Raw genomic sequence first — 140,039 nt, forward strand, 5'->3', positions numbered from 1 at the left:
TACGTCGAACAATAGGCTTCAGTGACGTTGCCTCTTTTGTGTACTATGGGAGTGGCTACACAGACGAAGAACTGTGCCATAACAAAACGTAACGTTATGCATGCAAAGTGCTTTCAAATTTTCATTTTAGTTGCGTCGGCCATACTTTTAGAGTGTATGTATATAAATTATTTCAATTTGTTTTCATTTTGTGGACTTTCTGCTGATTTTTCTGTTTTGTTTTATATAAAAAAATCATATTAAAGAAATAGAGAAGTTTCACTCAAATATGTTAATGATAGCAGTCGAAATGTTTAATTACTGAAACCAATTTTGTTGAACTGTATTTGCACGTTTCATCAAATAATGAATCTTCATAGTGGTCCAGATCCGAATTATGGAACTATCAAACAAACAAGAAGCCCAAAAACGTTCGAAGAGCGATTTCAAATACCAGAATGACCGAAAAATCAATTAAAAATACTATCTAGGGAAAAGTAAAGTTGAGTAATAAAAAGTGCTTGTCGTGATCCTACAGAGCCATCTTTACGGGAGGGGATGGGGATTTGATGCATTATCAATCATTTATTCATGTAGGTGTGGTGGGTTGTCTTATATTCTCACTTCTCCATTTTAAAACGATACCTGGTATTACAATAAAAACGTTTTTTTTAATTAGAAACAAATAATATATTTTTACTCAAGATTCAACACACTAATGATCATCTTTACAATCCCGACGCACCCCTTTACTGCATACTCGACACACTGTCCTACTCCTCCTTCGACCCCCGTAACCATTCCTGTCTGAACATACATCACAGTCTTTCTCTCGATGACCGGGCAACTTCCATTTTTATTCTTATTTTGTCTAAATTGTCTAAATTGTCTTGATTTTCCTTTCTTTGCATCATGTGGTCTTTGGCGAGATCCTCAATAAGCTGTTGCGTGAAAGCTAATCTTGACAGTTTAAGGTTATCCGATGTATTTTATTGGTATAATGTGTATGCATTGATAACCATACGGTGCATAAGATTAAAAAACTACCTTTTTCCATAAAGTTTTTCGTCCATCATTATTACTCTCTGTCATCATATCCATAGGTACTTGGGGACAGGACATTTTTTTGGGCAGCACGATTCGAAGATAGTTTTTGATTTGGTAAATTTCTTTATAATACAACCCCATAACTCGGAAACGTAAAATCTAAAATTTACAAAAAAAAGAAAGGGAGCTCACGTCAATAGATATTAACAATTCACCAAAGTTTTAAGCAAATTGGTTAAAGCGTTTTTGAGGTAATATCCGATATGTTGACGCCGGACGGACGGACGGACAGACAGACGGACAACGGTATACCATATTACGTCCCGTAAACGGGCGTATAAAAATACACTCCTAGATTATCAAATAATCAAATAATCATGAAATATTTGGTCTGGTAATCAAATAATCACTAAAAAACGTCCAAGTAATCACATAATCAAAAACCCCGTGAGGAAGCTCAACTATCAACTGTTTGTTTGAGCGCTGTGGAACCATCTCTTCGAATTTAAAAGAAATAAAAAAGTTGAAACCTACCTATGCCCCTGAGATTTTTAATAAAATTATTACCGAAAAAGTACAATTTACTTCTACGTATACGGAGGCAAAACTTCTCAAAATAGCCGTTCAAATGCAATCACTGACGTCGTACCCTTTTACGCAAAATCTTATAACGCGACGTTATTGTTATCGTCACTGACGGTAAATATTCTTGTGTACTTTAGAAAAAAACAAGCTTGGCAGTAAAAGGAAAATTGCCAAATATTCCCTGGCACTGAAAGAGTTAATACCACATCTTTATTATAGGTCCCGAGTCGAGAAATATCGTATCACATTCGATGCAGTGGTAGAATCTATATATAAACAACGTCAATTTTACCATTCGAAGTTGCCACTTATTTCAGGCTCCATTGTTTTTATCGTGGTTCAGAAAATTATTCATCACTGAGTGCTTTACAAGTTGGTGACATAAAAATACGACTTTATCCTAAAATACATTGTAATATCCTGATTTTTTTGGGGGTTGAATCAGTGGATATTTTGCTTACTGTGATAATTGGTAGAGTTCTTCCGAGACTATTAAAATCGACTATACGCTCGATCCAAATGGTTAATAGCAAGTAAATGTTAATTTGCCGTATAAATCACCTACATTCAATACTCCTCCGTTTAATATTCTCATATTAGTTTAAATGCACCAAAAGGTTGACTGGGAATAGAAATATGGTCATCGCGTTCCGATATTGTACAAACTAATTGCCACGCACGTATTTGCGCATATGCCATAGCCCTTGCCACTTAATGTCAAGCAATCAGCAACCAGTCAATCAATAATAAATATAATTGTATCAATTTTTGTTTATAATAAATATATAACCCTGATCCTTGATTACTATCATAATAATAATCATAATTGTAAGCTTCAGATGCAACACTATACATTAATGGCCGAGTGATCTAAGTAGTTCAACTACTGTATTCTAAGCCTGTCAAGACTGAGGTTGTGAGTTTGAACTGTGCAATACGAGGATTGTCAGTTTTCCTGCCGAAAGTCGGTGTTTCTTTCCGGGCACTTCGGCTTCCTCCACCAATGAAAACTGACCGCCACAAAATACCCAAAAAGGTTGAAAGTGGCGTTAAACACCAATCAATCAATCTAAACATAGTATGATCATGACAGTATGTATCATGCACATCATTTTGTAAATGTTTTACTTATATGACAATAAAGAATTACTATAAAAAAAATCTGGATCTTATCATGACCAGGCATTCAAATCTCCACATACCATAGTTAATAAATAATTCATTATCATTCATTGGGGGCTTTAATTAATATTGATTTTACCACGGGACACGCAACCCCCCCCCCCCCCAAACCCCCCTAAATCCGCTAGTGCCGTGTTTCGTGAAATCGGTAAAAAGATCAACGTGCAAGAAATTTTTAATTGTTCGTTCATCGTGAAATGGCAATTTTATTTCGCGTTCTTCCGTGCAAAATTAAGCATTATAAATAAAATTTAACTTCATTGCAAGATCAGATATTATTTTACAAGAATCATCCAGAAATAAGTTAATCTCAACATACATACGTTGCCAGTATATCGAAACTTCTCTAAAGTATTGTTTATCGGCTAAACCTTCTGAAACTCAATTTTGAAAATCACATAAGTTCAAATTCTAAGCGTAAGTCATTAAAATTTACCAATGTAAAGTTACACGGACGTACGAAACTTGCGCCAATTAAAAAACGTTTTCGATCTTTAATTTGCGCGGATTTGATTCTTTCATCAGTGCCTATTTTATTTTGTTATCACTAGCGCCGATACTATGTTTGCTTTACGGTTTAATACATGTACATACAGTAAACCTAGAATGTATATTGGTAATACATGGATATAAACAGTGTTCCCTTATGTTTAAGATCAATTTCGTCATTTTTTTCGAGAACTTCGGTTTGACACGAGAAAGAAAAGATGGACTTCGTTGTTGGCAAGTACTACACGCATAGAAATGATGAAATGACGAGAAAGGAATATATCATTTGAATTGTTTTACATGACGATGGACGTTTTTAACGACCTTGACTATCTATACAGCCCTTGCACGGTCCGATGTTTTACATTTGTTATTTCGAGGCCTTTTATAACGGACTATGCGGTATGGACTTTGCTCATTGTTGAAGGCCGTACGGTACCTATAGTTGTTAATTTCTGTGTCATTTGGTCTCTTGTGGAGAATTGTCTCATTGGCAATCATACCACATCTTCTTTTTTATATATCAGATGTGTATCATATAAAATACTCGGCAAGAAAAGTTAATAATTAATTACGTTATAATTTGACGTTTTTTCATGGCTAGAAACAACGTCATAGAGCTTTTATGTCACTACCAAGTTGCGTTTGTTGGTGCGCATAAACAATAGGCTGTTTGGTCTTTAATGTTTTCTGTGCCATGGGCCGATTTTCGGCCGATGTTTTTTTCCTTACGTCGAACAATAGGCTTCAGTGACGTTGCCTCTTTTGTGTACTATGGGAGTGGCTACACAGACGAAGAACTGTGCCATAACAAAACGTAACGTTATGCATGCAAAGTGCTTTCAAATTTTCATTTTAGTTGCGTCGGCCATACTTTTAGAGTGTATGTATATAAATTATTTCAATTTGTTTTCATTTTGTGGACTTTCTGCTGATTTTTCTGTTTTGTTTTATATAAAAAAATCATATTAAAGAAATAGAGAAGTTTCACTCAAATATGTTAATGATAGCAGTCGAAATGTTTAATTACTGAAACCAATTTTGTTGAACTGTATTTGCACGTTTCATCAAATAATGAATCTTCATAGTGGTCCAGATCCGAATTATGGAACTATCAAACAAACAAGAAGCCCAAAAACGTTCGAAGAGCGATTTCAAATACCAGAATGACCGAAAAATCAATTAAAAATACTATCTAGGGAAAAGTAAAGTTGAGTAATAAAAAGTGCTTGTCGTGATCCTACAGAGCCATCTTTACGGGAGGGGATGGGGATTTGATGCATTATCAATCATTTATTCATGTAGGTGTGGTGGGTTGTCTTATATTCTCACTTCTCCATTTTAAAACGATACCTGGTATTACAATAAAAACGTTTTTTTTAATTAGAAACAAATAATATATTTTTACTCAAGATTCAACACACTAATGATCATCTTTACAATCCCGACGCACCCCTTTACTGCATACTCGACACACTGTCCTACTCCTCCTTCGACCCCCGTAACCATTCCTGTCTGAACATACATCACAGTCTTTCTCTCGATGACCGGGCAACTTCCATTTTTATTCTTATTTTGTCTAAATTGTCTAAATTGTCTTGATTTTCCTTTCTTTGCATCATGTGGTCTTTGGCGAGATCCTCAATAAGCTGTTGCGTGAAAGCTAATCTTGACAGTTTAAGGTTATCCGATGTATTTTATTGGTATAATGTGTATGCATTGATAACCATACGGTGCATAAGATTAAAAAACTACCTTTTTCCATAAAGTTTTTCGTCCATCATTATTACTCTCTGTCATCATATCCATAGGTACTTGGGGACAGGACATTTTTTTGGGCAGCACGATTCGAAGATAGTTTTTGATTTGGTAAATTTCTTTATAATACAACCCCATAACTCGGAAACGTAAAATCTAAAATTTACAAAAAAAAGAAAGGGAGCTCACGTCAATAGATATTAACAATTCACCAAAGTTTTAAGCAAATTGGTTAAAGCGTTTTTGAGGTAATATCCGATATGTTGACGCCGGACGGACGGACGGACAGACAGACGGACAACGGTATACCATATTACGTCCCGTAAACGGGCGTATAAAAATACACTCCTAGATTATCAAATAATCAAATAATCATGAAATATTTGGTCTGGTAATCAAATAATCACTAAAAAACGTCCAAGTAATCACATAATCAAAAACCCCGTGAGGAAGCTCAACTATCAACTGTTTGTTTGAGCGCTGTGGAACCATCTCTTCGAATTTAAAAGAAATAAAAAAGTTGAAACCTACCTATGCCCCTGAGATTTTTAATAAAATTATTACCGAAAAAGTACAATTTACTTCTACGTATACGGAGGCAAAACTTCTCAAAATAGCCGTTCAAATGCAATCACTGACGTCGTACCCTTTTACGCAAAATCTTATAACGCGACGTTATTGTTATCGTCACTGACGGTAAATATTCTTGTGTACTTTAGAAAAAAACAAGCTTGGCAGTAAAAGGAAAATTGCCAAATATTCCCTGGCACTGAAAGAGTTAATACCACATCTTTATTATAGGTCCCGAGTCGAGAAATATCGTATCACATTCGATGCAGTGGTAGAATCTATATATAAACAACGTCAATTTTACCATTCGAAGTTGCCACTTATTTCAGACTCCATTGTTTTTATCGTGGTTCAGAAAATTATTCATCACTGAGTGCTTTACAAGTTGGTGACATAAAAATACGACTTTATCCTAAAATACATTGTAATATCCTGATTTTTTTGGGGGTTGAATCAGTGGATATTTTGCTTACTGTGATAATTGGTAGAGTTCTTCCGAGACTATTAAAATCGACTATACGCTCGATCCAAATGGTTAATAGCAAGTAAATGTTAATTTGCCGTATAAATCACCTACATTCAATACTCCTCCGTTTAATATTCTCATATTAGTTTAAATGCACCAAAAGGTTGACTGGGAATAGAAATATGGTCATCGCGTTCCGATATTGTACAAACTAATTGCCACGCACGTATTTGCGCATATGCCATAGCCCTTGCCACTTAATGTCAAGCAATCAGCAACCAGTCAATCAATAATAAATATAATTGTATCTATTTTTGTTTATAATAAATATATAACCCTGATCCTTGATTACTATCATAATAATAATCATAATTGTAAGCTTCAGATGCAACACTATACATTAATGGCCGAGTGATCTAAGTAGTTCAACTACTGTATTCTAAGCCTGTCAAGACTGAGGTTGTGAGTTTGAACTGTGCAATACGAGGATTGTCAGTTTTCCTGCCGAAAGTCGGTGTTTCTTTCCGGGCACTTCGGCTTCCTCCACCAATGAAAACTGACCGCCACAAAATACCCAAAAAGGTTGAAAGTGGCGTTAAACACCAATCAATCAATCTAAACATAGTATGATCATGACAGTATGTATCATGCACATCATTTTGTAAATGTTTTACTTATATGACAATAAAGAATTACTATAAAAAAAATCTGGATCTTATCATGACCAGGCATTCAAATCTCCACATACCATAGTTAATAAATAATTCATTATCATTCATTGGGGGCTTTAATTAATATTGATTTTACCACGGGACACGCAACCCCCCCCCCCCCCCCCAAACCCCCCTAAATCCGCTAGTGCCGTGTTTCGTGAAATCGGTAAAAAGATCAACGTGCAAGAAATTTTTAATTGTTCGTTCATCGTGAAATGGCAATTTTATTTCGCGTTCTTCCGTGCAAAATTAAGCATTATAAATAAAATTTAACTTCATTGCAAGATCAGATATTATTTTACAAGAATCATCCAGAAATAAGTTAATCTCAACATACATACGTTGCCAGTATATCGAAACTTCTCTAAAGTATTGTTTATCGGCTAAACCTTCTGAAACTCAATTTTGAAAATCACATAAGTTCAAATTCTAAGCGTAAGTCATTAAAATTTACCAATGTAAAGTTACACGGACGTACGAAACTTGCGCCAATTAAAAAACGTTTTCGATCTTTAATTTGCGCGGATTTGATTCTTTCATCAGTGCCTATTTTATTTTGTTATCACTAGCGCCGATACTATGTTTGCTTTACGGTTTAATACATGTACATACAGTAAACCTAGAATGTATATTGGTAATACATGGATATAAACAGTGTTCCCTTATGTTTAAGATCAATTTCGTCATTTTTTTCGAGAACTTCGGTTTGACACGAGAAAGAAAAGATGGACTTCGTTGTTGGCAAGTACTACACGCATAGAAATGATGAAATGACGAGAAAGGAATATATCATTTGAATTGTTTTACATGACGATGGACGTTTTTAACGACCTTGACTATCTATACAGCCCTTGCACGGTCCGATGTTTTACATTTGTTATTTCGAGGCCTTTTATAACGGACTATGCGGTATGGACTTTGCTCATTGTTGAAGGCCGTACGGTACCTATAGTTGTTAATTTCTGTGTCATTTGGTCTCTTGTGGAGAATTGTCTCATTGGCAATCATACCACATCTTCTTTTTTATATATCAGATGTGTATCATATAAAATACTCGGCAAGAAAAGTTAATAATTAATTACGTTATAATTTGACGTTTTTTCATGGCTAGAAACAACGTCATAGAGCTTTTATGTCACTACCAAGTTGCGTTTGTTGGTGCGCATAAACAATAGGCTGTTTGGTCTTTAATGTTTTCTGTGCCACGGGCCGATTTTCGGCCGATGTTTTTTTCCTTACGTCGAACAATAGGCTTCAGTGACGTTGCCTCTTTTGTGTACTATGGGAGTGGCTACACAGACGAAGAACTGTGCCATAACAAAACGTAACGTTATGCATGCAAAGTGCTTTCAAATTTTCATTTTAGTTGCGTCGGCCATACTTTTAGAGTGTATGTATATAAATTATTTCAATTTGTTTTCATTTTGTGGACTTTCTGCTGATTTTTCTGTTTTGTTTTATATAAAAAAATCATATTAAAGAAATAGAGAAGTTTCACTCAAATATGTTAATGATAGCAGTCGAAATGTTTAATTACTGAAACCAATTTTGTTGAACTGTATTTGCACGTTTCATCAAATAATGAATCTTCATAGTGGTCCAGATCCGAATTATGGAACTATCAAACAAACAAGAAGCCCAAAAACGTTCGAAGAGCGATTTCAAATACCAGAATGACCGAAAAATCAATTAAAAATACTATCTAGGGAAAAGTAAAGTTGAGTAATAAAAAGTGCTTGTCGTGATCCTACAGAGCCATCTTTACGGGAGGGGATGGGGATTTGATGCATTATCAATCATTTATTCATGTAGGTGTGGTGGGTTGTCTTATATTCTCACTTCTCCATTTTAAAACGATACCTGGTATTACAATAAAAACGTTTTTTTTAATTAGAAACAAATAATATATTTTTACTCAAGATTCAACACACTAATGATCATCTTTACAATCCCGACGCACCCCTTTACTGCATACTCGACACACTGTCCTACTCCTCCTTCGACCCCCGTAACCATTCCTGTCTGAACATACATCACAGTCTTTCTCTCGATGACCGGGCAACTTCCATTTTTATTCTTATTTTGTCTAAATTGTCTAAATTGTCTTGATTTTCCTTTCTTTGCATCATGTGGTCTTTGGCGAGATCCTCAATAAGCTGTTGCGTGAAAGCTAATCTTGACAGTTTAAGGTTATCCGATGTATTTTATTGGTATAATGTGTATGCATTGATAACCATACGGTGCATAAGATTAAAAAACTACCTTTTTCCATAAAGTTTTTCGTCCATCATTATTACTCTCTGTCATCATATCCATAGGTACTTGGGGACAGGACATTTTTTTGGGCAGCACGATTCGAAGATAGTTTTTGATTTGGTAAATTTCTTTATAATACAACCCCATAACTCGGAAACGTAAAATCTAAAATTTACAAAAAAAAGAAAGGGAGCTCACGTCAATAGATATTAACAATTCACCAAAGTTTTAAGCAAATTGGTTAAAGCGTTTTTGAGGTAATATCCGATATGTTGACGCCGGACGGACGGACGGACAGACAGACGGACAACGGTATACCATATTACGTCCCGTAAACGGGCGTATAAAAATACACTCCTAGATTATCAAATAATCAAATAATCATGAAATATTTGGTCTGGTAATCAAATAATCACTAAAAAACGTCCAAGTAATCACATAATCAAAAACCCCGTGAGGAAGCTCAACTATCAACTGTTTGTTTGAGCGCTGTGGAACCATCTCTTCGAATTTAAAAGAAATAAAAAAGTTGAAACCTACCTATACCCCTGAGATTTTTAATAAAATTATTACCGAAAAAGTACAATTTACTTCTACGTATACGGAGGCAAAACTTCTCAAAATAGCCGTTCAAATGCAATCACTGACGTCGTACCCTTTTACGCAAAATCTTATAACGCGACGTTATTGTTATCGTCACTGACGGTAAATATTCTTGTGTACTTTAGAAAAAAACAAGCTTGGCAGTAAAAGGAAAATTGCCAAATATTCCCTGGCACTGAAAGAGTTAATACCACATCTTTATTATAGGTCCCGAGTCGAGAAATATCGTATCACATTCGATGCAGTGGTAGAATCTATATATAAACAACGTCAATTTTACCATTCGAAGTTGCCACTTATTTCAGACTCCATTGTTTTTATCGTGGTTCAGAAAATTATTCATCACTGAGTGCTTTACAAGTTGGTGACATAAAAATACGACTTTATCCTAAAATACATTGTAATATCCTGATTTTTTTGGGGGTTGAATCAGTGGATATTTTGCTTACTGTGATAATTGGTAGAGTTCTTCCGAGACTATTAAAATCGACTATACGCTCGATCCAAATGGTTAATAGCAAGTAAATGTTAATTTGCCGTATAAATCACCTACATTCAATACTCCTCCGTTTAATATTCTCATATTAGTTTAAATGCACCAAAAGGTTGACTGGGAATAGAAATATGGTCATCGCGTTCCGATATTGTACAAACTAATTGCCACGCACGTATTTGCGCATATGCCATAGCCCTTGCCACTTAATGTCAAGCAATCAGCAACCAGTCAATCAATAATAAATATAATTGTATCAAGTTTTGTTTATAATAAATATATAACCCTGATCCTTGATTACTATCATAATAATAATCATAATTGTAAGCTTCAGATGCAACACTATACATTAATGGCCGAGTGATCTAAGTAGTTCAACTACTGTATTCTAAGCCTGTCAAGACTGAGGTTGTGAGTTTGAACTGTGCAATACGAGGATTGTCAGTTTTCCTGCCGAAAGTCGGTTTTTCTTTCCGGGCACTTCGGCTTCCTCCACCAATGAAAACTGACCGCCACAAAATACCCAAAAAGGTTGAAAGTGGCATTAAACACCAATCAATCAATCTAAACATAGTATGATCATGACAGTATGTATCATGCACATCATTTTGTAAATGTTTTACTTATATGACAATAAAGAATTACTATAAAAAAAATCTGGATCTTATCATGACCAGGCATTCAAATCTCCACATACCATAGTTAATAAATAATTCATTATCATTCATTGGGGGCTTTAATTAATATTGATTTTACCACGGGTTGATCCTTTATGCCAATATTTTACCCCTGGCTTTCGCTCGTGGTGAAATATTTAGCATAAAGAGCCAATATTTAAAATAAATTCAAGCCCCAATGAATCATTTCTCAATCATAGCCTGATTCTTATTCATTATCATAATACAAGTTATGATTTACATAATTTATAAAATTGCGAATGGAAATGGGGAATGTGTCAAAGAGACAACAACCCGCCCATAGAGCAGACAACAGCCGAAGGCCACCAATGGGTCTTCAATGCAGCGAGAAACTCCCGCACCCGGAGGCGTCCTTCAGCTGGCCCCTAAACAAATATGTATACTAGTTCAGTGATAATGGACGTCATACTAAACTCCAAATTATACACAAGAAACTAAAATTAAAAATGATACAAGACTAACAAAGGCTAGAGGCTCCTGGCTTGGGACAGGCGCAAAAATGCGGCGGGGTTAAACATGTTTTTTTGAGATCTCAACCCTCCCCTATACCTCTAGCCAATGTAGAAAAAACAAACGTACAACATTGTACGAGTATGACTACATACATGTATTAAGCACATCATATATGAAAAAAAATATATCTGGCTCTTATTCTGACCGGATTTCAAATCTCCATATAGCCTATATATAATCTTGATAAATATCTCATTCTGTCATTTCACGGCATAAGGCATCATCATTCAGATTAGTTAGAATACTAGCCTCATCCCTGTCCCCTTCTATGGTTTTACTATGAATTCTAATATCCTTTTGTATTTGCCCTGTATTAGGTCCGGGACACAGCTAGTATCTTCCTTTAATTTTGTTTGTCCCAATAGTAGACACTACACTATAAAAATAAAAAGAGCACGTGCGATTTTTGAAATTTGCATTTATGTCTAAAATAAATTTATTATTGCAGATATTTGACATATATCTTTGACAAAGGCGATGTTTATTACTTAAAATTTATGTTATTAAGAAAGGTAAGCATTTTGTTTATCACTATTTATACCGTGGTTTATTTAGAATAGTTCTCCGGTCAATTAAAAATTATTTATTAACACCATTGTCTTAGAATATAACAAAGCGCTCTCGACCAATGAAATTGTAGAATTTGATGCCTTTTAATTGTGAAGAATGAATGTAAATCATGTTCTTAGTAAGGGATTATCCTATTATTTGGGTCTATTTACAGTTCAAAACAAAGAGTTTCTATAAATGAGTTACAACTGCCCCGAAGCACATTTATCCGATTGAAAGGATTTATCACACAGTGATTAAAACTGACTTAGCACATACTTACAACTTCTCGTCCAATCAAATTGCTTATATTTGCCTTCTAATTTTCATAGTGCATACTTTTCCTGTGTACTAAGTAACTACGCATGAATGACCACAAGGGTAAGATTTCATTGTATCGTAATCAAGATATTTAAAACAAAAATTGCCACTGGCTATTTTGAAAGAAAATGCTGTGTTAAAAATTAAATTAAATAGTTTGTAATTAGTTTTCACGTTGATTTTTAAATATCCTGCTATTAAAATCTTTGGATCTAAAAAATGTTTTTGACAATTGCAAATTTTATCATTTAAAAAAGGGTAATACATATGGTTCTTTATACCTTGATTAGAGTACAAAGATATCTTAAAATTATGATGATGTATCATCCATGCAATTACTTTGTACACAGAAAAGTGTGTACTATGAAACCTTGTGAAGGAAATTTGAAGCAACTTGGTGATATTTTTTTTAACTTTCTTAAGGAAGGTGATCTATTTCGTCATGAATTAATTGATTTATTGATTATTGGTTGCTTAATGTCCAGTGGCAAATATTTCATGCATGTTCAGGACGATGTCATCAATTGAAAAACTGTGATTATGTCTGAAGATAATTTGCCACCTATATATATATATATATAAACATATTCTGATAAATCTTTTAGTTTTTACTTTGAAATAATAATAAAAAAAAAAAAAAAAACACACAAAACACAAAACCTATAATCTCTGATCTATTGGTAGTTGCTTTTTAATGCCTATCTGCTAGACTATATCTATGGGGACAAACTATCTATATGTTTCAAATTTATTATAGCTTTAGTTTTACTGTGAAATTAAAAAATGTTTTCAAAACATGTAAAGCTTCCACTGCAATTTAATTATTGCCTGCTTTTGGTCAATTTATTTTGTCATCTTACCATGTAAGAAGAACATGTATAGTAAAACACCGCTTTATATCAGTATACATACTTACACCAGCAGCTACCATCTTTTCATTCTGGAGTGAAGGGCCCCTCGCTCTAAATTTCATAGTATATACCTTTCCATAGACTAACCTAGACTAAAAGTTGAATTGTGAAACAAACAATAAACTCAAAATAAGTTGAAGTTTACTGTGCAGTAAAATTGATACCGTGAATGTTAATAAATATAATGAAAATATTAATAACTTCAAATTATTACATAAGTAAACAATACCAAAGCATTTGAAAAAAAAAGAAAAAAAAAGCTTTAAAATAAAAAAAATACCTTAATCTTTAGCTTTCCAAAACTTTGATCACTGGATCAGCGGTTTGGAAGAAATTTATTTCTATTCCGTTATATTTGGAATTTCCCTATTCTATTTCTATCTTTAGACTTGTGGTACAAGTTTGGCTAGTATGTAAATCAGAAGTGGTCTGATGTTACTGTTGTTTTCTGCACGAATATTTCGAGGGCGGTAGTACGGGTGGGGTTTTATAGGCATATATAAGTCCTGATTACGTTTGATTATTATCGATGTGCTCCAGTAACTTTGATAGACGAGGTTAACGTTAAGCTCTGCATAATATGTCCGAGGAAGGCTCCGACCATGATGAACGCATGGGCTACTACTCAACATGCTGAAAATAGTAACGAAACAGAGTTAAGTACGGACGGGGCTATTTCGCTTTTCACTTCAGCTTTAAACAATGCTTTAGAGAAGCAAAAACATTCCTTGATTAATCATTTCGAAGCTCGTTTAGGAAAAAGTGTTAAAGCAACCGGTGTCGACCAACCAGAATTTGTATTCCAAAGTGAGGGAATTAAAGTGCAACATTCGTTTAATACCGAGCGTCTGGAGAGGCTTGCTGCCGTTGAAAGTTGTATAAAGCTTGGAAACGCTTCCGAAGTTAGTGAAATTATTACCCAGGAAAAGGAAATCATCCGTAAGCGTAACAAAATTTTAAAGATAGCCGACAAGCATGGATGGGACACGGTTAAAGAGTACTTGGATAGTCCGTTGGCCGACAATAAAGAAGATGCTAGTGATTTGCGTGCTGCTATTTCCAGGGCTTCTCGTAAAAGAAGTTCCAAGCCGTACAGTTAACCAGAATCTTCCAATAGTGGTTCCGGAAAAGGAGAATTCAATTCCAGGGGTTTTTTTTCGTGGCCTTGGCCAAGTCAGTGATACCGAGTTCTCCAAAGCAGGCAAGTCAGAAAGTTACAAGTGTTTCTATTGTAACCAGCCCGGGCACTTTGCAAGGAACTGCCCCGAAAAAAGGATTCCTACAGCGACAGTTGGTGCACCAAAGTTCCAGGAACAGAACACAGGAAAGACCCAGTAACAAAACAGATACAGACATAGATGAAGTTGAGTATTGGTTTCAATTTGTTAACAAGTATGAGAAAAAATCTTGTCAAAATCTTATAAATGTGAAAGGAAATTTAAGAAAACATGCATTGTTTTGGAAAAATGTACTTAACGCTAATGATTTTATAATGAATGTTATTAATTTTGGTTATAGAATTCCTTTTCTGAGTGAACCACCGACTATTTTTCTAAGTAATAATAGACCCGCGTTAAAACACTCAGAATTTGTGGAAAATTCTATTGAAGAGCTTTTAACTAAAGAATGTATAAAAGAAGTAAATCGACCATTTGTCGTTAATCCACTTACTGTGTCGGTAAATAGTACGGGTAAAGAAAGATTAGTCTTTGATTTGAGTCATGTTAATAAATTTGTCGAGAAACAAAAAGTTAAATTTGAAGGGGTTAGAGAAGCTATGACATTTGTAAAAAACAGTTGACGGGATAGTCGTGAGGATAAGGTAGTCATGCTAGCAGTACGGAGATGCCAGGTTCGCATCTCAAAATTTTTAGAGTATATTTGCACAGAGACCTTTTAACAGTAATGTATATGTTTTGTTGTTGGATTTCTCGAAGTATTGAGATTTATGCATTGAATGTTGTATACAGACTGTAGTTGATTTAGTTTTCTGCGATGGTTATTTGCCGCAGTTATCAGATATGAGACTATATTCGTAAGAATGTTAAATTTAACATTGTGATGTTTTAACTGCAACAATTAGATATGTCATTGGTAACATTGTTGATTAATTGTTTATGAATACAGTGAGGGTTAATGCCACTGTATATATATAAGTATATGACTTTTTTAGATACTGTGAGGTTGAATGCCACAGTAAGTGTGCGAGGAAAATGCCGCATTCATTTGTTTGCGAGGAAAATGCCGCACTCATTTGTTTGCGAGGGAAATGCCGCATTCATTTGTTTGCGAGGGAAATGCCGCATTTATTTGTTTGCGAGGGAAATGCCGCACTGGGTTGTTTGCGAGGGAAATGCCGCATTCATTTATAGTAGTAATGTTAATTATATTTACTTTGTTTATAGTTATTACTTGGTATTCATTATTATATTTACTTTACAGATCAATGGAAACAATTTGAGTGTTATGCCAATGATTCGAGATTTGCCAGTATCATACGAGATTTACCCTCTTTTGTCGAATCGTCTAGATCAAATTCTACAATTAAGAAATACAAGTGCTATTTTAAAAAGTTTGAAAAATGGTGTGTTTCATGTTCACTTGAGTGTTTACCAGCGACAACTACTACGATTTCTATGTATATAGGTGGACTCATTCAACAGGGATCCAGTGTTGCGATTTTAGATGCAAGTTTTTATTCAATAAAATGGTTTCATGACTTTAATTTCAAACATAATCCTTGTTCAGACAAATTCCTTGGTCTTATTTATGAAGGAGGAAGGAGATTGCTAAGTAAACCTATAAACAAAAAAGAGCCTATTACGCCAGATATATTAAGGAAAATTGTTTTGAAGTTCGGAGATCATAATAATCTCAAAAAATTGCGTGTAGTAGTATTATTTCTGTTAGGATTTTCTGGATTTTTGAGGTATAGTGAATTGGCTAACATTAAGATGAATAATATTGAGTTTCAAGTCAGTCATGTTAAAATTCGCATTGATAAAAGCAAAACTGATTTATACAGAAGGGGTAATTCTGTTGTTATAGCTGCAACAGGTACAGATTTATGTACAGTTTTTTGGTTAAATAAGTATATCAATTTAGCTGAATTGAGCAAGAATTCTGATAGCTATATTTTCAGAGCACTGTCTTTTATGAAATCGAAAGATGTTTATAAATTATGTAATATAAATAGTCCATTGTCCTATACCAGAGCGAGAGAAATTTTGTTAGAGAGTTTATCAGATATTGGTTTAGATAAGCTTAAGTTTGGGCTTCATAGTTTGAGAAGTGGTGGCGCTTCTACGGGGGCTAATAGAGGAGTCTCTGATAGGTTACTTAAAGTCCACGGTAGATGGGCTTCTGATAAAGCCAAAGATGGGTATATTAAAGACAATTTAAAATCTCAAATGGCTGTTTCCTTGAATCTTGGCATATAGTTCTCAAATTATTTATTCCTTTGTTTTATCGAAGTTACTGCGAGCAAACAAACCTAAATTATGACTTGTCTCTTATTTAGCCATGTATTTAGAATAGAAATGTTTTAAATTCGGACGAATTCATGAGGGAGAATTTAAATTTATTTCTATTCCGTTATATTTGGAATTTCCCTATTCTATTTCTATCTTTAGACTTGTGGTACAAGTTTGGCTAGTATGTAAATCAGAAGTGGTCTGATGTTACTGTTGTTTTCTGCACGAATATTTCGAGGGCGGTAGTACGGGTGGGGTTTTATAGGCATATATAAGTCCTGATTACGTTTGATTATTATCGATGTGCTCCAGTAACTTTGATAGACGAAGTTAACGTTAAGCTCTGCATAATATATTACAGTTATGTTTGTATTGATATGTATTTAGAGGACATTGTGAATGTATATAGATGGAATTGTGGTATATTTTTGTAATTTGTAAAATGTTTACAAGATATTAAATGTTGTTTCGCTGAGAAAATAAGAAAGTTACTGCGAGCAAACAAACCTAAATTATGGTTTGTCTCTTATTTAGCCATGTATTTAGAATAGAAATGTTTTAAATTCGGACGAATTCATGAGGGAGAATTTAATAATTATTTCCAATATTCCGATCCAAAAAAAAAAAAACCCCAGGAATTTAATTAAGTCTTGAACATATCAAAAACTTTTAAAGGCATTTTATTTGAACATTTCCCTGACATAATGAAATAGTATTTGATGTAAAAAGCCGGACCAAAATATTGGCTTAAATACAATTTTGTTGTAACTCAAATGTATCAATTGATTTAAACTGTAAATTAAAAAAAGGATAATTCCTCACTAAAATATTACATGATTTACATTCATACTCACAATCAGAAAACATATACAATTCCTACATTTTCTGTGTTTTGTTGTGTCAACTTATATATGTATAACGCATTTTTTTTAAAAATATTTTCATATGATAAGAAAGTCCTTACACCACTAAAACTAATTCATAAATGAAATGCCTAAAAAGGATGTCATGCATTAATTATAAACATTGCACTGACAATTAAACTAATTCTTAAATACAACCAATTAAGAGATAATTTGAGCCTTGAGCACTTTACAATATTCTAAGTTTGTAAGAGAATGATAATCCCTTACTTCATGATAAGTACTCGCTAACGCTCGTACTTAATCATGAAGAAAGGGATTATCATTCTCTAACATATACATAGTGACCCATATTGTAATTAGGACATTAACGTATGCAACATTTAGAACCTATTTCAGACAGTTACCATATTTCAGTGGTAATTTCTAATTTTAAGCTGACCAAGAAAGTAATGTTGCCGCGCATAACATCAATCAAATGATTGAAACTTGTAGGTAAGTCATGGTTTTATAATGATTAATATTTAAAAGTAAAATATTTTTAAACAAGTTAAACTAAAATTAAAGATAATTTAAGTTTTATTGAAATATTTATTGCTTTCTATTTACTAAATAATAAGTTTAAAATGTTTGTTTCACTTTATTTAATGAATGACTATTATTTATTTTGAATTTATTGAACCATAAAATTAAGCGGATTATGTAAAATGTGAAGAGTCAAAAATTAATTTTATGGTTCAATAAATTCAAAATAAATTATTGTCATTCATTATAAATAAATTTCTATCAAAAATAAGACTCAAAGAGCTTTTTATATTACACATGTTGGCGTATGAATACACAACGTCAGAGTGGGCGTGTCGCCATAAAAATTGACAACATTGAAAATAAAGGTAATACTTTTAACCAATCAGAAGACAGTTAATGCACCAAACTTATTTATTATTGTTTGAAACTGTTTTGCCCTTATATTTTACAGATATGTGTTTTTTGCTTGTGAGAGAGCTGTCTGTCTACTAATAGTTTTTATTATTACATTTCCACATCATTTGAACTTTGGTGGAAAGTTGTCTCATTGGCAATCATACCACATCTCCTTATTTTTATATTGTAATCTTTTTGTTTTCATTTATTTTATAAAAAAAATGAATTTTGAAACTTATAGGTGTCAGTCGAAAAGAAAAAGGCAAACAGACAAACAACAGTACACAAAAACACAACCAAGAAAACCAGACTGAGCAACATGAACCCCATCAAAAAACTGGTTGCTTGGTGTATATGCTAAATCGATGAAGATATATGTCCAGTTGAAAATTTGTTGTTTTCGTAATTTTAGCCATGATAGATAATCCTTGGCTTAATTCCAGTAATTTACTAAAATATGTTTTCTCCTTTTTGACAAATATATTTTTCAAAAAGTTTACAATAAGTTATCACTAAGTTTGTAATATAATATATAATAATTTAAGACTTTAACATCAGTAATCCGACATACCAAACGCTAAATGTTAAGTTGAAAATAGCAAAACTATTTCTTTTTGGCAAACATGCATATTTGAATTTCTTTTCTTGCTAAAACCCTTAAGTTAGAGAATTATGGGGAAAAAAAAATATTCTTACGCTTGAAGGCACTCACCATTTATCTTGTGTGATCTTGTGTGTGTGTGTGTGTGGCGGATAAGAAACAAATGATCTTTTATCAAGAAGTTTAGAATCAAACAATTTATAAAAAAGAACTGATGACAAGTTTAGGGCAATATCTTTTTAATGTGAACATGGCTTCATCGACCTGATTGACATACACCATAGCTTAAATCCTTTTAGGGCATACGATACAGTTTTGATCCCACGATGAATTTTTGACGAAAGTTTGCATACAAGCTATTTTTCACATAGGAAATTCAAAAATGTAATAAAAAATATACCTTCATGTGCTACTTTTAGAGATAAATGGGGTCGAAATTTTAGACATTAACTGGACATTTCTGTCCTTTTAAAAATCATACCTAACTTTTTTATTTCAGAATAGAAACGCAAGCGTATTTTTGTTAAAACATCTGGAATATCTTCTCTACATAAGTGTGTTTTGAATTTGTGTAAACATTCTATGGAAATAGCTCATTTTATCACATTTTCATGATTTTAGTGAAGAAAAAAACCGGCATTTTTGGCTGTATATTTATCTAATTTAAAAAAAAAATTCATCGGTGAAACGTTCATAAAAATTGGCACACATAATCTTCATACATAATCAAGCCAAGTGTCATATTTAAAAAGAGAGGTCCATGAACTCGTTTTCAAGTTAAATCAGTCTGAATGATAAAAATCAGTCGAAAAATGCATCTTTTCCCGATAGGTCACAGTTTGACGTCGCGAAAATAACATTTAACGTTAGCAACGTCATTATCTCCCCTGTAACAAACCACAAGTTTTGCAACGTCATCATTACATCAAGACAAGAAACAAACTCGGCGGCAATAGGAGGGTAGAACACAGTTTTACGCCTCATCAGCGTCTTTTGTTAAATAACATAAGCTGATAAGAATGTTGTTGTTATTGGTTTTATCACTTTTAATTTTTGATGGTAAGTAGAATTATACACGAAGTTCACTCTCTTTAAAAGTAAAGTTGTAGCTGTGGAACCGTAGCTCATAGGTCTTTTAATATGATATTTTTTGACAAAGCTGTAAAGTTGGTGCTTAGCTTTACTTGGGCAGTTTTAGTCCATATAATTATGATGTCTTGGAAAGCTAGGCCTATTTAGTATTTATTTTATTTTTTCTGTGACGCCTTCCTACGACACAGCAAAAAATTAAAATAGCCTTTCAAAACGTCATAATACACCTTATCGCTAATCCCGCATGACCCGAGAATCAGTCCCGCTCGAACTTTTGACGTCATACAACAATCACTTTTCCATTGTGGCGTCAGATATTTTCTATTATGACGTCATAATTTTACGGGAACTTCTGTGATGTCCAGTAATGGCGGACAAATAGCGATAAGGTGTATTATGTGGACTAGGGCAGTTTCTGCTTTTCTTTCAATGCAAATATTGAAAGAATATTTATCACATATTTGTTACGAATACGTTGGGTTTTTGCATATGAAATAACCTCAAAATCCCCGGGGCAAAAAAGAGGTTATTGGTTATTGTGCCCTGATTCCAAATGACGTGACGTCATTGCGTCCTTAACGGCAATGGCTAACAATGACGGTGTTTCACTGTTTGTATTGAAAATTGTGAGAGTTTTGCTACAATAGCTACTATTAACAATGTGCAACTAACTTTTATTGCTTTAGCCTCAGTTATGCCAAATTATTGCTTTTGTGTAGTACCATATTCAAAAATAAGGGGAATGTTACAATAAATATGTATGCAGTAGATCTACATGATAAAAAAAAAATATGGAAAATGTGATAAATCTGTTTAGATATTACCTTTTGTAGTTTATCAGATAGTCATAATTGAACGTTTTTCCCTTTACTGCAGAACTTAAATATGTCATAAATAGATTATAACATGTCTTTTCCATATTGGCCCTGGTATCATCCCTCGACCCATATCGGCCCTCGGCTAAAGCCTCGAGCCGATATGGGAGTCTCGGGATGATAACAGGGCCAATATGGAAAAGGGCATGTTATAATCTATGTATTACGTATATTACATTATGCACCGTTAACAGTCAGAAGGCAAGCCATTTAATACTGGTATATCCAAGGAACGTCCGTTATTCAGTCGGAAAGCAAGCCCTTAGAAACGACCGTTGTTTCTACTTTCTTAAGGTAGATGGGGTGTCTAAATTATAATCCATAGAATTTTTTAATAATTTGCCAAAATGTAGTTTATATCATGCTTTTTTAAAAAAAATAATAAAAATTATGGGTCACGGGGCTTATTTTCACGCTACAGGTTGTGCAAAATTGACAGATTTTGTATAGATTATGCATGGAAAACGCAATTTTCTGCCATAAAACGAAAACTACACCATAGAATTTTGAGATAAAATATGAGAAGATAGCTCTAATATTATACTTTCAGATAAGAAAAAGAAAAAATGGGGTCACCGGGCCCGTTTTCTTGCTACATAATAAAATAGACAAATTCCTAACACATTCTATTGTAAAAGTAACTTTATCTGAATTATCTGCCCTTACATTTGAGTTGCCTCCCCTTATGTGGCAAAGTTGGAAAAAATTGAATCAAACAAAAGTATTCTGTTTTTTGTAAAATACAACCATAAATATAATAAAACATGTCATTTTCTATATTAAAATGAAAATTCTTACACATGAATTACCCACTACTCTCAAAATTTGCACATTTTATTAAAGGTCTACACCGATTATTTTCTGGTATTTCAAAATCCAAGATGGAGGAAGACACCCTATCTACCTTAAGACAACAATGGGACTGATGTTAAAGCCCGCCATTCTGAAATTGCGTTAATTTCGCGGAAAAAATAAATTGGCGGCAATTCGGAAAATTTTCTATTTTCTGTTTTTACTTGCCATTGGAGTCATAAATAGATGTCTTTCTATCTTTTAAGCATGTTTCTGATTATTAAAGAAAACCGAGACTACTATAACACATGTTGTAGTCTCAGGAGAAAATAATACCCAAATTGGCCGTCCTTTAACAAATACGGTAAAATGTAGTCTGTTAGTTTTTTCTTCTTTTTTCACAGATAAACAAAGATTATAACGTTATATATAATCTATAAAAAAAATATACGTATCTCAAAGTTATAAAAATATTTCTGTTACCCCTTAGGAAACCCCGTTTGAACTAAATTCCGAAAGAAATACATTTTTGACATTGTAGTTTTTTGGTCTTACACATCGATTTCAACATGCATCTGAACAGAATGTACACACATTTAGTGTGTTTTTTGGAAAAAGCAATGGCGAGTTCAGCTGTCAATTTGACTGGATTAATTATTCTTTTTAAGACTTAAGTGAAATGTTTGACGTTACCTAAAACTATAAGGTAAGGAAATTTTAACTGTCTGTGCAACCTTGAATTTAAGATGACTAGAAAAATATTATTCATTGTTGATTTCATTTTTTATGATAAATATATATAAATAAATCATATAAATCATTTTATTGGTGTAAAATCCAAATATTGGATTGTTACCAAGACAAACATGACAATCATTACAAACATATAATATTTAAATTTAAACAACATTCATATTCTATAAGACTATATTTAGATGTTTTGGAGGAGGTGATACTTTTGCAAATTTGAAAGTACAAAAATTATAATACAGTTGTTATAAAATATATCATAACAAATACAATAAGAAAAATATAGAATAGTCACAACTTTGTTACATCGATTAGTTCTTCTTATCAGCTAGGCTATTTCTTAAAACATATAAATCATTAACTCCCTTGACAATAATTTTAGTTACATCATACTCATTAAATGTAAACATAAATGCAAATTTTTCCTCATCAGACATTTTGGTGAAATCTGGAACTATACTCTCTACTTCCTGAAAAAGTTTTTGCCTACATTCTTCTAAAATTTGACATTTTAAAGCAAAATGATATTCATCTTCTACCTCCTTTTTACAGAGAGGACATAATCTTTTTTCCAAAGGTAATTTACGGTGTCTACCCTGTTCAATATTTAGATAACTATTACTTATTCTTATTTTTATAAAATTTGATATCATGTATCGATCTAAATCTATTAATAAAAAAATTTCTAATTTGTATTCTTTTTTTAATTTTCTGTATGTTCTTAATTTGTTTCCATTAGGATTATTTTGGTCGTTAAAAAGACTGTCTTTCCAGAAATCTGTATACCTTTCAGCTAATTTTATGATGAAGGAATCCTGTAAAAATAAATGCAAATATTACATGTACAATGGAAACATAAAAGCCTTGTCCTTTTAACTTAAAACAATCTCTTTCAGACTTGTATTTTAATCACTCTGACTCAGAAGCATTTTCATCATTAATTTACATGAAGTGTAACTTACTTGAATAATACTTGTGATCTAAAACATAATATTGACTTAGCACTCAGAAACCTCACTGAAATACTTTTGTCTTTTGATAATTATGCATTTTTTTTTAATAGAAGAAAAAAATATGAGATTAAATCTTTCTCGTTGTTATTTATTCGCAAGTACATGACTATAAACCTTTAAATAATTATCCATTGTTTTAGGCTTTTTTTATAAGTTGAGTCCATTCAGTAAAACCTGTAATCTGTAATTGTATGGAATCAAGGAGACAAAATTTATTGTTATATTTATAATTCAAATATAATTATACACAGATTTTAAACCAATTTCCTTTTATTTCAAATTATGAAGAATTTACATTGAGAATACTTTTATTCTTATTTCTTTTTAATGCATAAATTGTATATGAAAACATTAGGATCAGGTATCAGTATTGAAAGAGAATTCAACATTTCAACCCTGTGTAGATCCAGTTTTATGCATATTTAGGCTAGTCCTGGCCTTTAAGTAGTAGAAATTTATTTCTTTGTTGATATTATTTGGAAACAGCAGTAAAAATAATTACCAGAATACTTAATGTAACTCATGGAATAATGTATTTTGAAATTTACTGTATAAAGGGGGTCTCATTGGGGGGTTCTGATCCCGGATCCCGCTTACTGTTTTGTCAGATTCCCGTATCCCGCTTACACTATGTACGTAAGCAATTCTCATTTTTTTGTAATTTTCCGTGTCCCGCTAGACTTCATTTCCCGTTTTCACGGCACAATAATTTGACTTTCACGTGTCACGCTTACAGAAAATCGGCAATCCCGGGTCACGCTTAGACCCCAATGAGACCCACTATAAATGATTAAAGCCCTGTTTCAGTTCTGAAACTGTTTTAAAAATGATAAAATGTGTTTACCTAATTGTTTTACATATGTCTGTAGTATCAAAATATATTTAGTAAAAAGATAATTAATCATTTTAATAACATTCACTTGTAAATAACAGCATATGATGCTTAATATATGAAAAGTACAAATAAGTTTGTTCATGAAAAAGTGTCAACAAACGGACGTAACTCGTAAATCGCTATCGGAACCGCTTCGTTAGAAACATCGAAGTGGCACATTTGCGTATTACAGCGTATTAGGTGGCATACATTTGACACGGGCTAGTTCATAAAAAGCCTCATCACATATTTTAAATTCAGCATAGGTTCCCCTGAAGTTAAGAAAGAGATTTCAACTGATGTGTTGAAAAAAATTGACACGACGACTGACGACCTGGGGTTTGAAGGCTTCGTACTCTAATTCAGTACGCTTAATCAAAACAATTTGTATTTTAGAACTTTTAAAAAGTATACACAATTCGCATTTGTAACGTACATCATGCTTCGATTTCATTTAATATGACTTTTTGGAGGAAACAGACTTGTTTCAGTTGAAGAATAAATGACCCAAAAAATGCCCAAATATGGTAGTCACATGACTTCCATTGTTGCTTTAAGAAATGGGGTCAAACCGGGGTCAGCTTTCCGACTGATTGGTACCTTCTCAAGACAACAATGGGTCACATAGAGGAGGGGCGACTCAGGGGTGCTTATCTCACAATTTCAACATTTTTTTTGTAGTTTTCTCACTTCCTTTTCCCTTTCTGTTCCCACATCCCCACTTTTTTAATCCCTACACCCACATTCCAACATTTTTTTTACCGAAACGACCTCATTTGTCTTGCTTTTAATTTTTATGACACTGGGGCCGGTTTCACGAAGCTATCATAAGACCTGTCATAAGATATATCTTAGGACATGTCTTATGATCCACTTATGACTATCCTAGGACATATCTCAGACCTCGTCTCGAAGCTGTCTTAGGATGATCTTAGCAAAGATATCATAAACCTGTTGCAAGTTCTTTAAATTTTTAAATATTAACATTGATTTATGGAAAAATTCATGTAAATGTAGTATGTATTTCTCATAAATTACTAAGTGTATTGATAATTAGATAATTTGCAAAATCAATATAAAAAATAAGTGTAATTTATATAAATAATCTATTGATAATATACTAATATACATATGAACTTTAAATACAAAATCGAGAAAAAGGAATAAAATTATAATTTTTTTTTGTATAAGTAAGTTGAGTTCATTTTGTCACTGAATCGGTTATAATAGGGTTAAAGGATAAAATCGTGCATTCCTGATACCAATACATCGAATGTTTATTGTTGACAAATCATGACAATCCGTCAACCAAAAAAGATTTAGTTGTGAGCAGGAAAAGGAGAATGGATAATTAGATAATAATAAGATAGTTTACAAAATTAATATAAAAAATTAGTGTAATTTATATAAATAAACTTATGACTATCCTAAGACCATCATAAGACACCTCTCGTGTAGTCCTAACTTTATGACCAACTTTAAGAGGTGTCCTAATTTAGGACCACTTTGTGAAACCCACTTAGGACTAAGATATGTCGTAAGACCATCCTAAGACATGTCTTAGTCCTAAGACAGCTTCGTGAATATGAATAACATATAATAATAATATAATATTATAACAACTATGTTAAGATAATTTATTAAACCCCGTTTGAACTAAATTCCGAAGGAAAGAAATTTTATAACATTGTCATTTTTCATCAGACACATCGATGTCAGCATATGTAGTGATATCTGAATCGTATAAAGTAAACACACTTGATTAAACGCTAAGTCTGAGTGTTTTTCGACATGCCAGGAATGGGAAATTGTGTGCAGCAACACTAGGTTTGTGTGGATTACTTACATTCTTTGATGCGTTATAATTTTGTTCATTATAATATTTTATATTTATAAAAAAATGTTAAACCCATCTTTAATCTTTCAAATCAGTAAGGGACGACCATTTGATATTCCGGTTTGGGGGAGGGAGCAGGTGGATATTTTCCGGATCTTCAACCATGTGTAAAACCAGTTCTGCCAATTTTGCATATATGTGGCCCACACTGGCCTGGGGAATACAACACTTCAATTATGCAACTGACTATCCACAGCGTAAACAATCCTCTTTACATACTCATAGTCATGCCCTGAATGCATCAATTCTTTGAAAATATGACTTTAAAAAAGTAACTGCATATTTGCTGAATATAATTATTTATCTAATTTCGAAAACATTCATCGCTGATTTGTTTCATCAATTATACTTAATATCTTCGGGCTCGTGTTGTGAATAAGGTGATCTAGAATCTATACTTAGAGGCCGTACGGCGTTAATTTCTGTGTCATTTGGTCTCTTGTGAAGAGTTGTCTCATTGGCAATCATACCACATCTTCTTTTATATATTCAAGACCATCGTGTATTAATCATTTGTGTATTATTTGTGAAAGTGAATTTCAAACCAGAAAAAACTCTTTATTGAAAAACTATTTTTTTACGGGATATAAAGTGAAATTGGTAAAACAAATTATATCAAAAACGAAATTCCAAGAATTAAAGAAAAAGAAAACAGTTGAATAGATATAATGTATCATTCATTGCATATTATCATTCTCAAGCAGAAAAACTTCAAAAAGTATCCAGGAAATACTGACATCTTATTTAACCGTTCTTATTAAACAGATTCTACAACGAATGGGTTCCGTAAAATCCTAGGATTCATAAGAAATAGAAACATTAGTGAATTAGTGAAACGAGCTGTAAGATAATTTGTATAAACCTCACAGTTCCTACTAAATATTTAACTGTGCAGAACTACATTGTAATTAATGACCATCATGTAAACCACACACATAAACTGATATTCTTATGACAAAACTTTCTTACCATGAAACACTGAATTCAACATTTATTGAAATAGTTTGAAAAACCAAAAATCCTGAATTCAAATTCAAATTAAAGAAAAAAATAATAAAGAGAAAAAGAAAAAGAAAAAACTATTTAAAATATTAAAACAGTAATAAAAAAGAAATAAATGGAAAAGAAAAACAAAATTGGTGGTCTCTGGTGAAGATTTCCCTGTAGAAGAGTATCAATGTAAAGCCAAATTTCTATGAAACTATTTTTTCTCCAACATTCTTCTCTCTCATCTCCCACCTCCCAACCCCTTGCCTCCAACCTCCCACTACCTCAGGCTCTTCTCCCACCTCCCACCTCCCTTTTTAGCTATCCACCCCTCAATGCTCAGCTCATACACCTTATCGCTATTTATTCCAACCTGGAAAAGTTCTAAAATTACAGAGCTCTTTCATCATTTGAGTCCTACATTTATAAATTTGGCTTTTAAGTTAAGTAAGCAATTTTATGTCTTTTTCCGGTTAGACTATACTTACATTTAGCATTGCTTTTATTGTAGGGCACGCACGTGTAGATCCTCAGAATCATGAATTGTGTTTATACTTATTTAATGAACCTTTCATATGTGGCACTCGACCTTCACCATCAACTTACATATACATTCAGAAGACTGAACATAGTGATCCTGTGAATGGTACACAATCACCGATTGATATTATTAATGCATATTCAAGTTTCGTGGTGGATGATATATTACCAGATATGTGCAGGTATGCAATTTGCCATTTCAAAATCTAAATGACTAATGGTAACTTAAAATTCATTGCTCGTTCCTCGTCAAAAATAGTTGAATTTCAGAACACAATCGGTAAAGAACTTTGATAATATAAACAAATTTTGAGAGACAAAATTGTAAGTAGGGATAACAACATATAACGTCACAGTACCCAAATTGCACCGAGTACCCAAATTGCACCTATTTAGCAAATATAGCAGCGGAAATCTTACAAGTTTTCCTATAGACTAAACAGTTTGTATTTTTGAGATTTGACACTATACACGTCTTTCAACATAGATATAAAATATATTTAAGGAATGACTGTAATATTTTTTCTGTCTATGAAGAAATAACATCAAAAATGTGGTACACACTGAATAACACGCGTAGCGGGTTATTTTAAAGTGTGCACCACATTTTTTATGTTATTTCGAATAGACAGAAAAAATATTACAGTCATTTCTTATAATTTAATTCTAAATTCCATTTTAAACCGGAGTAAACCATGAAAAAACGTAGATGACGTCACGGTCACATGACAAAATTATGTCTATGAGCTGATAAACAAAACAACGTCAGCCAATCAGAAGACGCGTTACTTCCAAAATTAAATTATTTGAATATACAAAAAACGTTCACAGTATATATCAACAGATGAAGTGTTCACTGGAAAAAGTAAAATGTACGGAAACGTCGCCATGCGACGTCCACAAAAAGTCATCTTTTAAAAATTAGCAAACAAAATATGTTACATTACAAGCATTCATTTAATAAAAAATGAACAGTAAGCATGGACTAATACACCTTATCGCTATTTGTCCGCCATTACTGGCCATCACATAGGTTCCCGTAAAATTTTGACGTCACAATACAAAATATCTGACGCCACAATGGAAAAGTGATTGTTGTATGACGTCAAAAGTTCAAGCGGGACAGATTCTCGGGTCAGCCGGGAATAGCGATAAGGTGTATGTCAAATTGTTCTAAATATTTAAAGAAATAAAACAAAAGATCTGTTATTCGACTTTTAAGGATGTGAATTTAAGCATGGATGCAATTTGGGTACTCCACATTACAGAATCATGGATCGTTTGAAGGTTCGTTCAAACCCATTTTTCTATGATTCATTATGGATTCAAAATTGAATTGGTGGAGCCATATAGTAAGTAATGATACATCTACAAAATTAACACAGAATGGAAACTTTTGTCTGGTTCATGAAAAAACGTAGGTGAAAAAACTGTCAAAATAGGTGCAATTTGGGTACCCTCACGTTAACCCTCTTGCTGCCAAAGGGACATTTATGGCTTCTACACACAAAACTTGTTGATTGTGTAGAACGTCAATGGTCCATAGTAACGTCACAATACAGAGGGGCACTGACAACGTCAAAAGACGACGCCAAAAGGACGATGTTGGCGGGAACGAAGCAAACCGAATTAAATGCATTATTTTTATACTTAAAACGGATGTCAACATATGACACAAGATCATAAGCTTGTTAGTACTATAATACCAACTTATTTAACGTGTTTACTAATTATGTAGTTCGATATTTTCATGCAAAATGTCACATACTTTCGAGAAATTTGTTTAAAAAAAAATTCATGTTTCTTTTAATCATAATATGTTAAAGAATAATCGCAGTCCTCATAAATAACCACAGAAAAGGAAACTGTTATTTTTGATAACGCGAAATATTAATATTACAATAAACGCTGTATTTAAGAGAACTGGTAAATATTTGTTGGGCTCAAAAGCCGCGATTGATTTCTTAAGTTTTTTTTCTTTGTAAAGACGGTACACAAATTTAACACGATATACTTGAATTACGATTTGATATTTTAATACATTTTATACCTGTTTCATCATGGAAGCAATAATCTAAAATTATATTTTTAATTCGAAATTGGGATGTTAAATAAGAAGGTGACCCAATGATTTCTCTTTCTATCCAACATATCATCCTTTTCCAGTGGCAATCTCCATTTTCAGCCATTCATCTCAGATCCTTTACTTTGTAGGACCTACTGATCAACATATTTAATGTTCATTAGATCTCAGTCGTCCTTAATATTGCATGAAATACCTGCCACTGAACGTTGAGCAAACAACAATCTATCAATCGACGAATTTTAAAAGATACTTCATGTATGCCAAATACAATGTGTATTTCATCATAAAAAATGAAAATACAAATAAAATATTTTCAAGTCATCAATAATGATTGATTCAGCTCACATGTAAACAACAGAAATTACTTTTAAAATTTCTTCCCTCGTTTTTCTATTTTTCAAATTTTTATTTCAAAAATTTCTCTAAAATTTTGGGCAATAAAATAATAATAAACATGATTACGAAATTAACAAAAGGAATATGGATAATAACGTTTAAAAATTCTTTCCTCGCGTACCGAAACAAAGCTTGGAATGAAAAATTTAATCTGACACATATAATACTTTACAACACGAAGTAGTTCATAGAATTGGCTGCTCGGAGTTTTATTTATTTTTATTGGTACATGCATTGTTTTAAATTTTTATTTTTATTGGCTGCCGTTGTTTTGTTTAATATAATTATTTAAGAGATTCATTACGGTATTTATCAATTATAACAAGGTTTACTAAGCTAATCAGATAACTAGGATAAATATATTCTAGTATTTTAGGGGTGGTTAAGAATCAGTTATGCATTTCACTTGACAAAGATAAAACTAAAGCGCTTGTAAAATTATTAGCAATGAGTATATTATCTTTATTTTTTAAAAAGATAAGAAATATATAAAAAAAACTATTATATTTCATGGTTAAAAGTTGTATTTTTAAATAATGTTGTATTAAAAACATCGTTTATAACAATCTTAGAGCAACAATTTTTATAAAATCACTACTACATCGCTTTTTCTAATTACGGCTAAATTGACGCGGGGAAAATTATGGACTGCGGGAAAATGCTGTTCTACAGAGAGGCACAACTTTTGCAACGTCACAAATATGAAACGTCAAGATGATTTTGGCGCGACAAAGCAAGAAATAAACTCGGCAGCAAGAGGGTTAAGGGCATACGATACAGTAGAGATCCCTCGTTGATTTTTTCTTGAAATTTTGGTAGAAGGTCAATTTCGATGTGTACTTTTGATATATGCAAAGAAAAATATACCTTCATGACTTACTTTTTGAGATAATTTGGTTCGAAATTTGCATATTTGAAGGAAAAACCCTGAAATTTCATAAATAAGGACTTTTAAGGAAAGTACCAATACTTTTGAACGAACAGTCATAATTTAACCGGGTTTTTTGTAAAATGTTTCCTTGATCCATGGCATCAGCATGTTGTAACAAGTTAACGGTTGAAATTAATAATTATATCCTAAATTCTTTTAATACAAGTGAAATAAAGGAGTTGAAAATATTTTTGCGTCTACACTGAAGTGCAGAAAAAAATCTATCGTTGATTTTTTCTTAAAATTTTGGCGGAGCGTTCTTGAAACAGAACTTGATCGATTGCAAAAGAAAAAACTGGGGGTCCATGTGCTTGTTTTTTCAATAAAAGCAATAAACCTTAATTTTTAATGGCAAACGGGACGTTTGCCAATAAGGCGCCAAACTACGTTGGAATAAGTTTTATTCGCAACAACGTCATGAAATCTTTCCCGCCGTTCACTATACTACGTTGTCAATTTCAGTGGTAGAGCCAAGGTGTTTTTTTAAACCAATGATATTAATCATGAAAATTAATAAAGCTGGCTCCTCGTAAAATAGCATCATATTTGCCAAACCTTTATGAATTGTTACGAAACTTGGATAAAAAAGGTATTCTAGTAAATTACTTTTAGAAAATAAATGTTCGGAAACAAAACAGATATATATAATAAAAAAAATAATTTGTATCTCTGTCCGACATTAGTCATACCATTCATGTAGACAACACAGCTTGAACATAGTTGTAATTATTCAAAAGGCCCCGACATCACAAAATGTGCAACAATTGTAAAGTAAGGGGGGTGATATAAAAATAAGGACATTTGGTATGATTGCAAAAGAGACAACTATCAACCATAGTTAAAACGAAGAAGATAAACGCTATTAAAGGTCACCCTACGGCCTTCAACATAAAAAAAGAAAAAGAAAAAGAAAAAGCCACACCGTATAGTCAGCTTTAAAAAGCCCCGACATGAAAATGTGAAATAATTCAAACAAGAAAACTAACGACCTACTCTATAGGCATTACATGAACACAAAATCATACCCACATTAAATCGGGTCAGCTTAGTCAATTACAGTGTAGTATAACATTTCATACAGCAGTCGATATTAGAGCATAAAATTTAATGATTCTGTATCAACAGATAAGTTACCTAAGCTTGTCTTCAGGGTATTTTTTTTTTTATTACGGTACATATAATCATTGAATTACTTGTCTGTATTATACTTTCAATCTAGGAGTAAGTGCAACCACATTGTTTGTCCGGTCCAACAAATATTTTGTTTATCTGAGAAACTACTTTACAAAAAGACTTCGTATTTGATCAGTTACTTAACATCAATGAGTTGCAACTCTGGTCTGTCAAATACCTAATTCTTGTGTGCCGATTTTTCTCTCTCAATATGTACATAGAGGATATGCTTAGCACATCAACTGGTGCGTTTTTGTTTTTGGTCTATAATACCACGGCCGACACTCGGCTAACCGAGAGATTGGTCGGTTAATCTATATTGAGTATGCGGCTATATGGGCGGTTGGTCTGTTAATCAGGTCGGTTATACGTCTTAAGAGTAAAACGCACAATTTAAATGTTCAACTCTGTTAAATATACAGATTTTTGGCATATTATAAGAACCAAATAAAAAAAAGAAAAGTGTCTGACAAAACGATATCTATCATAGAACATTTTCCACATGTAAAAACATTTCATAGTCTGCGCAAACTTCAGTAAAACTAAAAGCTAGGCGTCGCACAAGTATGTGGTATTTATGCTTATACGCATAGCAATTGTTTTAATAAAAGGCGAAACAAACAATTTTAGATATCATTTAAAGGACACAAAATAGTACTTTGGTTCTAAAAAATAAATTGACATTAGTAAATATTTCATAATTGTAATATAACGTGAGTAATACCACGTTTTAGTAACTATTAGGGGAATAAAGTCTGTTAATGGGTTGGACAATTAAAACTGTGTCAGTTAAGAGTTATTTAACCACGACAATAGTTTTGCTACCTTTATAATTTCCCATTAAAAAAGTTAAGAATGAGATGTACTTGATTAAAAAAAAATGACAATACGGTGCAACAGTATCCTTGTAGTAAGAGCATTTTTATTTTGACTTTCTTTGCATTTTATTGAAAGGTGTGTCACTGCAATATAGCGTGATAAAGATTGACCGCTGGAATATGCATGAATTTATTATTAACGTTTTCAATCAGCCTTGATTTTTGTGTCTGTTCAAAGAAGCACGTTCAAAAATCCGTCTGTCTTATACAACACCGGGTACATATAACTAGGCGTCGCACAAGTATGTGGTATTTATGCTTATACGCATAGCAATTGTTTTAATAAAATGCGAAACAAACAATTTTAGATATCATTTAAAGGACACAAAATAGTACTTTGGTTCTAAAAAATAAATTGACATTAGTAAATATTTCATAATTATAATATAACGTGAGTAATACCACGTTTTAGTGACTATTAGGGGAATAAAGTCTGTTAATGGGTTGGACAATTAAAACTGTGTCAGTTAAGAGTTATTTAACCACGACAATAGTTTTGCTACCTTTATAATTTCCCATTAAAAAAGTTAAGAATGAGATGTACTTGATTAAAAAAAAAATGACAATACGGTGCAACAGTATCCTTGTAGTAAGAGCATTTTTATTTTGACTTTCTTTGCATTTTATTGAAAGGTGTGTCACTGCAATATAGCGTGATAAAGATTGACCGCTGGAATATGCATGAATTTATTATTAACGTTTTCAATCAGCCTTGATTTTTGTGTCTGTTCAAAGAAGCACGTTCAAAAATCCGTCTGTCTTATACAACACCGGGTACATATAACGTGTTGTCGTTCTCATATGGACATGATATTTGCCACTGGACGTTAAACCCTAATTCGTCAGCATCATCCAATTGGTTCTTTTGTTCTATTACTTAATCATATGCTGTTTACAAAACATTCTAAAGAAGTAAATGGAAAGAAGCGAATGCAGCTACATTTGATTATCCTAAGTTTTAATTAATTTTATTCCGTTTAGTTTCTTTCTACATAAGTGCAGAGAAGAACTGCAGTTGTGCGCTTGTAAAATTCTAGCACATGTCACCAATTTGAGTACATCGCAATCCGTTACTGTTTCAACCACCCCCTCCCCCCTGAAATTTTGTTTTGTTTGCACTTTACAATATTTACTGAGCTATCAGATTCAGCGGTTGACAGGAGGCCAATGTTTATCGGACTCCAGTCTCAAATAACATAAAGTGATATACAGTAAAATAAATGCAAAGCATCTATATAGATATCGTTGTCTATACTATTAATTTAAAAATAAGGAGATGTGGAATAAATGCCAAAATTGTTTTAACAATCATCTTGGAGAGTCTAAATATTAAAAAGGGTTGTTTCATGTCTGTATTCTTAAACAATTGTTATTTTTCTCTCTTTTTTAGCAATGCATCACTCTCTACTGTCCTTATCTATTATTCTATATTCTGCGTCTCCATCCAGATTCTCGTGTATACCATGAGGGTCCGGATTGGGGTTGTTGTTTATTTCTGTATTCTTTAATTGCTATGTCACTTTTCTCTACATTTTATTTATTTTTCTCATTATTCTTTCTCTATTCTTTAAATTCTAGCATCCCAATATATTTTACTTACTGATGTTTAGTTACATTACGACGTTTATCTCTGATATAAAAAAGCAGATGTGGTATGATTGCCAATGAGACAACTCTCCACAAGAGACCAAAATGACACAGAAATTAACAACTATAGGTCACCGTACGGCCTTCAACAATGAGCAAAGTCCATACCGCATAGTCAGCTATAAAAGGCCCCGAAATGACAATGTAAAACAATTCAAACGAGAAAACTAACGGACTTATTTATATATAAAAAAAAATGAACGAAAAACAAATATGTAACACATAAACAAACGACAACCACTGATTTACAGGCTCCTGACTTGGGACAGGCACATACATACATAATGTTGCGGACATGTTAGCGGGATCCCAACCCTCCCCTAACCTGGGACAGTGGTGTAACAGTACAACATAAGAACGAACTATAAAAATGATGTATATACTGGTTACCAATGTAGATGACAAATTGGTGTTATTCATAACAACGAAACAGAATTCACATGATATATGCGACCATTCTTGAATGAAATAAATATTACTTTAATATTACACTTTTTGAAACCATTTTTATCAATTTTCAATTTCCATTGTCTAAATTTATTTTTCATTATTCATGTGTTGTTTCCGTATATTTTAGCCACTCGTCTTGAGCCTACCCATTTGATCCGATAACTCCTCATAAAGCAATCAATTTATATTTTCATTGTCATTCATAACTCTTAACAGACCAAATAACAGACCGGGTTTTATACATCCGACCCATTAACAGACCAGGTTTTTAATAAAAATTGATTAATATCACCAAAATACAGATTTTCGTGTAGATTTTTCACACAATAATATTAATATGGTTAACAAACATAATGCCTGTCTTTTTTCGATGTTCAAAATATTGCATGCAAGTAAATTCAGCCAAGTTGTCATTTTGTGTACATTTTGTGTGTGTAAAATGTGTATAAATTTATTGATGAGTAACCCGCCTTTTCATTTTATTGATTGTTTATCGAAGCTAGAAAAAAAATAATTACACCACTGGATTCAGTACATTGAATTGTTTTGTCAGACATGAATAATTTTTATGATAAAAAATATATTTAAAAAGTTATACAATGAAACATACTGAACTTGCAAGTATTTTCTCGATAACACCTGATTAACAGACTTTAGCCAACCCAATTAACAGACCAACCGCCGATATAGCCGCATACTCAATATAGATTAACCGACCAATCTCTCGGTTAGCCGAGTGACGGCCGTGAATACGGGGCTTATAATTGAGTCATTTTAACTGATAATTCTTCTTCATACACTTATATATTCCACGGGTTAAATTCTAAAAATGCCGTTAAACTCTTTAATGAACCTTTTCAAAGTCCGAAACAGTAAGATGCGCTGTCATTATTTATTACGTTTTTTTGTCATTTTGTTGATAGTCTGTTAAATTTATCCGTACAATTCTCATTACGATTCAGAGTTAGCCAAATGGTGAAGTTACTATATAATTAATTATGTTTTTTTTGTGTAGTTGGGTTTCTCTCTCATCGACGTCTTATGTTTTTCATATCTCTTATTAATTTCGTATATGAAATAACAGACATACAAAATTAGGAAAGTAGATTTGATTTTTTCCCATTCGAAGTTAATATTGTTGACTTCCTTATTAATCATGAATAAATATAACAATTCTCGTGATTTGGCCGATTTTCATTGCAGGTACTTTTTTCAAATTCGCGCAATCGAGATTATGACGTCAGTGGATTTCCGCAAATGTGACTACATCTAAAGCGACGTCGCGAAATGTAATCGTTCTTATTAGAAACATCGCGAAATTACAACGTTCTGATTAACAACGTCGCGAAAACAACACGAAAAGTTTTGAAAACGTTATTATCTGCCCCTGCTACTGTATCGTATGCCCTTAACATGGTTAAATGTGCTATAGAATATATAATTTGGCTAGGTTATATACGCTTTTTTTTTTATCCCAATTGGAACCTCAACAACATCATCATAACGAACATTACTATATGTGACGTAGTCTTAAGCTATACAGAACTCTTAAAGAATGTCAGAGGCTCACAGAAGAATTATAATGACTTGAATCCTCCAATAATACGTTTTTGATTAAAAATCACGCGATTTACACATCAAATACTTAATCAATGTCTTAAAAAGTGTTATTACAAATTATTGCATACGCCATAGAATTTTTTTCACAGCAAATTACAAAATCCTTTACGTATGCGGAACATATCAGGTCGAGGGTTGAGTTTTTCAATATTTTGGTTTAAAAAAAAAGTCACGAACAATCAAACAGTATACATGTACATGAAATCTAAAAACTTTATTGAAAAATAATCTTAACAAGAAAAAAATGTCAAGATGAAAAAACTTTATATACAGTCATGACAACATTATAATATGCAGTGGTAACAACATTATAATATGCAGTGGTAACAACATTATATGCAGTGACAGGTCACACTATTATATGCAGTGGTAACAACATTATATGCAGTGACAGGTCACACTATTATATGCAGTGGTAACAACATTATATGCAGTGACAGGTCACACTATTATATATGCAGTGGTAACAACATTATATGCAGTGACAGGTCACACTATTATATATGCAGTGGTAACAACATTATATGCAGTGACAGGTCACACTATTATATGCAGGGGTAACAACATTGTATACATTCATGAAAACATTATATACAGTTTTCACACTATTCTATGCAGTGGTCACAACATGATGCAGTGGTCACAACATTATGCAGTGGTTACTATATATTATAAGCAAATCAATTGTTGCAGTTTTGTCAGAATATACAGACGATCACACTAAAATTTCGCCGTGGCATTTTTTTTTAGACTATCTTGTTTTTATCAGAGGTGGAGATTGTTAGAAGTATATTCGGGAAATTTGTGTTCTAGCGATACGGAACATCGAGTACAGAATTTTCGTTGCTACACATATGTTTTTGATTCACTGAATAATTCAATCGATTTACCACAAGTAGCTATGATCGTTGTTAACATTTTCCTACATATAACTTTGTTTTCCTCATAAGTTTCCCTTATTCTATTTTTCTCTTCCAAGAACCCGTCTAAAATCATTTATTAAAAAAATGTTTTTCAAGTGTTGTCATCAAAAGTGAGGCATTTGTCTCCATTACGCGTTGGTATCTATTAGCATCTTTAAGTTGTGTAAGAGACATACCCCTGTCTGGATTTAGGAAGATTTTTATGGGAGTGGGAGTGGCTAGGGTGAAATTTAAAAAAAAGCAGGACAGGAGTTTTGAGTAAAAAAAAAGGCAGGATGAGCAACTTGGACAAAAAAAAAAGACAGGATGAAAATTTATGTACAAAAAGTCCGGATAAACTATTAAAAGAAAAGGCATGACCGAATAGAGAAAAAAATAAAAAGGTAGGACAGAGATTACAACTAAAAAAAATGCAGGACAAAATTTTTCATCCTAGCTCCCCCATAAAAATCAAATGATAGCTCCCTTACTCAATGATTCGATCACCATCTTTTTGCTTAGTCGATGCTGTTCAACTTTTTAACAACAACAAAAAGGGGATCGATACTTAGTGATTATTTGAAATTTCAAATTGTTCAACCAAATCATTTTCGCTTTCGGTCAAAATAAAAAACCCACGAAACTGAAGTTGCTACAGTGACATCACACACTTGGTGACCCCTATTTTTTCATCAAATTGTGTGCCCAAAATCATGAAATACATGTACCTTGAAACAAGGATTAATTTGCATACTAGTAATCCTTGCTTGAAACAATTTAAGAAAATCGCCAATAGAAATGAATCGGTTGTTATTCCTTTTATAAATACTGCCCGTTCAAACACAATATTATAAATAGATGAGTATGAATCGAGTTTTTCAGTGAGTGCCATTGAAATAACTCTCAACCTAAAACCAGTGTTGCTAATATAAAGAGTATCTATGCATTTGTAATAATACTAATATCAACATGTTTTAGCCATCTTATAAAAGAAAAAGATTAAATAAAAAAAAAAGAGATGTGAGGTGTGTGTCAATGACTGAATGAGACAACAACCCCCAAAAAAGTGAATCATTTAAGACGAAAGTATATTTGTCTTATGCCCATTTCGAGAGTAAATAATAATGTCAAAATTTCAAAGAAATATCAGTTAGGGAGCATTGTAAAGCATTTAACTTCAAGGGGGGGGGGGAGGGGTATGGTTTTTTTGTCTGAGTAAGAAATTTTTGTTCGCGCAAAACGAGATCAATTTTATTTAGTTTTTCAACGCTATCAATCAAATTATTTTTTTCAATATTTAACACTATACTATGCGGAAAATCTGGATTCAGAATATTTTTTTTGTCATCTGCTTGAAGTTGACCAGAATATTTATTTTCATCAAATTGGGGATCTGAATATTTTTTGAAAAAAAACCCTTGAAGTTAAATGGTCGTTCCCTTAGATCATTTCTGTATCTGCACTATAATATTTTTTCTGCTGCAAAATATTTCAATTTGTGTATCTTATAAAACATGTATTAATTGGTTTATAATTATGCATATTTTACTTTTAGTTACTTTAAAGGTATTTCTGCTTGCATGAAGACTGGAGCAGATCATTTCGGAAGAAATTGTATGTTTACAGTCCCAAAACTGGTAAAGATTCACAGGACATATCAAAATTTAACCTCGGCATTTTGTGACCATTTAACAGCAGGTAAGCCTATGCAAGTTTGTTAAAGTTTAGGCCATCATGGGTGTATCTTGAACATAAATCGTTCTTTGTACTAAAATTGACATGCCGGAAACATGTGTACTCACACATCCACCAAGATGGAGAATAAATGTTACTTTGCCTAAATCGGTAAATGGACACAATTATATTTAAACAATTTGAAAGTAAGATGAATAAGGCCATTATGGTTAAGTTCATGAAAATGTAAATAAGAAAACTCTCAGTGTAACAGAAATTGCTTTTTCCATTATTTTTTATTATATATCTAAATTATATTTTCCTTCGGGTTTATATCATCCGTTCATCCTATTTCGACTCTTCAAAATTCAAGAGTCTATCCTAAATTGAGGTAAATTATATGGCCTTCCAAATACCGTTTCGATTCCTAACATCACTGAAGTGACATTAATTGTCGAAATCCGGATATGGTGTACAAATTTTTGCACCTCATGTTTGTGGTATACAATCTTTTCCGTGAGTTTATTGTTTTCTGTTTGGTATAATATTAAAAATTAAGTTTCATTTTGTTACATCTAGTGATCCGTTTATTTGGAAATCGCCATGGCAGTCAGCAGGGTTTAAGAACATCCGTTGTTCGACCTGTAAGTCAAATGCGTTTTGTTAAAATATACTTTTTCACTTTTTTGGTCTTTTGGAAAATGTTGTTTGTGCTGTATTTAGACCCCTCTACCAAGAAATTCGTTTTGCATGCACACGTATAAAAATTGCGGTTTTTATCCAACGCAATCATAGGTTTGAACGTTGTTTTCAATTTAGACTTGTTTATATATATATATATATATTGTTAACGTCAATCAATTGTTTTGTATAACACTTATGTATACAAGTCACATTACCTGATGATCTGTAAAAGCAGTGAAAGCGCTAGTAAAAGTGATGAAACTACAGTACTGAGATTGGTGAACTATCTGTTACGCAAAAACAAGGAATAATTACATGCCTGCCGAAAGGAAATAAACCTAGACATTTCTTAAAAAATTGGCGACCTATATCTTTATTAAATACAGTTTATAAAATTGGCTCTGGAGTTATAGCAAAACGCTTTAAAACAGTTTTAGATAAACTGATAGATTTCGATCAAACTGGATTTATTAGTGGGAGATATATTGGAGAAAATCTTCGTTTAATTTATGATATTATGCAATTTACTGAGGAAAAAGACATTCCAGGACTTTTATTGCTCATAGATTTCGAAAAGGCATTTGATTCAATTTCTTGGGAATTTTTAACCAGTGTCTTGAAGTTGTTCAATTTTGGAGAATCAATAATTAATTGGGTTAAAGTTTTTTATAACAATATTAAATCAGCTGTTAATCAGGGAGGACATCTATCAGAATTTTTTTCTATAGAACGAGGCTGTAGACAAGGTGATCCCTTGTCGCCTTATATTTTTATTCTCTGTGCTGAAATATTAGCACTAAAAATACGAAATAATGATAAAATAAATGGCATTACAGTTGCTCAAGCTGAGCACAAACTTTCACAATTTGCTGATGACACATCTCTTATTTTAGATGGTAAAGAAGAATCTTTGAATGAAGCATTAAATGAATTAGATTGGTTTGGAAATATATCTGGTTTAAATATTAATTTTTCTAAAACACAAGTTATTTGGATAGGAAATAAAAAGTATAGTAATGAGGTATTATGCCAAAATAGAAACCTTACATGGGGAGAAACATGTTTTAAGTTATTAGGTATAAGCTTTGATGTTAATCTTGATAGAATTGTAAAAATTAATTATGATGAAAAAATTGTACAAATAAAATGTGTAATTAAACAATGGTCAAAACGAAATCTTACTGTTATTGGTAGAATTACTGTTGTAAAGACATTGATATTGCCTATTTTAAATCATTTGTTTATATCCTTACCAAATCCAAGTGATGATATTTTAAAAAATGTTATTGAACTTATGTACAATTTTATATGGAGTTCACCAATTGATAGAATAAAGAGAGATGTTTTACAAAATGATATTGAAGATGGTGGACTCAAAATGATAAATCTTAGTGCATTTATTTTAGCACTGAAGTGTACATGGATAAGGAGATTATTTAAAACAGACAACAAATGGCAGAATGTTTTTTTGTCAAATGTTCATGTAGAACTTGAAAAATTTTATGGTTGTGGAAGTGTTTATATACAAAAATTACAACAAAATATAAAAAATAAATTTTGGCAAGATGTTCTGAAAGCATGGCAACTTCTCAGAGAAAAAGATGAATATGACAGTTGGGAATGCTTTCTTGCTAGTCCAATCTGGCTTAACAATAATATAAAGGTAGCAAATAAACCTATTTTTTATAAAGATTGGTTTGAAAATGGTATAAGATTTATAAATGATATTGTAAATGAAGATGGGACTTTTTTCTCTCATCAAGAATTAGAAGAAATGTATCAGATAAATGTGAATTTCATGAGATATAATAGTATTATATCTGCTATACATCAAGCATCAAAATCATTTGTGGGAAAAAATCACAAATTAGAACTACCTTTAATTCCATCTGCTATTAAAAGACTTGTTAAAAGTTCAAAAGGATCTAAAGATATGTATATTGTTTTAAATAAAAATAAAAGTGTTCCCACTAGTCAGTTAAGATGGACTGAAATTTTTGGCTTTGATCAAAATCATTGGAAAAAAATTTATAAAATGCCATTTGTTGTCACAAATAATACTAAGTTACAGTGGCTGCAGTATAGATTCAATCATCGAATCTTAGCTACAAACAAATTTCTTCATAAAATTAAGATTTATGATAATCCAAATTGTACATTTTGTAATAGAGAAATTGAAACATTAGAACATTTATTTTGGGATTGTGAACATACACAGATATTATTAGAACAGATTGAAAATTGGTTTCTGACCAATGGAGTTAGTGTATTTTTTACAAAAGAAGTTTTTTTGTTTGGTAACATTGCAAAAATATCAAAAGGCAATGCAGAAAATACTCTTTTTCTTACCATAAAGCAATATGTTTATAATACCAGATGTTTTAAAAAAAAACTGTCAATAAACTCAGTAAAAGAGAAGATGAAATATGTGTATGCAATTGACAAAAATATTGCTATGAAAAACAAATGTGAACATCAGTTTCACAGAGAATGGAACATTTTTAATAGATTACTTAGTTAAGTACAAAAATGTATACACTTTAAATTTAATATTATACATGTTATAAATGAAAATGCTGTATTTACTATGCTAAAATAGAATTCAATGTCTAGATGAATTGTATTGAAAACTCACCACATTATTTTCTCTCACTCTCTTTCTCTCTCTCTCCGGTGTTCAAACTGCTTTACTCTTTATCTTATATTTGTATATTTAAAAAAAAAAAAAAAAAAAAATTGCTTCCTAATAAAAAGATGTATTGTTAAGATAATATCAATAGATTTATATATTATATATTGTTATTATTTGTGTATACACTGTATTATGTTGTAAATTGGAAGTTATAAATAATAAAAAAAAAAAAAAAAAAGAAATTCGTTTTGCATGCACATGTATAAAAATTGCGGTTTTTATCCAAAGCAATCATACTAGGTTTGAACGTTGTTTTCAATTTAGACTTGTTTATATAACTATTAGATATAGGAAGATGTGGTATGACGGGATGTAGAACCATACGTTTCCATAATTGTATATCAATATAGATATAGGAAGATGTGGTATGAGTGCCAATGAGACAACTCTCCATCCAAGTAACAATTTATAAAAGTAAACCATTATAGGTCAAGGTACGGCCTTCAACACGGAGCATTTGCTCACACCGAACAGCAAGCTATAAAGGGCCCCAAAAAACTACTAGTGTAAAACCATTCAAACGGAAAAACCAACGGTCTAATCTATATAAAAACAAGAAACGAGAAACACGTATGAACTACATAAACAGACGACAACTACCATATATATATAAAAGTTAAGTAGAATCCATATGCTGGTAACATATAAGAAAATTAATAAAAGATAATAACGGTTTCAATTCATCACTTTTACTAGCGCTTTCACTGCTTTTACAGATCATCAGGTAATGTGACTTGTATACATAAGTGTTATACAAAACAATTGATTGACGTTAACAATATATATATATATATATAAACAAGTCTAAATTGAAAACAACGTTCAAACCTATGATTGCGTTGGATAAAAACCGCAATTTTTATACGTGTGCATGCAAAACAAATTTCTTGGTAGAGTGGTCTAAATACAGCACAAACAACATTTTCCAAAAGACCAAAAGAAGTGAAAAAGTATATTTTAACAAAACGCATTTGACTAGCAGGTCGAACAACGGATGTTCTTAAACCCTGCTGACTGCCATGGCGATTGCCAAATAAACGGATCACCAGATGTAAAAATGGATCTTATATATATATATATATATATATATAAGTGCCTATAAATAGCAGCACATGACATACAAATCTATGGGAGTGTGGATTAATCAGTACAGAGATTAATTCAATTACACAAATAAAATTATAGATTGCCTAACAATGTAATTTTAACACACTATTTAGTATGTAAATATAAGAATGTTTAAAATATTTACAAAATGATGAAAATAAACGCAATATTTCGCTAGACTAACTAGCTTTATCAAGCGTGCATCTATCCAGGTGAAATCGGATGTAGATGATAAGAAACTTTTGCAGCTCAATGTATATGTTGCACTTGAATTTAGCTGCCTTGAAAATAATACATAATTTGGATGAAGTTCAAGATTTTTACAAAATTGGTAGTTGAAGTTAGCAACGTCCATTGGCCAATATTACAGGATAAAAAGGACGATGCTGTGTACTAAATTATTCTTTATCTTTCCTGTATCTTTTCTCATCTTTTTCGTTAAGACCATCAGGTTCTAAAGTGTGGAGTTGGTGGATCCAAAAATTTTCTCTTCTCCTTCTCGCCGTGGTGTCCCACTCGGTGTTGACTTCTATGATGAACTGCTTGTGTTGTAAAGCTGCCAATACAAGCAGTTCTTTCATCAGCTCCGTTACTAAACAAAATTATACCATCTACTCAAATTCCAACTGTAAAACGGAGAACTCAATTTATATATTAACATGTGACACATGTGGCATTCAGTATGTGGGAGAAACAATGGACAAATTTAATATTCGGCTCAATAACCATCGTTCATGGTACAAAACAAACAAAAACTGTCCTCTCACAAGACATCTTCGTTCAACGAAACATTCTTTTGATAATGTTACCTTCCAAATCATAGAAGTCAACACCGAGTGGGACACCACGGCGAGAAGGAGAAGAGAAAATTTTTGGATCCACCAACTCCACACTTTAGAACCTGATGGTCTTAACGAAAAAGATGAGAAAAGATACAGGAAAGATAAAGAATAATTTAGTACACAGCATCGTCCTTTTTATCCTGTAATATTGGCCAATGGACGTTGCTAACTTCAACTACCAATTTTGTAAAAATCTTGAACTTCATCCAAATTATGTATTATTTTTAAGGCAGCTAAATTCAAGTGCAACATATACATTGAGCTGCAAAAGTTTCTTATCATCTACATCCGATTTCACCTGGATAGATGCACGCTTGATAAAGCTAGTTAGTCTAGCGAAATATTGCGTTTATTTTCATCATTTTGTAAATATTTTAAACATTCTTATATTTACATACTAAATAGTGTGTTAAAATTACATTGTTAGGCAATCTATATATATATATATATATATATGTGTTACAGGCATTTTCTACATTTTGGCATCTTGCAAAATGACTAAATTTTCAGGCAATTTATAAAATGCCTAACCTTGACAGGCATTATAAAATGACTAAAAATACCTAGCCATTTTGTAGAATGACTGAAATTTTGAAACAAAATTCAACAAATTGCCTAGCTGTCAAGTTTCAGGTAATTTGTTAAAAATTTAACATGATAATTATAACTGAGATGCAAATGACTAAAAACGCATCTTGCAAAGAAAATAACTAGTGCTTCGATAAAAATGAGATTATTCTTCAAAACCAGCTAGGAAAGTTTGTATTCTTTTAAGTGAAACTACGTAAAGTATTAACTCACTCTGTCTTTCATTTAGTAATTTTATGATTTTCTTGTCAAGATAGCAGAAGAACAAATTGCTCTTACAATAGAACAAAGATTACAAACAAATTTTGAAAAAATCTAGATTCAAAACAGAAATGTGTTATGTAATCAGAGAAAAAGAAGCATTATTTTATATTGACTGATTGTTGTTTGTTTGCATTCAGTAGCAAATATTTCATACATATTTAAGACGAGAACAAATTGATAATAAATCAAAAAGATAATTTCTGCAATGGATTGACCCGAATAAAGGACAGTAATTTTGAGTGCCACTTGAAATGAAGGAAAGTTGAATAGGGACAGAAAAAATGCCACAAATTTATACGTCCTGCACAGCCAAATGGATTCCCGCCTATATATACATGTAGGATGGGTTTTGCAATACAATGCCGTTTTTGGTTGTGAAGCAAAAATATGAGTATCTCCATCTTCACTGCCTAAAGGTAATTCTTGGATCTTTACAATGTGATGAATTAATACGACAGTAATTAACCGTTGTTAAAACCTTGAAAATCGATCGAGAAAAGACAAATACAGGTGCATTGACAGGGTAAGCGTCTCCTGCTGTAGAAGCATCAGCCGACATGCTTATATCTGCTTCATGCTCTGATAAGCTAAATCATGTCAGTCAACATAATCATGTTAATGTGACTTTGAATATGTTTGGAACACATAAAAAAGAAATATTCATGTGTGTGCTTTTTGCGAACCCTATGTTTGTCGAACGTTAAGTGTTTTATCAGAAAAAAAAGTATTAACACATCTGAGACTGAATGGGTGATGGTCCGGGTTTCACCACATGTGGTTGTAGTCCAAAAAAAAAATCAGGACAAATGTGTAGCAGATCCTGCCATTCAAACATTATATGAAAGAACAAATAACTGTCAAGTTCGGTGATTGTGGGAATTTCAAATAATTGAGTAGAATTTATTTTTAATCATTAAAACTCTTGCAGGCTTAAAATGCAGTTATTATCAAATATAAAACTGCTCTGTTATTCGATATTTTCAGTTGCTCAGTTTTTGTAAATATTTCATTCCATAAGATAATGTCAGGCATTTTGTAAAACGCCTTTCAATTTTTCCAGGCATTTTGTTAAATGTCTGAAAAAATTTGTCAGTATATAAAATGCCTGAATCTAACAGGCAGTTTAGAAAATACCTAGAGTTTTCAGGCATTTTACAAAATGCCTAAATTTAGAAAATGCCTGTTACATATATATATGCCGTTAATGACGTCTTTACACTAAATCAATTGCATGTTGGACGTGTACTGATTGAGCACTTACAAACATGTTAAACCCCGCCACATTCATTATGTTCCTGTCCCAAGTCAAGAGCTTGTAGTTCAGTGGTTGTCGTTGGTTCATGTCTGTCATATTTGTTTTTCGTAAATTGTTTTGTTATAAATTAGGCTGTTAGTTTTCTTAATAGAATTGTTTCATATTTTTCATGTCGGGGCCATTTATAGCGGACTATACGGTATGGTTTTTATCATTGTTGAAGGCCGTACGGTTGCCTATAATTGCTTACATCCACTTCATTTGAATTTGGATGGATAGTTGTCTCATTGGCAATCATATCACATCTCCTTATGTATATATATATACAAGTATGTAAACATAAATTGCATTCATTCCTTCATCATGTAAATACGTATACAGTTTGCAGTTCGAAAATGTTTTTAGGTTAGGTTTATCTCTGCCGATTAGGCTTTTGTCTCGCCTATTGCAGTCTGGGCAATTATGGGATTATGTTGGTTGAGGGTTCATATGATAATTTGCTATACCGGGGCCTTGTATAGTTTACTATACATTATGGGTTTTGCTTATCTTTATAGGCCTAACGGTGACCTCTGATTGTTAACAATCTCTCTCCTTTAATTTTTCTATGGATAGTTGTCTCCTTTGGAATCGTTTTCTAGATATGTGAGTTAATTGGACAGCAAACGCACAACCTAAATAACCAAAAGGACTTATAAAAGACGTCATCTCACGGTAGATAACACACAAGTGAAAGCTCTAAATTGCCAAGAATCTCGAGTTGTGAATTTGTCTACTAGAGGTCTGCCATCCACAATTTGTCTAGTGAGACTACTAGAGGTCTGCCATACATAATGTATATGTTATGAAAAAATTAGGCACTTCTATCGAGTAGAAATGGAGAACGGTCATCTTTATTTTGTATGTTCCCACTATGGGAGCGTGGTCCTCCCTAAACCTTGTTTCTGAAGTACGCGATAGCTATTCTTCTCTCAAAAATAATTATCCACTAAAATGTATTGAAACATAAAAAATATATTTAAAGACATCAATAAATTCTAACTGCTAGAGATTTTTGAAGCAGAATTGCCGGAATCTACCTTAACCGATGTTGTGTCAGTATATAGCCCAACGTTGTCAATTTCCGGCGCCGAAAATGTCAACGTTAATGTCATTTAAAGTTGGATTCTTTACTTCTTTGTAGCAATTTTGTTTATCTGAATGCCAAGGAAGTCATGCGATATGTTGAATTCATATCAAAGTTATACCAAAACAGGCCGAGCTTGGTAAACTAACAGTTACATATGTATAGGCCTACATCATCATGGGATTGATTTGTTGATATCGTACTTCGTTGATCCATATTTATTTCGTGAATATTGTTAGTATGTTAACGGCCGATGACTTTGTAATGAGCATCTAACCTGAATAGGCCATAGAAAAGCTATCGTTTTTTTGTCTTCATAAGTTTCCTTTCGTTAATACAGTTATCGTTATGTGTTTTGTTTTGTTTCTTTTTTGAAAAAAAGAAAGGGGGGGGGGGGTAATTTTGTCAAAGGCATGTGTCATTTTTAGGGGCTCATGATTCTTAATTTCTGGTTTGCAGTGTTGGTTTAAACTCTTCATGACTTTACTTTTTAAAAATTCAATGTGCAGTTTCTTAGGGCATTGATATACATGTATAATGACTATTAGACTAGTATTAATATATCTATGCATAGGGGGAGAACCATTTGCTATTCTAGCTAGGTGGTGGGAAGGGAATCCTGGTCTGTTCGCTCTGGGTCCTTTCGCCCTGTTCTTTCTTTTATTTTGTCTTGTTTAATCACGAACATATATATATATATATATATATATTGACAGATATACTGTTCCCAGGTTTAATGTAAATTAGTTGAATGAAGTATGTAAAAGTTTGTTGACAATTTAGTGAATAAACTGCATAAGCCATAACGTGTGAGGTAGTAGGATTTTTTTTCTGTATTGACTTTTTATTTGCATCCATTGCTACACATGCTTTTCTTTCTAAATATATTTTCACTTTTGCATACTCACTGATGCAGAATATTCATTTTCAGCCTGTATTGTGTCATGTTATTTAGGGGCCTTTTATACATGTAGCTCACTATGGGTTATTGGTTCTGCTCATTGATGAAGGCTGTCAGAGACCTATACATATATTTATTAACCTTTCCGTCATAAGGTATCTGGTGGAGAGTTGTCTCATTGGCAATCATACCCCAACTTCTTATCTTTATATTGTCGGAATTGTAATCAAGTCTTAAGCAGGCAAACTGAAAGGGAACTGTAGTACCTTTAATAAATAACTACTTACAAAAAAAAATTACACATACAAACAAGAGGCTCTCAAGAGCCTGAATCGCTCACCTGTAATTTTTTGCTTAAATCTTTCATCAATGATTATTTTTGCTTTTCAATATATATTAATGAATGGCTTAAAACTTCCATTGAAATGTTCTTTGTATCTGTCATATTTTCTTCAAAATCAAAGAAATGCATTTTACCCGTATGTTTCATTTTAGCCATAGTGGCTATGTTTCTTGACGTACAAGAAAATAAAATACAAAATTTATACTAGATACTCTGAAACTCATTCAGCCCAAGTTTGGCTGAAATTGATTCAGCAGTTTCAAAGAAGAAGATTTTTTAAAGTAAGCAAACTAAATGAACAAATTGTGAAAAATTGATTTTTAAGGGCAATAACTCCTTAAGGGGACAATTAACAATTTTGGTCATACGAACTTATTTGTAGATCTTACCTTTGCTGAACATTTTTGCTGTTTAGTTTATCTTTATCATTAATAATATTCAAGATAATAACCAAAATCTGCAAAATTTCCTTAAAATTACCAATTAAGTGGCAGCAATCCAACAATGGGTTGTTAGATTCATCTGAAAATTTCAGGGCTGACAGAGCTTGGCCTAATAAACATTATTACCTCGCATCAGATTAGCTCTAAATGCTTTGGTTTTTCAGATATAAGCCAAAAATTGCATTTTACCCCTACGTTCTATTTTAAGCCATGGCGGCCATGTTTTTTTACGAAACAGAAAATAAAACACAAAACTTTATTCTAGATACCCTTAGAATCATTCAGCTTACGTTTGGTTGGAGTTGGTGAAATCGTTTCAGAGAAGAAGATTTTTTAAAACATGATAAACAAATTGTGTAAAATTGTCCTTAAAGGGCAATAACTCCTTAAGGGGTCAATTGACAATTTTGATCATATGAACTTATTTGTAGATCTTACCTTACTGAACATTTTTGCTGTGCACAGTTTATCTTTATCATTAATAATATTCAACATAATAACCAAAAACTGCAAAATTTCCTTAAAATTAACAATTTAGTAGCAGCAACCCAACAATGGGTTATCAGATTCAACTGAAAATTTCAGGGCTGATAGAACTTTACCTAATGGACACTTTAACCCCAGTCAGATTTGCTCTAAATGCTTTGGTTTTTGAGATATAAGCCAAAAACTGCATTTTACCCCTATATTCTATTTTTAGCCATGGCGGCCATGTTATTTGACGAAACAGTAAATAAAACACAAACTTTATTCTAGATACCCTAAGCATCATTCAGCTTAAGTTTGGTTGGAATTGGTTCAGTAGTTTCAGAGGAGAAGATGTTTGAAATAGTTTACACCAGACGGACGACGATGGATGCCAAGTGATGGCAAAAGCTCGCCGTTCCGAAGGAACAGTGAGCTAAAAATCTATGAAATATTCCAAGGATACGATTTAGCTAGCCATATGAAATAATTTTTTTGTATGTTGTGCACCTCTTTTCTCCTTTCAGTGGCAGGGGCTATGTTATATGGTTGCCTGTATCATAACTTGTTATAGGATATAGTTATGCAGTGTTGAATGTCGGTCCCAATGGGACACAGATCCCCACCCCAAATTGAAAGGGATAAAATAATTAAATTATTTCACTCAATCTCAACAACAGGGCAAAAGTGAAGGAAATCAATCTATGCATACTAGATTATTTAAGTATGTGATATGTGATAAATATTCAAAAGTGAGATTATTTGATCAAATCTAGCCTTGTGATACAATTTCTTGAAAAAGTATTAAAGCAAAATTGAGTTCTTCAACAACATATGGGTAAATGTTTAATTTTCCATGAATAAAGTCCAATAATTCTGGAAAGGCAAAACTTGAATTTGCCAAAAGCGAAGTGAGCTTTCTGTAAATTACACTCATACAAAATAAAAGGGAAACATGCACTTGAGGCCAGAGGGAAGATATATTCAGTTGTCAAAAGTATAAATAAAACATATGGAATCTTATTAATTATATAACAGTGATATTGCTTTGATAAAAAAATTCATGAAAACAACTGAGTCAATAATCTGAATTTTTTACTAAATATTGTAACATTTCACTTATGCACATTTTAATGTTGATGGGTCTCACATATTTAAAAATCCTCTTTTTACTACACTTTGGAGCCCATAGTCTGCTAAAGCTTCATTTATTTAATCCTGCATTAGTTCAACAAAAATGTCTGCTAATAATCACTTGAACCACCTGAGTTATTTGGTGGGGTTACCATTCGGTACATGAATATATCTCTCTTAAGGATGTTCGCTACTCTGTTTCAGAATAATAAGCTTTTTAAAAGACTGTTATAAATTGACAGTATATAAATAAAGGAACTAAAAAAGCAGATAAAAATGAAAGGTCCGTGTGCTTGTTTTCGAGATATAAGCCATTGAAAATTTGGCGGGAAATGATTCTTTCTAGATTTTTCATGCATTTAACATTGGCACCTTTTTTCTGCATAAAAGTATGAAAAAATAACAAGGATTTAAAAAGATTTTCAAAGATGGTATTTAAAACTATATTTAATCAAATTATGAAAAGAAAATTAGGGGTTAGTGGGCAAAAATTTGTAATGTCACTACATGGATAAAACCAGAGGATTCCGAATATCTGGCAAAAATTCAAAAACAAGAGGAGTGAACATCCTTAATAAGTTTCATATACATTTTGTAAATTGCTGATTCCAGGTATTAAATTTTTTATTCTCCAGTAAAATTATTCTTCTGACATGATGTGTTGTGTACTGAAAAAAAGAAAATATTTTGTTATTAAATTAAGTTTGTTAATTCAATCAAAACGTAATGAAGAATGATAATTATAATATATTGTATTTCATTGTTATGGCCATCTATGACCCCAATACAGTCTGCTTAAGTCATTCTCTTATCTGAAAAAAATGGACAAATTCATTGAAATACTTCATTAGGATATAATGCACATCTTGTAAAAGTTACTTCCCTTATATTGCTTTTAATCATTGAAATTAATTTTAAATTACTGTACCCTTCATTCTTGAAATTAGGTTTTAAATCTAGATGAAACAATATTAACATTTATACAGCATAGATAATAGAATAAAATCTTTAAACTATTAAAAGTATACCATTTGGCCTTAAAGTCTGAATGATTCCTTGGCCTATATCCTTTAAATTTTAAGTTCTAGTCCCAATTTATTCCATTGGCAACTTTCATGTCTGACTGTTAAATGCAGAATATTTTCAGTCTGTTTCCTTATGAAAACAGTTTAAATACCATGTATATTATGTTTTTGTTTCATATTTGGGGGATTGAAATCATAGCACATTGTCAATAACCCACTTTTGTAACCCTAAACAGACAATTTTGGATTACTTACCCTTAATATATTGTAGTCCTATTGTTTTCTGTTAACAAAAATAATTTTGCTTTCAACATCACTGGACATTACATTTGATTACTGTTTTCTTGTTGTATGTACAGAATATCATACATATACAAGTATTTTTGTTTGAATAAAAAGGTCCTCTGTTTTGAAATTTTGATCCATAGTGAACATCTTTCTCCATCCTGTAAATATAAAGCAAATTTACATACAAATACTAATGTATATATACTAAATTATTCAAAGCAAAATTAAACTTTGCATTGTTATTATCAACACATGAATACACATTTGCCAAATAAATTACCAAGAAAATACATGTATATGTATTTATTAAGTATTATAGATAATTATGCCCCCAGCATTTTTGCTCAATACATGTACATAAAAGTTTCAAAGAAAAATTTTCAAAAGTCTTGAAAAATAATTTTTAGGTTTAACAAGGAGCAAATTTATGTCATACCAAACCTTTTAATAACATTTTTATATTTAATAGCTTGCATAAACATCATAAGATCATAACATGTCCATTGTACAATGCAAGCTGAAATTTTATACATTTTGGGGGGCACTCACAACCCAGTTTTATTTTAATTTAAATCCTGGAACCACCACTGTCATGACTGTATTATCACTAAATTGACACCTTGAATTTGACAATATTAATGAAGTTTGAGAAAGTAATATTATTAATGGATTATCATTTCTAATTAGATTATGTATATAATCATTGGAAGAATATAACATGTCAGATATAACATGAATAAAGAAATTGTAAATTAATTAGTTTCTGGGGATTCATGTAATGCAAAGCAGCATGTGTACAAGCTTTTCAAATGGGTGGGTGATTGGTTAATTTCAATGTGTAAATTTCTTTTATAATTTCAGAGATATGATTTAGAGGATGGCTATCTTAATTAATTTTTTTATGGGTACATGTCCATGTAATCATGCATGGTAATAACTGAACATAAAATAAACATTGTTCAAGAGTGCTGACACAGGATGAACATGAATATTCTGTCCAATAAAAAGGTCTTTAAGGAAAGAACAATTGTGTACAGATTGAAAAAAAATTAATAACTTAAAGCCATAATAGCAAAAAATAAGAAAATGAATATAATGTCCCCTTAAATTCCTCCTACCTAAAAATAAAAATTTCCGTTGTGTGTGGATAGTGAACCCCCCCTTTTTGTGGGAAAAATTTGGTTGATTATATAGGGAATCACTGAAGCATGACTGGAGCGGGCCCCCCTTAGGTCAGTCAGTGCACCCCCACCCCCCTTACAAAAGGTTCTGGATCCGCCACTGCATTGTATATGAAATGGGACGAATCTATTAATATATGTATTAGACCAGCTATAAAATAGCCAACAGTTGAAGTGAATATGTCTTACATTCTAATGATTTACAGTGGCAAATCCAGAAATTTTAATAAGAGGGGGCCTGCTCCAGACATGCGTCAGTGATTCCCTATATAATCAACCAAATTTTTCCCACAAAAGGGGGCCCGGGCCCCCTGACCCCCCCCCCCCCCCCCCTAAATCCGTCTCTGATTTGATAATGGACTTTTGAGTTGAATTTGAGACGGTCAGCAAAATTCATGTGTATTTGGGGGAGAAATTACCCCCTTTTAGAGAACTTACAGTCGGCATTACACGTGATCATCCGTGCTTTCAAATTTGATTAATTTTGGTCCGTATTTGCTGTTAGAGGTTTACAATGTTCTATTATCTGAGCACGAAGTGATAGCGTGAATATTTTCCAGGGAGATTGTGAAGAACACTTTGAACAATTTGAAAACGGATGTTGACAACTTGTGTGGGTATAATATTCCCGGAGACAAGGACGGATACCTAAGACCGAAATCCGAATATAATTCACCAGAGGTTGGTGTAAATAGTGTATTCAATATATGAAAAGAAAATGATGAAAATGGGATTTCAATTTTCATGTTTCATATAATTTTACACTTTATTTTTGCCGTTTAAATCATTTTTTGGGATCCCACTTATTTGAAAATACCCCTGTCAATTTGCAGTTTCTAACCATGGTACAACCATGGTTAACCGTGGTCAACCATGGTGGTATGGAGATGGTTGACCATGGTTTGACAAAATTGTTAATTGGCCGACCATGGTTAACCATGGTTTTGATGACCATGGTTGACTCATCAATAACCATGATTCCAAACATGGTCAACCATGGTTGGAACCATAGCCAACCATGGTTGGAACCATGGTCAACCATGGTCTTCAAAAACCATGGTTAACCATGGTCGGCCATTTAACAATTTTGTCAAACCATGGTCAACCATCTCCATTAAACCATGGTTAACCATGGTTGGCCATTTAACATTTTTGTCTAATCATGTTTAAAATGTTAAATGGCCGACCATGGTTAACCATGCTTCCTACTGGCATGTTTCCTACAATCTACAATTTTCTTGAAACACTGATCGTCTTCTTGTTACGACGCCTTGTATACTTCTCTTCCTTTCTGTACACCAGGACTAGTCACTTCCAACAAAGGCTGAATTACAGATTTGCATGAAAATCTTTAAAGATACCCAGGCAGATGTGTTCATCCATAAAGCTGTTTCCACCTGCAAGAACATAAAATTTCCCACAAAGAATCAATAGCTCCTGATATTTTATAAAACAGATTTTAGGAATCAAATTCAATTTTATTTAATCAATGTTCTTTTTATTTTATTTTGCAAATTTCCAATAAAAACAAACACATTTTATTTGTCAAATAATTGTAACCCCCCTTTTTTACCTTTCAAACAAAAGTGAAAAGAATGATTGATGTGTTATTAATTATTTTAACACATCCACACTTGTCATCTTGAACAATTTTATCAATTATACCTGGCATTCAAAACATTTCATTTATCACAGTTTATAATGTTTATGCTGACATCGAAATGCTGACTGACTAATTTAAAGACCACTTTCTGATGTGTTCAAATGAGAGCCTTATCAAATACCGTAACAATTTTTCTATCTTATAAACAAAATATCAAACAGATTTCCTGTAAATATACTTATCTGATAACAAATCTGCTTAATGTGACAATTCTGACCATCAGTCTCTTCACTTGAATTTAAAAGCGCGAAATAACATTTGCTGACGTCACGTGACTTTTGTTCCAAGTCATTCAAATGTTTCACTCTGAGTGAATCATTGCTAACGGTGGGTGATAATAATTGACATTGACGTCGCATGCTTTCAGGTGAAAAAAACATCAACAATCCATAATCATTAATCTGAAATGTTTTCAAGTTCTTAAAATATGCCGTATGATAATAAAGAGAGGCAGATTTATGAACTTAGAGATTGAGTCAGAAATTACGTCTTTGGAAGAAAGAAATAATAGTTTGACAGTGTACCACTGTAAAAAAAAACCGAGAAGAATAAATACTGAAAGTAAGTTCCAGTTTGTAAAAGTCCCAGATTTCATCCGACGGTCTCTATCTTTCTCTGTTACTGTAGCGTAACTGTTCAGGTAGAACTGCTCAGTTTATATATGTTTTCAAATGTAAAGAGAATATATTTTTATTGACATAACGTGACATGAAAGGAGAGAGCCAGAACTTACATCTTGGGAAGAAAGAATTTTAAAATTGTTATTGAACAGTACAAATGTACCACTGAAAAACGAGCATAATTTGAATATTAAAAGTCTCAAAGTAAGTTATAAATTCCCATGGTTAATATGACTTTATGAGGCAGGTGTTACCTGTGAAAGGGGACGAAGTCTGTATCAATTGTTTTTTTCAATTCTAACATATTTTAATGTTAAAAAAAAAGAAAGGAAATACCCCGTTTCCGATGTTGGTCCAGTTGTAAGGGATTTTAGATATGACGTCATTACGTCGTTTTTAATGCAAACAAAGAAACGCTATCATCAGGTTACGTTTATTTTTCATATCAAAAGATAATTAAAATGAAATTGTTATTGTGCTCATTCCTAGACTGATAAATATATTTTTTACTTAAAGTCTCATGACAAACGAGACCAGAAGAAAGAAAGAGATTTCTGTACAAATGCTAACCCGAATAATTCAGTCCCTCTCCGTGATCGACTCTCCCACTCCCATCGTAGAGCAGTGGAATATAACGATTGAATTATTCGGGTTACACAAATGCGGGAAAATAAAAAAGTTAGAAAATAAAAAGTTAACAATTTTGAGTTCATTAGTACATGTAGAATGAAATTATTATTATTTTTTTTTTATTGATTTTTCTACTGTAATTGGGGACTTCATCCCCATATAAACCAGATCTTTTTTAATTCACCATGGTTCAGGTTGCCAAGTTGCCCATGGTCAGATGCAAGACCATGGTCACAAAGGTAGAAAACCATGGTTGTCAAACTCACCATGGTCACAAAGGCAGTAAACCATGGTTGTCAAATTGACCATGGTCAACCACGGTTGATTAGAGCATGGTCAACCATGGTCACAAAAGTGGAAAACCATAGTTGACCATGGTTTTCAGCACATCCAACCATGGTTTGACCATGGTTATCAATGGTTAGCGATGGTAACCATGGTCAACCATGGTTGCATTTTGACAGGGGTAGTTAACTCGGTATATCTGAAATAATCCTTTACCTTTCATGTTGTGTGGCATTAGGTTATAGCATCCAAGAATGTCATAAATGCATCTTTACAGCGTGGAATGCCAAATCCAACGTCAAACAATGGCCGCCATTATGTGTTGACAACGTCGTCTAGTGAACCGTATCACTGAGCACCGAAATCAATACTCAGGCGCTTCCGGTTGTCTTGGATATTCATCTAGTGTCGAGGATAAACTTCACCAACGTCCCTTATTAGGGCTATTAAATATTTGACAGAAGCAGACTTCAAACAGTCTACCTGTGTTGTACATGTACATACGAAAAATTATGAGACACAAAATCATTTTATAATTATATAAATGGTTTTGACAAGCTATAACTTAAGTCGAGGGATGATACCAGGTCACATATGGAAAAAAAGACATGTTATAACCTTTTTGTCACATGCAAATGCTTAAAAAATAAGATAGAATTTAAATATTCCGTATTGGCAAGATCATCCATTTCCCCCTAAATATTACAAAGCTCCCCAACAGTTCAAAGTCCTTGAATGTCATAATGTTAAGGGAATACGATACAGTTACAGGGGAGGTAATGACGTTGCTAACGTAAAATGTTATTTTGGCGACGTCAAACTGTGACATATCGGGAAAAGATGTATTTTTCGACTGATTTTTATCATTCAAACTGATTTAACTTGAAAACGAGTTCATGGACCCCTCTTTTTTAAAATGACATTCGATTTGATTACGTATGAAGATTATTTGTACCAATTTTCATGAAAAAGTCAATAATGAAATTTTTTTAAATTTGATAAATATACAGCTAAAAATTACGTTTTTTTCTACATTCATGAACATTTGATGAATTTGAGTTATTTCTAAAGAAAAGATTTCATAAATTTATAGGATACTTATATAAAACAGAAATTACAAATAATTTAACAAAAAACAGCTTGTGTTTATCTTTTAAAACAAAACAGTTATTCATTTCTGTCGGAAGGAAAAATACGTCCACAAATCCGAATTTTCAGCAAATATCTGAAATTTCGAACTCATTTTACCCAAAAAGTAGCACATGAAGGTATATTTTTTATTACATATTTGATTTAATCAAGTAAAAAATAGCCTATTTGCAAATTTTCATCAAATTTTCATTATGGGATCAAAACTGTATCGTATGCCCTTAATGTCAGATTTTCTTTTTAAGTATTAGTGTTCTTTATTTCTTAAAGTCAAGGAACAGTAAATGGGCTATTGCACAGATTTTGCTAACATTCTGCATGCAACCTTCAATTTGGCTCGTTGAACTATTATAATAATTGAAAATCGAAAAAAATAATACATTTTTATCTCTTTTATTATCTGAAATTTTGCTGATTGAATTCTTTCAAATTAGGTGAACATTTGTTTAGAAAGCACATACTATCGGCGAGAAACCTTCTTAAATTTGTCCTTAAATCATTAAATCTCCCTTATTTCTAATACATATACAATATATGTACATTGTCGGAAAATATAAAATTTATTTGTATGAGCTTTAGAAACAGGACGAAAAGCGAGGCTCGCCGAGCTTTTCTCCTGTTTCGCAGCGAGTACAAATACATTTTATATTTTCCGACAATGTACATATATTGTTTTTATCCTGAAATTTACACCCAACACTTGAAACTTTAGTTGTTAAAATTTAAATCATTGTCTCTAATTTTTCAAAGAAATCGACATAGTTTAAACGCGGACCGCGAAGAGGACACCAAAATGAACTGGTACGCAAAAAGAAATATCCACATTACCGCTTGCTCAACATGGAAGAGGGGTAACAGAAGACTTTATTTGTACAAGTACAAATAAAGCAAAAATTTATTTGTGTACCTGTTATTTGTACAATAGTTGGCTGATTGCAGGATAAATAGATTTTTCTTTGGCATTAAATCTATTTGTTGTTGATACATAAATTTCCGTTTGCACTATATGTAAAACCAAATGTTACATTAATATATATTTCCCTTTTTTTATGCCCCACCTACGATAGTATGTATGTTTTTCGGTCTATGCGTCCATTCGTCCGTTATTTCGTTCGTCCGTCCGTTCGGCCGTCCGTCCGTCTGTCCCGCTTCAGGTTAAAGTTTTTGGTCAAGGTAGTTTTTGATGAAGTTGAAGTCCAATCAACTTGAAACTTAGTACACATATTCCCTATGATATGATCTTTCTAATTTTAATGTCAAATTAGAGTTTTGACCCAATTTCACGGTCCACTGAACATAGAAAATGATAGTGCGAGTGGGGCATCCGTGTACTATGGACACATTCTTTTTTAACTTTTAGCTCACCTGGTCCAAAGGGCCAGGTGAGCCATATTTGTCATCACTTAGTGTTCGCTGTTGTGGTAGAAACTTTTTTAAAGGTCTTGTCCTCTGAAACTACTTAACCAATTTCAGCCAAATTTTGGGTGAATGATCCATATAGTATCTAGTATAAATTGTGTCAACAAAAATGGCTGTCATGTCTTAAAATAGAACATAAGGATAACATGCATAAATTAATCTACAATATATAGAAAAATCTGACGGTAGACATAAATGCTCAGAATGTTATGATCTACCTACTGTATGTTGCACTAAAATTTTCTGATGACTCCTTACTAATAGGGAGTTGTTGCCCTTAAATGACGATTGTTTTTTTGCTAATTCTCATTTATTTGCCTTTGAACTTAAAACTATATATTAGATAGGTAGAAACAAGTAAAAGCAACGAAGATCCGCAATACAAGATTTACAAAAATGTGGAATGACCAAAACCGTTGGATTACCCCTTTTAAAAGGAGTTATTGCCCGTAAATGATTATTTTGTTTACTAATTGTCTCATAAACTATAATAAATAGGTAAGCTGCAAAAATAATTAAAAAACACAAGATCTACAAAAATACTAAACAATCGAAGCAATTGGATAACACTAAACGTATAGCCTTAAATGAAGATTTAAAAAAAATTTTTTTTTTTTTGTTCATCGTATACTTTTTCAAAGATCTATTCCTCTTAACCTACTGAACTAATTTCAACCAAACTTTGAACCTTAAGGTACGAAGTATAAAGTTTGTGTTTTGTGTTTCTGAATTTCAATTTCTTCCTACTTCTTGTTTGCACCAAAATTATCAGGTGATTCATTACAGGAGATATTGCCCTTAAATGACGTTTTTTGGCTAATTCTCATGTACTAGTATTTGGCTTTCAACTTAAAAAAACTATATTGGATAAGAAAAAACCATTGAAAAATCAAAAAAGATCCGCAATAATGCAGAATTGACCAATTTGGATGACCCCTTAAAGGAATAACTGTCTTATATTGTATTATGCTCTTTGTGAGCCCATTTAATGGAAATAAAACATCTTCTTCATTGTTAGTTTGAAGACATAGGCTGTATGTTTTATCAATGCAGGTTGTTTTTTAAGTTCAGCATTCATTGCATTTTGCTTTTAAGACCGAGAAAAATATTTTGGAAAATGGGCAGTTAGCCAGTAGTGTTAACTGTTATACATCATGTCCAGCAAAAGTCTTCCTGTAAAAATAAGAAAATGTGGTACGATTGCCAATGGGACAACTTTCCAACAGAGACTAGAGATGATGTAGAAATTAGAGTTAACGCTATTTTTCTATTTTCCTGCTATATATATTAATAATCTGGTTATACATAGGTAAACTTGTAGAACATTTACCGAATTTGCCAATTACAACTTTTGCATTAGGTTTTTTGGCGTTCAAAGTTTTTGGCCTCGATTATCACTGAAGATAAATTTAGGCCGTGCTAAATATTTTGCCGGCTCTGACAAAATAGCCTCCTTAGTGCTATTTTGCAGCTCTGGCAAAATAGCGATTTATATAATAGAGTTTTACTATTTTGCCGATCTTCATTCAGATTTTCAGTATACTAATTAAGAATAGGAAAAATATAGAAACATACAGTTTGATACAAAATCAGATTAATCTCTAAAAAATAGATTTTCATGCATCGTCTGTACAATATTTTTTTATTAATTTCATATCCACTAGTTTGTCTAGACATGAACTTGAAACTATTTCATGGTGGGTTTCTACGTGTTCCTCCTCTATCGCCAGACCGTCATCAACCGCTGAGTTAGTTTCAATAAAAAAATTAATTTCATTTCATATATAAATCGCTATTTTTCCGGAGCTGGCAAAAAAGCGCCAGGGAGGCTATTTTGCCACAGGGCTCGGCAAAATAGCCACTGCCAATAAATTTATTGTCGAAATGCGCATCTCGTGCCGTTAATTTTATTGCAGAACTTTATCAATAATTTTGCATCTGATCAAATATGTTTGATATTCTGGGTGAATGTGCATATATATATATATATGGTTCTTTACAGATGTTAAAAAGTTGATAGCATGTGCCAACGATGATAATGCAATTTTAGCGACATTCATAAGCTGCATGTATGGAGCGTATCACTATATGTTGCAACATCAGGACATGGACCAGTGCAAGTATGAATATTTAAAAAACATATACCATTTCCATTATCTGATTATAACATTAGGGGGGGGTTATTATTATTCGTGGGATACCAATTTTCGTGGATTTCGAGGGTAATGGCGAACCACGAAATTCATTGTTCAACGATTTCAAACATGTCTATAGGCTTGTAGGCAGTCTTTGGTAAAACCACGAAATCAAATATCCATGAGTTTATATATACAATTTCTTTTTATCCACGAAAATTGGTACCCACGAAAATAAATGACTCCACTGTGAACAAGGGCTATACATTGGTGTATGCCGATGGAATAGGTTAAGGTGGTTGGACCCGCTCTATATATTATCCTTAGAACCAGCAAGATCCTTACTCAGTAGCTTTTTTTTCTAAATGGCGTGAAGTGTGAATACAAAGTACAAAAATGTAACTTCTTGTCTAGTCGTGTTTTATTAGGGAGTAAAATTTAAGGCGCGTATTTTAGATTTTGTTAAGTAATGTATTCAAGCAACAAACCTTTGGTGGGTAAAGTTACTAGTGGAACAGTCATGACCACAGCACTTTTGGGAAGTAAAGTCCGAAAATGATGTCGTTAAACAAGCAACAATCAATCAAGGAGTAAATAATAAAAAAACAAAGGATACGGGGTATCCATCCATGACACAAAATCAATAACCGCACTTAAAAAAAAAGCAACTTTACGTATGATCTTTTAAACTTGACAGTTGTTTTTACTATATATTGAGCCTTATAAAGGTTCAATGTCTGCAACGTTGTGAATACATATGAATTACACAGAAACTATTAAATCTATCTATTGTTAACACAACATTTCCATATAACCACTATCTTTTGAATAAATCAAGTTTACATTATAGAATTATACTACAGACTTTCCAACAAGCGACGCAACATTACAAATAGACCTTATTGATATTCATGCAATCCATGAGAAAAGCCATTGTAATACTGTAGATTTGCAAATCGTTTCAAAACTCAATGCTAGAGTTGTCTCCCTTTGACTAGGAAAACAGAATTCAATGAATTTCTGTCTGACAAACATCCCTGTACATCGTTGAAGAATACCTCTGAACGTTCAACCGTGTCACATTTAAACAATATATACGAGTAAAGAAAGAGAGAGAGAGAGAGATGATTACATAGGGGCAATCCAAACTATAAGTCGAAGGAAAAACACAATATCATGGCATACAAAAAAAAAAAACAACGAAGACACTACACAGAAAACTAAATATTGTGCAATACGAACCTCAAATCCGATGTTGCAATCAAATCAAATCAATCAAAAGCTTTATTTAAATTCGGCATGTCACAAAAAAATAACAGTTCTTTGAGCTTTTATAACTGACAAATACATATAAAACAGGGTATTAAATAATTCTAGAATTATTATTTAATTGGAATTTAATAATATTTATCTTTCAGACACTTTTCATGTCTCATATGCATTTTAGAGTGAAAGAGCAAATGAGTAAGGTTAACATCATATCCATACTGAACATGATCATTGAGTTTTGTTGTTGGGTTTGACATACCTTATGTATATTATGAAGAATGAAGCTTATCTATTACACCATACAGATATGTATACAGCTAAAATTTTTTAAATTGTAACATACATTTTTGCAGAGGTAAGTTAACCTAGGCCTTGTAATGCACATGGTAAGTTGACAGTCTGTGCACAGGGTTAGTTGACTAAGGTCGTGCTGTGCACAGGGTTAGTTGACTTAGGCCCTGCTCTGCACAGGGTTAATAGACTTAGGCCATGCTGTGCACAGGGTTAGTTGACTTAGGCTGTGCTGTGCACAGGGTTAGTTGACTTAGGCCCTGCTGTGCACAGGGTTAGTTGACTTAGGCTGTGCTGTGCACAGGGTAAGTTGACTTAGGCTGTGCTGTGCACAGGGTAAGTTGACTTAGGCCGTGCTGTGCACAGGGCTAATTGATTTAGGCCATGCTGTGCACAGGGTTAGTTGACTTAGGCCGTGCTGTGCACAGGGTTAGTTGACTTAGGCCGTGTTGTGCACAGGGTTGGTAGACTAAGGCCGTACTGAGCACAGGGTTAGTTGATTAAGCCGGTGCTGTGAACAGGGTTAGTTGACTCAGTCTGTGCGGTGCACAGGATTAGTTGAATGATGTGCCATGCTCAGGATTTATTGGTTGAATAAGGGAGTAGATTGATTAAGACTTTGACATGAATGGGCTGTACTTTGAAATGGATTTAATTTTTACTTGTTTACATTGGAACATTTTGAAATAACAAAATGTTTTCAGATTTAGAGGAATAAAATCTAACTTTACTCATAGAAGATTTACCTTTTTTTGTGTTGTTTCAATGCTTTTGAACAATATGCTATGTATTATTCGCTTACTTAAAATTTTGCAACCTTGTCTACTGTCAAAAGCATTATTTTTAAGCACTTTATGAAAATAGAAATAAATCCATTTGTTTCTAGCTTTATTTCATGTTTATGCTATTTTTTTGCATGTATATTTGTTATGTATGCGCTCTCTTTTTTTTAAGAGAACACCTTTTCTTTTTGTAACACCTTCTCTTCTCTTAATTAATATACATTCGGCTGCTGTCTGCTCTATGGTTGGGTTGTTGTCTCTTTGACACATTCCCCATTTCCATTCTCAATTTAATGTATTTATTTTATACAATAATTAAAATCAATTCATTTTATTCATACTTTTCTCGCTATTGAATAACTTTTATGTTTGCTTTCATGCTTATATGCATGTATAGTTGTAGTGTATGCACTTTCTAACCCTTAATCATCCACTGCTGTAATGCTAGCTAGTTTCTAACATAACAGTATGGTGAGTGTGTATCGTGTTTTCAGCATATGTGTCACCAACTAGTCACTTCAAGCACTTTGAAAACTCGGGGTTCTAGCTAGCTCTACAACTTGAAAATAAATTATTATTTATATCAATAAAAGAATGAAATTCAGATTTAAGGTTATTTGGAAATTGATTGCCAAGTTTGGTCAAATCAAATCCACATTTATTGCAGTATCAAATTAATATGATAATGTTCTGTTTTATTACAAAATTGTAGTGAGTTGGAATTATCTACAATTGTTATACAAGATACATATAAGACTTTATAACAACATACTTGAAATAAATCAGATTTGAATTTTATAAGTGCCATGTTCACATTTACATTTGTAATTGCTCTTGACAATTTCAGAGCACAGTTCTTGGTATAAAATCAGTACAAAGAGGTTTTTTTTTTAACAAGAGACAAACTTAAGGCTATCAAATATGGGTCTTCAGTATCAAATTTCTATTCTAATTCTTTCATAAAGACATAAAAACATTAAAATTTGCTGGTTGTTAAAAATTTAAACATGATTTGTAATTTGAAGAAAATATGTAAATTCAAATGATAACAATTAGTGACTGTCTGCAGTAGTAAAAATATATATGACTCATGAGCACAAATGTAGTCTTATCATATCTTTTCCTATGTATGTTTCAAGCTACAAAATGTGCAACATGCTTTTTAAACTTTCTCGCAATTACAGTTTCTGAAAAAAAATTGAAGTGGAAAAATCTTTTATGAAGGGCATCAACTCGTATAAGTAGTGAATTGAATTTACAAAAGTAATGTACTTTAATTTTCACCATTTTGTAGTTTACTTCGGTGAAAATAATTGCAGTTTTTATTTACTTTCTATATGTAAATATATCAAGGAGAATAATCAAGTGTAGAAAAAATTACATAAAATCAAACATTCAGGGGTCATTAACCCTTTCTTATTTGACTGAAAATTTCCAGTAAGTACAAAATAAACACTGTTAAGGTAAATTCATGGTATACCGCCATCTTGGATTGCACAATCACAGTACAAAATCGGTCTAGTTATTTGCCCAAATCTGCTAATATGGAGACAGATTTGCAATTTAATGGTTAGACTGTTTATTCATATAAACAAAACTTGGTGATTTATTGTATTATGCAAAATATTTTAACAAATATCAATAATTTTTGCTCTTAGAATCATTTTTTTTTTAAAATGAACCATTTAAGGGGAGATAACTCTTTTAGTAAAAATTTATACTGGACTAAAAGGGAAATTTTTTATTTTTCCGTGTAGCAAGAAAACAAGTTCGGTGACACCATTTTTTCTTTTCATTTTCTTAAAACATATAATAAAACCTATCTTCTCCCAATTTATTCCAAATTTCTATCTGATAGAATTTTTTTTATGCACACAAATGTGTTTTTTCATGAATAATCTAACCAAATTTAGGCAATTTTCAACGAATCATAGCATGAAAAATAGTACGGTGACCCATACTTTTTATTATATTTTTGAAAAAAGCATAGTAAAATCTTCATTTTGGCAAATTATAAAAAAATTCTGTCCCAAAAAGTTTATACTTATGATCTACCTTAAGCCAGGTTAGTTTTGCTCTAGTTTCTTTAGTTTTTTTAGATAGAAGCCAAAAAATTCATTTTGCCATTTTTTTTCTTTTAATTTGTCTTAATTAAAGATTAGACTTAGCTGAACATCTTTGCTTAGTATACAGTTTATTGATATTTATAATCCTTATTATAAATTACAAATAAATAGTGTTGATACAAGAATCCAAAATGTCATTGTTTGAAAATTTCATGGCAGTGTGTGCCAAGTGCTGGCAAAAGCTTGCCTTAAAGGAAAGGTGAGATAACAATTTTGTCATTTAATTTCTAATAATTAAGTAACAATTCAATAGAAATTTGTAACATTAATTAAGATATCTGTCCTTAAAAGAAAACTTGATGCATTTAGAATCTATAATTAAAAACATTTCTGTTATTTCAAAAAAGCTATCATTATTATCAAGAAGAATTTTGTTCTTTAAAAAGTGTCAAACATTCTCAAAAGTCTGTAAAAGTATCAACTTTTTCCTTTATTTTTAAAGGGAGTTTTTTGGTTTCTGTCAGATTAAAACCATGACACCAAATGTCCTTCATGTCAACAGCCTCACACCAGGCTTCCCTCTTCCCTCTTGACCCTGATACAGGTTTGGTACAAGGGGCCCAGGGTCCAGTTTTTGACCCCTTGTACCAATGTATATGGACAAGTCCATCTTCAAGTTTTGAAACCTTTCCCAGCTGTGGCCACTCCCCTGCATATTTTGCAATATTTGTTAATACAAAATTGCCCACAGCTGGGACTTCATCAACATCCTCCACTTCCTTCTCCTTTTGTTTCCTTTCTTTTTCTTTCTTTCCAAGTATTATCTGAAAAAAAAAAATAACAAAATAAATGTCAACAGTTAAAAAAGATTGAAAAATTATTAGTAAGTACATGTATATAAATACTGGTACCATATAATAAATAAATTTGGTGTATTTACTGTCTTCTGATTGGTTAAAAGTATTACTTTTATTTTCAATGTTGTCATTTTTTATGGCGACACGCCCACTTTTACCGGAACTACTTTTTAAATTTTTCATACGCCAACATGTGTGTACGTTGTTATTGTTAATATAAATAATATAAAAAGTTCTTTGAGTCTTATTTTTGATAGAAATTTATTTATAATGAATGGCAATAATTTATTTTGAATTGATTGAACCATAAAATTAATTTTTGACTCTTCACATTTTACATAATCCGCTTCGCTGATTATTCAATGTGAAGAGTCAAAAATTAATTTTATGGTTCAATATATTCAAAATAAATAATAGCCGTTCATTAATTGTCGTAAATTTTACGGACGCCATCACGAGTTAGTTGGAATAACCGTTTCTAAAATGATATTGGATATGTTCTTTACGTCGTAACTACAATCCCCTTCCCTTTCATGAATTTGACCTACCGAATAAGACTATTTACCGGATTCGTTATAACATAAGCAACACGACGGGTGCCACATTTTTAGCCAGGCGTTGTCAGTTTATTTTCGATTTATGAGTTTGACTGTCCCTCTGGTATCTTTCGGCCCTCCTTTGTCTTAAACATAGAAAAATATTTGTTCAAGGTTTAGAAACAGACAGAATGTGAAGCTGGGCTGTGCTTCTATTCTGTTTAGACCCAAGTACAATTCTTTTTTTATACTGCAACTCTAAAATTGATTGCTAAGGAAATACTTTGGGAAGAAATGACAATTTTACATTTGAAGCAGACAATTTAAAAATTCTTCAAAACTCATAGTTAAAACAGTATAGAAACATATTCTCAACATCATAAACTGTATATGTACAGCCAAAAAATTTTGACTGCTCATAGTAGAAATGATTGCAGTATAAACCCATTTACTTAAAGTGATGTATTTTATGATAAAACTCATTATTTCTTATGCAGCAAAAATACAGCAATCTGATTGGTTAATTACCCAGGTGTAAATAATACCCCAACCTTGTTCATCCTTGGATAAATAAAATTTTGCCAAAAAATTAAAAAAATTAAATTTTGCCAAGGTAAACAAAAAATAATAATGTAAAAACAAAAAAATAATATACAAAAATACCGGTTGAGAGGTACAAATTTCCAGAGCCGTTAGGCGAGGGAAATTTGATTACCTCGAAACCGGTATTTTTGGCAAATACCCCTTGTAAGCATGAAATAATTGTTTAATTCCACCGAATGTTCTTTGTATCCATCTTGACCTCAGAAAGTTTATTGTAATCAGGTATCATATGGAGTTTCTACTTGAATGTATAATTTTTGTATATACTGCAGCTGTGCTATTTGCGCAATCAAATTGCATAATATTTGCCGTAAAATCATGTCTGATCATTTTTGATGTACAGTCACTGACCGTATATATATATCCCTGTTTATGATAAGCTCGTTCTCGGCTGACTACTACACTTTGTTCATCAGTTTGAGTGAAGCGTAATACAAGCGGATTCCAGTTTATGTTTATGACCGGTTGACAATGTGTTTCCGTTGAGTTTTATTTATGACGTCATTAAAAGTACAGGTTCGCGGAATTTTTTATCCTAAATATTTCATTTGGAACCGTATATTAAGAATGACCATAAATTTGTCCTATTAGATTAGAAATAATTCATTGGGTTATTTTAAGACATGGTATTCCCCATCTGCCATGGTATTTGCTAGCAAATACCCCGGCACATGGAATTCCCTAATGACAAATCACCCGGCAGAGAAAAGAAAATCTTAATACATAGAAATTGGTGAAAAATACCATGTCTCTCATCCAATCAAAATACAGCATTATTACATAAGGTGGAATTATAATAAAAATACAAAAAATTTCAGGACAAAAATTTGTAAAAAAAAAATTTTTTAACTTTATTTTCCTGATCATGCAAAAGAACACAAAAATTTCTCCAAAATAAAAAAAAAGCATTTGACAATGCGCAGCAACATCATCATTGAAAAAATGTTTAATACACTGGAAATTTTTCATAAGCATTTTTTTAATTTTACATCCCAGTTTAAAAATGAGTAAAAGGATTCGTTATATTGGTGTAATCAGGGATGTACTGAATTTAACACTGTTGTAGAAAATTCATACAACCATTCGGCTGCTTCTCGAGGTGTATGAATTTTCAACAACGGTGTAAAATTCTGTACACTCCTTATTACACCAAGATAACTAATAGTTTCATATTTGTACAGATATCCTGATGTTCTGTTGAGAAACATCTGTATATGGTGTTCTTGCTACATACCAAATTTTATGAAATTCTGTTGGGTAGTTTTAGAGGAGTTGTGATTACAAGCTGATACATGATAATTTTCGATAAATTTCTAAGTCCAAAGGTGCATAACTCCCATTAAAATTAGAGAATAAAAATTTCCTGATAACATATGGTGCTTTTGCTACAAACAAAATTTTATGAAATTCTGTTGGATAGTTTTAGAGGAGTTGAGTTTACCAGCTGATACATGATGATTTATGGTATATTTCTAAGTTAAAAGGAGCATAACTCCCTTAAAATTTGAGGAATCGAAATTTCCTGATAATATGCACAACTACATATGGTGTTCTTGGTACATACCAAGAAAACAAGCTGATATCTTATTATGTTACGGACAAACAGATGGACGAACAGACAGACGGACGGAGTGACCCAACTCCAAGACCTGCTTCTGCCTTTGATGAAGCAGGTAAAAGTTATTAAATTTTAAAAAAATAATTGAATCTTTGATTAAAGCAATTTACCAGAGGCACACTATCTTCATCAGAAAAACCATCAATATGGACAGTACATTGGTTGCTTGGTGGCTCAACTATCATATTCTCTTCATTTCTAAAATGAGCAATTTATTTTGAACAATATTATTTTCTTTAATAAATATATATACTAAGGTGGTATGGGTGTCTAAATTAAAAATGATAGAATTTGTTCATACTTACGAACAAAACGTAGTATATATTGATACATGATCAAAAATATAATGAAAATGATAGGTCACTGTGCATTTACTCAAGCTATACAGGTTGTGACAAAATGACACATATTGTATGGATTATACAGAAAAAAACATCATATGGGGGTTAAAAGATAAAATAAATGATAGAATTGTAAAATAAAATACAATGATAGAATTGTAAAATAAAAAACGAGAAGATAGCTTTTACAATATGCTTTGAGAATATCAAAAGAAATAATAGGGTCACCTCTGAAATTCTTGTTATCAGTTCTCCCCTAAAGGCACTATTTATCTTTTAATAGCTCAACTGGTTCTTTTATCTTAATCTGTAAAGCAATTACAAACTATGAACCTACCTCTGGTTTTCTTTTGCCATTACAATTTCATCTAATGGCCATGTTGATTGTGGGTGAATTTCCTGATTAGGAATGGCTGTCACTAAAATAAAGATAAAGTGGAAATGTACTGGTTAAGAGCTATCACAGCTGCAATTTTTTGAAAAATTGATTTCCATCATTTTTATACTGAGTATTGCATGTTTATGCTAAAAAAAGTTGGGTTTTTTATACGCTCGTTTACGGGACGTATTATGGTATACCGTTGTCCGTCTGTCCGTCCGTCCGTCTGTCCGTCCGTCGTCAACATGTCGGACATTAACTCAAAAATGCTTTGACCAATTTGCATAAAACTTTGGTGAATTGTTAATACCTATTGACGTGAGCTCCCTTTCGTTTTTTATAAAATTTAGATTTTACAGTTCTGAGTTATGGGATTTTATTCATTAAAAAAAGGGGGATTTTCCAGTTTTCTGACAATGAGTTAAGAATGCTTTCACCAACATGCAAGAAATTGTGGTGAATTGTTTTTATCTATTGACATGAGCTCCCTTTCGATTTTTATAAATTTTAGATTATATGTTTCCAAGTTACAGGGTTTTATTCATAAAAAAAGGGGGGATTTTCCAGTTTTCGGACAAAAACTCAAAAATGCTTTCAGCAATTCTTATGAAACTTTGGTGAATTGTTTGTATGTATTGATGTAAGCTCCCTTTATAATTTTATAAATTTTACATTTTACATTTCTGAGTTATGGGGTTTTATTCATTAAAAAAAGGGGTGATTTTCCAGTTTTCGGACAATAACTCAAAAATGCTGTCACCAATTCTCATGAAACTTTGGTGAATTGTTTATATCTATTGATGTAAGCTCCCTTTTTATTTTCTTAAAATTCTTATTAAAATTGAGAATTAATTGAACTTTATTTGTTTATAGTCTGACAACAGATTTACTAAGTATTGCACAACAGCAAGAAATCTTTAATTGAACATAAATTCAATTCATATAACAAATTTCAAGTTCTTTGAATACATTTATTCAGAAACCTATAATATGTCAAATATTTAATTACAATCCAAATTCAGACCTGAATCAAGCTTGAATATTGTGTCCATTTTTGCCCCAACTGTTCAGGGTTGGACCTCTGCTGGCGTATCTAGCTGCGCTCAGCGAAGCAGTTTATTTTCTCATGCTGTGCTGTTATTCAGTACTATCCCAGGTATAATGAGCACTCCCAATCTGACTGGTTGTTTTTCTTGTTTTAAACGTATTGATTTACATTTTGTCATGTTGGGCCTTTTACAGCTTACTTTAAAACATATCGGTTTTGCTTATTGTTAAAGGCTACACCATTATCTATAGTGGCTTAAATCTACATTATTTGGTCTGTGTTAGATAGCTGTCTCATTGGCTATCCTATCACATTTTCATATTTCTATATTGCACACAAGTTAATAATTTTTCTTTTTATCCTATTGCATATTTTTAATAATCCCGCCAAGGTGTGAATATTAAGGAATGAAGTTGCAGTCCAGTCTTTTATGACTGTCTGCATCAATTTATCAATGAGGAGTTAGACCCAATACATATATATCCCTAATACTGTTTACACGTTATCATCATCATGATTTTGACCCTGACATTGTTGACAGCTTCAGTTCTGAGCAGAAACAAAATAATGCTTACCAATGTCTGTGAAAAAAGATGTCCACCAGCCATCTTTGTTACAACCATATTGTTTGTTCACTTTATTAATATCTGCTTTCAGACGATCAACATCGATTTGGTCGTCATTGGTGGGCATAAAGGATGGACATGTGTTTGGAATAGCCTTCAGTATATTTTTTTCAGAACCATTACACTCAAGCCAAACCTAAGTAATTAACAGTTGATAAATCAAACAATTGCAAAATTTAAATTAAAAAATTCTTATACTTGCAAGTGTGGTATATCACTGTCAAATTGCATCAATTATATTATTATTTGAAAAAAGCTACTGACTGTAAAAACTCTTTGCTAAGACAAAATGTTTCCATGAGTTTTATTTATAACATAAATAATGAAAACATGTTTGTGTAATTGTACATTATCCGCTTCAAATTCAATTTTTTTTTTCTGTTTATACCAAAATTTATTTTAAAGAAATGTTTATGATTTGGAAAGAAACAGCATATAAGATCTTTGCACTGTTGTTTTCTTTTACTTATTCATTATCAGAGGCAAGTTAGAGGGGGGCCCCTTTCCTGGAAAAAAATTGGTTGATTATATAGGGAATCACTGAAGCATGACCGAAGCTGGCCCCCTCTTAGGCAGTCAGCGGGCCCCCACTTATGAAAATTTCTGGATCCGCCACTGATTGTTTCAATTTGAAGAAGCAAGTTATCAGATGCAGCCAACATTATACAATTGCATTACTTACTAGAATAATGGAGATTCTGTTTAATTTAAGAATCCAATAAAGTACTTATATGCCATAGCTTTATACTGGTCATATTATGGACAATTTTTCTTGATCTAGTATTCATTAGGATTTTAGGACCTGTTCAAGACCTCCTATGGGTAAGAGATTTCTTCATGTTGAAGACCCATTGGTGGCCTTGAGTTGTTTTATACATTATGGTCCAGTGGTTGTATCTTTGACATATTCCCCTTTTCCATTCATATCATGGGAAAACCTTAATACAGTCATACATCACTTACTTTATCATTTGCCCATTTCTTGTACAAGAATTTTGATTTTCCATCATCTCCAAGGACAAATTTAAAAGTGTGTGGTTGGGAATGGCCACTGATTGGATTGATAAAATCCTGAAATAGAAGAAAAAAGTGTTAAATATTATAGTGTTATTAACTGGCTGTTTCTGTATTGGCCCTGTTATAGATTCGAGGTTAGCTGTATTGGACCTGAGACTTGTGCATTACAAAATCACAGAATTCCGTTACAAGTCGTTACAAAACACTGAACATCATTTAAACTTCTTTTTTAAGATATTAAGTTAAAAAAAAAAGTTGCCACTTATTTAACCGACATTTTGATTCAATCGATGTTCCATTCGTCTGTTTATAATGCATGGCTGTGATTTCGTAATGCATGGCTGTAGCTAATTCTCCTTTCATAATGACCAGTTGTCGAAATTTTCCTTTTATAAAACATGGGCATTTCTATACATAATGTAGTAAGTTGGTTAATAATTATCAATAATAGGCTATTTTACAAGGTAAGTATGTTGGCAGTATTGACTATATATCTCCTTTCATTGCTTCCTAAGTTATATGACTAGGACAGACTTGCTACATGTCCCTTCCTATTTTTTTTTTCAATTTTATCTTTAGTGGTCTGACATAATTCCAGTTATAACTAAGTGTGTGCAATAACATGTATATTGACAACTGCTGAAGAAGGCCTTTCTCAAAGGGCAATAAGTATCATGGCACTTCTCAGTATGTAAACAAACAAATTATAAGATATAAATAAATAAAAGAAAGAAAGGGAATTGTAGCAAGTCCTTTTAAAAAGAACTACACTGACATCATTATTCATTGTGTGTCTTGCTATGCCCCATGGTTGCCTAAATTTTTGTATTGCTTTTGCAAGACGGCTTAACCCTTTGAGTCCCAGGACACAATGATATGTCCATTACATATACATGTAGTTATTATTTTAATTGACTTAAGCTTGGTAATAATACGACTGAATCCATACACACGTACAATGTGTATATATATTATACTGATATAATTATGATAATTGTGATAAGATAAAACATGCATTTTATATAAGAAGATCTCATAGATTTAAACTATTTTTTTCTGTAGGTTACTGATGTGTAAACTAAGTCGGTTAACTCACAAACTGAATAAAAGTCAAAAGGACTTTCATCTTAAGTTTGTGAGTATGCGATCCAGTTTACAAATTAAATATGATATGCTTGAATGAAGTTGGATTTTAATTGAGGGTCTGATCCATTAATTTTGTTTTTGAGTAGCAAACTGTCACAATGACTTCTGTACCTTAATCCAATTTGTAACGTCATAAACATCATTGGTTTCGATGGCGTGGGGTTTTGGTTGGAAGCAGTTTTCAAACGCATGCATTAGTCTTGGTAGTGTAAAAGCTGCATGTTTGTTCAACCATACTGAAAATCTGAAAAAAATGTTCGTTAAAATTATAAAGAACATAAAACTATTCAATACTGGTATGTATGAAATAAATGAAGATCGGTATTGTAAGAAAGCTGTTGTATTATAAAATGATGAATTCCATTTAATTGTATAATTACATGAAAGAATTAACTCATCCAAAGTTAACACAAGAGTGCAAACGCTGAACTGTCTCACCTTTTTTAGCTCACCTGGCCCGAAGGGCCAAGTGAGCTTTTCTCATCACTTGGCGTCCGTCGTCCGTCGTCCGGCGTCGTCCGGCGTCGTCCGTCGTCGTCCGTCGTCGGCGTAAACTTTTTACATTTTGAACTTCTTCTAGAGAACCACTGAATGGAATGAAACCAAACATGGCATGAATGTTCCTTATGAGGTGCTGACCAAGTGTTGTTACTTTGTAGCCGATCCATCATCCAAGATGGCCGCCAGCGGGGGACTTAGTTTAACAAAGGACCCTATGGGAAATGCATACAAATGACTTCTTTTAGAGAACCACTGAATGGAATGAAACCAAACATGGCATGAATGTTTCTTATGAGGTGCTGACCGAGTGTTGTTACTTTGAAGCCGATCCATAATCCAAGATGGCAGCCAGCGGGGGACTTAGTTTAACATAGGACCCTATGGGAAATGCATACAAATGTCTTCTTTTAGAGAACCACTGAATGGAATGAAACAAAACATAGCATGAATGTTCATTAGGAGGTGCTGACCAAGTGTTGTTACTTTGTAGTTGATCCATCATCCAAGATGGCCGCCAGCGGGGGACTTAGTTTAACATAGGACCCTATGGGAAATGCATACAAATGACTTCTTTTAGAGAACCACTGAATGGAATGAAACAAAACATAGCATGAATGTTCCTTACAAGGTGCTGACCAAGTGTTGTTACTTTGTAGCCGTTCCATCATCCAAAATGGCCGCCAGCGAGGGACATAGTTTAACATAGGACCCTATGGGAAAGGCATACAAATGACTTCTTTTAGAGAACCACTGAATGGAATGAAACAAAACATAGCATGAATGTTCATTAGGAGGTGCTGACCAAGTGTTGTTACTTTGTAGCCGATCCATCATCCAAGATGGCCGCCAGCGGGGGACTTAGTTTAACATAGGACCCTATGGGAAATGCATACAAATGACTTCTTTTAGAGAACCACTGAATGGAATGAAACAAAACATAGCATGAATGTTCCTTACAAGGTGCTGACCAAGTGTTGTTACTTTGTAGCCGTTCCATCATCCAAAATGGCCGCCAGTGAGGGACTTAGTTTAACATAGGACCCTATGAGAAATACATACAAATGTCTTCTTTTAGAGAACCACTGAATGGAATGAAACCTAACATGGCAAGAATGTTCCTTATGAGGTGCTGACCGAGTGTTGTTACTTTGAAGCCGATCCATAATCCAAGATGGCCGCCAGCGGGGGACTTAGTTTAACATGGGACCCTATGGGAAATACATACAAACGTCTTCTTTTAGAGAACCACTGAATGGAATGAAACCAAACATGGCAAGAATGTTCCTTATGAGGTGCTGACCAAGTGTTGTTACTTTGAAGCCGATCCATCAACCAAGATGGCAGCCAGCGGGGGACTTAGTTTAACATAGGATCCTATGGGAAATACATACAAATGTTTTCTTTTAGAGAACCACTGAATGGAATGAAACCAAACATGGCATGAATGTTTCTTATGAGGTGCTGACCAAGTGTTGTTACTATGAAGCCGATCCATAATCTAAGATGGCCGCCAGCGGAGGACTTAGTTTAACATAGGACCCTATGAGAAATACGTACAAATGTTTTCTTTTAGAGAACCATTGAATGGAATGAAACCAAACATGTCATGCATGTTCCTTTCGAGGTGCTGACCAAGTGTTGTTACTTTGAAGCTGATCCTTCATCCATGATGGCCGCCAATAGGGGGACTTCCTTTAACATAAGACCCTATGGGAAATACATACAAATGCTTCTTCTAGAGGTGCACTGAATGGAATGAAACCAAAACATGGCATAAATGTTTCTTATGAGGTGCTGATTAAGTGTTGCTACTTTGTTGCTGATTTACTGTTCAAGATGGCCACCAGGATTTTTTATTAAATTACAGGACCAATATTAAACCAAATTTGGCCTCACTCATTATTAGGGTATCTGTTATGATTTTAATCTATTTTTACATGATTTCCAAAACCAAAGTAGAATCAGGTGAGCGACACAGGCTCTTGAGAGCCTCTAGTTACTAATCATTGATATTATGTTGATAGTCCTAAATATAAAGCTACAACTGTCACATAGACTTAACCAAGAAAACTAAACATAGACCAATGAACCATGAAAATGAAGACAATGTCAGATGAAACATGCCAGGCAGGCATGTACAGCTAACAATTCTTCCATACAACAAATATAGTTGACCTATTGCTTATAGTTTAAGAAAACAGACCAAAAAACAAAAACTTAACACTGAGCAATGGACCGTGAAAATGAGGTCAAGGTCAAATAAAGCCTGTGCGACTGACATATAGATCATAAATTATTTCCATACACCAAATATAGTAGACCTATTGCATACAGTATAAGAAAAACAGACCATAACACAAAAACTTAACTGTAACCACTGAACCATCAAAATGAGGTCAAGGTCAGATGACACCTTACAGTCCTTCCATGCACTGAATATACTAGACCTACTGCTTATAATAACTGAGATATGGACTTGACCACCAAAACTTAACCTTGTTCATTGATTCATGAAATGAGGTCGAGGTCAAGTGAGATCTATTTGACCGGCATGAGGATCTTGCAAGGTATGCACATACCACATATAGTTATCCTATTACTTATTATAAGAGAGAATTTAACATTACAAAAAAAACTTTACTTTTTTTTCAAATAGTGACTTAACTATGAAAATGAGATCAAGGACATTGGACATGTGACTGACGAAAACTTTGTAACATGCATATGAGGCATCTATATACAAAGTATGAAGCATCCAGGTCTTCCACCTTCTAAAATTTAAAGATTTTAAGAAGTTAGCTAGTGTCATAGCCGCAGCAAAATCTCTTTCCATATGTCGAGCTTTCTGCGACAAAAGTTGCAGGCTCGACAATAGGCAGTTGCATTTCAATTTTTTTTTTAGTATGCAATAAAAAGCATTATCCAAGGAGTTACTGTTCTAATACCTTAATATTGAGTAATAAAATGCTTCGCTGGGGCGCAGCTTGATACGACCGCAGAGGTCGAACCCTGAACAGTTGGGGCAAGTATGGACACAACATTCAAGCTTGATACAGCTCTGAATTTGAATTGTTATTAAATATTTGACACAGCATAGGTTTCTGACACATAAAGAATGTGGTCTAAGAACTTGAATTTTTTTAATTTACCTATTATGGTCCAATGTCCAAAATCAAAATACATGGTTAGATTCATCATATCAAAGAACCCCATATGTTCAATTTTTGTTAAAATCAAACAAAGTTTAATTTTGGACCCCAACTTGGACAAACTTGAAAACTGGGCCTAAAAATCAAAAATCTAAACACGTTTAGATTCAGCATATCAAAGAACCCCAAGAGTTCAATTTTTGCTAAAATCAAACTAAGTTTAATTTGGGACCCTTTGGACCTTAATGTAGACCAATTTAAAAAACGGGACTTAAAATTAAAAATCTAAATACACGGTTAGATTTGGAATATCAAAGAACCCCAATAATTCAATTTTTGATGAAATCAAACAAAGTTTAATTTTGGACCCTTTTGACCTCAATATGAACCAATTTGATAGCGGGGCCCACAAATAAAAAATCTAAATTCATGGTTAGATTCAGCATATCAAAAAACCCCATATATTCAATTTTTGTTGAAATCAAAAAAAGTTTAATTTTGGACCCCAACTTGGACCAACTTGAAAACTGGGCCCATTATCAAAAATCTAAACACATGTTTAGATTCAGCATATCAAAGAACCCCAAAAATTCAATTTTTGTTAAAATCAAACTAAGTTTAATTTTGGACCCTTTGGACCTCAATGAAGACCAATTTAAAAAACGGGACCCAAATTAAAAATCTAAAACACGGTTAGATTTGGCATATCAAAGAACCCCAATAATTAAATTTTTGATGAAATCAAACAAAGTTTAATTTTGGACCCCAATTTGGACCAACTTAAAAACTTGGCCCATAATCAAAAATCTAAATACATGTTTAGATTCAGCATATCAAAGAACCCCATATATTCAATTTTTGTTGAAATCAAACAAAGTTTAAATACTGGACCCTATCTTGGACAAACTTGAAAACTGGGCCCATAATCAAAAATCTAAACACATGTTTAGATTCAGCATATCAAAGAACCCCAAGAATTCAATTTTTGTTAAAATCAAACTAAGTTTAATTTTGGACCCTTTGGACCTTAATGCAGACCAATTTAAAAAACAGGACCCAAAATTAAAAATCTAAATACACGGTTAGATTTGGAATATCGAAGAACCCCAATAATTCAATTTTAGATGAAATCAAACAAAGTTTAATTTTGGACCCTTTTGACCTCAATATGAACCAATTTGATAACGGGGTCCACAAATAAAAAATCTAAATACATGGTTAGATTCAGCATATCAAAGAACCCCATATATTCAATTTTTGTTGAAATCAAACAAAGTTTAATTTTGGACCCCAATTTGGACCAACTTGAAAACTGGGCCAAAAATCAAAAATCTAAATACATGTTTAGATTCAGCATATCAAAGAACCTCATATATTCAATTTTTGCTAAAATCAAACAAAGTTTAATTTTGGACCCTTTGGACCTTAATGTAGACCAATTTGAAAACTGGACCCAAAATTAAAAATCTAAATACACTGTTAGATTCGGCATAACAAATAAATAAATGTGATCAAAGATTTTACAAATCTAATGCGCCATACTGGGCAATTAAAGATTACTTCCTGAAATTTTTCAATATTTGAAATTTGAAAAAAAAATAATATTTGAAGAATAATTCTTTTTAATTTCTGAAATCTGAAATGCGAAAAAATTGACCCCCCACAATTTCTTTTTATCCCCCCCCCCCCCCTTTTTCCCCCCAAAAAATTCTTTCCCTCAAGATATGGTCATAATCTCAATTCAAATTTCCAATGGAGTTGGCAACCATAATTACCCATTTAAATTTACCATAGTGCTAACTTAATCTATTTTATAATAGAATTAAAAATATAGTGTCAAATCTTTCATATGGATTTTTTTGTAAAAAAAAAAAGATGCAACATTTGCAGATATTTTTACTGGTCTTCCTTTATAAATATGCATTTCTTTAAACATAATTTAAAAGCAGTGTAAGGGAAGTAACCAAAACGTTGTATTTGGATTACCTCCCTTACACTGTTTTAAATTATCTTTATTGTTCATTAACCATTACTTTATACATAATTTAAAAGCAGTGTAAGGGAGATAATTTCAATGATGTATTTGATTTATCTCCCTTACACTGCTTTAAATTTTGTTTTGTACTAAAGTATTTGTCCATTAACCAGGACAACCTTGTTTTTCCCCCTTTTTTGCCCCTAATTCCTACACGGTTTGAACCATAACCCCCCAAAGCAAATCCTAACCATCCCTTTGTGGTATGGAAACTTGTAGTATAATTTCAGAGAGATCCATACACCGTTCCACAGTTATTGTCTGGAAACTAGAAAATGCTTATTTTTGGCCCCTTTTTGGCCCCTAATTCCTTAACTGTTGGTACAATAACCCCCAAAATCAATCCCAACCTTCCTTTTGTGGTATTTAACCTTATGGTCAAATTTCAAAAAGATCCATTCACTTAAACTAAAGTTAGAGTGCGAAAACCAATGTGTCTTCGGACGACGACGACGCCAACGTCATACCAATATACGACCACAAAATTTTTTTGCGGTCGTATAAAAAGCTGATTGAACCCATGACATAATGAACTAAATGCAAAGATTTTGTCAATATCTTAATAGAGGGAATTATATTTACCTTGAAAAAACCTGATCGATGTCTTCGTGAGTGTGGCCAACCATCAAAAATGAAACCTTGATTTTCTTGAACACTTTCAGTTCAACCAAGAGGCTGAGAAATCCAAATACAAATCTAGAACACAAAAAGTTATGATTTACAAATAATCATATACTATTTAAATTGTGTTTAACAGTTAATATTTTTTCAAGATTTAATATCTTGATATGAACAAGTCCTATTTCTATTGATATCTATAAAATATTTTTAAATCATCTTCATTAATTTCACCTTTAAATAAAAGTTACCAAGGTTTACCAATGGTTAGTTACAATTACTAAAATTCAATTTGTTTCAAGCAGTCATGAATTATTGTATGATGTTCAGTTTGTGTCTGTCATGTTTTAAGGAGTTAAGCATTTAATGGTTGTATGACATTTTCTGCATCACACATGAGAACAAAAATTGATTGTTGCATCCAAGTGTGAATGTTCTTTTACTTATTTTAAATACATACAGTATCACCATACCTGTTTTTATTTTCCCTGGCACAGTTGTCCATTTGAAGGTAAAGAACATCAGGAAGACTGTCTTTAGTCATTAGGAGAATACTTAGAATTACATGGATTGTCAAATTGGAGGAGTGTGCATACTGGTACCAATCAAAAAATCCATATAATCCTACGCCATGCACCAGTGCTCCGACCAAATGAGTTCTCAATTTCCACATTCCTGCGGTAAGGGAAGACAGGTATAAAAAATGAGGTATCTCAGTCTTTGATTGGTCCATGCCATCTATAATCATTGACATATATTTGTCTGGGTGTTGTCTGGGTTTATGGGCATGTTTGTAGTATTTCCTCCTTTCAAGGCTAATAAAAAAAATTGATAACATCATTATATCTATCTAAGTGTGTCTTGCATAAATCATGAACATTTGCACTTACAAACTCAAATTGGTAAAAGTTAAAATGAAAATAGATTAAACAGAAGTAATCCTCACTGCTATACTCTAAAAAATATTTCAAAACAAGAATGTGTCCCCAGTACACTGATGCCCCACACGCACTATAATTTTCTATGTTCACTGGACCGTGAAATTGGGGTAAAAACTGTAATTTGGCATTAGAAAAGAAAGATCATATCATAGGGAACATGTGTACTAAGTTTCAAGTCGATTGGACTTCAACCTCATTAAAAACTACCTCGACCAAAAACTAACCTGAAGCGGGACAGACGGACGAACGAACGGACGCACAGACCAGAAAACATAATACCCCTCTACTATCCTAGGTGGGGCATAAAAAGAAATTTATTTCTGTCCTCAGTCAGGACCTGTAATGGAACGAAAATTTAAATTCAAAGAGGGGGAAAAGGAATTTTGAATCCAGATTTCCCCATACCTTTTAGTGTTAAATTTTGAAAAGAATAAGTTGATTGGTAGCTTAAAAACTAAAAAATCTGAATAAGACAAAAAATCATAATCCCCCTTGAAGTTAAATGGTTGCTGACAAATTAACTGGATGTCGCTTGCTGCTGTATTTCATAAGTGTTTTGTATATAAAATTGTAATCATGCTGTTTCTACAATTTGATATCCTTAAAATTGCAACCGCCATCTTTTAATTAATAGTATCTGATTACTTGATATAAGAAAGCATCAAGTTTGAAATACTTGAAATTATTAATAAAACTCCTTGAAAAATATTCTAATGCAATTTTTATGTAACAATTTTTTTCATTGGTTAAAGGTTACCATCAAATCCACAGTTGACCAGGCGTAACTAAGGAGGGAACCACAATTTTAAATTGATTGGATCAACAAATGTTCGATTACTACAATATTATCAAAAATAAAACAACACCTACCTCGATTTTCGCCATTTTAATGTGATTTTATCCAAATTTGAAACGTAGCAGTAATGTAAGTTTTCACATTTAGTCATGACATCTTTGCGCCAAAATTATTCATGAAGTTTCGCAGATTTTTTTTATTTGACAAATTTATACATTTTATCAAGCTCTAATGTATTATTTCTTTTTGTAATGCATTATAGAATCAGAATAACAGTACTGTAGTTGAAGAGTAGCCACCGTCAATTTTGGTTTGACGGTTGCAAATTTCCATTTTACTTATTTACAGTCTCGCTATGCGTCAACAGTAAAAGTGCATTTGCAACTGTCAAATCGACAATTGACAGATGCAAATTTTCAACTACAGTATAGTTATTCCATAAATACCATAATTTGGCATTTAAAACAATTTCTTACCTTTGCTTTAATAAATGCTGTTCTCTGGTTCTTTTTAATTCCATTCTGGCATTTTGGTCCTTAGTTTCAACCATCTTGGTTTTTATCTGTGTGCATATGTTGCATTTTGATAGCCTTGAGTTCTGTAAAAATATATTAAGAACATTGGTTTCTCCCGAGTTGACCACTTATATAGCTAAATTGTTAAATTTTTTTTAAGTGTACGTATTATTGTTGTTGGCTTCTGCATTTTAGGTATTCAAAAAAAGAAGACCTTTTGATATTCTTACGATTAAGACTGATTATTAAATTTTTTCATCTTTTAATCTTGCGTGTGGATTTTGTTTCGCAACATGACACTTAGATATTTGACATATGATGTCGAACTGTTACTTTGATTCTGATAGTCTCACCCTTCCTAAACAAACTCTTTTTTATTATAAGAGTTATCTCTCCAAGATCAATTTTTCTTTTGAGCGCTTCTCCTTCATAATCATAATATAAAATGACAAAATTTGAGATTGGAAATGTTTTTTGCCAAAAATATAGGTTCAAAATTTACATACCGTACTAATAAAAAATATTGAATAAAATTAACATGTGGAGTTAAATTGGTAGAAATAAATGCATTTTCTAACTGATTTCTCAACTTCAATATATATTGAAACATGAAGTCTTTTTAAAAACTTATTAGTTAACTATACTATATATTTTGTATAATGATGCTTCATTTTTTTCAATACACTATTTTATCTTTTATTACAAGCATATTGCCTAATTTTGAATTAAAGTTTCTTACTGCAGGAATGCTAACATAGCTAACACAATTTCTCCACATCCAGTAGAAATGGGAAAGGGATATTGTCTGCTCTGCATGTTCCTCCATATCATCCTTGTACATTTCATACAGAGATGCTTTTGTTAGACAAGGAGGCAGGTGCAGTTTGGTCTTGTCGGGTTGCTTCTCTGCAAATTTATTTGCATAATCATGCAGCCAGATGGTTGCTGTCTGAGTTGCCGACATCTGCTGATCTTTTCTTTTGCCTTGCCGCCCAATAACCTTTTCACCAACTATGTAAACATAAATTTGAGAAACAGTATAATATTTTGTCATTTCAGTTCGTCTAACTCATGTTAATTATAGCTTATAATATAAAGATATGGGTTTTGCTCATTTTGAAGACTGTTACATGAAAAGTATACTTCTACTAGGTGGGGGGAAGGGGGGGGGGGGGGGGGGGGGGGGGGGGGGGGGGTTAACAACCTTGACAACCTCATAAAGTCAGCTCTGATTAACACCTTTTGCATATTAAATACTTAATTTTACATGATAAGGTATTCAATTACTTTAAATCATACCAATTCAATTTGCACAACAATTATATTATTATGAACTACTATCTTTCAGTTGAAACAGAGACCTTCAAAGGAGTCAAGCGAATTACCCATATAAACAGCCCTGTGTAGGTGTATTTTGATCTATTTTATAAAACTTCAATTTTTTTGTATAATTCATTATGTATGTATTGTTTTTGCAATCTGTTTTTACAGAATTATTTCAATCGTTTTATCAATATTTATTCTTATTAAACAGGCTCTTCTTTTTGGAGAACTTAACTATTGAAAAATATGTGTCCTTATTAGTTATTTATTAATACGATTAATGTTAATCTTATAAACTTACGCTTGTATCTTTTTCTTATTGTGTAATAAGTAGACAGTGGCATTCCAATTACCGTCAAAAATGCAGTAACACAAACTGACCATTCCCCAACCAAAAAACAGAATTCACCATTACCTCTGAAAAAGAATATAAAAAACTATAATAATTTATGTGAAATTGACTGTATGATAAACATATCTGACATCATTCACCTCATTTTCACTATTAAATCATCCTGTAATTTTTTTGTCTATTGGAATTTATGCCAGTGATATGCTTTTCCTGGTTTATGTATCTGCTTGCTGGTAAAATATTATTTTGGGTGTCTAACAGGGGTCCATTTCACAAAAAATCTTACTACTAAAGTTGATGGTAATTAATGTACAATCCAGTATACATACGATCAATCTTAGTCATAAGTTTTTTATTAAAGTGACTCCTGTGCTATTCATCGATGCCGATGGAGAGTTGTCTCATTGACAATCTGACATACAAAACATTGGTGGTAGCCCCTATATTATTCCTCATTTTTATGCCAAGCATTATAGGCAGTTGTAAAATGTTGACAAATAAAGAACATTGCTATGTTTAAATGAACATAGAGCATTATATAAGAATTATCCATATATAATGTTCAGTTTCTGTGTCATACCTGCTTATATGATGTTTTTAATTGATTTTTACCTTGGATGTGTCCATAACCAATTTAGCACCCACTGGCTCAAGTCATGTTTTGACATCCCTGCTAGGTGGTCCCTGAGAGTGTTGATGGCTTCAGTTGGTACTGATGTAAGGCATAAACTTACACAGCAGAAAATAGCAGCAATTGAGTTTATATCTACTTTATGTTGTACTGAAATTACAAAATATAGAAAAAAAATCAATATCAGATATTGATAACAGGATGTTGTTTTGATTAATTGAATGACTTGAAAGTTTAATCAAAAGAAATATTTTACCAACTATTCATTATTACTAAAAAATCCCCAAAACTTTCATTAGGTTGGTGCTATTAAAAATAAAAGAACAGAGTTCCAATGTCTTCTACATTGCATAAAGGAGTAGGTCCAGTAAGACCCCTTTTTGGCCCTAAAATATAGCAGTTTTACAATATTGTTAACTTGTTAACTTCTAGTTATTTATTGGAAAGTAGCATGCTTCTACTACATAAATATGGGCAGTTTTTGACAATACAATAGATATAGGAAGATGTGGTATGAGTGCCAATGAGACAACTCTCCATCCAAATAACAATTTATAAAAGTAAACCATTATAGGTCAATGTACGGCCTTCAACACGGAGCCTTGGCTCACACCGAACAAGAACCTATAAAGGGCCCCAAAATTACTAGTGTAAAACCATTCAAACGGGAAAACCAACGGTCTAATCTATACAAAAAACCGAGAAACGAGAAACACATATAAATTACATAAACAAACGACAACTACTGTACATCAGATTCCTGACTTAGGACAGGTGCAAACATTTGCACATATATTGGGTACCAGCATCATTAACTGAAATCATCACAATTTTAGCATTTCAGTTAAATTTTAGACAGTTTCTGTTTGAAATGAAAGTGGCGGCATTTGTGTTCATACTTAACATTGAAATATAAGTTGTATTTGAGGATAATACATAACATATATGTAATGGTTGAGGATGAACACGGATGCGACCACTTTCATTTTTTGACAAAAACCATCTAAAAAGTGACATTTTTTGGTATATTCGATAGATTTTTCATATTTAAGCTTACATCGGAGTGTTTTTTATGACTGAATCAGTTAAAATCTTTCACATAAACTAATTCAATCAACTGAAATAGACACTAAAGTGTTTAAAAAGTGTCCCAAAATCTTTCGTCAGATGAACCTGAAATTTGAGGCCAAAATCGGCTCTTACCGGACCTACTCCTTTCATCATGTTAAAGTTAATACATTGTACAGTGAAAGCGCATAACTCAAATAAATTTAAAATATGATATGAAGTTTTATAAACTCTTTGTAGAATTGTACATGTGAGATCGCTAACAAGGCCATTCGCCATATAATTAACATTTTCTAAGTGCATAACTCTTTTAATAAAAAGTTGATCAGGCATATAAACTATTTTTTAAAAAGTCTATTAACAACCACTTCAAGTTTGACAAGTAAGATTTGTACATGTGAGAGTGCTAACAAGACCAGAAGGATGGACACACAGATGAACTGACAGACAGACAGATGCTCAGTATTACTATGTCCCCTCCAAGCGTGGCATTTTTGAAAAGTATAAATACCCTTTTTTTTCTTCAGTCTGGATAGGGGAATATCTTCATCTGACCCACTTAAACTTAACAGCCTCTTCCTACTATAACTGCCTTTAGGGCGACCTCGTTTTCTTCTGGCTGGAAAATAACCAATGCATTATATATAACAGAATAAATTGAAATCTGTATATTTAAAATAGTTGAATTTTTTTTTTGGCAATTTCAGGGCCAAATTACATACATTTTCTGTTTTTTTATGAAGTAATCTAGTTTAATTGACCGATACAAAAGACAGTAATTGCTTTATTCCATATTTTGATAGAAATGTTTTAATGACACTTATTTATCAAATGTTTTTTTTACCTCTGCTCTTTAACAAAATATACATGTTATTTTAAGATGTAATAAATGCTCCGGCATGATCAGCTCGATACAACTGCAGAGGTTAAACACTGAATAATTGGGGCCAGTATAGACACAACATTTAAGCTTGATACATCACTGAATTTGGATTGTGATTAAGTATTTGACACAGAATAAGTGTGGTCTAATGAACTTAAAAAATTTAAATTTACCTATTATGGTCCAATATCCAAAATCTAAATACATGGATTGATTCAGCATATCAAAGAATCCCAAGAATTCAATTTTTTATGGAATCAAACAAAGTTTAATTTTGGACCCTTTTGACCTCAATATAGACCAATTTGAAAACAGGACCAAAAATTTAAAATCTAAAAACAAAGTTAGATTCGGCATATCAAAGAACCCTAATAATTTGATTTGCTGAAATACATGGTTAGATTTATCATTTAGCATATCAAAGAACCACATATATATTCAAGTTTTGTTGAAATCAAACAATGTTTAATTTTGGACCCCAATTTGGACAAACTTGAAAACTGGGCCCATAATCAAAAATCTAAATACATGTTTAGATTCAGCATATCAATGAACCCCAAGAATTCAATTTTTGTTAAGATCAAACTAAGTTTAATTTGGGACCTTATGGGCCTTAATGTAGACCAATTTGAAAACTGGATTAAAAATTAAAAATCTGAATACACAGTTAAATTCTGCATATCAAAGAACCTCATTAATTCTTTTTTTGATGAAATCAAACAATGTTTAATTTTGGACCCTTTGGACCTCATGTTGACAAATTTAAAAACAGGGACCAAATTCCAAAAACTTAATACACTATTAGATTTTGCCACTCCAAGATTTCAAAAACCCCAGTGAAATTGGTCAAGAAATAAGCAATTTATACAAAGTATTAGAAAAGTATTGTTTTTGGCCCCTATTTCAGAAACAGTTTTGGCCATAACCTTCAAAATCAATCCCAACCTTCCTTTTCTGGTATGGAACCTTGTGGTACAATTTCAGAAAAGTCAATACACTTACACATAAGTTATTGCCTGGAAACTAGAAAAATACTCATTTTGACCCCTTTTGGACCCCTTGTTCCTAAACTGTAGGGACCATAACTCACCAAATCAATCCCAGCCTTCCTTTTGTGGTTTGAAACCTTGTGATTAAATTTCATAGAGATCCATTCACTTAAACTAAAGTTATTGTTTTGAAACTAAGTGTCTTGAACGATGCCAACGACTACAACGACAACATGATACCAATATATGAACGTAATTGTTTTTAGCAGTCGTATAAAAACATGTCACGTTATGCAAATCCAAATCATATAGAAAATTTGGTATGAGTGCCAATAAGACAACTCTCCATCCAAGTCACAATACAAACCTACTTAATTAATGCCAATATGGAATATCCTATAATAATTTAATTTTGTATGTAACGCTTCTTCTGATTGCTGACGTTTTGTTTATCACCTCATAGACATAATTTTGTCATGTGACATTGATGACATCAATGTTTTTTCATGGTTTACTCAGGTTTCAAATGAAATTTAAAATTAAATTATAAGAAATGACTGTAATATTTTTTCTGTCTATTCAAAATAACATAAAAAAGTGGTGCACACTTTAAAATAACCCCCTATGCAGGTTATTCAGTGTGCACCACATTTTTTATGTTATTTCTTCATAGACAGAAAAAATATTACAGTCATTCTTTAAGGAAGCTGGCTTGTCATGTTTTGGATTTTTTGTCAGATTTACGGAATCCTCTGGTTTTATCTAATTGAATGTCTTGAAAAAATTTACCCGGTGACCCCCATTTTTCTTTTTGTAAATCTTTAACATGTATAATGATAAGCCATCTGTAAAAGTCTTATAAAATTTTAATTATTTTTTAATAGTTTTTTAGAACTTAAACTTGTCAATGATAAAGCTATGAAAAGTCAAGAGAGAATAGTTTCCTGCCAAAATTTCAATGACTAATATCTCGAAAACAAGCACGGTGACCTATATTATTTTTTTGCTCTTTGGATTCCTTTTTTTATCCCCTATCAATATAAACTAGTGTTTTGAAAAGTTAATTATTTTGAAAATGAGAAGCGAACTCCCTTTATTATCATACTATTTTATCATGCTAGAAAATGTTTTTTTGCAAAATACATGTTTTCTATATAGATGCTCAACTATTGAATATGAAAATGAATATCACATGCAAATAAAGGAAAGTTGAATTGTTCAAACCTATGTTCACTTCTTCAACATTTTCCTCATCTTCATCTTCTACATCTGCTGATATTCCATCACTGTTGTTGTCTGTAACACATAGGAAAATGTCATCATCATCATCACTGTCATCCTCATCATTATTAGTATGATACACCATGTTTTCTTCTTGGTCATCTAAAATAAAACTTTATTGTAACTTACTAACTAATTTTATTCAGTATAAAATTTAGCACAAAGAAATCATCTTGTACATATTGATATTGGTGAAGAGGACTCAAGAAAAAGTGTCAATTTTAAAAATTTGAAAAACCAGTAAAAAAATATTTCATGTATTTTTGATGTCATACAATATACATTTCATTTGATTTGTTCTATCCCAAATTAGCAAGATATAATAAAGATGTGTACATTATTTTATGTTACTTTACCTTTGGTGAAGAGAAAAATTATCTGTCACTTGTTTGTTTTTGTTTATTCCATTGACCACAGTCTCCCCTCCCCCCACCATACAAAGGATATATATTTTTTAACTACTGCATGTATACACATCAGAGGCAGACAGAAAAGGCTGTAAATCATTTTTATTATTACCGTATTTTCTTTTAAATACAGCATTGTACATCCGCCCGGGTACAATTGACAGTTTGCCGGTGACCCCCTCCCCCTTTTTTGTCTAGCGGTAACTACAGAGTACATTTATGTACTAGCCTTTCAAGACTGTAATGACATACAACAGCAGCTACGATAATTGATTGGGATTTAATTTCAAAGTGATTGGTTTTTTTTACCTAAGACACTCATCATCATATATATTTTTCTCTTCTGTTTGATTTGTAACGATGTACTGCTCGGCACAGCGTAATGACGTAATCGGTGTTTTCGGTATTAAAATTCACGTGAGTGAAGTATACTGAGCAACTTCCTATGAGTCGCGTGAGTATACACCAGACGACAACAAACAGGAATATGGGGAAGTGGTCAATCCAAGAACAAGAAAATGAGTTTTTCCTAACTATTATGGGAGTAAGGTCGATTGACCCACAAACCAAACAGACATACCAAAAAATTGAAAAAATTGTGTGCGGTAGAAGTGCTGATGAGCTTGTGGTATGTATGCAACATCCTAATCGTTCATGCGAGTATAAGCCCGTATCTGTGCGGAGAAGACTTAAACCCATCTTCAATCCGTCTAAAACTTTGCGATAAAAAAAACCCGATTTATTTATACATTTCTCAGAAACAGGTCATGAACCGTAAAATCTGTCCAATCAGAACTAACACTAATCAAATTTATTTATAGAATTTTAATGATTCGAAATAGAAAAAAACCCTTTTCTGATCCGTTATTATAATAAATATACGTTTCTTCGTTGTCGCTTTGGTCAGAAACGTATCATTAAGTCTCTGCTTTGGTAATCAAACGGGTTTTGTGATTGGATTTTTGTGGTTTATAATATATTCAATTTTCTATATTTACACGTAACTAGGGCTTCGTAACTATCGCTACTGCGCATGTTTCACCTACTTTCGATTTTACTATCACGTACTATTTATAATAAGAAACAAAATGCCGTTGCAATTTATTATACATCTGTTGAAGTTATTATTTTGATTTCATAAAAGCTGTTTTACACTATTAGAACTCATGGATGTCTTTTCATATTTGAATTACATAAAAAATCGAGACTTTGTTATACAAAATGAAATGACCTTATTTAAAAACAGAAAAATACATCAATGGAAGAACGTTTGTTTATGAAAATTAATAAAAATTGTTCAATAATGTTGCTATTTTTCAATTGCTAAGATTTGTGGGTGAACTTTTTCTATTGTTAATGTTTATGAATAATTGCAAATATTTATTTTCAAAAGTGGCAGAGAAATTTTGATGCATATATAAGGGCCATATAAGGCACAGACCATTTGACTTACTGAGGGGCTGGTCAATGTAGAAATTAATTTGGGAGAATTGTTTTTTCAAAATCAAATAGTTTGTGCCAAAGGGTCATTTCAAAATGCAGGATCAATTTTTTTTTTTTTGAAATTAAATAATGCAGGAAAAGCCATGCTAATAAAGCAGAAGTAATATAACAGACTGAAGTTTTTCAACAATATGTACACAAAAAGCAGGACTTCTATTATTATTGCACAACAAAAAATAATATGTTTTGAAAAATATCCAGAATGAGTCTTGAGAATCAATAAGCACCTATTCACAACTTTAAATAAATGCAGAGAAATGGAATCAGTACTTGGACAAATTGTACACCTAACAAGCATGTTAAATTGATAATATACACTGTAATTAAACATAAACACTAACAAAATGTCCTCAAAATCTATGGTTTTTGTTGAGCCTGCGACTTTTGTCGCAGAAAGCTCGACATAGGGATAGTGATCAGGCGGCGGCGGCGTTAGCTAACTTCTTAAAAGCTTTATAATTTAGAAGCTAGAAGACCTGGATGCTTCATACTTTGTATATAGATGCCTTATGTTACTAAGTTTCCGTCTGTCATATGTCCATTGTCCTTGACCTCATTTTCATGGTTCAGTGACTACTTGAAAAAAAAGTCAACATTTTTTGTAATGTTAATTTCTTTCTTATTATGGGTAATAGGATAACTATATTTTGTATGTGCGTACCTTGCAAGGTCCTCATGCCCGTCAGACAATTTTCATTTGACCTCGACCTCATTACATGGATCAGTGAACAAGGTTAAGTTTTCGTGGTCAAGTCCATATATCAGATACTATAAGCACTAGGTCTACTATATTTGGTATATGGAATGATTGTAAGGTGTACATGTCCAACTGGTAGGTGTCATCTGACCTTGACCTCATTTTCATGGATCAGTGGTCAAAGATAAGTTTTTGAGTTTTGGTCTTTTTTTCTAATACTATATGCAATAGGTCAACTATAATGTATGGAAATATTTTATGATGTACATGTCAGTCTCACAGGTTTTATTTGACCTTGACCTCATTTTCACGGTTCATTTCTCAGTGTTAAGTTTTTGTGTTTTGGTCTGTTTTTCTTCAACTATAAGCAATAGATCAACTATATTTGATGTATGGAAGGATTGTGAGGTGTATATGTCTGTCTGGCAGGTCTCATCTGACCTTGACCTCATTTTCATGGTTCATTGGTCAATGTTAAGTTTTCATGGTTAAGTTTGTTTCTTAGATACTATAAGCAATAGGTCAACTATATTTAATGCCTAAATTGATTGTAAGGTGTACATGTCTGTCTGGCATGGTTCATCTGACCTTGACCTCATTTTCATGGTTCATCGGTCAATGTTACGTTTTCTTGTTTAAGACTGTTTCTTAGAAACAATAAGCAATAGGTCAACTATGTTTGGTTTATTGAATGATTGTAAGGTGTACATGTTTTTCTCGTTTGGTTTATCTGACCTTGACCTCATTTTCTTGGATCAAGTTAAGTTTATGTGTTACTTGTAGTAAAGCTTTGTATTTAGGACTATCAACATAAAATCAATGGTTAGTAAAGAAGGCGAGACATTTCAGCGTGTGCACTATTGTTTTTAAATAGTACAGTATTTATTTTTCCTTTTAAACAATAACTTAATGAAAAAATATATTTCCATTGCATTGATTTCCATTTTCCATTTTCAGATTAAATTCCATAATACAAAACATGGGAGACATTTGCTAAGACAGAATTTTGATGCCACCACAGAAGCAGGAAAACACATAAATGCTAACCTTAGCAATAGGGTTTTTATAAATTCTTATGAGGCATTAAGTGGTACAGGTGAGTAGTACTTAATTTTGAAATCTTAAAACTTAGAAGTACTTTATAACTATTTGTTCTCAGTAATTTAGATTGCACCATTTGTTCCCTTCCCAGAGGGTGGGGAAGCACTTTTTTCTGAACATGAGGATTTCCGTCAATGACAAACTGAGATATAATGTGAACATATTCGACAAAAACAAAAGAAAGCTTAACATTTGTTTGCCCACTTTATTTTCTATTCTATTCATTTTTTTAGCTAACATTTTTGTAATAATTGGTAATCATTCTCTTTTTGTATGACCCTTGATAATATATGGTGATCCATATTCAGAGAGGACAGACCAAAGGGCAACAATTTGAATTAAGTAAAAAGTATGTTTCAATTATTTGATGTCATATTCTACCACATGTAATATTTTACTTTCATTTATTTGTTTACTTGATTTAACCTATATTCTATCATTCTTTATTTAAGATGACAATTAACCAGGATAATTTATAATTTATTAAGACATGCACATAATTTTTTTCATCCAATCTAATGTGAAACACATATTTTCAGAACCTGAACAAGCACCAGTAATAGCAGTATCAAGAAAAAGGAAAAGGGCTCCTTTCATGTCTGATACAGACTGTCCTGATACGTCTACATCTATCAGCAATAAAGAAATTGATGACAACAAAATAATTGGTAAATTTAAGAAACATAAAAAGCCATGAGCAAGTTAATTTAGCATTTAAATAATAAAATTCAATTCATAATGATTGTATACTTAGTTTCAAGTTGATCTGAACACAACCTCTTGGTGAAAACACACTATCAAATTTTCATGTTCAGTGAAACATGAAATTATGGTCAAAGCATATTATTTCACATATTAATTAAGAAACTGACAAACACAGAAAACCATAAAGAAAAAAAGTCGTTAAATTTTACTTGTTGGTGATTTACGCATGGCAGTTTTGAATTGGAAAAATCCATATCAAAATATGGAATTTAACACCAGTTTTTGGCATGACAGAAGATGTGTTCTTCGCGTATAATTTATGAGAATGAAGACTTCATATGTCATTCATTGTCTTCTTGCATAGTAATTTCTGTTACATTTTAACATTAGGCTCAGACTTCTCCTTACTGGACTTTACTGTAAGTGTAACTGTTTGTTTATTTATTTCACATTTCACATTGACTAGTTGAACGTGGAAGACACACAAATTATGTTTAAACTTGTCACTTTTTTCTCCTGTCTAAAGTCAGTAACTTTAGACTAAGTTAGCGCTGGGTTTTAACATATATTCATTATTTCCATTCTTTATTCCATAATTATGATAAAACTATATACTATAAGTTATCTACGTTCATATCCGTAGATATGGATATTTTAACACCCTGAAGTATCCATATCTACGGATATGAACGTAGATAACGAATTTATCCCAGGTCTTAGTCCAAATCTGTCGATTTTTAGAGAAATTCGACCACTAAGTGTAAAGTGAAAGCAACGTTTTTTTCATTTCCTAAAAATCTTTTATTGAAATTTGGAAATTTGACATATCTTTTACGGGGTGTAGGGTACTACCTTTGGTAGAACCCTACAGGTAGTCAAATATAAGACGTTTTTAATACGGAGACGAGACGGAGAAACTGGAGTGGGTCGAATTTGGCGCTCAATGTTGTGAGAGTTAGATCATAGACAGTGTGACGTCATCGTGGGTCATTTGCATAGCTAGGTCAGTAGTCCAATTCATAGACAATGTGGCATCAAAGTGATGCATTTACTAAAATGAGTGCAAATGATTGACAAAATAAGATTACATCGTTAGTGGATTACAGACATCATGAATAATCTACAGAATTCTATATTTCACAAAGAACAACCATGGAACTAAGGAAAACGCGTGTGACGTCCCCCGGGGTAATGGACAGCAACGTCCGGGTATAATTATATGGGTTAGCAACACTCAGGGGCTATGGGTTTTGTAACGACGTGCAATATCCAATCAAAATCCTAGAAATATACTAAGCCGGGGATAAATATATATGTTACATATATAAAATAGTACTCACCAGGATTAATTTATTGTATATGAGTTTGCCATCATCATCCAGCAAAAATATGGCTGCTTTTCTCATCTTCACTGTATAATTTGCCATTTATTGATGTATTCCTTTCATGCTCCCACTACTAGCCAAGCAGGGGCATTTGAGTCCCATGGATCACATTTTCCATTAGATATTGACTTTAGTTGAAAAAGCGAGACATAGTGATCCTACATTCCTTTGGCGTCGTCGTCAGCAGTGGCGTCCACAAATATTCACTCTGTGGTTAAAGTTTTTGAAATTTTAATAACTTTCTTAAACTATCCTGGATTTCTATCAAACTTGGACAGAAGCTTGTTTATGATCATAAGATAGTATCCAGAAATAAATTTTGTAAAAATAAAATTCCATTTTTTCGTATTATACTTATAAATGGACTTAGTTTTTCTGCTGGGAAACATTACATTCACTCCGTGGTTAAAGTTTTTAAAATTTTAATAACTTTCTTAAATTATCCTGGGTTTGTACCTAACTTGGACAGAAACTTGTTTATGATCATTAGATAGTATCCAGAAGTAAATTTTGTAAAAAAATAAATCCATTTTTTTCCGTATTTTACTTTTAAATGGACTTAGATTTTCTGCCAGGAAACAATACATTCACTCTGTGGTTAAACTTTTTAAAATTTTACAGCTAATTTCCCAATGCATGTAAAGCAATACTTTGGTCAGCTTGCTTGCTTTGTTTGTATATTGTACAATTGTAATTGGGATAACGTGTAATCAAATTTAAATACAGAATGTATAATATATACAGGTTAAAATATGCCTATATGTATTGTTTGAAGATGTCAATGTTAATTATGAAACTTGAATTAAGGTTTATACCAACAGAGCAAGCAAGCCTACCAATGTTTTACTCTACGAGCATTAGGAAATAAGCTGTAATAACTTTCTTATTCTATTTTGGATTTGTACCAAACTTGGGCAGAAGCTTGTTTATGATCAAATGCTAGTATCTAGAAAGAATTTTATTTTCTTCCAGTTAACATTACATTCAGTCTGCAGTTAAAGATTTTAAACATTTATTAGATTCATAAGCTATCCTGGATTTTTACTAAACTTGGACAGAAGCTTCTTACAATCAAAAGATAGTATCAAGAGGAATATTTTTATCGATTTATTTCCTCATTTTTGTTGAGCCTGCAATTAACAGAAAAAGTAGACGAGACACTGGGTTCCACTGAATCCCTTATGAATTTTTTAGCACCTCACCACTAGGCAAAGGGGGCATTACATTTGACCAAAGTAAGAGGTTTGTAAATACAGAAGAAGATGTGGTATGAGCACCAATGAGACAACTCTGCATCCAAGTCACAATGTACTAAAAGTTAACAAATATAGGTAAAAGTACGCCTTCAACACAGAGCCATAGCTCAAATGTATGTCTGTTTGTCTGACTGTCATAGGTCACACAAGTTTGCCTCAACCAAAATAAAAAAACAGACAGACTTTTGAATCGATGAAACAATGTAAATTTAATATTGATGTATATTTACAGGAAAATTGACTATAAGCAAGGCTCAACTTAAGGAACCACCTACTGAGTATAAATTAAGAGAGGTAAAAGAAGAATGGGTAGGGGAGTTGAAAAACAGAATCATCTCATCTGGACAAAAGATGTTAGGAAAAATTCTTCCTGTCTTGGTGGATTCTGACAAGGTATATTTTTGAGCTTCTATTTCATATGATGAAATAATTCTTGCCGATCTTGCAATCCTCAGACTTGAGTGTGTAGATTCAAACAAAATCTTTTGTTAACTTCCTTGCTAGCTGAAGTGTAAAGTCATTATTAGGTAAGATATGCTACCCTTATTTTGGAGTAGTTGAGTTCAATAAACAGATAGATAGGTTATTCTTCAGATTAGTCGACTTTCAAAGGAGGGTAGTATATCTTACCTAATAATGACTTTACACTTCAGCTAGCAAGGAAGGTAACCAAAGTCTGATGACTGTGAGGTGACTTGATTTGATTGCTTGAATAATTTTTCATAATAAAAGCCAAGAAAACTTAAGCAACAAATTTATTGTATAAAAAAAGTGCTTAAAATTTCAAATTGGCATACATGAAGAAACTGCACCACAGATCTAAAAATTGCTTACAGGCTACAAGTCTACATAATCAAGCTACAAACTAAAAATGATTCCCTGTCACAGAATTCAAGAAAACTTAAACTAAAATTATCGAATTCTAGAAAACAAACAGAAAAATTTTCCTTGTACAATGATTCGTTAGTTTTAAAAATATTGGCAAACAGGGAGTGAAAACATGGCAGATACAAAAATTCCTTACGCTCAACAATACAATAAAAAACTGTGGGGGTTACTAGACCTTTTGTCACTTACCTTTCGTGACACACATAATTTTGCCAATAAATGTTGTAAATGAATTATTGCCCTTTAGAAACTTATTTCATTTTTTTGTTTATATACAAAAACTTATAATGATAGATAAAAAGGTGACTGAAAACATTTTTTTTATTATTAAGTTATACAAATTGAATTAATACAAAATTACTATACTGTAATTATCTAATTTTTGTACATTAAAAATCTTTCAAATTGTATTAAAATCTATATATGAATTTTGAAGGTATCAAAAAAGGATGATTTCAAGCAAGAAGATATAAACCAATATACATTCTTAACATTAGGTGGCAATCATATTCGGAGAGCACTTGAAAAGGTGGTTGAAATTCAGTAAGTATACTGTAAATTTAATAAATAGTGTTATTATATTACCTCACATATATATACTTTAATAAGACAATTCAGTTGTTTTTGAAAAAAATCCTGTCAAGGGTGACATCAGATGAGGGGCCTGATGGGGGGGGGGTCTCATCACGATTTATTTGATTTTTTTGTCAATCACGATTCACAGAAAATAAATTTCCATGATCACGGATCACGAAAATATAAAAAAAAAAATCTGTAGAAAAACGGATCACGATAGCGAAAATGCGCCGATCACGAAGAACGAAAATAACCCATCAGGCCCCTCATCAGATAAATATAAACAAGACGTACATCCCACAACAGTGGACAATAAAACACTAGGACATCACAAGTAAAACAGAATAATATCTTAACTTTTACATACATATGGAAAATAATTAAAGATTGACACAGTTTCAATCGTATTTTGACTAACTGCATGGTAAAACAAGTGCTGTGTATTTATACTTGCCAAACATTACCACTTTAAACATAAAGGCTTCTTAATCTTAAGAGAAACAAGAATGTGTCCCCAGTACACAGATGCCCCATCCACACTATCATTTTCTATGTTCAGTGGACCGTAAAAATGGGGTAAAATCCCTACTTTGAAATTAAAATTAGTAAGATTATGTCATAGGGAACTTGAAGCAGGACAGAGGGACAAATGGACGGATTAAAAGACGAATGAACAGACCAGAAAACATAATGCCCATAAATGGGGCTTAATAAATGGGGCATAAAAATTGGGCATAAAAAGACGTAGATCTCAAATTATAAAGTTATATAAATATACATGTGCAGAATGATGGATGCACAGAAGGATTGAATTATGGATTATGAAGTATGTCTTCCAAAAATGCTCATTTCTGCAGGTGACAAATATCACTTCTATGATTAATAGTTATTTAAATAAATTATGGAAAATGTTTGATCTTTCAGAGAAGTGACATGTATGGTGTATGTAGGACTGACACAAGAAGAGGCACTGAGACTTGCCTGCATTGACAATGACATGGCTAAGTCATTGCCATTTACTTTTCAGGTAAATTAATCATAACATTAATAAATTGCATCGCTGAGTGAAGCTTGATAGGACGAGAGAGGTCCAAGCCTGAACAGCTGTGGCACAAAAATGGACACAATACTTTAGCTTGATACCGGTCTAAATTTGGATTGTAATTAAATATTAGACACATAATAGGTTTCTGACACAGAATAATTGTAGTCAAAGAACTTAGAATTGGTTATGTAATTTGATTTTATATATTTTTTTGCTTTTGTGCAATACACTGTATGGTTGTGACTTGACCCCCATAAAAAAAATATCACCAAAAAGATTTTTGCTGTCATATAAAAATGACCGACTTGTGAACTAAAAATAAAACATGATGATTAAAAAACTTCACCCAAGTAAAGTTTGAAAGAAATCCGACAAAAAAAAAAGCGCTATCAAGTTGACAATCATATATATCTTTGAAATTAATATCCTATCCAAGCTTTAAACATAAAAATGAAGACACTATCCTGGTGACTAACAAATATCAATGATTTTCATCTTATCCCTCTCCAGAAAAAATCAATCCCATTTAAACCTTTATTGTAAACAACACATCATTCAAGTTTGAAGGAAATATGACAAAAAATGAAGGCAATATCCTAGGTACCAACAGGAATTTTGACAAAGACGGATGGACAAAGGGATGGACCAGTGAAATATGTCTTTACAAAATTTGTCGACTGAGGTATAATTAGGAGTAAACTTTATGTTTTTTTATGCACTGACAGCATCAATTGGTGATTCTATGAAGTTATCCAATCAAAATGAAGTTTGAATTATTGTTTTATCACATTATTTACATTACTGCATACAACTGAAAATTACAAATACTCATTGGCACTCATACCACATCTTCTTATTTATATGATTATCTCTACATGTTTTATTGATTTAAATATATGAGTAAAGAATATTTTGTTTTTTAAAGTACTAATATACAATTATTTTATTTTGTAAAAGTATGCATTAACTTTTTTGATAAAAGTAAACATAGACTTTATTTGTGCAAGTGCAAATATTAATCTATTACAGCAAACTATAATTTAATACACAAATGATTTACTTTTATAATTGCTTTCTTTTTAACAGGATAAAATAAAGTTGGCACATCAGTTCCACTTAGAAGGTCAGGAAGATTTGAATAGAAAAATGAAGGAGGTCCTTAGCCAAATTGAATTAAAGGTAAATATTTAATAAATATAGATAGCACCAGTCTACTGTCCTCTTTCCATTGAAAACTATTTCAAATATTTTTTCCTCTGCCTCTAATGACAATTCAGTTCAATTATGTGCTTAGATATCCTGTGTTAAGAAATTCAACTGAACACAAACAGAAAGATTCCACTAGCATCTGCATGTATACATGCCTATAAAAGTCTTTTTGGAATTATTGGGCCACATGCTATGCTGTTCAATTTTTTAAACTTGTTTTGGCTATGTAACTTTTTAGTTTGGATCATCACTGGGGAAAGAAGTACTGTGTCTGGTGTGCCAAAGTTTTGTATATTTTTTTTTCAAAATTTATGTGGAAATTGTAAGTTGACAATTCACCTATCATTAACTTGAAATGATGTTATGTCCCTTACAATGATATATTTGCACAAGAGCCCTTTTTAAATCTCAGTGTTCTAGTTATGCCCCCACTGGAAACAGTAAGTTTTACACATATCTGTTTTTATGTACCAACTTTAGTTAGTCTCAACCAAATGTAATGAAACTTATAAAGAATGCTTTCATTACCACAAAACACAAGATCAAGTTCCAATTTGACGACATCACTTTGACCGTTTTTCAGTTAAGCCCCTTTATCAATGGGAATGTTGCTCAATTTTTTGTCCGTTCTCTAATGTGCCTCATTCATATGGTATAAAACCTGTAAATTATGCCCCTTTATAATGTTATATGCAAAAAAAGGGGGGGGGGGGGGGGGGCTCAGTGTCACATTGACACATACATTCTCTATTTGTTTGAATCTATTTTTTTCTGATTTTATTCATAAATACAATGGTAATAATACAGGTAGAATTATTTCTTACAGGAAATTAAGGACAGCATAAGTACAATACTGAGTGTTGCACGTTATCCAGAGGATTCATTCCAGTTGTTTGAAACCATAGTTAGAAACTATGAACTTCAAAAGGGTGTAAACCATAGTGTTCCGCAAAGGGTAGGTAAAGTTAGTAGGAAAAGAAAATCAAAATTTGAAACTTTATAAATGTCTGAACATTTGAAATATACACTAGTGATGGCTAATTAACACAACTGCCTGGATTAATATATTATAAATTAAAAATTATGTAGGTAAAAGACATGATTGCCAACAATTAACTAGAATGTGTAATGTCCAGTGACATGTTAAATTATTTAACTTTATTTTTTTTATTATTACATTTTTAGCTCACCTGGCCTAAAGGGCCAAGTGAGCTTTTCTCATCACTTGGTGTCCGTCGTCCGTCGTCGTCTGTCTTTCGTCATTGCTAACTTTTACAAAAATCTCCTCTGAAACTACTGGGCCAAATTTAACCAAACTTGGCCACAATCATCACTGGGGTATCTAGTTTAAAAAATGTGTCCGGTGACCTGGCCAACCAACCAAGATGGCCTCCATGGCTAAAAAAAGAACATAGGGGTAAAATGTAGATTTTGGCTTATATCTCTGAAACCAAAGCAGTTAGAGCAAATCTGACATTTGGTAAAATTGTTTATTAGGTGAAGATCTATCTGCCTTGAAATTTTCAGATGAATCAGACAACCCGTTGTTAGGTTGCTGCCCCTGAATTGGTAATTTTAAGGAAATTTTGCCGTTTTTGGTTATTATCTTGAATATTATTATAAATAGAGATAAACTGTAAACAGCAATAATGTTCAGCAATGTAAGATCTACAAATAAGTCAGCATGACCTAAACGGTCAGTTGACCCCTTAAGGAGTTATTGCCCTTGATAGTCAATTTTTAACAATTTTAATAAATTTTGAGAATTTTTATTACAAATTATTTTCCACTGTAACTAAAGGACCAAGTTCATTATAGATGATTATAGTTAATTTTTAACAGTTTTTGTAAATTTTTGTAATCTTTTACAAAAATCTTCTCCTCTAAAACTACTGAGACAAATTTAACCAAACTTGTCCACAATTGTTTTTTCAAAATCAAAAACCTGTTGTTGGGTTACTGCCCCTGAATTGGTAATTTTAAGAAAATTTTGCAGCTTTTGGTTATTATCTTGAATATTATTATAGATAGAGATAAACTGTAAACAGCAATAATGTACAGCAAAGTAAGACCTAAAAATATTTCAACATGACCAAAATGGTCAATTTACCCCTTAAGGAGTTATTGCCCTTGATAGTCAATTTTTAACAATTTTAATAAATTTTATGAATTTTTATTACAAATTATTTTCCACTGTAACTACTGGACCAAGTTCATTATAGATAGAGATGATTGTACACAGCAGGAATGTTCAATAAAGTAGGATCTACAAACACATGACCATCACCAAAACACAATTCTGTCATGAATCCATCTTACTCCTTTGTTTAATATGCACATAGACCAAGGTGAGCGACACTGGACTCTTTAGAGCCTCTAATTTTAGAATTAAATTTAATATTGCTTTATGTTGATTGCAATGGGATTTTCCAAACAGTAATGTTTCTAGCCCAAAAATACAGGTCAAAGCTACCAAGATTCAAGATTCAAACTACCAAGCTACCATGTTAATTTAACTGAAAGTTGTAGTATTTAACATTCTATTTTTTTTTCTCACAGCTATTTAGATTACTGCAGGCAGAATCGAATGTTACAAGGGCTCATTTCCTGCAGATGGCAGCTGACAGCAAAAGTTTACAAAAGGCAGCTGAAAGTTTAGTAAATAATAAAAAGGAAAAAGCTCTTGAAAGGATTTTCACTGAACAGACTGGGGAAGATTTGTGGAATTCGGCTGTTGAGAAATATCCTAATTATTCGAAAAAACTGAATGAGTTCAAAGGTAATCTAATTATATAAGCTGAAAGAAAAAGTAATAGTCAACATTATAGTAAAAAATATAATAATGAAAAAAAGTTGAAAGGACAATCAATAAGAGACACAATAATTTTAGCATAAACAACTTAGGTTAACTTACCTAATAACTTTCCTAAACTATACTGGATTTTTACCAAACTCAGAAAGAAGCTTGTTTTTTTTCATCATGCTTGAAGATACAGACTTCATATTTGGCATATAGTTTAACCATGACAAGGACCATAACTTTGCAAAAAATTATTAGACTGGAACAAAATTCAAATGTTATCTATAACTTGTCATGTTTTAACAAAATAGTAAATATGAAGTCTATACCTTCAAGCATAACAAAAAAAAGTTGAAAAACAGATTACTTAATATGTGATTTTTCTAAGTCCAAGGTCTATAAGTCTGCAAAAAAAAAAAACAACGTCAGACCAGAACAAAATTAGAACTAAAAATTTGTAAATTGTTTTGGTTATACTACATACCAAAAATCAAACTACTATCTTAAAGTATGAAAAAAGATTGTGGAAAGCTGATTTGCCGGATGGAGGGATTGTCAGACAGACAGACAGACAGAGTGCAAACCTAAAAACCCCTTCAACTTCCTTGGAAGGGGACTAAATATGAGGTTTTGCAAGACTATTTTTTCCAGGTGTATATTTGGTTGCCCTATGCACCATTGCAATATTGAAAAAAAAAAATTTAATTACTTCAAATTTTTTAATTACAATTTCGCAGAAAAATTGTGCTTATAAAAATTTATGCTTATAAAAATTTATTTTATATTTCAGACATGAAAACACCAAAATATATACCGGACAAGCTAATACAGTACTGCAAAAAGGCAAAGGAAAGTGAAGACCAATTAGAAAAAACCAAAATAGAACTTAAAATTATTGTAGGGTCAAGAGATGTGTCCAATAACAAAGATGTTTCAGCAATAATATCAAAATACTCAAAAATTATTTTGGATGAAGTAAATAAAGTGGAGGGTCTTCATTTTGAAGAGTAATTATTATAATGTCAGTAATATAAATTTAAATTTCAGTATTTTTTCTATTTTTGGGTCACTTGTGAAAAATAAAAAAATTGAGCTTTTGCAACCTTTTGTATTTTCTGTTCAATAACTTTTGAACTGTATAACCAAAGCTTTTAAATTTAATTATGTTTTTTCCAATGAATAAATGAAAGACAACTTCCATATTGATATGTACAATACAATTTTATATATGATGTTCATATATATATTATAATTACACCTTATGTAAGAATCCTGGGTTTTGATTGGTTGATATCCAGTATATTTTTCACCAATTTACTGTTATCAAATGAATATCGTTCATTTTTTAACGCCGCTGGAGTATATGCAAAAAGGATATGCCTTTTTTTACCCTCTCTGCCATGGTATTTGCCAAAAAATACTCTATCCGACTGGACGCTTGTAATGTCTTGATCATCAATGTGTTTTTGAACGTTAACATTCTGTGTAATTAAACAGATATAGCATGTTCTTGAGGGGTATTTGCGAAAAATACCAGTCTTGAGAATGAATTTCCCTCGCCTTACGGCTCGCGAAATTTAACATTCTCTCAGCTGGTATTTTACGCAAATACCCCTCTTTAACATGATATATCTGTTCAAAAGTCCTTTCAACCCAAGGTTTTTAACTTTGTATATGTTGTTAATGGAAATCAAATCTAGGTAAAGTTTGATATTGATAATTTTACTGAACATTCATGAGTTATGTTCATCGAAATATTGAAAAATAGCATGACACAAAAACAATTTCTTAAAGTTTTGATTAGTTTATTTCATGAATATAATTGAAATAAAATATTAACTTTAAACAGTAAATATATTCACCATAGTTAGAGATACAAATAATTACATCTAAATCAGCCAAAGTCTTCATTTAATGCCTTAATAGAGTTATTTCACTTTTAGAAATTTTCACTAAATTAATCAAGATTTATTTTAAACTTTTAAATTTGTTTATCTATGAATCTGTAAGATCAATGTATAGTAAGCTTGAGCTGATTGAAACTTATGGAATCTTGTTGGTGTTGAATGTTTAAAGCAGTTATTGCAAATTTGATTGGTTGATATAATAAGCAGGTAAATTTCTTTCTGACATTAAATTTTCAGTAAAATTGACAACCTACTATAATGTTATGGGACAATAACCCCTCACTTGTTTTACAGGAAAATTTGCTGTTTTGGATTATTATTTCAAATATTTTTTATACAGAAAGAGGAAATGTACATAGCAAAAATGTTAAGAAAAGTAAAAACACATTATTCAACTTACCCCTGACCAAATTTATTATCCTTACAAGATATTTTTTTCATTTTTTTCTTTTTGAGAACTATACAAGTAAGAATTATTTGGTCATCTCAGGAAGATGATATTCTCGATTGAGCTGGTAAATATGTATACATGTATATTCAACCAAATTTTTATATATTTTTTCATTAAATTATTTAATTTAGTTGTCTATTGGAAAATTTGTATATTCTATATTATACATAAATCAACTTTGTACAGGCTTATTATAAAATTTTGTACAATATATAGAAATAGATGAGTTTAGTTAAAAAAAAAAAAAGCATTCAGGTTTTCTGGGTATTTTAAGATACTATTAAGATTGTGATGCTGGTTCATACACAAGTAAGTTTGTGCTCAACATTATCAAATTATTTTTCTAATCAGTTAAAGTTCAAATTAATACATAAATTCATTTCTGTTTCACATCTTAGTGAGTAAGAAAATTTTCAAATAGTATTAAAGGGAATTAACTCCTAAAATCACATTTTATAACTATTAATCGTTAAATAAGCTGCTTTTTAAACAATTCTGCAATATATAAATGGTGTGTTTTTTTATACGACCTCTTAAGGATGTACTTAGGTGAGGTTTTGGAATAAGTGTCAAATGTTCGGACTCATTGGTGTTTTTCAATATGATACAAAGTAAAATATTTTGCCCCATAACACCTATTTATCTTTTAACATAAGACTTAAAAGCTTATAAAAGGTCATTTGACAAAATTTAAGCAGATTCTTGATTTTCTTTCTTTTGATTTGAGACCCAAATAATACCAATGCAAATATAAGGTAAAAGTCCGAGTCAGCCTTTTCCCGCCATATTTTATAAATCAAATATCTCGAAAAGGAGCTCCATGACCTATCAATATTTTTAGCTTATTTTGAACCTTAACTATTGCTCTTCCAGCTTAAAGTATCAATTTTGAATTCTTGATTTATTTAATTTTACCTTAGATCACCTAAGTACATCCTTAAATTAAAATTTGTTTGGTCCTATATTGGTATCACATCTTCGTCGTTGTCAGTGTCGTTCAAGGACGGATGATTTCCAGATAATAACTTTAGTATAAGTGAATAGAAATCATCAAAATTTTAACACAAGGTTTATAACCACTAAAGGAAGGTTAGGATTGGTTTTGGTCCCAATATTTTAGGAATTAGGGGCCAAAAAGGGGCACAAATAAGCATTTTTCTTGGTTTTTCACATAATAACTTTAGTATAAGTACAAAGAAATCTATGAAATTTAAACACAAGGTCTATGACCACCAAAGGAAGGTTGGGATTGATTTTGGGAGTTTTTAGTCCCAACAGTTTAGGAATTAGGGGCAAAAAGGGGCACAGATAAGCATTTTTATTGGTTTTCGCACAATAACTTTAGTATAAGTACAAAGAAATCTATGAAATTTAAACACAAGGTCTATGACCACTAAAGGAAGGTTGCGATTGATTTTGGGAGTTTTAGTCCCAACAGTTTAGGAATTAGGGGCAAAAAGGGGCACAGATAAGCATTTTTATTGGTTTTCGCACAATAACTTTAGTATAAGTAAATAGAAATCTATGAAATTTAAACACAAGGTTTATGACCACTAAAGGAAGGTTTGGATTGATTTTGGGAGTTTTGGTCTCATCAGTTTAGGAATTAGGGGCAAAAAGGGGCACAGATAAGCATTTTTATTGGTTTTCGCACAATAACTTTAGTATAAGTAAATAGAAATCTATGAAATTTAAACACAAGGTTTATGACCACTAAAGGAAGGTTTGGATTGATTTTGGGAGTTTTGGTCCCATCAGTTTAGGAATTAGGGGCCAAAAGGGTCCAAAATTAAACTTAGTTTTATTTCATCAAAAATTGAATTCTTGGGGTTCTTTGATATGCTGAATCTAAACATGTACTTAGATTTTTTTATTATAGGCCCATCTTTCAAGTTGGTCCAAATCAGGGTCCAAAATTAAACTTTGTTTAATTTCAACAAAAATTGAATATGTGGGGTTCTTTGATATGCTGAATCTAACCATGTGTTTAGATTTTGGATATCGGACCATAAATGTCCAATTTAAATTTTTCCAGTTCTTAGACCACATTCATTCTGTTAAGAGCTGTATCAAGCTTTACTGTTGTGTCCATACTTGCCCCAACTGTTCAGGGTTCGACCTCTGCGGTCGTGTCAAGCTGTGCCAGCGGAGCATCTGGTTCAGTTATGAATTAAATGTTGTGTTGTTAAGGTGTAATTAAAAAAAATAGTATGTTACTTCATTAACTTGTTTACTATTTGCCATAAACAATTTTTTAATGAATTATAAAGAATTTTAATATTGTTTAGCATACCACTGAAAGAAAATCTGTAACTGAGAATCATCTACTTTCAGTTAGGTTATGAGTTATTTTGAACATATTATGTGAGTTGTATCATGTATATGTCTAAACAAAGATTAATATATTTTTAATAAAGTTAAAAGCATTTTTATTATCAAATGCTATCTTATTGAAAATTTTAATCAGAAGTTTTTGTTTCTGAATAGTAGAAGCCAAAACCCAACTTTGATTAATATCAGCTATAGACAACACTTATCTGCATTAAGATGTAGATGTTTTAAAAACCCATATCCTTTTAAAGTGCATGAAATAACTGGTTACAACACTCACTCACCATGTTGTTATGTTAACTATACATGTATATAAAAATTAGAGGTGGTGTGGTTTCCAATGAGACAATTCCCATCCTAGATCTGAAGTAGTAAATATAAGAAACTGAAGGTCACAGTGCAGCCTTCAACACTGAGCCTTCACTCACACTGCAAAGTAAGCTATAAGATTGCAAGGACAACATAGTGTTAATACATCACATTGTTAATCAAATACTAATAGCCAGCTTAATATATATTGTACAAAAAAACAGTTTAGAGTGTTTCAATAAAGCTATTGAGAGAAAATAAATGCAATCAAAAATGTACTTTTGAGTCATGAGTACAACATAATCATGCTACGAACAGGCTTAGTCAACTGAATAAGTCTACTAACAGCAGGGACTTAGTCAGCCTGCTCTTTGCATAGTACAACCATTGTCAAATAACACTGTTCACAGCACAATCTTAGCCTGTAGGGTGCACAGGGTAAAAAAGACTAAGATTGTGCTGTGAACAGTGTCAACTAAACCTGTGCACAGCACAGCCTTAGTCTACTAACCCTGTGCATAGCAGGGCCTAAGTCAACTAACCCTGTGCACAGCACGGCCTAAGTCAACTAACCCTGTGCACAGCACGGCCTAAATCTACTAACCCTGTTGACAGCACAGCCTAAGTCAACTAACCCTGTGCACAGCACAGCCTAAGTCAACTAACCCTGTGCATAGCACAGCCTTAGTCTACTAACCCTGTGCACAGCACGGCCTAAGTCAACTAACCCTGTGCACAGCACAGCCTAAGTCAACTGACCCTGTGCACAGCACAGCCTAAGCTTACTAACCCTGTGCACAGCATGGCCTAAGTCAACTAACCCTGTGCACAGCATGGCCTTAGTCTCCTAACCCTGTGCACAGCAGGGCCTAAGTCAACTAACCCTGTGCACAGCACGAACTTAGTCAACTAACCCTGTGCACAGACTGTCAACTTACCATGTGCATTACAAGGCCTAGTTAACTTACCTCTGCAAAAATGTATGTTACAATTTAAAAAATTTTAGCTGTATACATATCTGTATGGTGTAATAGATAAGCTTCATTCTTCATAATATACATAAGGTATGTCAAACCCAACAAAACTCAATGATCATGTTCAGTATGGATATGATGTTAACCTTACTCGTTTGCTCTTTCACTCAAAAATGCATATGAGACATGAAAAGTGTCTGAAAGATAAATATAATTAAATTCCAATTAAATAATAATTCTAGAATTATTTAATACCCTGTTATATATATATATACACAATACAAATATTAAAGCATAAAAGACATACACCATATACATGTATGTCATGCGCAGTTACGCTGGACTAAGTTAAATGTGGTTAACACAAGATCAAACATGTTCCAATCGGAGAAATATAAAAATAAGAAGATGTGGTATGATTGCCAATGAGACAACTCTCCACAAGAGACCAAATGACAAAGAAATTTATAAGTAAAACACTTTTCAAAACAATATTGTGGGGTCGCTCTTGTCGAATTTTAATCAATTTGGTATCAACTAATTAATGGAAGTAGAATTGTCACAGGCTTACATTTGTAATTGTTTATTTTTTTTGTGTTGAGCGTGTTCATTTTCTGATGATATTATCACAAGTATTTTTTGTTGTTCATAAATTCAGGGGCGGGTCCAGGTAAGAGCGTAATGGGCGTACGCCCCCCCCCCCCTTTTCAAAAAAAAAAAAAAAAAAAACTATCGTTATCTGCTTATATTGTATTGAATAGGGCAATTTATCATATTCATTAATTAAACACATACTCTGATTTCTTTTTATACTGATTCCCCCATCCGATGGGTGACTTGGACACCTTTTTTAAACAACCAAAGCAGTAAGCAAATCTATACATGAAATGGTTGTTTTGTGTGACACTTCCCCAATGGCCATTCTACATCTACCCGAGGGATATTCGCTATATATATGATACCGGGTATGTTCCGACAAACGGGGTTGCATTTTCAGCTAAATTGTCTGAAATGGGGTTATGTTTTTTTCGCCTTGCATTGGAAGGGGTCAGATTTGACTATCTAGAACGGGTATTATAAATACAATGTTGCACTATTGTTTCAGATAAGGGTGAATGTTTGGTACCATTAAAACGTTTAAACCCGCTGCAACTGTTTGCACCTGTCCTAAGTCAGGAATCTGATGTTCAGTAGTTGTCGTTTGTTGATGTGGTTCATAAGTGTTTCTCGTTTCTTATATAGATTAGACCGTTGGTTTTCCCGTTTGAATGGTTTTACACTAGTAATTTTTGGGGCCATTTATAACTTGCTGTTCGGTGTGAGCCAAGGCTCCGTGTTGAAGACCGTACTTTGACCTATAATGGTTTACTTTTATAAATTGTGACTTGGATGGAAAGTTGTCTCATTGGCACTCATAGCACATCTTTTTATATCTACTAAATTGAAAACAACGTTCAAACCTATGATTGCGTTGGATAAAAACCGCAATCTTTATACGTGTGCATGCAAAACAAATTTCTTGGTAAAGGGGTCTAAATACAGCACAAACAACATTTTCCAAAAGACCAAAACAGTGAAAAGGAATATTTTAACAAAACGGTCGGGTATGGATAAATATATATATCAAAAGTTCAGAAAAAGCTATTGTTAAAGATTTATTTTTCATTTTTCCTGTCCATTTCATATAACCTTTAAACTGAATTTACAACTTCTTCCAAAGATTTGATATCCACATGTTAATCAATACATAATTTGAATGATCCGAAGGCAGACTATTTTCACCAATTTGTCTATCATGGAGTCTGTTATAATACTTCATAATTTGATGCTAAATTGTTGAAATCCAGGAGCTTCTGACCTTCCCCATGGACCCTATACCAGGGCAACCGGAATTACGCCTCCCGTTCATAAAATCCTGGCCTAGGACTATTGAAATGTAAAGTAACGCCCTATACCCTAGAATTTGGAATTTCTCGTTATTGGTCTACTGCTGTTAAGATCCATCAAATCATTTTAATATACCATAGACAATTAATGGAGAGAATTCGGCATAAAAAATATCAAACCCTGACACTTTCACTATAAAATATACATGCTCCAAGTCACTCCGCGGGAACCGTTACATTAGTGCATTTCACAATTATTTTATGTTTTTTAGCCAAAAAAAGGTCGAAAAAATTTTCGGAAGAATGTACTCTTTCAAATATCCTGGAAACGCCCCTGAAATTTGCTTTGTTTTTCAACCAAATCAAATTGTAAAAAAATTATTATTCATGTCCATATCAAGAGAAAACAAAAACAATTGACGACAAAAGTATAAATAAAAACATTTAGAATGAATTTCATAACAGCATGGACATGGACACATGGTAATTAAATGTTATCGTGTGTATCACTGGCTGTTTGCAACAAAGACTTCACGCAATTTAGGTATGCCAGGGGCCTCTCAATGGGGATATACATAATTACTATCTTTACACATGTCCATTCATAAATAAAAGTTTTTGCATGAAAGTTTATAGGAATTTGTTTTGAATATATTTATACACTAACAACAAAAAGTTTCTTTTGACAGAATGAGTATATTCAGAGGTGATATCACCAAGTAATCCAGGAAAAAATGTTATGTTTTTTCTTGCACAAACGTTCTGTGGCTCCTTAAAAAATTAGAAAACATTTATTCGTACGAGTTGATGTAGAGTAACCTTAGTTACCATCAACTTTCGTACTAAGATTATTTTTGTTGGTAATAATAACACTAGACCTTCATAAAAAATAATTTTAGTCCTCTGGGCTGCATATTTTTTTGCAGGAACAAATGTGAATTCCCATCGAAGACTCCAACGATCAGATTTTCATAAACATTTAAATATCATTCTAACAAAGAATTAACTCGTGAAAATATCAAGAAGCATATGAATCCGGTCTTGTGTGCAAAATTTACGTTGATTGGAGTCAAGAGTAGCTTTTGTTGAAACATTAATATTTATTTTAGATTTTGTTACACCTGATCACCTATAACAAAAGTTACGGGATCTACATTCTTTTACTACAAATTAAGCAGGAAATTTCAATGAATTTGATCTTACTCAACTATTTTTTTTTTGTTATTTGAGGACGCATATTGGAGACAATTCTGCACAAACGTTTATTTGCAATTTTATTCATGCTGATTCCAAAAGCCTCTTGCATAGCCACCCCCTCCTTTTTTTTAACTGAATCAGGAATGGTCGCCCCCTTACAATTTGAAATTGTACTCACTTCTTTTTCGGTTTCTGTGTTTCAATATATATCCATGAATTTAATGATATGTTCACAAAACATCCATTTTGGAATAATAAATTATGTGTACAAGACTTAACTGGTCAACTGTAACACGAGATAATGTACAGGTTATTATGTCAACATAACAGTAACTATGGCATGTCAAACGTTGCAATATTCACAAAAAATAAAATGTATGTTCATAAAGTTAAATAATTGTTCGTAAAAACGAATATATAATAGAAAAACAAAGATATGGGGTATCCATCCATGACACATTATCAGTACATGCACAGTAAAAAACACACAAGCAAAGGAACAGCGCTTTTATTGCTGTTCTTCATCTCAAAGTATTCATATGTTCATAAAAACAAAATATATATTCAAAAAATCAAAATATGTGTTAATAAAATAATATATATATGCATAAAACATAAATAATTGTTCATAAAACAAATATTTGTTCTTAAAAAAGTATATGATAAATATGTTCATAAAAACAAATAATTGTTCATAAAACAAATATATGTTCATAGAAGTAAAATAATTGTTCATAAAAGTAAAATATTTATTCCACTGTTTAAACATATTGATAGTTTAATCAATATTTGATTGGTTGAGACTATCCCACGTGTCATTGAACAAATCTTCATATTCCATTCTGAGGATCATATTCCCCTCTGAAATGTCGGGATTACTTCGTGCGACGTCACGCGCGGGTTAATGTACATAACGTTTTGAACTTCTTATTCTTCTTAAAATAGCGATAGCAAAAATCAGTATCTTGTTCAAATTTATTTCAGACGATAAAACAAAAAGACTTATAATTAAATTTTGATCCTTACTGTTTATCAATGGATATGTCGTGTTTAGTTTGACTTACAAAAACAAGCGGATAAGAAAAAAAAATGTATGCAAAATAATATTCAATGTATTGATAGTAAACAAAGCATAGGCAGTAGAATAAAACATTCTTTGCCTCGGGAGATATGAAGATTTGCTCACCCTCGTAAAATATGAATATTCTTGGGTGAACAAATCTTCATATCTCCTTCCGGCACGGGAAATAAATGTATAATGTTCATAAAAGTAAAATATATGTTCATAAAAGTAAAATAATTGTTCATAAAAGTAAAATAATTGTTCATAAAAGGTGCAATATATATTCATAAAGTTTTTTACACAAAACTTTCATTCAAAAAAATAAAAATATGTGTTCATAAAATAAAATATATGTTCTTAAAAATTTATAAATACGTTCAATAATTTGCATCATGGAATACCTCGTTGCTTTTGTAACAGTGTATTAACTATTTGATTGGGTATGCTCTTTAACCGGACCGGATGGGACTCCGGACCCGGACTAGATTCCGGACCAGGACTGAGAAAATTATGGGGAAAAGATGTCTAAATTTACTAGCATTAGGTACTCCTTTTTGTGTACCCTACTGAGGGGAAGGAAGTTATTTTTGGGTGCACTGATATTGGATGTATGTTAATATATACTATAGATATAAATCTTTAATTTTATTTATGGTGAATTGAAGATTGTCAAGAGTGTATTCTTTCTTTCTTTCTTTCTTTCTACAGGTATGAATCGCCGTTCTATTGCTGCGTTTACACGTAATTCGAATTTGATTCGCATTAAAAAATTCGAATTAATTTAATTAAGGAATGACTGCAATATTTTTTCTGTCTATGAAGAAATAAGATCAAAAATGTGGTGGTGCACACTGAATAACCCGCATAGCGGGTTATTTAAAATGTGCATCACATTTTTTAGGCTATTTCGAATAGATAAAAAAAATATTACAGTCATTCCTTATAATCTAACTCTATATTCCATTTTTAAGGAGTAAATTTTGAAGAAAAAAAACGTTGGTGACGTCACGGTCACATGACAAACTTATGTCTATGAGCTGATAGACAAAACACTTTCAGTCAATCAGAAGATTTGTTACATCAAAAATTAAATTATTTCGCATTCGAAACGTTTTACGTCCGAACGTAAATTTTAATTAGAGATAACTGTATTGTATTTGAAGCTTTGCGGACGTCCGTCGGTAGTTTTACTGTCGCAAATTTAGTTTACCTGGACGTCCGCAAAGCTTCAAATACAATACAGTTATCTCTATTATAATGCAAAATAAACAAATCTTTCAATTTTAGTCATGATTTCAGTGTAAAATTTTGCGCGGGGATTTTTGAGCATGCATTTTTTTAAATGTTTAAACCATTAACACTTTAATGAAATTCTTGCAGTATGGTACTCTTAATTAAAAACAAAATTCACAACTATTTTTTAACTATCATTTATTTATTAATGAGTATGCCACCAATATTGCCAGACAAAGAACCTACAATGAATGGAAAAAATTATGAAAAAAATAAATCTAGGAGATCCAGGGGAACACAGCTGAGAAATGCAAATAGAGCTCAGTATGAACGTTATATAGTCCAGACGGTATAACAAACGTTAAATAGTAAAAAAAAAAAAACAAAAACAAAAAACAATCAAGCAACACGTTTTTTATCTGGGACATGATATGTTGAGTATATTAGTCTCAGTTATACTGGGGGGAAAAACCGGAAAACTTGTTGCAGAAGATTAAAGCTTCTCTGTCTCTGGCTTAGTTGTGCATATAATAGACCAATGCCAGACTAGAAAGCTAGGGTCTGCCTAGTAAAGACACATCAGGTGCACCCCACTCCTGAATCCGCTCTTTAGCTGTAACTATAGATCAACTAGATATGGATCTGGTTTTGTTCTTGTACATGTATTACACATTCGAACATCTGAATGAGTAAGAGAGCCCTGTAATATATTTTAAGTGTCAGTTTTTTCAATTTTATTATTTTTGGAGGGTTTCAAAATTTACAATTTAGGAATTACTTTTTGTATTATTTTATTTGTGGTGGGATTTTAAATATTTCATTGGTTTTTTCTTGGGTTTAATAATGCAAAGAAGTATTTTTATTATTTTGGGAGGAGGGGGGTATTTTAGCACAATTTTTTAAGGGTATTTTTTTCATTGACGAGTCAATATTTAGCATATTATGTTGAGTTGTCTCCTTCACCCTTGTTTTATATTTTTATTTACATCGTTCGTCACAAAATTCCGATGTCGCATGAAAATTTAAGATTCAATTTGACATATGTTGTTGCATGCAGTGTAATAGTCCTTGATGTGTAAAAATTGACGCTAGACGCCATCTTAGTCCAATGAAAGCCTTGAAAAAAAAAGAATTCAAAAGTCAAAATAAAGGATCCATCAAACGGGTCTTACGTATGATTCGTCAAGCGTTCGTACCTTTCGTCAAATTGTAAGAAAGCTTAAATAACCTTTAAACTGGGTGCACTCGTTTAATTGTTCTAGTATAAAAGGTATTGTGAACATATTTAATTCATGGATAGATACTGAAACACAAAATTAAAAAAAATAAGTACAATTCTAAATTAAATCGCTGTGAGCCGTCCAATCGCTTTTCAAATCAACAGAACAGCTGCATTTAACAGGTCGGGCACATTACCTTATACGGACATGTATTATTTAGCATACTTAATGCCCCCGTTAATGCATTGTATTAGTGTTTGTTTACAAATAAAACATTTTTATTTTATTTTGGCGATTGACTAATCCACTGAATGATTTGCAATGCATGATGGACTACTTGTCTACAACTGACATCACTACTTAATTTTTCACTTATTGCCAGAAAAGAATTTTTCTTACTTTTTTTCTCTCGTTTACTTGGTGATATCACCTCTGAATATACTCATTGTTTCAAAAGAAACTTTTTGCTGTGAATATATGAATATATTTAAAACAAATTTCTATAAATTTTTATGCAAAAAAAATAATTTTATGAATGGACATGTGTAAAATAGTAATTATGTATATCCCCATTGAGAGGTCCCTGATATACTATACTGTAATTGTGTGAAGTCTTTGTTGTCGACAGCCATTGACCGACACGATATCATATAAATATCAGGTGTCCATATCCACACTGTTATGAATTCATTCTGTGTATCTTTTAACACCTAATTCGTAAAAATCTTTAAAATATTTATTTTTTTTAAATGTGTTTTTTATATGAAATATTTAGAAAAAAAAGTGACGAATAATTTTGGTCGTGCACTGACTGTAACTCGTTATGTCACGGTTTATATAATTACCAGAATTATATAGAGTTGTGAAAGGGTTGGTACGCACTTCATCAAGCGGTCAACACATTTAAAAATACTTATAAAGTAACAAAAAGCATCATTTTTTAATACAAATCTCTACTTTATATTTACAGAGTTATCCACCGATGTCGGGATTGTTTATTACAGTTTGAGGACTGTGCACCGATGGCCACATGGAACATGATTTCTAAGTTTGATGAGAACTATAACGATATGTGTTCCATGTTAAAACAAACGACAGGATAAATAACGTCCAACGACAATGAATCAATCAATGATTAAGGACATCACTATATATTATCAAAAAAGTTTCTCTGATGTCAATATTATTCATCTTATTTTAGTTAATATTACGAAATGTATTATATTATTCCAGTTTCACATCCAGTTGGTGAATGTTCCTGAATTTGTAATGTTTAATTAAATACACAACATTAACAATTCTTTGTTAATTAGATCTAAGAAGATGTGGTATTAGTCCCAATGAGACAACTCTCCATCAAAGTCACAATTTGTAAAAGTAAACCATTATAGGTCAAAGTACGGCCTTCAACACGGAGCCTTGGATCACACCGAACAGCAAGCTATAAAAGGCCCAATAATGACTTTTCAAACAGGAAAACCAACGGTCTAATCTATATACAAGAGTGCACAAGCTGAAATTTCTCACCTTCTTTACTAAATTAAATCATTGATATTATGTTGATAGTTCTAAAAACAGACCAAAACACAAAAACTTAACATTGACCACTGAACCATGAAAATGAGGTCAATGTCAGAAGACACCTGCCAGCTAGACATGTTCACCTTACACTCATTCCATACACTAAATATAGTAGACCTCTTGCATACAGTATAAGAAAAACAGACCAAAACACAAAAACTTAACTATAACTACTGAACCATGAAAATGAGGTCAAGGTCAGATGACACCTGCCAGTTGGACATGTACACCTTACAGTCCTTCCATACACCGACTTGACCACCAAAACTTAACCTTGTTCACTGATCCATGAAATGAGGTCGAGGTCAAGTGAAAACTGTCTGACGGGCATGAGGACCTTGCAAGGTACGCACATACCAAATATAGTTATCCTATTACTCATTATAAGAGAGAAATTAACATTACAAAAAATCTTAACTTTTTTCAAGTAGTCACTGAACCATGAAAATGAGATCATGGACAATGGACATGTGACAGACAGAAACTTCGTAACATAAGGCATCCATACACAAAGTATGAAGCATCCAGGTCTTCCACCTTCTAAAATACAAAGATTTTAAGAAGTTAGCTAACGCCGCCGCCGGATCACTATCCCTATGTCGAGCTTTCTGCGACAAAAGTCGCAGGCTCGACAAAAAAAAAACGAGAAACGAGAAAGTATATATAAGCCAATCAGTTGCAGCTATTTCAAAAGTGCAATACGGATCATAAAATAAAAAATCGACATGAGATTTTGTTAACACTTTCCTTACCGGATTGTACTGGTCTATGCGTTTCTATGACATTATAAAATATTGCACGAGACCGTTACCGGCCCGAATTAATTTCCAGATAAGTGCGCGTTTTCGCTTATGTTTAGTATATGGGGGTGTAGGACAGTTGCAGCCGTCACAAGACAGGAAACGGAATGAAAACGGTTGAATAACATGTCAACCCATTTGTCAGTAACAAAATTTCAGAATATTAAAGTTGTTTAAGTACATTTTACCATGCGAGTAAAACGAAACAATAAGTTTTACGGACAAGCGCTCGCTAAAAAAAGTTTGAAATACTTATATAATTCTTAATTGTCCACGAGTTGTGCATATTATTGTTTTCCCTATTAATAAATCACTTCAGAAAAGATCATCCTTAATCAAGAGAACGATTACTTAAAGAGAAATCGAGATATTTTCTCATTATCTATCCATCATTTTATTGAATGTATCAGCGTTCAGCCATTTGTGTAATGTTGTCATAGCCTCGTTTTAATCCGGAGACTTCCGAGATATTTATAGTCGAAAGGATCAATACACAAAAATGTGTACTCTGATCTGCACATGTAACGTTAAATGATTTAGCATGCTGACAACGAAATTTTAAAGTAACTGGAATACATGTAACTACAAGTCAAATAACAAGTCAACTTTTATGAACAGGTGAAACAATTACTTACTTTAATAAGAAAGGAGTCCCAGAAAACATGAAAAGTTGTTTTATGCAGATAACCACTGGTTGAAAGCAGACTGTTTTACTTGATAATTGATTATTCTCACAGTTTTAAAAGTTCAAATAATTTTCTCCAACAGTAATTTAAGTAAAAACTCCATGATTAGAATAAATTGTCAACACTAAATGTCTCAAACGCTCTAAACATCCAAAGAACTTTCCAACAAAGAAACAAACAGTTTAAAGAGTAACAAGTTAATAGCTAACAGTATTTTCCCATTGTGTGGTAGGCTGTAAAGCACTCTGGTAGGCACAAGTGTTTACCACATTCAAGACAGCCATACATTGTTTGCTTTCTCTTGTCCTGTTTACCAGCGGAAACCTTCATCCAACACACATGACACCATGACTTTTTCCCCACAATGTTTGGCATATGTCTCTCTATAAGACGTGATGGTACTGGGGCTGCAGATTGACGACCTCTAGTACCAATGCCACAGTACTCATCTATCAAACTACTGGCAATTTGACGTGAGAATTGGAGATATGTCATAGCAGGTGAGTTTCCAACGGTTTGATGATTTGGACTCAATAAGAAAAGCCTGTATGCATTGTATTTCAAACTTTCCAGAAATTTAAAGAACACCCGTTTATACCACTTCTGGGTTTTTTGGTTAAAGCAGTAGTACTGAATATACTGGTCTGCTTTGTCAACACCTCCCATGTATTTAGTGTAGTCGACTATGATTTTTGGACATGGTATATCTGCTTTATAAAATTGCCCATCTATTTGAACCAAACGCTGTACTTCAAACCTGGAATGATCATGGATTGTTGAAATTGCAGTTACAATTTTTTCGTCTTTCCATAAGACTCCAGAGATCGACTTCCTTTGAAAAAACTTCATGTCCCCCCTATTATCAATACCAACAGGGTGTTTTAACATGAAATCAGCTGGTAAACCGCTTCTGTTTTTGCGGACTGTTCCACATGCTGCAGTTTGATAGTTATCAAACAGGTCTTGGAATAGTTTTGGTGAAGAAAAGAAATTGTCAACATATACATGATATCCCTGCCCAACAATATCAGCCCCCTCTATACATTTTTTTACATGTTCACCCAATTGGCCTTGCGGTCTATCAGTTTTTCCTGTATAAACATCTGTATAGCAGATGTATCCTGTATTTGAATCTGCTAATGCTATATCTTAATACCCCATTTAGTTGGTTTGGCTGGCATATATTGTTTGAATTTGACCCTTCCTTTGAAGGGGATCATGCATTCGTCTATTGAGACCTGGCGTGTAGGGACAAATTCTCTTTTCATTGATGTGTTAAACATATTCAAGATGTTTCTTATTTTATAAAGTACATCATATGATGGATGACCTGGTTGTTGTGCATTATGGTTGTCACTGAAATGAAGGTACCTCATGACTTGCATAAATCTATTCCTGGGCATTGTTTTACGGAATATTGGAGATTCCATGAAGGGATCAGTTGACCAGTATAGTTTGGTTTCTGGTTTAACATCAATTCCCATCAAAAAGCAAAGACCAATAAAAGCTTTAATTTCTGGCAAACTAGGTTTTGACCAGGCAGATTTATTACTGTCTGGGTTTTCAGCAATTTGTTGGATGGCATAACTTTCAGTTTCATTAATTATATGTTCAAAAATTATGTCATTCAAGAAAAGTTTGAAGAAATCTATTGGACCCTTATCAGCAGCTAAAATGGTAGCTGGGCCTGTTGCCCTTCCATCTGGACCTCTAGGTGTGAATAAATGAGGTAAACCTCTTTCATGAATATCAAAATTGTGATGCCAGGTGTTTGCAACATTGTCTATATCTGGGACTACTTGGTCATTGACATTATAGATAGGAATGGTCGGTTCTGTTTCTGAGCCCTCAGACTCGTTTCCTGAAATATTGAATTCAAAATCATCCCTAATTCCTTGATCTAGTAATATTTGTTCGTACCGTTGAACAGTCTGTTGAATTTCATCGACTTCAAAACCTAAGAATTCCTCGTCTGAAGAATCGGACATTTCAATTTTGTTCTTTGGTTTACAGACGACATTTTTTAATCACATGACATACATGTATCACATGTATAAAGAAGGGAACCCTTAGTTTTAATTGGACGATATAAGGTCAGAGTTATAAATAAAATGAAATGTGAATACACATTCCAACGCTCAATGCTAGTTGATAAGAAAAGAGTTGTTGAATATTTATTTATTAAAAAAAATTGAAGAAAATATCAAGATCTATGCGAGACATACTCGGTTTTATATGTTTTAATTACACATATACGTATTATTAGTTACCATTTGTGAAAATATAAAATCATAACAATATGCAAATGAGTTCCAAGAATCCTCGTTGTGACTTTAGTGCACCAGGGAAACACATGGTAGATTGAAAACACTCACATTTGTTTTTAATTTTGACTCTGATTAAACTTCGAGAAAGGATATTTTTTTTGCACCTGCTTCGGTATTTCAAACAGGTTATTTTACGTTTCAAACGGCATCTATGCCCTAATCAAGTAGATATTACGAAAGATTGAACATGCACATCGTTTATTCGACCCAACATGCATTTACGTAACATTTTACGTTCGTGCAGTCCATTTATTGTCGAATTAATTCTACGATGCCTGAAGGCATCGTTGGGCACGCGACAGGCGATGCCTTGAGGCATCGTTGGGCGCGCGCCAGGCGATGCCTCAAGGTATCGTTGGGGATGAAAGGGTTAGATCAAATATGCTAATTAAATGTGATGTGCATTTTAAGCGAAAGTTTATTCTGAATGTGTATCACAACAACCAAAATAATCACTGCTGAGAGAAAGGAAAGTAAAGATTAAAGTACAAAGCCATGTAAAGGTGTTTCCAAACAACTTGTCTTGGGTACACAAACATTGATTTTATTTTTGACAATCTAAATATGATAATTAAATATGTATTGCTTTACAGTTTAAATATGAATACTTATTTCACGTTTGTTGCTGTGTTTCATATTTGTTTTTCGTTCATTATTTTGTACATAAATTAGGCTGTTAGTTTTCTCGTTTGAATTGTTTTACATTTGTCATTTCGGGGCCTTTTCTAGCTGACTATGCGGTATGGGCTTTGTTCATTGTTGAAGGCCGTACGGTGACCTATAGTTGTTAATTTCTGTGTCATTTGGTCTATTGTGGAGATTTGTCTCATTGACAATCATACCACATCTTCTTTTTATACTTATGTTCCCATACATCCTGTAGATACTATGGACTATACATTTTGGCATTGCACAAGGCCATGCTTTTCTCAGACATTTTATTTCTTTACAATAAATCTGTTGGATATGTACTGATTGATACTTTCAATAATATGAGAAAAAATTATTTAGATTTAGCTTTGAACGTCATTTGTAGTTTCAGTAACTACCAGCGGTTCTTTGTGTCTTGTTTTTTTTTTTATTTGGGTATTTGTTAGTTCGTGCAACTTGCATGTTACAGCTATGGAAATTTACGGTCGTACATTCTGTCGATACTATTAAACTTATATTTTGGCATTACACAAGATCATGTCCGTTGTAACGTTCCGAAATTGGTTTCCGTTCTCTAACAGTTTGCCTAAACCAAATGTTATGAAACTTATACACATTGCTTTTTACAATGTACCACCAAACACATATCAAGCTCGAAATTTGGTTGGCGTCACTCACTGTTATCGAGATATGTCCCTTTATACACCTAACTGCGGCCAAGCTTAGCGAAAGGTCGTGCGACATAATCAGTCAAACAAACTTTTTTAGATTAACTCTTTAAGGAACGATCGTTTTCATTGGTCAATTCAAACCTTCGACCTCACACCTGCGAAAATAGAACACACGTAAAACGTTGAATGAACTGATCAATGTTCACGTAGCTGGTCAAGGTCGTTAAAAGCTTCCATCGTCGTATTCGCGTACATGATTGTGTTCTTGATTATCCAATTTCGATTCTAGCTTTTATACATGTGCGTGTAAAATTCATTGATTTTATAATTTAGAGCAATAGTAAAATTTCAAACATTAAAATCTGAACTTTTTTCCCATCAAAATATTTAATTCAACTGTCTCCTCTTTGGATTAAGGGACGACATCAAAAGTTCAATGTAGGATGAAAAAACTTAATTCACATAGTTTTTTCACTGACCCCCCCCCCCCTCTTAATATGGATATATGTAAAATCGGTGACAAATAAACAAAAAATGCAGCAATTTTCACCCCAACCCCCAAACTATTCGAATTAAGTTTTTGTTATCCTAGTACATTAATCTTTTGATGTCGTCCGTAAGGGAGCTACCATTTTATTTCTGATTCAGTTTACTTGATTTTGAAAAAAAATCCCGAAATTCTAAGTAAATTCAGAACATGTAACCAACCATGCTTTGTTTAAAAAAAAATGGAGATGGCAAACCATGGCACAGTGGAAGGAAATGTACTTTATAAACTCCAGCGGGGGGGGGGGGGGGGGGGGGGGGGGGCTGACTGACCTTAGGGGGGCCCTCTCCAGTCATGCTTCAGTGATTCCATATATAAACAACCAAATTTTTCCAACGAAAGGGGCCTCCCGGATCCACCTATGACATTTCTCACACGTATTTATTTATTATTTAGTTCCACACAATCATGCAAAAGAAATAATCTTCGCCGATGTAACATTTCAATCCTTTTTACACCAACATGCCTTCGCTTAATTCATTCACGTGCACAAATGATACGATTATTGTTGTTTTGTTTCTACCTTTGGGCACAATTTTCTCTGTTTATGATACGTTAATTATTTCTGAATGACCAAACGCTTAGCTACTGTGTGTTTGTTTTATAGCATAAAAATAATAAAAGAGGAATGTGCAACCCATCATAAATTATTGTAATGGATCAGTATTATGAGATCCTTATTATAATTAAGTAACTACGACATTGTCAGGATAATAACCTATCGTCAGTATGAAAGAAATTAAAAGTGGTTCATATATTCATCCGTATAAAAGCGGCACATGTATTTTATTTTATCCTTACATTTTTCATAATGCGGTACAAAATAATTGTGTTGCTGCATGCATAAAGAACTCCAGTATAATATTTCGACCCTACTATTTGAAATTCACAAAACATTTATTCAATTCTTTTGACCATAGATTTGTAAACTATTTACGTTCGTAGTAACATAGTACATTCCATTGTCGGTCAGATCACCTGTGTCAATTCACGTGTTGTTGTATTTGAATCTTTCGGCCCACAGGCGCTTGGGTATATGATACAGAAATTAAAAAAAAAAAAATTTGTTGTTAAAATATTCAATTTTCTATATTTATACTACATATCTATCACTACTGCGCATGTCTCACCTAGTTTCGAGTGATTTTACCAACTTTGAGACAAACCCCCATTTTACTATCCACACTAAGAAACAAAAAGGCAACTAACTCGACGCCATCTTGCGTGCTATAAATAAATAATAAAATTGACCTACCTGGATTCCCCATCGATTTTTATGGAAAACATGCCTTTCTCGCAGTCCGATCGCAGACGTCGTTTCTATTTACTATCTACTGTTCGTAACATTTTTAGTCCATCTCAAGCATATAATAAAAAGATTTTCACTTTTTTCACTAAATTCAAATTTACGTGCCCGGAAGTTTACTGTTAATATTCAGGGGAAGTTACTTTTTCCCGAACTTTTGTTAAAGGGAAGTAATATTTTCCTGGACTTTTTCGGAACATCTCTGCAAGTACACATGAAACAAAGAAAAGGATACGATGATTTCCGAACTAATACTGAATGTAAACAAACAGATATGATGGACGAAGAACAAGATCAAGCCTTTAATTTGATTGTATTTGCAACCCCCCCCCCCCAAAAAAAAAATAAAATAAAAAAATTATCAGATCAAATGGTCCACAGATTATTTTTTTAATTCTTTTCATAAGACAATTTGTGTGAGCATTTGTATATTCATAAATTACCATGAAACTATGTTTTCCTTCGTAATTTCTTTTTGGTTGACTTGCCATTATTTCAAAAACAGATCTTTTCTTTTTTCAGCAACGAAAAAGTTGCGCCTTTTTTTATAATAATTCGGAAATCATCGTATCCCTTTATTTGTTTCATGTGTACTTGCAGAGATGTTCCGAAAAAGTCCGGGAAAATATTACTTCCCTTTTACAAAAGTTCGGGAAAAATTAACTTCCCCTGAATATTAACAGTTAAATTCCGGGCACGTAAATTTGAATTTAGTGAAAAAAGTGAAAATCTATTTATTATATGCTTGAGATGGACTAAAAATGTTACGAACAGTAGATAGTAAATAGAAACGACGTCTGCGATCGGACTGCGAGAAAGGCATGTTTTCCATAAAAATCGATGGGGAATCCAGGTAGGTCAATATTATTATTTATTTATAGCACGCAAGATGGCGTCGAGTTAGTTGCCTTTTTGTTTCTTAGTGTGGATAGTAAAATGGGGGTTTGTCTCAAAGTTGGTAAAATCACTCGAAACTAGGTGAGACATGCGCAGTAGTGATAGATATGTAGTATAAATATAGAAAATTGAATATTTTAACAACAAATTTTTTTTTTTTTTAAATTTCTGTATCATATACCCAAGCGCCTGTGTTTCGGCCAATGAAATGAGACGTTACAAGTTGTTTGTTTGTGATACGCCAGAATGTTATTAATGAACTATCAAACGCTAAACTCGACTGCATTTCAGTATAAAAAATTATGGAAAAATTGACGAATTTGCAAATAGTTACAAATAAGCGGGGACATCTGTGTATATATATCAGGCTTTGAAATAGCATTCAGTAACTCTCAGATCGGTACGTTGTGTCTTAGGTCTTTTTTGCAATCTGCACTAGAACTTTTTTGAAATTTTAGATGCAAAATCCTGCATTTTGAGCATACCTGAAAGGGTTTCAGATGATTGAAAACTTTTTTATTTTAGTTATTTTTTAAGTGTTTACCAATACATTTACAAGACTTGACCAAATTTGTGACACTATTTAGTCATATTATTTATCGTGTATGTTGTCCATAATAAAAATTTCAAATTATTTTTATTTCATTTCTCATAGTCTTTTAGAAAGATTTTAGTTTGACCAGAAACACTTCATCTTCTGCCATCTCGTTATCATGATCATCGCTGCTGACATCATCTACATTTCTAATCATGTGTTTCTTTCCTGAAAAATAAATTGATTCAGTTTTAAATAATATGAATTTAACAAATGAGATTATACTGTGACATTCTATTTGATTAAGTTAAAAAAAAAAAAAAACCTAAATGGTGTCTTTTGTTAGTTGTTTTTTTTTGTGTGTGCTTTTTGTTGAAACTTTTTCAAATGATTATTTTAAGTTCACCAAGCCCAACGGGCTACGTGAGCTTTTTCATCACTTGGCATCCGTCGTCTGTCCATAGCCAGAAATTAGTAGTACTTTTGCTAATTAATATTCATAATATGTAAATGAGAATTGTACCACGTGATAATAGTTTGAACTGGACTGGCTTGAAATCATTAAAATCTTTAAAACACGGATATTATAAGTTGCCCGTCACAGAGTCCTTGTTTATAATCACTCTGATATTTCCGTAAAGTTGTCAGGCGGTCAAAATCAAAACAAATTGGGGTATCCATCCATGACACAAAATCAGTACATGCACAGCCAAAACTCACAAAAAGCAAAGGAACAGCGCTGTTATTACTTTTCTTCATCTCAAAAGTCCCAGTTAGGCCTACTATATGGAGCTAAAAAATGATTTCATTGCAAGTTTAAGACCGGACCCCTAGCATCGGCTTGAGTGGAATTTTTTGCAAAATAGTTCGGGTAGACTTTGTGAGATGTAACACCACCAAATCGGACCCGGTCAAAAAGAACATACTGGAAACTATATATAAAAATGTATGAATGGACTTTAAAATTGTGGGCACATATTGCCTGTTTCTCAGATATAAAGTACCTAGTTTGGTGTAGCATGTATATGTCATATAAATATATGCAGCATTGTACTAGATTGGTATACCGAGTCGGAATGTTCACGTGGTAAATAAACTCCTCTGCATACCACGGCAATCATTCTATTCTATTAAGAAACATTGCACTTTTTTTCTTCTCACCAACTGCATGCTTAGTCCATGAAAATATCTATCATTGAACAATCCAGAAGAATAGATTCTTTCATTTGTACCTGATCTCGTGGATAGTCCATTTCCAACTCCAATAGATTCATTTGAAAAAAATTGATTTAACATCTTAGATAATTTTTCCTATACTTGCGTTAAGTTTGATTCGTATGATAAAAGACAAAAATGACATGTCCACTCATAAAGAATACGCAGAGGTGATTTTCTAGAAGTTTATCCACTACCACCGTGGACGGGTGAGACGACAGGATCCATGCGTGCTGTAGTGCAAATAAATGATGTACCTTATGTGAATATTACTAAACCGAGGAACAACACAACCCCGTCCTGTTGAAACATCAAAACCTAATCTAGATCTGGCATGATTATGAAGGTAACGTTTACAATTCTACACGGTGTATTATGTCTATGAAGACCCATATTAAAAATAAAAATTTTGTTCTGGCTTCTGGCTAAAGGCGATATCGATTGCAGACCCGTTTCAGCCTGGGTTGGATTCGTTTGCATATATTTTCATATGGGAAGCAGATACATTTATTTTACTGTTATAATCCTAGTTTGTTATAGCTCAAGTTTGTTTTAGTCAGAGTTAACCGGTATAGTAAAAGGATTATGCATGAAAGTTTTAGTCAGAGTTAACCGGTATAGTAAGAGGATTATGCATGAAAGTTTTGGCAGCGTTTGAAATGTTCATCTACATTTAGAAAAAAATGTATATATCTAGTCGGACATCTGCAGTATTTTGTGAAGCTAAGGCTTATTTCGTTCTAAATAAATATATATATGAAAAATTTGCCACTCGACGTGAAGCAAATTTCATACAGTTGCAACAATCAAACAATCCTACGACGACCACGTCCGGTCTGTGTTTTCGTTAGATGTTTTCTGCTTTGTATCGATCTGATGAGTTTTAAATGATTTTTATAGCTTGTTCTTATGTTGAACTGTTACGCCAGTGTCCCAGGTTACGGGGAGGGTTTGGCGCCAGCAAACTAGTTTAACTCCGCCACAATGTTTAGTTCAGTGGTTGTCGTTGGTTAAATGTCCGTTTTTCTCAAATTGTTGTGTTATACATTAGGCCTTTAGTTTTCTCAATTTTCCAGCTATTTTTCTCAATCGAATTGTTTCATATTTTTTATGTCGGGGCTTTGTGTTTTTCTCATTTCTGAAGGTCGCACAGTTGCCTATAATTGCTTACATCCATGCACCTCATTTGAACTTTGGTGGATAGATGTTCCATTTGCAATCATACCAAATCGTCTAATTTTTTAGCTCACCTGGTCCTCATCACTTGGCATCCGTCGTCCGTCGTCGGTTAACTTTTGCAAAAATCTTCTCCTATGAAACTACTAGACCAAATTTAACCAAACTTAAATAAAAATTAAAGAAATGTGTCCGGTGACCCCGACTGCCAATCAAGATGACCGACATGGCTAAAAGTAGAACATAGGGGTAAAATGCAAGTGTTGTCTGTCTATTATTTTAAAAACCGTTATAAATAGAGAAAATCTGACGAAGCAAAAATGTTCAGAAAGTTTGTTCAGAATGTTGAACTCTACCAATGCAATTGCCCATAGACGTCAAAACTGTCAGACGACTAGGAGTTATTGTCCTTTTAAAAATGACAACTTTTACCATTTTTCATTTTTGCCTATTATCTTGAAAACTATAATAGATAGAGAGAAACTTTAAAATGCAAAAATGATCAGCAAGCCAAGATCTATAAATAAGTCTGCCTGGTCGAAATCTTCAGTCGACTCCTCACTAGAGTTATTGCCCTTTCATGACGATATTTTTTTCCCATTTTTTTGCGTTTTTGCCTTATGTCTCAAAAATTACAAAAAGATAGATAGAAACTTAAATGAGCAAAATTGATAGCAACACAAGATCTACGATTAAGACAATAGATAGACACTTTAAATCACAAAAATTATCAGCTAGGCAAGATCTACTAACAAGTCAAATTTTGTCGACACAGGTAGTAGACTGTCACTCTTATAGGAGTGTTTGCCTATAAATGATTTTTTTTTGTCCCTCTTTTGTGTTTTGAGCAAAAACTAAAGAAGATAGAAACTAAACAGACTAAATGATCAGCAATATCAGTTTTCATAAAAAGTCGTTCTTAGACTTTCAGTATTATTCAAATAAAATATTCAACCTTTTTTTTCCCCAAAAGTTTAATATAAATAAATAGAAACGGGTTCTAGTGATGTTTTAAATATTAATTTCCAATATCAACATATTGAGTTTATAGTCGGCTATATATCTTGGGGAAATTAATTTAGTAGCTGATGGAATGGAGATACGGTAAGCTAACACCAGATTGCTGTGGTATCCAACGGGTGATGATGATGGATGGATGCTTAACATCCAGCGGCAAATTAATATACATATTCAGGACGAGAGCATGTTAATGTAATCTGAATATTATCAACCCTGCTTTGTACTAGACCGACATACTGAACCGAATTTTTATTATGCTAGTTCATAAAATTAAGGTAACAGTCCGCAGGACGTCATATCACCTTACCCGGAAACATTATTCTGACTCCGAGCCGACCAGTCTTTGCTCTTTCCTTAATGCCGCGTGCTAAGCGGAGAAGCAGCAAATAACAATTTGTTAAGTCTTTGATTTGACCTGGCCAGGGTTCGAACCAACGACCTCGATCCTGCACTCGAGGCGAACACGGTAGCAAGACCACAGAGGCGGTGGTATCCCATTGATATCTGGGTTTTAGATTATTTCGCGTGCCATATATACGTCTATTATTGAAAACAATCCAACTACACAAATAAAAATAGAATAAAATTTATGAAATGAAATTTACTTATCATATTCTTATAGTTGACGTATCAAATTCGGCGTTCTTATGACAGAATTTATCTTTTGTACATTTGTTCGGCCGACATTACGACATAATTTCACTTAAAAATAGATAAAAGATGTTTTAATCTGATTAAGTTTCCGAATGCACTTTTTAAACTCCTCCGACTTTCTTAGCTATTCATTATAAACAAATTACCCCAAAAAATCAAATATTAAGTAATTCTTGCTATTCTTTCATATTTTTGCACGGAGTTTGACATTAGTTTCTCCCAATAAATTACATTCGAAACATCCGGAATCAGCTGTAAATTTAAGGGCCAAAACATTTTTAATTTTATGTAGAGCTTGTATGAATCAGACCGTTAGTTTTTTGTACGAATTGTTTTACATTTGTTCATTTGTCATGTCGGTGCCTTTTATAGCTGGCTTTGCAGTATGGGTTTTTCTGAATTATTGAAGGCCGAACGGTGACCTATTATAATAGTTGCTGACCTCTCTGATGAAAAGTTGTCTCATTGGCAATCATACCACATCTTCTTATTTTTTATATCGCAATATTTCTCAGTTTTTATATATTAATCTGTTTAAACGAAGGCCTTATACGAACATTTTTTCGTTTTTAATTTAGAGCATCAAACTTTCTTGGCATTGTGATTAAAGGAAAGTAAAGCCAGTTAGACAGTGACCCAACGACAAAAATTATCAAAAGACATCTACAGCGCAACATACAGTCTTCAACAACATACAGATGTCTATATAAAAAGTGAGAATTAGTGCTTGACATTTTTCAGTGCTATACATACGGACACAATTGCCTATATACAGGTGTCGCATGTGGAGCAGGATCTATCCTTCCAGAGCACCTGAGATCACCCACAGTTTTGGGTGGGGTTCGTGTTGCTCAGTTTTGATTTGGTTATGTTGTGTTTTGTGTACTGTTGGTCTTTTTATTTTTTAGTCATGGCGTTGTCAGTTTATTTTCGACTTATGAGTTTGAATGTTCCTTTGGTATCTTTCGCCTGTCTTTTAGTCTAAAGATAATTTCACGAAACTTGAAGCTTATTGAAAAGTGTTGTATATTGTTCACATTCACCTTCAGTATCGGCCGAAAATTTATGATATATATAACAAAATGATTTCGACCTCTTTAGAAAATATGTTTAACGGTCTGTGCGGCCGATTTTCCATCACGGTGCGTCGTTGAGATTTAAGTTTTGGTTTAATAGGATAGTTTTCCATGAAGTTGTGGTCACATGAGACGGAAATCACTATATAAGTGCATTATGGTATGACCAAGTTTGAATCAGGATTTTGACCCACATTTTGCAGTTTACTAAACTTAAAAATGTGATGGTATGAGCGTATGTACACATAAATATTATGTTTTTAAATGTTATTTGGAATTGTAAATCTCTTTTTTTTCTCTCAATCTCATGATCATTGTTAAATCATTATCATAAAAACTTTGCCTTAGTTTAGTTAAAACGAGGATTTAAAATTAGGAATGAAAACATAAAACGAACGAATGCAAAATTTTAATTAGCTAATTATATAGGCATTCCAATAGTCAATCATTTCTTAAGAAAATACAGAAAAAATATATGCAATAAATGGTCGTGCAATTTTGATGTAATATATTTATATATGTTTTCAATTTAGACTTGTACACATGTATATATATATAAGTCTGAAAATTACACCCAACAGTGTTAGAATTAGACTTTTATGCTGACAAATTTTTGTCCCTCAACGGGATTCGAACTCACACCTTTGATACATTACAGCACCAATCGCTTAGCCTCATGTCCAGCGCTCTAGACCACACGACCACATCCGCTATATAAAAAAATATAACTTCAATAGTCGTAGTGTTACCTTGTCACGTAAGGCGAATCAAGAGATAGACATAAGACATGTGTTTTAAGCGTGTGAAGATGTTATATTATTATTTAATACACAATGTATTTGTTATTTGTCAGCAACCTAACTCAACAATTTTTATATACCGTATGGGATAATGATTCAATGTTCTAGTAAAGGTTAGTATATATATATACAAGTCTAAATTGAAAACAACTTTCATAGGTATGATTGCGTTGGATAAAAACCGCAATTGTTATACGTGTGCATGTTAAATCCTGCTGACTGCCATTGGCGATTGCCAAATAAACGGATCACAAGATGTAACAAAATAGATCTCATATATATTGTCGAAATCCGGATATGGTGTACCAATTTTTGCACCTTTTGTTTGCGGTATACAATCTTTTTTGCTAGTTTATTGTTTTCTGTTTGGTATCAAATTAATAGTTAAGATCCATTTTGTTACATCTAGTGATCCGTTTATTTGGCAATCGCCAATGGCAGTCAGCAGGGTTTAAGAACATCCGTTGTTCGACCTGCTAGTCAAATGCGTATTGTAAAAATATACTTTTTCACTTTTTTTGTCTCTTGGAAAATTTTGTTTGTGCTGTATGAAGACCCATCTACCAAGAAATTTGTTTTGCATTCACACGTATAAAACTTGCGGTTTTTATCCAACGCAATCATAGGTTAGAACGTTGTTTTCAATTTAGACTTGTACATATCTTTTTATATATATTGGTTCTTTTAAAGAGCAATTCAGGTATTTAGGTATTCATAAAACTTCTAAAAACAAGATATTTTTTAGAATGCTTGAATTGTTTTAAGTAACTAAAGGAAATCCTTAAAATTTGAGATTTTTTAAAGACTTGTCGGTATATAAAGCTCTCTAGAACAAAATACGAATCATTCTTATGAGTTGCATGCCACACAGTTACACTTCATGTAGAAATTGAACTTTCAATTCCTCTATACCACATCTATCATGAGTACAGACAGCTTTAATAATGAGTATAAGAATAAGTCATTAAGTGAAGGCATCAATTAAGAAAACAAAATATGAAAGATGAAATAAATGCATCAAGATTATAAAGCAAACTGAGTGCTAAAATTTATACTGCGATTAGTCTGTGCAATTTGCTTTAGACATCCGGTTTGCAAAAACTGGGTAACAGTACTTTTGTATTAATCACGAAGAAAAAACGATGTACACTCCCAAGCAATGAATAGAGTAGTTAAGCCTTAAAAGGTAAATTCAAATAGTAGCTGTATAAACTTTTCTATAACAACTAAAATCCAACATTGCTTTTAATTGACTTGTGTAAGAATCTACACAGTTATATATTTTCAATAAAGATGTTTAAAGATGTTTTAACATTATAATTAGTATACCTTGTTGTATTCACAGTAAATTATTTCAAATCAAAAGGAAAAAAAAAAACAACAACAATTTTTTGATGACCAGTCTGTGGGCTCGGGTTCACGTATTGCTTTTCTTTTTTTAAAGAAAGCAGCTTGTTTCACCAACGTTAATATAAGAAACAGACACAAGTTTCCATTCTGCGTTTCGTTTAATTTGTGGATGCATCCGTATTACTTTGTAGTTGCACACATTTGATTTTGAATCCATACTGAATGATAGCAAACTGGTTACGCATTTTTGCGCCTGTCCCAAGTCAGGAACCTAGCTGTGGCCTTTGTTAGTCTTGTATGTTTTTTTAAATTTTGGTTCATTTATATGTTTCGGAGTTTAGTGTGACATCCATTTTCACTGAACTAGTATACATTATTGTTTTGGGGCCAGCTGAAGCCCGCCTCCGGGTGTGGGATTTTCTCGCTGTGTTGAAGACCCATTGGTGGCCTTGAGCTATTTTCTGCTCTTTGGTCGGGTGTTGTCTCTTTGACGCATTCCCCGTTTCCATTCTCAATTTTATTAAACCAACCTCTAAACGATTCAAGATTCTGTAAATTAGATAACCTTAATTGCACACATGCTTAACAACACATTAGTAAAAATCGAATAACTGATGTTTTGTTTGATTTCTTCACATTTTTGAACAATTTGACAATGGTTCATTCTTGTCATACATTTTGTATGAAATGAATGTCTGTGGCATATTTTAATTTCTCATTTCCCAATTTTTGAAAGTAGACTTTTTAAAGACGTCGCATGCCACGTTTCCGTTAATTTTACTTTTTCGCTTATCTGCTGATTAATAATGTGACCGTTTTGTGTATATTCAAATATATTTAGCTATGTTGAAAGACGTGTATAGTGGCAAGTTACAAAAATACTAGTTTCTTATTATCTAAGAAAACCTGTAAGATTTCCTGTTTTTTTTTTGTAAAATGAATACAATTTGGGTACAGTGTCGTTAGATGGGCATAACATATTGATACATAACACACATGATACGTTCTACAGAATAATGTATGATGGGACAGATATTATAATAGTATAATTAAATAAGATGCAGAATAAGTACAATTGGATTGTTATGTCCAGCAATGCAGTATATTTTTTTATTTGGTCATAGTTCTGAATTCTGTTGTTATTGTTTTCTCCTGATGTAAACATAGATCTATAATAAAAGTATTTATAATGATTTTTTACAATAACAGCAAAAAACAGCCCAAGGCCACCAATGGGTCTTCCACGCAGCGAGAAAATTACACACCCAGAGGCGGGCTCAGGTTGGCCCTTAAAAAATAATGTATACTAGTTCAGCGAAATAGACGCCACACTAAACTCCGAAACATACAAATGAACCAAAATAATACTAATAAAAAAAAAAAAAATAAACACAAGACTAACAAAGGCTAGAGGTTCCTGCCTTGGGACAGGGGCAAAAATGCGGCGGGTTTAAAACATGTTTTGTGAGATCTCAACCTTCCTCCTATACCTCTATAGCCTATGTGGAATAAACAAACACACATCAAAACTCAGTTAAAAAGAAGTCTGATTCCGATGTTAGAATAGGTAACAGAAGAAACTAAGCAAAATGACAATGATCAACACAAATTAACAAAACTACCAGTAGTTACTGACATGCCAGCTGCAGATCTCAATTAAACTGATCGAATTCAAAGATTATGTCTTGATCATATGAAAATCAAGCACAATCCCTCCCGTTAAAGGTTTAGTATCATATCAATATAAATTATACGAACATAACCTGTACCCTGCAAACAACTGGTTTTAGAATAAATGTGTTTATTTCCGACCCAAAGAATATATGAGTGAATCAATATACGTTATATGTTCCAAAAAATTAATGCTTTCTTTAATGACTTGACAACAGTTTCGTAACTATATCCCTTGTGAATAAGTCTGTTTAAATGTTTGCTTAGTTTGTGGAGTGAATGACGACATTTTTGTGCCGCTTGTATAGAATATTAGTAAATACCATAAAAGATGGTATGTGAAATTCCTGAACCTATAAGATGTCTGCATGTTGATTTACATTTACGAATGATGACATTGTACCAATGATAAAATTTATTAAAAGTTTTGACAAGATTGGGATATCGAAAACCCTGGTGTAATAATTTTTCAGTAATACAGAGATTTCTTTCGCGTTAAAATCAAAAACGTTGTTAGATACACGAGCGAATGGAACAAGTTGAGATATATGAACACTATAAGATGGTGCCATAGGAACATCTAAAAACATCTTTTATCGTAAATTTTAGCATTAATTATATAAGCTTCCCGTTAGAGTTAATTAAAATCCAAAAAGATAGGACCTCACATTTTTTGTTTGTCTTAAACATAGTTTATTTGAAATATTTAGCAACAAATTGAAGGTGGCGAAATACTTGTTGCATAATGTTGTATCTAGGGGTTTACCGCAGGTGCATATGAGATAGCTGACAGCTGTTCTATACTTCATTGCTGAAATTGATGGATAAAGCCTTTTATAGCTTCAATGTTATCTGGTATGGGTTTTGTTCATTGTTGAAGGCCACATGTTTACCTATAGTTGCTAACTTCTACGTCATTTGGTCTTTGATGCAAAGATTTGTTTCATTAGCAATCATACCACATTTTGTTTTTATATCGCAATACTTTTCAATTATTATGTCATCTGTGTAAGGCATATGATAACACGTATTTGGCATTATAATAAAAGAAGAATAACGTCAATGAGATAGTAACCCCCAAGTACAAAAAATATTAAAGTTATCTAAACAGTCCTCGCCATTATACAGGTGTCTATATAAAACGTGAATATCAGTGCTTAACATTTTTTCAATGCTTCAAACAGATATGACCGGACGAAAAGCATGTCAATTATTTGGACTATCGTCTTTCGGACATAAATTATTATGACGTCGCGTATGGGGTTGGTGTTAGTTTTGGTAACGTAAATTTGACGTTATTTTTCATGCATTGTTTAAGGAATGACTGTAATATTTTTTCTGTCTATGAAGAAATAACATAAAAAAATGTGGTGCATACTGAATAACCCGCATAGCGGGTTAATTTAAAAGTGTGCACCACATTTTTTTAATGTTATTTCGAATAGACAGAACAAATATTAAAGTCATTTCTTATAATTTAATTTCTGAAAGGAGTAAATCATGATAAAAACGTTGATGACGTCGCGGTCACGTGACAATATTACGTCTATGAGTTGATAGACATAACACTTTCAGCCAATCAGGCCTAGGAGACGTGTTACATCCAAAATTAAATTATATATAAATAACGTACTTCTTTCATTTCGAGCAGATAAAATAATGTTAAAAGTATTGTGGCACAGTGCCGTTGTGGTTGTTTTAATTGCTGAGCAACTTTTCAAAACTATTTTTTTATGCCAAGAAAGAAATATAATTATCTATTATTTTTTTTCAGATATATTATGATATCTCCAAGAGATATTATTTTAGTCCATGTTTGAAATTTTACATACTTCCAACATTTTGAATTTTTATTCAAATGATCTATAAAATATAAGTACTCATTTCAACACATCTATTAAGTATACTCTGATGAATATCTTCAGAAAGTTTGACTTCACCACTACGTACACAAATATCAGAATTTGAAGGAGCGAGGTCATACTTTCTTTTTATCACCTGTTATAAAGGTTAAGTATCAATTGTTATAAGCAAATTCAAAATTTACAACAACAAAAACAAAAACAATTTTATCTAATTTGCCAACTACAAATAAAAGGAAATTTAATCTCAACTATGAACAAGTAAACGGATACAGTTATGAATTTTACTGATTAGATTCGATACAAATCTGTTGAGAAATTGTTTCCAAAAAAAAAATAATTCAAAAATCATGGTTTTGCATGAAATGTGTAGGGTAAAATTTTTGCGACGTTAGGCACTACATATCAAGTTATACAGAACGTAATATTGTTCAACGTCAAAACGAGTAAAACAGCATAGTGTGACATAACATGTATGATTAGACAAAAATAGTCGCTGACTGTGTCGTTAATATTTTCGACATACAGTCGAAAATAGCTTCATATAAATCCCTGAAATGTAGATTTCTATGTTAATTAATATTTTTTTGCTATGATTTCAACCCCCCCCACACTTTTCCAAATCTGTTTTATATGGTTTATCATACTTTATTTCTACTGAATTAAAATATTTTCAGTGTTGTGTAGTAAGGGAGATAACCTGTAAATTCTTTGTAATAATTTAACTGCAGCCGTGATATCTGTGATGATAATTGTTCTGTTCAATGGATTGTTGTGTTTATAATTTCGTACACTTTGTAATTGTCATTTGATGATAGTCCAATGTCTGGTCTTTATTTCAATGAAAAACACTTACTTACCAATTACTTGTAACTATAATGTAAAAAAACGGCGTTTTGAGACATTTTGACTATAGACACACATATTTTCTTTTTAACTTTTTCCCTTAAAACTTCTACATATTTTTTTTCATACACGTATAAAACATCATTTCACTTTTAAATAAAATTTCAGATCGTAACAAAGACCGCAAATGCCTAATGTTTTTTATTAGACACTTAAATACGATATTGTATAATTTTGACACAGGAAGAGCTCTTTATATAATGAGAGATTTTGTGACAGAAATAAAAAATTCAAATAATCGTAAATTCTGCGACGATCTTTTGAAATGTTGTAAACAAATTTTTTATTTTCTTTCCTTGTCATATACGGAATAAAACGATAAACTATTTTCGGAATAATCTATTTGAATCATTTTTAGGAACGGTGAGCTGTTGCCACCACTTGGCGTCCGTCGTCCTCCGTCGTCGTCGTCCGTCCGGTGTAAACTATTTAAAACATCTCCTCTGAAACTACTGAACCAATTCCAACTAAACTTAAGCATGTTAAGCTGAATGATCATTAGGGTATCTAGAAAAAAGTGTTTGTTTTATTGTCTGTTTCGTCAAAAAACATGGCCGCCTTGGTTAAAAATAGAACATAGGGGTAAAATGCAGTTTTGGGCTTATATCTCAAAAACCAAAGCATTTAGAGCAAATCTGACATGGGGTGCAAATGTTCATTAGGTGAAGTTCTATCAGCCATGAAATTTTCCGATTAATCTAACAACCCATTGTTGGGTTGCTGCCACTAAATTGGTAATTTAAGGAAATTTTGCAGTTTTTGGTTATTATCTTGAATATTATTAATGATAAAGATAAACTGTAAACAGCAAAAATGTTCAGCAAACTAAGATCTACAAATAAGTTTAATGACCAAAATTGTCAATTACCCCTTAAGGAGTTATTGCCCTTTAAGGACAATTTTACACAATTTGTTTATCATGTTTTCTAACTTTAAAAAATCTTCTCCTCTGAAACTACTGAACCAATGCCAACTAAACTTTAGCTGAATGATCCTTATGGTATCTAAAATAAATTTTGTGTTTTATTTTCTGTTTCGTAAAAAAAAATGACCGCCATGGCTAAAAATAGAACATAGGGGTAAAATGCAGTTTTTGGTTTTATCTCAAACACTAAAGCATTTAGAGCAAATTTGATGTGAGGTAAAAATGTTCATTAGGTGAAGTTCTATCAGCCATGAAATTTTCCGATTAATCTAACAACCCACTGTTGGGTTGCTGCCACTAAATTGGTAATTTTAAGGAAATTTTGCAATTTTTGGTTATTATCTTGAATATTATTAATGATAAAGATAAACTGTAAACAGCAAAAATGTTCAGCAAACTAAGATCTACAAATAAGTTTATACGACTAAAATTGTCAATTGACCTTAAGGAGTTATTGCCCTTTAAGGACAATTTTACACCATTTGTTTATCATGTTTTCCAACTTTGAAAAATCTTCTCCTCTGAAACTACTGAACCAATTCCAACCAAACTTAAGCTGAATGATCCTTAAGGTATCTTGAATACATTTTTGTTTTATTTTCTGTTTCCTCAGAAAACATGGTTGCCATGGCTAAAAATAGAACATAGGGTAAAATGCAGTTTTGGGCTTATATCTCAAAAACTAAAGCATTTAGAGGAAATCAGACAAGAAGTTAAAATATTCATTAGGTCAAGGTCTACATTCTCTGAAATTATCAGCCAAATCGAGTATCTGATTTTTAGGTTATTGCCCCTGAATTGATGAGTTATTTTGCAGTTTTCGGTTATTATCTTGAATATTATTATAGCTAAAGATAAACTGTAAAAAGCAAACATGTCCAGCAAAGTAAGATCTACAAATAAGTTTTATAAGACCAAAATTGTCAATTGACCCCTTAAGGAGTTATTGCCCTTTAAAGACAATTTTTCACAATTTGTATATCTAGTTTGCTTACTTTAAAAAATCTTCTCTTTTGAAACTGCTAAATCAATTTCAGTCAAACTTGGGCTGAATGAGTTTCAGAGTATCTAGTATAAATTTTGCATTTTACCTTGTACGTCAAGAAACATAACCACTACGGCTAAAATGGAAAATAGGGGTAAAATGCATTTTTTTGCTTTTGAAGAAAACATGACAGATACAAAGAACATTTAAATGGAAGTTTTAAGCCACTCATTAATATATATTGAAAAGCAAAAATAATCATTGATGAAAGATTCAAGCAAAAAATTACAGGTGAGCGATTCAGGTTCTTGAGAGCCTCTTGTTTGATATTATTCTTACTTTCTCCCCTATCAATATATTTTTTTTTACTTTTTTCGGCTTGTCGACAAAACAAAGTGAACCTTTCGTCCTGGTCAGACGCGTCCAGTTAACGATGACTTCATAAGTAAAACATACACCAAAGACTGCTCTTTCTAGGAATACCTTTTAAAAGTTTAAACAAAGACCGGAATAGCATTAAAACAACATTGATCATATGTTGCGGTGTATCTTGTCCACACGCGCAAAATCAGTGTTTTTAGGGATTATTCGAGTTACAAAATGAAAAAAAAGTATTGATTTTATAAGGCATATTTACATTTATATAGTTATCAATTCCGAAACTTTGAACCAATACAATAAAGGCGAGCTGGAAAGCAAAACCCCTATTATCACCAACACCGTATACGCGAAGCAAATATCTTTTAGTTGTCATCTATAGATCAAACTTTCCCATATATAATTA

The 140,039-nt window shown here is 32.5% G+C and overlaps 3 protein-coding genes and 1 long non-coding RNA gene across 4 annotated transcripts; 2 read left to right on the plus strand and 2 right to left on the minus strand.

Moving 5' to 3' along the window:
- The first annotated feature begins 19,893 nt into the window (after positions 1 to 19,893).
- LOC127708176 (uncharacterized) lies at positions 19,894 to 116,914 on the plus strand. Its single transcript, XM_052213023.1, has 5 exons — positions 19,894 to 20,053; positions 27,786 to 27,996; positions 39,453 to 39,595; positions 61,678 to 61,795; positions 116,585 to 116,914. The coding sequence occupies exons 1-5, from the start codon at positions 20,014 to 20,016 to the stop codon at positions 116,715 to 116,717; spliced, it is 645 nt and encodes a 214-aa protein (XP_052068983.1). The 5' UTR covers positions 19,894 to 20,013; the 3' UTR covers positions 116,718 to 116,914.
- LOC127708180 (uncharacterized) lies at positions 51,897 to 54,580 on the minus strand. Its single transcript, XR_007985179.1, has 3 exons — positions 54,348 to 54,580; positions 52,696 to 52,886; positions 51,897 to 52,083 (listed from the first exon to the last, which is right to left on the minus strand). It is a non-coding gene; the product is annotated as an uncharacterized LOC127708180 (long non-coding RNA).
- Positions 64,759 to 96,751, minus strand: LOC127708170 (uncharacterized). Its single transcript, XM_052213013.1, has 15 exons — positions 95,225 to 96,751; positions 89,415 to 89,573; positions 86,830 to 86,937; positions 85,232 to 85,400; positions 84,569 to 84,684; positions 83,684 to 83,955; positions 82,906 to 83,027; positions 81,166 to 81,507; positions 80,657 to 80,770; positions 74,501 to 74,633; positions 73,190 to 73,297; positions 72,176 to 72,362; positions 70,511 to 70,592; positions 69,943 to 70,030; positions 64,759 to 67,042 (listed from the first exon to the last, which is right to left on the minus strand). Exons 2-15 carry the CDS (start codon positions 89,554 to 89,556, stop codon positions 66,677 to 66,679), a joined length of 2,349 nt encoding a protein of 782 aa, XP_052068973.1. The 5' UTR covers positions 89,557 to 89,573; positions 95,225 to 96,751; the 3' UTR covers positions 64,759 to 66,676.
- Positions 92,332 to 104,391, plus strand: LOC127708174 (uncharacterized). The gene is made up of 9 exons (XM_052213021.1): positions 92,332 to 93,174; positions 93,719 to 93,847; positions 96,758 to 96,918; positions 97,850 to 97,956; positions 98,914 to 99,016; positions 100,121 to 100,213; positions 101,070 to 101,198; positions 102,803 to 103,022; positions 103,834 to 104,391. Exons 1-9 carry the CDS (start codon positions 92,988 to 92,990, stop codon positions 104,052 to 104,054), a joined length of 1,350 nt encoding a protein of 449 aa, XP_052068981.1. The 5' UTR covers positions 92,332 to 92,987; the 3' UTR covers positions 104,055 to 104,391.
- Positions 116,915 to 140,039: the final 23,125 nt, after the last annotated feature.

This window comes from Mytilus californianus, unplaced genomic scaffold, assembly GCF_021869535.1.
Source record: "Mytilus californianus isolate M0D057914Y unplaced genomic scaffold, xbMytCali1.0.p SCAF_7, whole genome shotgun sequence".
NCBI classification, from domain to species: Eukaryota; Metazoa; Mollusca; class Bivalvia; order Mytilida; family Mytilidae; genus Mytilus; species Mytilus californianus.

What these genes read in the sequence shown, in the direction of transcription:
- LOC127708170 (XM_052213013.1), bottom strand. Translation starts at nt 89,556, where the DNA reads ATGGTGTATCATACTAATAATGATGAGGATGACAGTGATGATGATGAT. An exon ending in CAGACTGAAGAAAAAAAAGG is followed by an intron (nt 85,401 to 86,829) that starts GTATTTATACTT and finishes TTGTAATTTCAG; the next exon opens with TACAACATAAAGTAGATATA. An exon ending in ATGGCAAAAGAAAACCAGAG is followed by an intron (nt 70,031 to 70,510) that starts GTAGGTTCATAG and finishes TGCTCATTTTAG; the next exon opens with AAATGAAGAGAATATGATAG.
- LOC127708176 (XM_052213023.1), top strand. Translation starts at nt 20,014, where the DNA reads ATGTTGTTGTTATTGGTTTTATCACTTTTAATTTTTGATG. An exon ending in ATCACTTTTAATTTTTGATG is followed by an intron (nt 20,054 to 27,785) that starts GTAAGTAGAATT and finishes CTTTTATTGTAG; the next exon opens with GGCACGCACGTGTAGATCCT. An exon ending in CAGGACATGGACCAGTGCAA is followed by an intron (nt 61,796 to 116,584) that starts GTATGAATATTT and finishes TTATATTTACAG; the next exon opens with AGTTATCCACCGATGTCGGG.
- LOC127708174 (XM_052213021.1), top strand. Translation starts at nt 92,988, where the DNA reads ATGAAAAAATATATTTCCATTGCATTGATTTCCATTTTCCATTTTCAG. An exon ending in TTAGCCAAATTGAATTAAAG is followed by an intron (nt 100,214 to 101,069) that starts GTAAATATTTAA and finishes TATTTCTTACAG; the next exon opens with GAAATTAAGGACAGCATAAG. An exon ending in AAAACTGAATGAGTTCAAAG is followed by an intron (nt 103,023 to 103,833) that starts GTAATCTAATTA and finishes TTTATATTTCAG; the next exon opens with ACATGAAAACACCAAAATAT.